Here is a 115,728-nt window from a genome sequence, read left to right as displayed (position 1 = left end):
TCAGGTCAGAGGACTGGAATGGCCATAGCAGAAGCTTGGTTTTGTGCTCAGTGACCCATTTTTGTGTTGTTTTTGAGGTTGTGTTTGGATTATTGTACGGTTGGAAGATCCAAACATGGCCCATTATAAGATTTCTAACAGAGTCAGTCACTTATTGATTTTTTATCTGTTGGTATTTGATAGAATCCATGATGGCATGTGTCTAAACAAGATGTCCAGGACCTCCAGCAGAAATATAGGCTCGCAACGTCAAAAATACAGCAGTATATTTCATTGTACACATGGGGTACTTTTTATCCCTGTGTTCACCAAACCCATCGTTTGCTGCTAAAAACCTCATTTTTTAGTTTCATCTGACCATAGAAGCCAGTCCCATTTGAAGTTCCTGTTGTGTCTAATAACTGAATATGCTGGAGTTTGTTTTTGGATGAGCTAGGAGATTTTTTCTTGAAACCCTCCCAAACATCATGTGGTGATGTAGGGGCTGTTTGACAATTTTATTTTAAGGTTTTCTGACCCCGAGACTCAACGATTTTCTGCAGTTCTCCAGCTGTGGTCCTTGTGAGTCTTTAGTCACTCAATCTCTCCTTCTCACCGTGCATTAGGACGATATAGACACACGTCCTCTTCCAGACAGTTTCGTAACATTTTATGTTGATTGGAAATTCTTAATTATTACCCTGATGGTGGAAATGGGAATTTTCACTGCTCTAGCTCTTTTCTTAAAGCCACTTCACTAATTTGTGAAGCTCAATTATCTTTTGCTGCATATCAGAAATATATTCTTTTTCTCATTGTGATGGATGATTAAGGGAATTTGGGCTTTGTTTTCCCTCCTATTTATATTTCTGTGAAAGTGGAAGCCATGGCTGGATAATTTCATGTTCATAATCACCCCGAAGTGCTCAAAATTATGAATATGAATGGGAATATACTTCAGAGATATTTTACTCATAAGAATTTCTAGGGGTGCCAATAATTGTGTCCAACATGTATTTGAGAAAAACATTTATTTCATAATGATATTTCCCCCCATTTTAAATTCTTATTATTCAATGAAAGGTTAGATTTTTGTGAATTTTTTAAATAAAAGATCTAAAAAATAAAGAAACAAATCCCGCACACTATTTATGCAAAAAATATCTATATCAAAATATTTATTAACAACGTTTCGGTCGCATGACCTTCATCAGGAATTTTAGGTCATGCGACCGAAACGTTGTTAATAAATATTTTGAAATAGATATTTTTTGCATAAATAGTGTGCGGGATTTGTTTCTTTATTTTTTAGTTTTTGACCTGGCTGGTCTTTGTTTCCGACGCACCTATTTATTGCCTTCAGGTGTGCGGAGGTTTTGTTAATTGAATTAAATAAAAGATCAAAAGGATTAACAATGCAGATTAATTTTCACAGCCTTCTTTGATCATATTTACTAAGGGTGCCGATATTTTTGGCCATGACGGTAAATTGTTATATTGACATATTATATTAATATAGTATGTGGGCTGCAGAATATTTTGTAGTTGGGAAAGAAGATAACCCTGGACTCAAAGAATATCAGTTATTTTTTTCTTCTTTAATCTGGAAAAGGCATCTCCTAAGGTAAGCATTGTGTGATTTTTATTTTCAGGCAGTATGTATCATTTGTAATGAAACATTTCAAACAAAGCTGTTTTGACAGAGTTACTTTAGGTTAATCTGTTTTAGCTATCATTTAATCGCTAACCGACACCTTGGTCAATTGCCACAGAACACAGCTAGCTGGCTAGGCAGTTGTGAGAAAATAAAGGGAAATGTAATCAGATTCATTTGAGCCTGACTCTATTTCCCAGTGATAAAACAGCAGAGAACAGCAGCACAGTCCAGTGTAATATTACATCCCAGAGCAGCAGCGCAGGCCAGGCTAACAGACAATATACAGCTGATTAACATCACAGCAGTACATAGAACAGTTTCCCAAATTGTTAGGGGAATCCCCAAATATGAACATTTTAGTGTCTTCTGCAGGAAATTGGGATGTTTTGTATGGGAAAATGGTGTCACTGTGTTTACGTCACAGCTAGTAAATTGCATCCTTGTGGAGTGAAATACATTATCAGAATTCTAAACAGTTACTGACAATGGATTGCAGAGTTTGATACAGAGTTATTTAAAGGACAATAATATTTTTACCTAATCAGTGTTTTTCAGAATATCTTACATTACAATGTCAAACACAACAGGTCCTGCACAGACCAGCAGACCTTATCAAATAACATCTGACTAAATCAAATTCCAAAACTGTATTTTGCATTACACACATAAAAAACACAGACCTGCCTATTTTCTGAAACTGCTGTCATTCTGCAGGACTAACTACCCATCTGAGAATTCTGGCCTAAAACTGCTGTCATGTATAGAAAGGTGACCAGATTTTAAAGATGGAAACATTTCCTAATAATAATAATAATAAGACAGAGAAATAATGACAGAACCTAGTGATGCCATGTAGACAGAGAAGAGAAGTGGTCCAAGAACTGAGCCCTGAGGCACCCCAGTAGATGTTGCGACTTGGACACCTCACCTCTACAAGATACCTTGAAGGACCTATCTGAGATGTAAGATTCAAACCGTTGGAGTGCGCTTCCTGAGATGCCCTTTGCCAATAGGGTTGACAGGAGGATCTGGTGGTTAACTGTGTCAAAAGTAGCGGACAGATCCAGCAAGATAAGTATTGAAGATTTGGAATCCGCTCTTGCCAGTCTTAGAGCAAGGCAGTCTCGGTTGAATGTCCACTTCTGAAACCAGACTGATTGTTGTCGAGGAGGTTGTTCTGTGTGAGAAAGGCAGAGACTTGGTTGAACACTGCTTTTTCAAGTATTTTTGCAATGAAAGGAAGAAGGGAAACCAGTCTGTAGTTCTCTAAAAGAGATGGGTTAAGGGTAGGTTTCTTAAGTAGTGGGGTTATTCGAGCCTGTCTAAATGCTGAGGGAAAAACACCAGTGTGAAGGGATGTGTTAATGATGTGAGTAAGTGCAGGTACAACTGCAGGAGAAATGGCTTGAAGGAGATGAGATGGAATAGGGTCAAGCTGACAAGTAGTAGAGTGATTAGAAAGGATGAGTTTGGAGACTTCTGCCTCAGAGAGTGAAGCGAAGGATGTGAAGGAGTGTATGTTCGCTGGTAAGATGTGCTTGACAGATTGTGGTGTGGAAATTGTGCTCTGATGGTTTTAATTTTATAATAAATAAATAAACAAATAAATAAATATTACTACAGCTTTTGAATTAAGCTATTTAAAATTTTAAGCTCATTTGAGCAAAAAGTCCTTTCTGCAAAGGTAACTGTTGCAAGTGTAATTGTTTAGTTGATCGTTATATATTTAATTTTTTTTTTATTATTATTCATGGAGTTTCACCCACGTAAGATGTGTCCCCTGCGTCGTAACGGAGTAAATTTAACGTTTAAAAGTAAACAGTATTACATTGACTAACATAAATAATTATTATGAATACCTTGAAAATGATAATGGTGTCTCTTTTAATAAATGATAATAATAGTGCTCTGCATATTCTTCATGGCGGCGCGCGAAGGTTACCATATCGCGATACGATTGCTATTATCGTGAAATAAAAGTACTCGTAATGTGAAATTATGTTTTGATCATATCGTGCACAACTAAACAACAGCATAATGACCTCAAAAGAAATCAAACGATGGTGATTTATTTTCTCACAAGTGAAATTTTCCACCATCGGAATTTTACAAAGTTAATGAGGGCAATATTAAATTTGGCTATATCCTTTTAGCTATAACGTATAGTAAGTACTTCAATGTTGCAATGCAAACACAACGTTCACATTAATTAGGGCGACCATACGTCCTCTTTTTCCCGGACATGTCCTCTTTTTGGACCTACAAAAATGCGTCCGGCCGGGATTTCTTAATCGCCCAAAATGTCCGGGATTCGGCTGTTTTCTTCTGAATTTCTGACCATTGCCGCCTGCTCCCGCAACATGTGTTTCGCTCCCGCGATTTTCGTGTCCACTCTTTAAACATTCTAATATTGTAGGCTATATAATTTTGGCGCATCAGTGAGCCGCTATCTGTATGAGGTGTATTTAAATATATTTAAATGAGTGTTTGCGCTGTTTACTTTAACTTTCGATTTCGCGATCACACGCACTCTGTGTAAAGGGAGCATCTTACAAGATCAGATATTTGTCAATGAGCTCAGGATCTGTTGAGTAGCAAATACTCAAGCATGGTCTTGTCAGTCATCTCTCCTTATTCTCGACCTGTGATCCGTCAAATCTGACTCCTGCAGCTTGTTGGATGCAGGGTTGCCAAGTCCGCGTTTTTTCCACAGAATTGGGCTACTTTTAAACTGTTGTCATGGGTTGATTTTTCCCAAGTGGGTTAAAGGTTTGAAATATTGCATAAATTACTTTTGACTGAAATGCTTGTATTGAAACATTTTGCATTCTACCTATGATAAAACTTTCATGGACTTTTACATGAACTGTTCCCTCCTGGTGGAATGATGCCCAACTCAATCCAAGCAGCTGAGTCCTTAATATTTTCAAAAAACGGCTGAAAACACATCTCTTTCATCTTCATTTGACCCTCTAACTCTACTCTCTATTATAATGCTAATTATAATTTTAGCTGCTTTATTTAATTTTTAAAAACGTGACCCTCTAACATTTGCACTCTCTGTTCTATTTCTATTCTAACTACTTGTTTGATTTATAAAGAAAAAAAGAGCCTCTAACAACACTAGCATTCTCTATTCTTTCTACTTTTTTTCTTTTTATTTATTATAAATAATGACCTTCTAACTCTAGCATTATCTATTCTTTTTCTGCTCTATTGACTTGTTTTATTTTTATTTATTATAAAAAACAAAATAAGCAAACAAACAAACAAAAAACTTCCTACATATACTGTTAGGCGAAGCCCCGCCCATGTCCCCGCCCCTACTGTCCTCATGGTCACCCTACATTAATAACACAGTTACCTTAAATTGCAGTTTTGTTTGGATTTAAAAAAAAAATAATTAAGTTCGATGCTCGGTCATGTGTTATGCAGTAACTTTTATGGATATGCAGACTGGACGTCCAGGCAACTACACAGAGATAAATGACAAAAGTCGACATACTAGACTAGAGAAATGAAACTTGTGTTAGGTTTGGGCACCACCTGCTGTTTTGATCTTTTAAATTCACAGAAACATTTAAAGCGGAGAAAATGTATATATTATGAACAGAAATACATAGCATGATGTATGCATAATTAATATCGTGGCTGTTTTATTTTGAGTCGTTGACTGTTAAGATGTTAAAGCGTTTGAGTGGTGATACACTAGTTGTTATGCTGTATTTTAAGCGAGTTGTGCTAACAGCCCGGCTAGCTCAGTCGGTAGAGCATGAGACTCTTAATCTCAGGGTCGTGGGTTCGAGCCCCACGTTGGGCGCATAGTTTTTCCACCTCACAAAGGGTTACAACAGATCTCCAACGCCATATGAAGTAATAATAACTTGATAATAAATATGTAACGACATCCAATCAGAGCGAGTTTCTTCATCTTCGCTAAGCCAATCAGCGCAAGTTTCTTCATCTATGCTCAGCCAATCAGCACATGTTTCTTCATCTTATGCTCAGCCAATAGCGTTCTCTGGCGTTATGGCCAATGACACGTCGTATCTTCATCTTCGGTCAGCCAGTTGCAGCTAGGGAGTTTTTTTTAATTTATTCTCAGGTGTTTAACTGTACTCCGCGGGACGAATATTCTGTGGAATTAAATTTCGAGAAAAGTGAGGTAAAATAAACTACACGAACAACAGATTTTACGATGAACTGCATTAACATCAACAACAAATTTATATTTCTCTAACGGTTCTACTATTTCATTGTACATTAAGGTGTGTTTTTTTTTTTTTTTTTCGCGATCTCATCGTGCTGGTTCATTACATCACTTTTCACGCTACTATTTCTTACAATGTACTGTATTATCAGCAGCAGTTTCATATATCACATTTTTGTACATTACGGTGTTTTTTTTCGCGATCTCAGTGTGCTAGTTTATTGCATCACTTTTCATGCTATTTGTTATGATGTAACGTTACTATATTATCAGCAGCAGCAGCAACAACATCAGTTTCATATATCTCTAACATTTTTGTACATTAAGGTGGTTTTTTTTCGCGATCTCAGTGTGCTAGTTTATTGCATCACTTTTCATGCTACTATTTGTTATGATATTATCAGCAGCAGCAACAACAATAACAGTTTCATATATCTCTAACATTTTTCTCGTACATGAATTATGTTACGATGTTTGTTTAGTTTAATGAGCAATTATATCATGAGACTCTCCTAATAGATTTGTGGATTTGTAGTGTTCATTGTATTACCGTTTCAATGAACGTCATTATCTGTCATATTAATAATGTGTTATTTTTTAGAGTGTGTAACTGTTGTGTTTATAGTACAGTAGCACATACAGTAGCCTATTAGGTAGTGGTCAAGCCATGGGTTAGTGTTATGTTACTAGTATGTTAATGTAGTTAGTATTTCTTAGCTAAAAAGACTAAAAATGTTTCAAATGTCCCAGAGATGTCTAAAAAGTCACACAAGGCTTTAGGGGACGATGAGTGGATGTCTCGTCTGCGACGGTTTGCCAGCACAGGGGTTTGGCCCTCTGAAGCTGGAAACAGGCCTGCTCCCCGTCAAAAGAAATGGTTTGATCTGTTTCATAAGGTATGTGCTGACAAAAATTCATTAAAAAAAATGCTTAAACACATTTAACATAACTTAGAGGTCTTTATTTGTACAGATCGACAAATGTCCAATGCAGGTCCGCGGCCAGTCAAAACATTTTGGTGGAGCACAGAAATGTCTTTGTGGATTCCATCCACCTAAGGTATGCATTTCAGAATTTCAGGTATAGTTGTACGTCTCTCATATGATTTAAATGTGCTCATATTTATTTTTTATATATGACCATACATAAAAATGTTTGCTTTATCTAATCTCATGGCTCATTCAGTGATCAAATAGAGGAAGCACTGAGATAATTGTAAAAGGCTTTTGTATTTGCTCATTTCTTCAGTTTAAATCTTAAGCATATTTTTTTATTTATGACCTGCCCATTTAAAACATTGCAAGCAAGAAAAAAACATTAAAATGGAAATGCATTTTTAAAATTGCCTTTAAAACCTTTTGAGACCAATTATGACTAATTTTGATGTTAAAGGGTGTTATATTTATAGATCTTGCTGAAAGGTGAATAAAACATGTTTTCCACACTCTTGATTGCTCTTTTACCAGGCCACACCTGCCACAACTGCTCCACCTTTCGTCGCAAGTGCTCCACCTGCCACAAGTGCTTCACCTGTCGCTGCAGGTGCTCCACCTGCCACAAGTGCTTCACCTGCCGCCACTCCTAGTGCTGTCCCGGCCTCTACCTCAGCCCCAACCATTATACGGCCTGCACTTACGTTATCGATGGTAATTCATTATTTCAATATTTAAGTACTTGCTTCACAAACAAAAGCAGTTACCTCTGGAATGTCCCCAAAGCCTTTTATAGCCATATTGCCTATTGGATAGAAGATTATGTGTGTATTCTTCAAAAGGGAAATCATATCTTTAAATTTCCAGCACATGTATAATTTTACATGAATGCTAATCTGTTCTGTCATCTCTCTTTTTTAGTTAAATAAGTCACGGTTTGGTGGATCCATTAGTTTGGCAGCCAAACCTAATGTAAATGTTCCAAGGCGGATTCAGGTAATTTAAAAAGAACTTAATATGTTATTTCATTATCATCATCATTATTATGCTTAAGTTAATAATACACAATATGTCTTTACAGCCTGGTAGTCATAGTCCGTCTCCTTCAGCCAGTCCTTCATCTGCATCCAGTCCTTCTCTTGCAGCCAGACCTGCTATTTCTTCCAGTCCTGCTCCTTCAACCATTCCTTCTCCAGAAGCCAGTCCCACTCCTTCACCCAGACCAGCTCCATCATCCAGAGCTGCTCCCTCAATCAGTCCAGTTCCTTCATCCATTCATTCTCCTTCATCCAGACCTGCTCCTTCATCCAGTCCTTTTCCTGCAGCCAGTCCTGCTCTTAGAGTCTCTGTGAGTGTCCGTCTTTTTGTTGCAGCATGTGGCTCATTCATTATAGGGAGTGCATTTCACCAAAAAATGGTGAAAAAAACAAATGCTTTCTCAATAAATTTACAGTAAGAGTTACAATATGATTTCATTGTTAACATTAAATACATTAGTTAACATGAACTAAGAATGTACAATACTTCTACATCTTTTGTTAATCTTAGCTAATCTTAATCCCAATATTTATTAATATATTTTTAAGATCAAACATTGCATTTGTTAACATTAGTTAAAGCACTGCAAATTAAAATATGAACATTTGGTAACACTTTATTTTAAGGTGTCCATAATACAGAGTAATTACCTAATTAAGTACTTAGTAGTAGCCGTTGTACTTACATGAAACAAAATGTACTCACCATGTAACTAAGTTATGGAACAGCCTGTACTTACAGTTTGTAATTATGTAGATGTAATAGGCAACTACTGTTACACATATGTAACAGACCGAGTCTGTTACACAGCTACTTATGTAACCAAAAGATTAGTACATATGTGTTGCGACTTAAACATTGTAATTATAAATGTAAGTACACAGACATAAGCTACTTAAAATAAAGTGTATCAAGATTGTACTTATGTGTACAAGTAGCTGTGTAACAGACTCGGTCTGTAAGTCAAACTGTAATTACAGGCTGTTCCATAACTTAGTTACATGGTAAGTACATTTTGTTTCATGTAAGTACAACGGCTACTACTAAGTATTTAATTAGGTAATTACTCTGTATTATGACACCTTAAAATAAAGTGTTACCGAACATTTTTATTAGGTACCATTATGGAATGTGAATAAGTGCTGTAAAAACATATTGTTTATTGTTAGTTCATATAGTTATAAACAAACAATGAAGTGTAGCCTTAATTTTAATATTACTTATATTCAAATTTGAGAGAAACATATATTACATCTCTAACCTTCATTGCTATTGAATCAGGAGGAGCATATTGCCTCTTCTATGCCCAGCCCTACTCCTGTACCCAGCCCTGTTTCTGGACCTTCAATGGCTCCTGTGCCTGGCCCTGCTTCTGCGTCTGAGCCAGATCAATTTTGGCTGCCTGTGAAAATGAGGAAGACGATCCCCTCACAGGATCAGAACTGGATTTCTTCTGCGCTTTTTCATGCTGGCAGACTTCGGACAGACTTGAAGCTCTGGTATGAGCCACCAGTTCCTTCCCTCATCTACCACCAGGCTCCAACACCAGACCGCTTTTTTAATCATAGGCTTCTGGTATGGATGCCATACCACTTGTGGAAATTCAGACTGTCCTGTCCTACATGTGGGAAGCAGCTGACTGGCTATGGTATCCATAAGAGAGCACGAAAGGTTTTGGACATCGACAGGTTCTACCTTATGGTAACAGAGACGCTCAGGTGTACTGTTTGTTGCCTGAATTACCTGTCTACCAGACTGTGCTGGACCAGCTTGACGTGGCCCATAGAAGACTGTTCCGTCTGATCCTGACACAGAAGTTTGTAATAATGACATTAATATTTCATGTTTAATAATGTAATTTCAATAGTGTATGTGCAGAATTGTGTAATATAAAGTAAATGCATAGCAAAATGAAAGTTTTTTTTTAAGTTTTTTTTTTGGCATGAACTAATAATTGAATCAAATCTTCTCTTTCACACAAAGGTATGCATGTGACATTCGTGTCATACGCATGCTTAGGGAGCAGACACTGGGCAATAGTCCCACCAGACTTATAAAACAGCTGAGGGAGAACCATGGTGAGGAGTGGCTTGACCGCTTGGCACACTATATGCAGGAGTGTGCTGGTTTTACCAACCGCCCTAGCCTCGTACCTGTTGTGTGTCAGAAGCCTCCAGAGCCCCTGGATGTCCCTACTAGCAAGTGGCTGCTGTCTGTCTACGGGAGGGACATTATCAGCCGCCTGGACCACATCAAGGCCAGCATAACCTCCATGTTTGGGACCATTTTAAAAATGGACTCAACAAAACAGGTAATTGGTTGACATTACTTTGAACTTTGAAAATGATTTCTGTTATGCTTCAGTACTATTTTTCATTTTGTTGCCTATAGATCACAAAAAAGTTGGCAGGCACAGCCAGGGGAACAGCGCAGTGGGTGACCTCTGTTGGAAATGAGAGAGGCCAAATTCTCATAAGCGTCCTGACTGCTCAGGAAGGGGGAGGACTGGATGCCATGGTCTCTGGCCTGATTAACAGGTACCGCCAGGAGGCCATGGCTCCACCAGTGCTGCTGTATGTGGACTGTGGCTGTTGCATAGAGAAGGGGCAGAGCAAGCTACAGACCAGGTTTGGAGGATGGCCTGACCTCAATATCAGGCTAGACATCTGGCACTTCATGCGCCGGCTGGCAGTGGGCTGCACCACTGATGCTCATCCTCTCTACCCAGTCTTCATGTCACGTCTTTCGGCATGCATTTTTGAGTGGGACCCACAGGATGTTGCTTTGTTGCGCCGGGCAAAGAGAGAACACCTGCAGGAAGAAGGTGTGCCTGTCATCACCGATAAACTGGTGAACCAGCGCATTACAAAAAAAGATCTGGCTCTCTATTGCCGTCGGAGGACCCGTGGTGTGGAGTCCACAACCCGAGACATTGACAGGCTTCTGCAGGAGCTCATGGGGGAGAAGGGGAGAGATCTGATGGGCGTTCTCTGCTGGACACAGTGAGGATGGAGCACATCTGGCGTGTTCAGAAAAGGCACGTTAAGTGCATCCAGGATCCGCCAGGTGTGTTTCTCTACACTGAGACAGGCACCACCACCAAGGGAGGGATAGTCCTTACAAAGTACAGGTGTGCTAGGGGCTCGACCTCCCTTGAGTCTTTCCACTGCCACCTGAACAGGTTCATTCCAGGTTTGTGGCTCTTTGTTATTGGTGTATAGTATAAATCCAACGCAATATGATGTCTCTTCATATGTTCTGTAAAAAAACCTCTCACTTTCATGTGTTTCATTTTTCACTTCTTCACAGGAACCAGTGCTAACACACTGAATTTTCAGTTGTATCTCCTGGAAGGCCTGAACAGGTGGAACCAAGACAGGGCCACAGCATCAGTCACCATGAAACCCTCCCCTCTTCTCACCTATGCAGGGCAGGTGGTGCAAAGCATCAACACCAACAGCCTGAATATTTTTGGAGAGAAGCTTGTGCCCACCTTCCAACCTCCTGCACAATACACTGGTAAGACTCATAGTCAGTTTTACAGGACAGTGTTTTCTGCTAATGAAAGTACTAATTGTTTACTAAACTGGAATCTGTTTTTAGGGGAGCTAATTGGAGTGGACTACCTACTAAGTCAGACCGGGCAGCCACTTCAGTCAGTGGATGCTGACTCTGAGCAGACGGACCAGCTGCTGGAGGAAGTGAATGTAGAAGAGCAGGATGAGGGATTTGAGGAGGATGTCAATGAGGACCCAACACTGAGTTACCTCCTTGAAGATGAAGCTGACTGGAACCCACCCACAGTTCAGTCTGCCGCTTCCTCCTCCCAGTCTGCTGCTGCCGCCTCATCCCAGCCTGCCTTCTCCCAGTCTGCTGCTGCCGCCTCATCCCAGCCTGCCTTCTCCCAGTCTGCTGCTGCCGCCTCATCCCAGCCTGCCTTCTCCCAGTCTGCTGCTGCCTCATCCCAGCCTGCCTTCTCCCAGTCAGTGGCTGCCTCCTCATCCCAGCCTGCCTTCTCCCAGTCTGCTGCTGCCGCCTCATCCCAGCCTGCCTTCTCCCAGTCTGCTGCTGCCTCCTCATCCCAGCCTGCCTTCTCCCAGTCAGTGGCTGCCGCCTCATCCCAGCCTGCCTTCTCCCAGTCAGTGGCTGCCGCCTCATCCCAGCCTGCCTTCTCCCAGTCTGCTGCTGCCTCCTCATCCCAGCCTGCCTTCTCCCAGTCAGTGGCTGCCGCCTCATCCCAGCCTGCCTTCTCCCAGTCAGTGGCTGCCGCCTCATCCCAGCCTGCCTTCTCCCAGTCTGCTGCTGCCGCCTCATCCCAGCCTGCCTTCTCCCAGTCAGTGGCTGCCGCCTCATCCCAGCCTGCCTTCTCCCAGTCTGCTGCTGCCTCCTCATCCCAGCCTGCCTTCTCCCAGTCTGCTGCTGCCGCCTCATCCCAGCCTGCCTTCTCCCAGTCAGTGGCTGCCGCCTCATCCCAGCCTGCCTTCTCCCAGTCTGCTGCTGCCTCCTCATCCCAGCCTGCCTTCTCCCAGTCAGTGGCTGCCGCCTCATCCCAGCCTGCCTTCTCCCAGTCAGTGGCTGCCGCCTCATCCCAGCCTGCCTTCTCCCAGTCTGCTGCTGCCGCTCATCCCAGCCTGCCTTCTCCCAGTCAGTGGCTGCCGCCTCATCCCAGCCTGCCTTCTCCCAGTCAGTGGCTGCCTCCTCATCCCAGCCTGCCTTCTCCCAGTCTGCTGCTGCCTCCTCATCCCAGCCTGCCTTCTCCCAGTCTGCTGCTGCCGCCTCATCCCAGCCTGCCTTCTCCCAGTCTGCTGCTGCCGCCTCATCCCAGCCTGCCTTCTCCCAGTCAGTGGCTGCCTCCTCATCCCAGCCTGCCTTCTCCCAGTCAGTGGCTGCCTCCTCATCCCAGCCTGCCTTCTCCCAGTCAGTGGCTGCCGCCTCATCCCAGCCTGCCTTCTCCCAGTCTGCTGCTGCCTCCTCATCCCAGCCTGCCTTCTCCCAGTCAGCTATATCCACAGTCCAGAATGCACCAGATTCCCCCACTCAGCAGCCTGAGGAGCTTTTGGTATGTAAATTTCACAATAGGAACCAAAATTAATTAATTAATTAATAATTAACTTGTAATACAGTGAACTGACTAAAACTACCATTAAGATGTCATTTTACTAATGTTTTTTTTCTTTCTTTACCATTTCAAATGGTACTGTTTTAGGCTGTGGACGAGCAAAACATTCCAGGAATGGATCGGGTGGACAGACTGGCTGAGTATTTGGTAGAGCTGAGGACAAGCACAGGGTTAACACTCAGCAGACAGCAGGTAAACAAACATGTCTTAACATGGAAGAGACAGAAAATATTATTCAAAACACAGCGTGACAGGACTATGTATGTTAAATGACCAGTCTCCTTTTAACTCATCTATGCCTCTATACTTGTGTTCTTCTTCAGGTTGATGACATTGTGTCCCTGTGGCAGAGCCTGCTTGATTATGACAAGCAGCGGGTGACGTTTGCTGCCAGGCACCAGGACAGGCTGACCACAGGGAGGTTCAGGTCTCCAAAAAAGAAGGCTGTTTTTACTCCTGGGGTGGACAGCCTGAAACGATGTGTTTTGGGGTCTACAGGTTCACCTGCCCAATGGCCAGACTGCTGTCGTCTTGTGGAGGCCATTTTCATCAGGCTCTGTCGTATACATCAAAGTCCGAGGAGGAAGGGAAAGGGTACGCTGAGTCGCTGGTCTCTCATTTTACACGATTACCGCAAGATCCGGCAGTTGATCCTCTCTAACGGTGCCATCATGCAGGACACTACTCTCCAGCTGGTGGAGGTCAATCAGACCACTCTGGTCCAGTGGCATAATGGCAGGGTTAAAAAGCAAGATCAGACCCTTCTGCTTCAGGGAATTGACCTACCTGACGCCTTTGGTGTTGCTGCTGAGGCTCTCCCACCTGCCAGTGTCCGTGCTGTTGCTCTACCCCAGGTCCAGGGAGAACAACATATCTACAACCTGCCACAGAGCACAGCTGGGCAAGCTAAGCTAAAAAGGCGCACCTCATGCAGTGCAACTGAGGCAGTAAGACCCAAGCAGACAACCCCGAGGCCAATAATTCCTCGGCCTGTTGGCAACCTGCCACTAGTTCCTGTCGTCCTTCCCAGACCCAGCCCCAGCCCAACTGTCACCCTTGCCTCCCAAACTACCCCTACCATGACATTGATTTTTGTCCCTCAAAACCCTCTTCCTACAACCCCAGCTACTTTGCATTTAAATCCCCAACCAAGTCACGTCCTCCCACCTCCTGCCACAGTCAGTCAGTCTCAACCCACTGTCCCTCGTCCGTACCACAGGAAGGTTGAGTCAAATACCTGCAGGAAGTGTGGGCAGTTTAGGACAGCAGCAACCGGGCACAGCCAATACAGAGGGACTATCTACTGCCCTGCCACAGAGACTCTTACAAAAGAACAGTGGCTTGAAAAAGTAAAGAAAAAATAATTATTATTTTACATGTGTGTGTATGTGTATATATATATGTACACACACACACATTATAATATTCTTTACCAATATGTAAATAGTTTTTTAAAGTTTCTATTTTTTTTAATCTCTTTTTGTTTATTATTAAGTTGGTGAGATTTTTTTTTTAAATAATTTTCCAAGTTTATATATTTATTTTTAAATACTCTTTGCTAATATTTATATAGTTTTATAATGTTTCACCTTTTGTGTGTTTAATAGTTTAATTAATATATTATTATTTATTGTTAAGTTGGTGTTTCGAGCCCACTCAGGGACTTATTATTATTTTACGTTTATATTTATTTTTAAATACTCTTTAATATTTACATAGTTTTATAATATTTCTTCTTTGGTGTGTTTACTAGTATAATTAATCTATTATTATTTATTATCAGGTTGGAGTTTTGAGCCCATTCAGGGACTTTTTATTATTTTTACATGTTTATTTTTAAAAACTCTGTGCTTAAATTTATATAGTTTTATAATGTTTCTACTTTTGTGTTTACCAGTATTATTAATCTATTATTAAGTTGGGGTTTCGATGCCCACTCAGGGAGTTTTTATTTTACGTTTCTATATATATATATATTTTTTTTTTTTCTTTAAATACTCTTTGCTAATATATATTGTTTTATAATGTTTCTACTCAGCTTCTGTGTTTATCAGTATTATTAATCAGTGTTTCAAGTGCACTCAGAAACTTGTTTATCATTTTACATGTTTATATGTTGATATTTAAATACTCTTTGCTGATATATATATATATAATTCTATAATGTTATTTCTACCATTGTACATTTGCTTCTATCATTGTATATCATCTGACTTTTTTTTGGTAAAAAATAAAACATTTTATTGTTTATAGGAGATTGACTTGTCTTCAGTCATCATTCTGTGAGCCTGGGTGAAAACTGTATTATTATTATTATTATTGTTGTTGTTAATTATAATATTTACTTATATAAGATTTGTATACCACATTACAAACAACATATATAAATATAAAATCTAAAACATGTCTACCATACAATGAAAAAAAACAAACACTTTTAATAAAATAAGTGTTTATACATAAAAACATACAAAATGTAGCCTATGTGTTCATAAATTAAGAAAGGAATGCATACATTTTATAAACATATCATTATCAAATCACACAGAAATTAATCTGGGTGACAAGAAATAGATTTTCATTCACAATCGGCATTCTTTGTAGACTTTGATGACCTTGTCTGAGGTGGGACTCGAACCGGCGTCATTCACATCAGCGATTTGCCCTGTGAAATACATAAAAAGGCAATTTTCTCTGAAATATGCACATCAATCTCACAAAAAACATACAGAAATGTGAAAAGTGGGTTTAATTTTTCCCTTTCCTTTCTCTTTTTCTTCATTTTTTCTCTTTTTTCCTTCTCTTTTCCCTCTTTTCCTTCTTCCCCTTCTTTTTCCTTCTCCCCACCCCCAAACAGACTATTGTTCCCCAGCTTTAGCTCAAGCGACAGTAAGGGTTGGACTTGTTGGATCCCTCCAGCATGTCCTGGTCCAGAAAATCAATAGGATAGTAGTAATTTTATATCATCAGATAATATTAAAAAAAGAGTTGGAAAATTATTATGAACTTTATCATTTAAAAACAGGACAAGATCTGTAATTGTACTAACCCTATTCAACCAACAGGGGGCAGTTCTGATAAACATGCTCTCTAATAACAGATTTTGGACTAAATTACATCTATTTATTTATTCTGTTGACAGTCCTAGTTTTTACCAGTAAGAAATCTAGATATAGCTTTGTAAAAAATATTTTAAAATAAGTACCTTTCAAGGAGAGTGTTGTAGGATATCTTTGATGTGTCTGATAAAACACAATAATCTAGGTTTGGGTTTTGCAACAGACACCTGCTGTTCCAGTCCTTGGGTTTTGCTCTACTTAATCTGAAAACTATAAAATTAAGACAAAGATAAACAAGCCAATTACATGGAAAAGTAGGCCGCATATGTTTAACTAGATGCTGTTAAACTATCAGTCATGCATGCCTGGCCAAATCTGTGTCAGTGAAAAAGTATGTGGCACAGAGCTCTTATAGACTCAGGGTGGAAGAGGGTGTGCTGGAGATCAAGTAGTTATCATGAGCTATGAAATAATGAATATTATGAATATGAATGTCTGCTGGGGGAAAGTGTAAGGGCCACTGGGGGATTTTGAGATTTTAAATATCAATATATATATATGACTGGCTGAAAACAGTTTGTAAAAAATCAAGATAAACGTGAATCTTCCAGTCAGTAAAACTGCCACTCTGTGATTTAGGCTTAGTGTAGCCTACTATTCAGATGTCCCCAACATATGACTGACTGATATAAGATTTTAATTTTCACCACTTCTTCTGATTAATCCTTTTTTATATATATATATATAATTGTATTTTAAAAATAAAGGTTATGGGACAATTGTCAGGCAGAATTTGTCCCACCAAAAATGTCAACTATCAACTGACAATAGCTAATAGCTAATACATTCTAGGCATGCTAGATAACAGAGATTATCTAAACAAAGACACTGATACAAATCCCAAATAAATCAAATGAAGCACAGATTTAAGCATTACATAGAAGAAAAAAGAAAATATGCTTCTTTTTGTTCCTCAGATGAGAGGAAGTGATTCAGGTTTGAACGACATGAGGGTGAGTAAGCTAAATAATGACAATTTTCATGTAATTAATATACTAAATTATATTGTTATATATTTGTTGGAATTCTTAACTTTGAAGCAAAGTCATTAAATAAAATTGATATCTTTTTATACTGCCATTGTAGAAAGAATTCAAATTAGCACCCCCTTAGCACCAATGCTAATATAGATAATGAAAGTAATTACAACACCGCCTACCATACACATCTTACTTTTACCGCCCATGTATAATTTTCGCAAGTGACAAAATAATGAGATCCAAACACAGGAATGTCCCGTATGAACGCTTGTATAGTCCATATGTATGCACTACATTTAATTTCCAGCAGAGGTCCCCCCAACAACGACTGTAAACCTGACTGACCATGTGCTTCTTGTTGCTCGACTGAATGGGCTGCTTCATCTGACCTAAAGTGCGTTTTCAGACATTTTTTGCTTGACCATGGCGGAAACCCCTCAGCCTTGCTCCAGTCAGATTTGCTAGCAAGGAAAAACAACAAATATTAAAGCAAAGATATAAACATGCATATAAGCAGGCAAAAATGCTAATTAACTCAGAGCACAAGCCAACAAGTCTGATTTTGACACTTGTTAACATGTTTAGTGTGATAGATCAGTTTTCATAGCTAAATGTGATTTTTATCATGTGAGCCTTGACTTCTGTGTGATCTACCCTGTCAACACTCTCTGAAAGCAGCGAGTGGCTTATTTTACCAGTAAACACATATAATAATAGTTAAATGAATTTAACCAAAACACTTTGCCTGATCTTAAAGGGTATCAAATGATACCCTGAGAAAATAGTCTCTTTGCCTAGATATAATTGTATGAATGAAATCTCTCACAGTGGCCCTAGAAGAAATGAAATTACAGAATCACCCTAGACATTTACAATTATATCAACATAGTATGGAAGCGCTTGCCATTCTGTGCTTTTTAAATATCACTTTGCTTTTATGCCTTCTTTAATCTTGTCAGGCTTCACAGCTTGTCATCCCAAGCGTGTTTATCTGAAACAGAGATGCGCCCCCGTCAGATACACACTTGATCTGCTGAGAAGGACCGTGGCATCAGTGCAGAGCCGTGAACTTCTTCTCTGTGTCCATGACGCATCCCCTCCTCCATTAGCCATCAGGACGGGTGGGGGGGAGGAGCTCTTTTGTCCTGAGCGGCGTGGTTGTGGCTAATCTAAAGACCTGTGATGGACGCCTCTCTGGCGGCACAGGCCGCTGGACTCCACCCCTGAGAGGAGCGGGGAGGATGGGGGGATCGCGTGAGAGGGCACGGGGGGAGGGGCGGAAGGAGGAGGAGGAGGAGGCGAGGGCTGGGGGAGGGGGGAAGGTCATTAGTCAGCATGGCGAAAAGGAGAACAGCAGGACACAGTGCCACACATTACAGCCCCACCACCTCCTGCATTGTCCTCCCTCACAGGCCAAATGACTGCTGGAGGATCCACTGAGTTAAGTTTCTAATCTCTCGCGAGGGGGTTGGAGCGCCTCTTTTGTCATGCTAATCTAGAGTTTTGGGCAGGTAAAGTATGTAACACATGTAAATGAATCAGTCCTTCACCGGAGGAGGAGAAGAGGACGTTTGGTTTAAGATTAGGATGGTGTCCAGCCAATTATATGTATTGGGACCCTGTGATCTGTGCTTCTATCTTTAGATTTCTATAGGCCACCCCTGTGTGCGTGACTGTGAAGAGTAAATGCAATATTTTTGTGCCCAGCTCCATCAAAAGTGACCTTTACTGCTCAGCATGGCACCACAGCAACAGACACCTGCTGTTTCAGTCCTCGAAGAGCCACCAGGCTATCAAACCACACTAGCAGCAGACACTGTCGAAGAATTTCATTTGTGATTTAGAAAGGAATTTTACTACTGTGGCTGTTTTGAAGAATGCAGCGGAAAGTAAACTTGCTGCTGTGTCGAGGACAGTGTTGGCTAGGGTTTGGATGTTGATTCTTAACCGTCTCAGTAGAGCGTCTATGTGCAGGCAGCAGCCAGGACTCGGGGCACAGATGCGGTCCAGACTCGCGGCTGGGTTTGTGTGTCACGCTGATAAGAGATGCAGCTGGAGGGGAACCAGACTCTCTTGGTCAAAGACAGTGGCAGAAGATGCCAGAACACAGGAATGGATGAATGGAGACAAATGAAAAATAGTAAAAAAACAAAAAAAAGTGCATTGTATGTAAATAAACAAAGAAAGTTCTTAAAATGAATCAGTAAAATATATTAATATTGGCATGAGCTACATAAACCATCATTTGCATTAAAATGACATGTGTTGAAAAACTTTTTAGTTTTATATTATCTTGAGTGTCTGGTTTGTAAATATGTCTTGAATTTTTATTTAACATTGAATTTCATGCTTTCTATAACCAGTAATTCACTGCACAAAATACATTGTGCTTAGCGCAAACCATGTCAACCTCTATTTAAAGCAATAGTTTACCAGAAAATTTCAATTCTGTCATCAATTACTCACCCTCGGGTCATTCCAAACTCTCAAGGCATTTGTTTGTCTTTGAAACACAAATTAATATATTTTAATAAAACCTTTTTGTTTGCCACTCAAATAGAAAATCCATCTACCGAAAACTTTAATGCTTCATAAAGAGATCATAAAAGAAATTACATGTATTTAGTAGTTTGATCCAAGTCTTCTGAAGAGACATGATTGATTTATATGATAGGATTTAATTTTAGGATTTTATACACATATAAACATGGATCAAATGTACACAGAGAACATCAAATATAGTAAACACAAGCTCAACCATATTTGCTTGACATGCAAGAACAAACTTCATTGGTTCTCATGCGTCAAAACCAATAAGAACCAGTGAGGTTTCATAAAAAAAAATTTAAAAAAATCATATTTTGTGTTTCAAGAATGAACAATACATACAGTTTGGAACAACATGAGGGTGAACTACCACTCACTATCATTTTTTTTCTACCTTGTGTAGTTTTGTTATAGAAATCAGTATCATTAGGACGTAAACTACACTTCCATTTTATCATCTGTTTCATTTGACTAGCTTCTACTAAATGACAATGAATTTGCATCAACATATTCTATAGTTTGACAACCTTTGAAATCAAAGATATGGAAATTTCAAACATTAATTGGTCTATTTATGTTTTTGTACTCACTATGGTTAATGGTTAGGTTCATTTTATTAGTAGTATTTTAGCATTGTTGCCATCCACAGGCATATCAGAACAGTCAGCCCACCCAAACCACTGACTTTAAGGTGTTGTTTACACTTTCATCTAATAACTGAAAAATTTATCGCACTGAGACTTGAGGATTTAACATAAATTTCTCTCAGAGATGAGAAACTGCCATGTGTTAAGTTATGCATCCCTCTCTTCCACCCCCATTTCAGCAGAAGTTGAGCAAAACATTCTGCTGCAAATCTTCCTGGGTGAACGGGGTATAATGAGGGTGTTTGTGTAGCGCAGGAGCATTTAATTTCACAGTGAAATACAGCCCGTCTCTGGGGCCGCACAGCTCACAGACACTGACTTTGGGCAACATGGCTTCTGATGAGTCATACCTGTGCTAAATAATCAGTCTTCATCTCAACTGTGTGCAAGCACAGACCAGCCAGCAGAATAAAGTGGCCTCTGATAAAGATCATTTCCTTTTCTGCATAGGTGTAAAATGTTTGTGGGCAGCAGTGTCTTTTCTTCTTTCTTTTTTTTACATAATAACTTACAGCATTCTTACTTAGTAAAACTTACAGTTTTTACTAACAAAAATGTTAGAATCTCCCACAAAAATAAGTTGAGCAAACTCAAAAATCTGCTGAAGCTGGTAAAAAAATGTTTTTTAAGTTCGCTCAACTTTTTCTTTTTTTTTTACAGTGTATGTGATTTTAGGTTATACAGATAAGAGTAATACATCTTTCGAATCTGTAAAGACTCTATGTTTATTTGTGTTCACACACAATAACAACAAAACATTGTGCGTTTGTAAAATAATGACAGCAATGACAGTCATTATGAACTTGAGCACGAAACTCTGAAACTCTGTGTTATACTTGCCTTACATACATGAAAAATATAGCAAATGTCTACTTTCAAATGAACCAATTCAAATGGAAAACAAATATTCTCCGATTATGTGATCTGTATGAAACATACATACAGGAGCATCCAATATACTGTCAGAGTAAGTGTTCGCCAACTATAGACTATATATTCGGTTTATATGCCGAAAACAAAGAAAGCACTAGTATATCAAGAAATTATTAAGTTTCGAAACTTGAAACTTGAAATTATTAAAATGTCTCCTTATGTTTTTCCCTAACACATTCATAATTATTACTTCTGCCAGTGCCCTGTGGCAAGCTTTATGCGTGCGCTCGAGTGCTTACTAGCTTACTCTAGTGCTTGTCTAGTGCTAGACAATTAAAGGCTCATTATTATGATTTAAATGGTTTATTAATAACCATGCGATTAATCGACTAATGCTTAAAATGAACGACTACCAGTCGACCAGAAAAATATTTAGTCGAGGGCAGCCCTACATCATGGTACTATCGTGAACTTTTATCTAATTCTGCAGGGACGTGCAGAGAGTTCCTCAGGGGCAGGGGCTCAAATGTAAAATAGGGGCAATCTAAAAAAAAATAAAAAAAAGTTACTTATGGCCATCAAGCCTGCATTTATTTGCTCAAATTTTTAATATACTTTAAAATACATTTTATGCAATTCTGATTTATTATCGATGTTGGAAACCTGTGATACTTTTTCATGGTTCTTTGATTAATAAAAAGTTTTTTTTTTTTTTTTTTTAAAAAAGCACAGCATTTATTTAAAATGTAACTTTTGTAACAATATTGTGTTGAAAAGCTTGAGGTCAGTATTTTTTTTTTTTAAGAAATTAGTTTTCATTCAGCAAAGATTTGCTAAATTGATAGAAACAGTGATAGTAAAGATTGATATTGTTAGAAAACATCTCTATTTTGAATAAATGCTGTTCTTTTTATTCTTTATTTATCAATGAACCCCAAAAAAGTATCACGGGTTCCCCAAAAAAATGAAATAAAATAAAATAATAAATAAAAATAAGCAGCACAACTGTTTCCAATACTGATAATAAATCAGCATTTTAGAATGATTTCTGAAGGATCCTGCACTGAAGCCTGGAGTAATGATGCTGAAAATTCAGATTTGCATCACAGAAATAAATGATATTTTAAATATATTAAAATAGATAAACATTATTTTAATGTTATTTACATTATTGATCCAATAAATGCAGGCTTGATGAGCAAGACACTTTCATAATGCTGCATAATTGGTAACAAAGTCCTTTCATGTCACCATTTCGCCAGCCTACACTTCACATAATAGGCCTGTATGTGGCACTTGGGCTTCATTGGGCTATGATAATTTCAAGAAATAATAGCTAAACGGTGCATCATAAATGTAAGTGAATTGAAGACTGATTACCATTATTCACGGTTTTGTGCCGTGCTTTTGTAGTCATTCAGCATATTTTCTCAGCGATGTAATTTGATTTATAAAACGAGACAAACCGCAGATCCAGATCGCTCCACAAATAAACTCGTCTGTCCCATGTAATTTTCAACCGATTTATGAATAAGAATGTAAAATGACCACTCCACTTCACATTATTGTCCAATGAAATTTGAACTTGTGCCAGATCATGATTGGTAGGTGTATTACAGCCTACATGACAAACGGGCATTGATGGATTATGTAATATTCTAAATACAATATATGAATTTGTAATTAAATTGACACACTAGCTTGATTATTGGTGAAAAAAAGTTGAAAACATTGTTTGGTTTATTTTTTTCCCTTCTGTCGACTGAAAGAACCATATTTGAGAGCCTAGGTTTCGGAACAGATTGTGGAATATTAGTCAGTCAAGCAAAATGCTCACAACCCATAGCAACGCCTCAGATTGACAGATATGTAAAAATAAACAGGAACTTTCTGACTTTTGAGTGATTAGTTGCCCTTTTGTACACTTTGTCATGTTAATTATAATTCAAATGCATTTTGTTTGATTGACTACAATATCATTGCTATTTGTCTGAGAGGGGCACTTTTGAATAATTTTGAAAAAGGGCAGGGGCTTGAACCCCCCACCCCCTTCTGCACGCGCCTGTAATTCTGACATGGAAGAGAAGAAATTGTTGAATAAAGTCGTTATTTTTGTTTAATTCGTGCACAAAAAGTATTCTCATAGCTTCATAAAATTATGGTTGAATCCCTGATGTCACATGGACTATTTTAACAATGTCCTTACTAGTTTCTGGGTCTTGAAAGTGTCAGTTGCATTGCTGTCTATGCAAGGTCAGAAAGCTCTCGGATTTCTTTAAAATTATCTTAATTTATGTTCTGAAGATTAAGAAAGTTTGGTAAAACTTTAGAATAGAAACACTTGTTAACTATTAACTACAACTTTTCCCTCAGTAAATTCTTAATTTGCTGCTTATTAATAGTTAGTAAGGTAGTTGTTAAGTTTAGGTATTGGGTAGGATTAGAGATGTAGAATATGGTCATGTAGAAAAAGGCATTAATATGTGCTTAATTAGCACTAATACATGCCTAATATTCTAGTAATATGCATGCTAATAAGCAACTAATAGGTGTAACCGTAAAATAAAGTGTTACCGAAAGTTCTTACGGGTTTGGAACAACATGAGGGTGAGTAGCCTAATTAATGACAGAATTTTCGTTTTTGGGTGAACTATCCCTTCAAATAAGACAAAAGAAACCAGTGTGGGCTTTAATGCCTGAATGAAACTGAATTGCTAACATTTTCAGACCTTTTTTATTTATTCAGAATTCTGGCATTAAGTTCTGATTCTAAACAGCTTATCGAAAACTTTGCTAAATAAAATCAAGGAAAGTTATTCTCAAGGTCATCTCCATTGACAGATGATTTTACTGGGGCACAGAAGTATTTTACTGGGGCTCATGTCCCATTAAAAGGGTCTAGCGCCGCCCCTGTGAAACGATACGAGGTTGAGTAAATAACACGATTTTTGAGAGCACTGTCGATTTAAAATACAAGCATATTTCTATTTTTATATCCCTCGCTCTTTTCCTCAAGATGCTGTCGGTAGTTTTAAGTTGACATCTGTTTGCACTACTGAGTGAGAGCGTGCACAAGTGTGTGCGCGCGCAGTTTGAGAAACAGGCCAGGCGAGCAGTCGGCATGACACTTATCACCCAGTCTGCGATTGATGCTCTGCCTCTCGCCCTCAATGTCACGCACGACACATCCGTCTCCGGGGGAAACAGGAGGTGTGAGAGCGTGTGACAGTTTTAAATCCCCTCAGCCGGGGAGAAGGACATCGGCGCTGCATCTGATAGAGCCAGGCTGCGTCCCTCCCCCTACCTGTGTCACCGGCGCGGGATACTGTGATCAATCACGTAACCAAGACGGCGAGGCACTAGGTCGTCAAGGCGACCGCAAATCGCTCTTTATCGGAAAGCTGCAGAGACAGGCGGCCCAGCCAACTCCAGCTGGAAATGACATGTTTATTGGCTCAGAATAAGAATCAGCTGGCCAGAGCCTGACATTTGAAGAAAACAGTAGTTTTGAGGCTCATTGGCTGGGTGGTTTCGCGGGGGGGCCAAAGGGATAGACGCTGTATAACTCATTCTTTTTGTGACACATCCCCTGGAATCGTGTAAGAGGAAACTATAGGTCATCGGGATCACGTTCCCGTGCATTACTAAAACCCTGAAGGCTCTTTGCTGAATATCAAATCAGTTCAGCAGCTGTAAACGTATTAACAGACACTGGACCTCTGCCGCTAGATGTAAGTGCGAGGAGCCCCAGGCTTCAGAGACAGACCTGTCACAATAGCTAATGAGCTGCTCTTATTAAGGGAGCATCTAACAATTAGCTGATTATGTAATAATAATTTTGATTAGTCGCACCTCCATACCTCGGGTCTTTTCTTCTGAGAGACTGTATCTGCGTCCATGAATTCATGAAAAAAAAAGTAATAAATATTCTGGTGTGCATTGGAACTTTTTTTGAAAATATTCACCTTACTTTTACTGTAAGAGCGAGTGCGGCCATTTGAAAATTTTATGTGCGAGGCTTGCGATCTCATATATTTAGCTGTACAAAACAGCTCATTTTGCTGCTTGATATTGCCAACTTGTGTGTCTTACCATATTACTTCATGTTATCTTAATTATGAACACAGTGGTTTGTAATGCAAACAGTTTTACCGTTTACTGCGCTATATTACTGTTCTTGCTATAGAGCAGTGGTTCCCAATCCTGGTCCTGGAGAACCCCCAACATTGCACGTTTTTGATGTCTCTCTTATCTAACACACACATTTGAGATCTTGGAGTTTTTACTAATGAACTGATGAGTTCAATCAGGTGTGTTTGATTAGGGAGACATTTCAAATATGCAGTGTCGGGGGTTCTCCAGGACCAGGATTGGGCACCACTGCTATAGAGGATATGCATTGACATCACTTTCCTGCCGGAACATGCCCCCTCAGCCGGACTGAATGGCAAAAGAACTTGCAGCATGACTGGATTTAATAGGGAAGCTGCGAAAACATGAGCAAAACATACGATAATCAAACTAAAGTTTCCTTACAACTTACCAAAGATCCAGTGGTCCATGGATATTGATATGTGGGCGGAACCGCAGTCACTCCAGCTGACGGTGATGAACCGGAAGTCTTGCACATTCACAGAAAACGGCTTACTTCCACGTTGAAAAATAAGAAGTATACACCACTGTCACTCAAGGCAATCGTAACATGGAACCGTCCCGCCTTATTAAGGAGCCAATTAATCCAATTAAATCCTCCCTTTTAAATATAAGAGCGGACCAGCAGGTGAAAAGATAAAGACATGAAAACTTTAACTTTTTTGTAATGCGAATCTCCAGTTCTACCACATTCCAAAGGTTCTCTGTTGGATTGAGATCTGGTGAAGCTGTTTGAGTATAATGAACTCCTTCACATCTAGTTAGTTTGTGATGTTTTTTTAGCTTTGTGACATGGCGTGTTATCCTGCTAGAAGTATACATCACAAGAAGGGTACATTGTGGTCATAAAGGGATGGGCATGGTCAGTACTATTAGGCTGTGGAATATAAACGATGCTCAGTTGGTACTAAAGCGGCTCAAAGTGAGCCAAGAAAATATCCTCCACCCTATTACATCACCCCCACCAGCCTGAACCATTAATGTTGTTTACACCAAATTCTGACCCTACTATCTGAATCTCACTGCAGAGATCAAGACTCCTCACACCAGGTAACCTTTTTCCAATCTTCTATTGTCCAATTTTGGTGAGCCTCGGTTTCCTGTTGTTAGCTGACAGGAGGGGCACCCGGTGTGATCTTATACTGCTGTAGCCCATCTGCTTCAAGCTTCGATATGTTGTGTGTTGAGAGATGTTCTTTGAGTTACTGTTGCATTTCTATCAGCTCAGACCATTCTGGCCATTCTCCTCTGACCTCTGGCATCAACAAGGCATTTTCGCCCACAACTCACTGGATATTTTCTCTTTTCTGGACCATTCTCTGTAAACACTAGAGATGATTGTGCATGAAATTCAGCACTTTCTGAAATACTCAGACCTGCACGTTCAAAGTCACTTCATATGGGTCATTCCTCAGATTCAGTAATATTTCAGTCCTCCAGAGTTTTTAAAGTGGTGGTTTACAAAAATGAATTGTTAGAAGCTTTTCATAATACTTTGGTATTTGGTATAAACTAATTACTGAATTTTAATCATTTTTAGCATAAAGCAATGTCTTACATCTATCTTAAACCAATGTCCCTGAGTTTCTACTTAGAAAATTATTAACAAAATGTGCATAGTTTCCATATTTTTAGGCAATAATATAAAAATTTATTTGTTCCTTTCTTGTAAAAAACATTTTTCTAAAAAAATGCAAGATATTTAAAAAAAACAGACTTTAAAGTTATGTCCCTCAGTCTGAACTCAACCCCGTCACACGAACAATTCTACGCCAATAATAATTTAGTCTCCACACATATGTGACATCATTTACCAGAAATGACATCATTCAGGTCTCTTTAATAGTGGGGCAGAAAATGGTTAGTATTATCATACTTTTCATTCATATCTTTGAGGTGTATTATAGGAGGGTACTGTCAAGCTTAACCGTCACACAAAATTAAGATGGAAAATGATTAATTTTCAACATTTTATTTTAATACCTAAGTATACAATATACTTATTTTATTGCTGCCATATATAGTCTACTCTCCTGTGCTACATGAGCAGCAGTGGCTATTTTGAGTAAAAACTAACAACCCCAATCAAACTCAACCCTGTCACAAATATATGTATTTCTCATTGTTATGGGGTTGTAAACTTGTGACAGGAGTTTAAGTTTTTTACTTAATTTATTAATAATTTTAATTAAAAAATAGTCTTGGTTTCAGTAAATACATACTTTTCAAAATCATGACAGCTCATATTTTTGTTATAAATAGAATTTTTTACGTAATATGTCCACTTAAACTTTGACAAGCATCATACATCAGAAATTGCACCCACTTTTGCAGCAGAAAGACAATGCTGGCCATGCAGATATCGTGACCCAGAAGGGGACAATATGAGAGAGAAACAAAACCAACAATTAAAATTGAAGGCAATGTATCCCTTCAAATGTGTTACAGTCTTCAACCCTGTCACACCTTCTCACATTATTATATTTGGAAAAATACAGGGAAGACAATGAAGAATGGAAGCATTTCTTGCCGATTGCCATCTGACATGTAAAGGACTAAAACAATAACAATTGTGGTTTTAGTTAAACTTCTAAATTAAAAATACACACACACATTTTGTGTATTTTTTATCTTCAGTTCAGCCCTCTTATATATAAGAATGTGAAAAGTTATGATAAATATTACATTTGTTATCATTATATTGTTATCAGGGACACATGAGCAGTAGGTAGATGTTTGTTTTATAACAAGTTCTGTGTAAAATCCTTTTTAAACCAATCCCATTTTGTCCATTACAGGGTTGAGAAAAAAGGTGTCTAAATCTGAAAAAACAAAAAAACACAAACTGAAAATAATAAAAGGTCTTCAATGCCTGAGGTGGGAAAATATATATATATATATATTTTTCCCAGATTTGATATGTGCCTAATGATGTGGGGTATTTAGAAAATGAATTATATGTAGTTGAAAAAATGTATATTCCATGTTACCAAATCCCAGGAATGACCCATATACACATTTTATTCCTGATTTGTAATACATTCTTGAGCAATTGAGCTGTAATTTTGACAACTGGATAAGTAGTTTTTGGTCTTTCCCCATTCTGGTAGTTAGGAGCTGTACATGACTAGAAATTATACTTCTTTTGTTGCAGCTATGGGCTCTGAGTGAGCAGACTGCCTTTAAGGTGACTTGAAACAAACAAATGTGATCAAAGGAGTTTCTGACATACTGAATATCATTGGAAATTGTTAAAACAGTACATATGGATTTTGATACTACCCTTTTATGTTTTGGTGGTTCAGTGCAGGTCCTCTACAGACTTCTGCAACAGCACAGCAGAAGCCGAGGGAAGCATTCAGTTTGGCCTTCCTGAGAAAGGGCCTCTCCCAAGAGGAAGCTGCCAGCTCTAATCCCAGCGGCCCAGCGCTACTGAACTGTGCTGTGTTGCCATGTTTGACGCTCAGTGGCTAACCACAACCTGCCTCCTCGCCAATGACAGACTTCACACCCAGCAGTCAGTGGTTTGTGAAGGAGGCACGATGCCGGCGGTGACGAGCCCTCTGCGAGCGACTGTGCCATGTGTCAAGATGGCACATAATGACTAGGAACCACAGAAGATTTTCACTGCCACAAAAACCGCTCTGACAACACGAGAACTCGCTCTTCATTAAAAACAGGAAGCGGAGGAAAACTATTCAACAAGCACAACAGCAGTTCACTGTTATTTGCTTATGAAGGACAAAGAAAAACATTTCCCACATCCCAAAACTCAATAACGTACATTAACACCTCAGGACTTCCACGGCAACAATAAAAGCCATCATTTTGACAACTTCGTGCACAAGCACCTCCTGTCCAAATCTCAAACTCTAACTCCTGCCAAGAGCTGCATGCTGGGTGCACACGAGACCTATGGATTTCACGAGCCACTTCATCGGAAAGTGCAATTATGAAAGATGTCTGTCGAGAGAGGGGGGAAAAAGCCTTGTTCCAGGCGTTAGGCTCATAATGGCTGGCTACTGGAGCGGACAGAGAGCCCCTGCCATGTCCTCTCGTCCTGTCGGAGCACGTTATGTCAGCTGCTCCACAGGACTGATGGTGTTTATGATGGCTAGAGTAAACAGGCCTGTCGGAGCCTCTCTTTTCCTGGCAACCAAGTCATGCAGTGCTACTGTATGAGGCATCTAGTGCAGAACCGTTCAAATAATTCTGTTAAATTTTAAAATCATTTTAAATCGTATTCAGTGATTTCAAGTGTGGAAATCCAACATTGCTGTAACTGGAACAAGTGTTGGGCGATATGCTCAGTTGTCATATCGTCAGCCTGTGAGATTGCCCGATATTTATTTACTTAGTTTCTTTGGTGTTGTGCACATTTTCGACACCCTGCCAAATTATAACCCCCTCATTGAAATTGATACCGGCGGACTGCCTAATCCTAACCCCTCCCCCACATCTAACGATACTAGAGGGGTAAATTAATAATTTGGCGGGGTCAGAATTTGGAACACCACCAAAAAATGAACCTGCTCCAGCATAAGGTTAAAAGCAGCCTAATGTTATGACTGAATTTGTATTTAATATAATTTAATGGAAAAACTAAGTTACTAATTATAAGGCCTACATTTCCTCAGTTATTCAAAAAGCAGCTACAGAAAACGATCAAAGAGCATTTACATTAAAGAATATCATCTATATCAGCTATAAAAAGGTTCGTTGTTAGAGGATGCGGTTTGACATCCCCACAGAGTTACACAAACACAGTTTTGGTTTCCTAGGCGAATATTGTGAGTCACTTTTATTAAAAGCATCATTACTACAGTTGGCAGCAATTTACAGTTCATCATACATGATGGTTTCAAAAAAAAAAAAAAAAAAAGGACACTCACAAAAGAAAAAAAACAAAACATTTACAACATTTGTCTGTAAACTTCAAGGCTAGTTAGAATTGAGGTAATGCTGTTCAGCTTTGTGGCTAAAGTAACAAAAGTCCATTCAAATAGATAAAGGTACCTGATTTTATTCATACACCAGTGCATTAACATGGATACAATGAGACAATTTGACTGCAGTAATTTATTTCATGTCGCTTTTTCACACTTTCCGGTGTTTAGTCAAAAGAGTAAAATTGAACATTCAAAAGCTGCCTTCGTTATTGCTGTCTCCACAGGTCGAGAGGTCTCCTCACCCGTTTGGATTGTCAGTGTGAGAGACTGGGAACAGTCAGAGTGTAGGCTATGATATGTGAGAACTTTGCCTGCTCCTCTCAGCAGAACAGTACAACGAAAACCACGATTCTTCCTCAGCAGCGGAGAGTGTCTTAATGCCGTTAAATTGTACATCACTGAATATTACGAGATGCTACTCATTGTTACAATATCAACAGTAGAGAGAGAGAAAAGTGACAAAAAACAATAATATTAAAATAAGGAGAGAGCAGCATAGCACTATCGGAACGATTAATTCCTATAATATTTCAGGAAATTTCCATCTCATCTAGAAGGCACCCACACAGTGCCGAAGACTTCAAAGAAAAAAAATAAAATAAAAACAAAAGTAAAAAAAAACACAGGAAAAACAAAAAAAAACCCTTTTGACATCCGCACAACTGTTCACATCATCCCTGGCTATGCTAATGGTTACAGAGACAGCTTATTTGCTTTCCTCTTAATGTTACCTGTCAACAAAAACCAAACAACCAAAGTGTTTTGGATATTGAGTTGGCATGTAAACAACTGGACTAACCATTCTGTCAGAGTTCAGTCTGCGTCTCAGCCCTGGGGAAATGTTAGAAGGCCTGATTCAGTTTTTTTTTTAGTCACTTTTGTCATCCTCATCAGCAGGGTCATCATCCTCCTCCTCCTCATCATCATCATCATCGTCCTCATCATCCATTCCACCCTCCATGGAGTCCATTTCCTCTGCCGGCCCTGCCAGGTCATCATCTAGTACTGATGAATCAGCAGTCTTGTTCTGGCTCTCCTCTGAGTCACTGTCTTCAAGTGTGTTGTCAGCAGTTTCCACGTCAGCCATGGAGGCGTTCTGGTCCTGATTTGTGCAGAGCCCTTTACCGGACTCCTTGTCCTCGCCGGTGGCCCCCAAGGCCCCCGACACAGCGCTCTGGAGGTCAGCTAGAGAAGCTTGGGGGAAGCCTGGGATGCCCAGGCCGCTAAGGCTGGGGTGTAAGAACATGGATGGGTAGAAGAGGCCTGGGGCCATGGTGGACAGCAGGAAAGGGTTGAAAGCCAGTGCGTTGGTGGACATGCCGGCGGCTGCATTCAGCGCAGCTACGTCACCGGTTGCCTCAGCAGACTCCGTTTCAGACGATTTCTCTGCTTCCTTCTCCTCTTTCTCATCTCCTTCGTCCTTGGTCTCCTCATCCGTCTTCGGCTTGGGATTCTCCTCAGATTCTGCCTGTTCTGTGCCAGAGGCGCCGTTGGTGGCCGTCGCAGCGGCAGCTAGGTTTCCTCCAAACAGACTCCCCAGGCTGAACATGTTGGGGAGGCCACCCATGCCAGGAAGCATGAGAGGCAGCATGGCTGCGGCGTGCTTGGCGTCCGCTCCCCCTCCGAGAGCAGGGGGAAAGCCCATGAGGCCAGCGGCCAGCTGGAGGCTCTGGAGGTTCTGCAGGCCCTGCAGACTGGTCAGGTCCATACCGCCAAACAGCCCGTTCATCAGCAAAGGATTAACACCGGACGTGGAAGCCGCTGCTGCAGCCGCTGCCTGCGCTGCTGCTGTCGCCTTGGCGATCTCAGATTTGGGTCGCCTGCCTCTGCGGCGCACACCCTCCTCTCTGACTACTGGCCCAGTCAGAAGACGGTCAAACATGGACTCTGGGAGAAAGCCCTGGAAACAAAAAGAAAATATTGTAATTTAAGAATATACAACAACCATGAAAAGTTAGTATGATTTTCATGTTTTACAAGAAGTCTCTTGTGCTCACCAGGGCTCTATTTATTTGATCAAGAGAGCAATTAAAACAGTAATTGTCCAATTCTACAATTTAAAATAACTTTTGAACTGAATATATTTTAAAATCTCATTTATTCCTGTAATGGGAAAGCTGTCTTCAGTCAATCCTCAGTCACATGATCTTTCAGAAATCAATATGCAAAAAAAATTCTAATTGTTGAAAACAGTTGTGCTGCTTTATATTTAAATTCTGAAAAAATGCAAAGTTTCTACATAAACATTAAGTTGAAACAAAAAACCCCAGCATTTTAAATGGAAATATTTTGTAATATTACAAAATGCCCTTAACATGTTTGCTGAATAGAAGTAATTTTTAAAAATAAACTTGCTGAACGCAAACTTTTGAATGGTAGTAGTATACATTATAAATATATTTAAAAAAAACAAAGCAACAAGCAATTTGATACATGACAGTTACTAATAGTTGAAACTATCATATAGTGGCTAAATTGACTTGAATTCACTCAAAATTTAATAAAAAGCTCACCGATTGCTTCACTATATCCGTCCAGTCTGGGGCGATCGCAAATTCTGGATTTTCAACCAGCCAGCGGGGTAAATCCTTCATTGGAGGTGCCATAGCTCCTCCCATCTGTAGTTATACAAGTTATAAACATTACAGCCAATGTTAAGAATATTTTGTGGGAAATAAACTGGATCCATTCATAAACATTAACACTTGCCTTTCTTCCATTCCTAATGTTAACAACAGGGACTCTCTCCTCCCCAGTCAGCGTATTAATGTCGATCTTGTTGGGATTGCGGCATCGGTGTCTTTTCTGTTTGGGCTTGGCAAACTGAGAGAGGAGGTGGTCCTCATTCTTCTGAAAGATAAGAACAAGAGAACTCTGTAATATAAACTGCACAGGACATTACCACATCAGCCAACAGAGAAAAAAAAAAAACGTTGGGTGGGCAGAAAGAACGGCACTCACTGGTACGTATCCAGGCATATCCATAGTGTAGGTGGGGTGCTGTCTCAGCCACTCCCGTAGGTCCTTAGTGCTGGGCCCATCTTCCCCTGTAAGATGGCTTCCCTCTTCTAGGCCTTCAACGGGAGCCTTATGTGCAGGAGATGACATGGGTCTATGTGCCCGCCCATCCACAAAAGCTTTGGTCCCATCGGAATTTTCCTGCAGATGCAAAGGAACAGAAAATTAGAAAAAGAAAAGTGTGTTTATGTGCTTAAAGAGTGTTAATTCACCACATGAAGTGGCATGACTCCCACATCACATCCTGACAGGATACATACCGCATTGAGTTGTCCTCTTTTGTTCCCCATAAAGAGCAGTTCCAACCCCTCCACATTTTTCCTGCGACCTCTCTTTCTCCGGTTGGGGAGTTCAGTGTCAAGTAGAGAGCCGTTGGCTCTGGGTCTAGAGGAAGCGCCTGCTTGCAGCAGCTCCATCTGTGCTTTCATTGCCACGGAGGAGGCCATGGCTCCAGGGAACGCGGTGGAGGAAGAGGAGGTGGACACGCCGTGCAGGGCCTTGGTCAGGTCTATGGCCTGTGCTTGGCCTTCTGCAGCATGGGACTCTCGTAACTGAGCGACCATTTCCATCAGGTTCCTGCGCTTGGCAGCACGCTCTGCCTCGATCTCCACCTTTCTCCTCCTGCGTCTGCGCTGCCGAGGTACGGACAGACTCAAAGCATCATCCTGGACGAGAACAATGAGAGGGTGTTTAACAAACCTAACTATTAAAATCTATTTTATAATTTTACAAAACCATAATGAGTCTCAGGAGGCGCAGCAGGCCGGGTTAGGGGCGGGACTTGCCTTGTTGACCTGTGGTGACATGGCGAGGTCCTCACTGCCACTATAGCTGGTCTGACCCACCAATGAGAGATCACCAAGACTCCGCCTCTGCAGGGGGCTGTCCGTTGCCATGGAGCTGTAGCCAGGCAACAGGCCTGGGAAGTCAAAGAACTGCCTCCTGTTGGAAGGCCACTTGCCCTTCATGACCGCTTCACAGATGTTGTCCATACGATTGATCATTACCCTGTCCTGAAGTACAAACACAGAAGAGCAGCACAAGTGTTAGTGAGTGAGTGTGTGTGCGTGGATGCATACATAATGAACTAGAGGGTACACAAAGGGTATCTCATTTTCCCCATTCCAGCTCCGGTTTCATGTCCCAAGGATCTTATAATGCAATTGTTTAATAACTCTGTTATTAAAGGAGGAAGCTCCGAAACGCTAAGTACAGTCTTTTCACTATGCATCACATCATGTCTTCAAAGCTTTGGGCTTGGCTTCATTTATCTCTAAATCATTTTTGTGGCAAACTATATTACTACATGCTAGAAGAGGGGGAAAATGGATGTTAATGCACAGTTAATCTGAAAAAAAGTTTAATTGACAAAAAAGGAAAGGAAATTGAGAGTGAAGTGGGGAAAATGGTTTAACTAACCTTGGGCCAGAAAGAGAACAGAGAACGTTCACTGAACATCTGAGAAGCTGATGGCTCAACGTCATCAACACTGAAGCAGTCCCTGGTCTCATCGCGGGCCGTGCTCAAGGAGGCGTTACTCTCCTCATCAAAATTCTTCCTCTCAGAGGCTCCTCCAACTGCAAATAAAAATCCATTACTTTTTAAGCATCCTGACCAGCCAATTAAAGAAATTAAAATAAAGTAAAAGCTAAAACTGGTTTTGTTTGTTTTTGGATCATACAAAAATGTGAGGCACGTTTCTCTTGACGCATCTCTCAAATGTAGTGTCAACAGAAATGAAAAGTTAAATAACGTCTAACATTTACCTTCAGCTTGTGAAGATTTTTCTGATTTGTCGTCCTCGTCCATCTTGTCTTCCTCATCTTTGGAGGTTTTGTCAGTAGGAAGTTTAGTCTCAGCAGTCAGTGGCTCATTCTCATCCTCAGCATTTTTGTTCTCAGGGGTAGTGGGCTCCTGATTCATGGGCTTCTCATCAGCCATACCATCCACAGTACAACCCTGCTCTACCTTGGTCTTAATCTCCATCGAATCATCTTTCTCCTCCACTTCCATCTTTTCCTCTTTAGGCTCATGCTTCAGACCCAAATCATTTGCTTCCTCTTCTTTTTTAGGAGAGAAGGCTTCAGGTTTTTCTTCTTTGACCTCCATGTCATCATTCTCCACTTTGGGCACCAAGACATCTCCTTGCTCTTCCTTCACCTCCTCATCTTTGAGCAGGTTCAGAGGTGTAAGTGGATCAGACACGATGGGCAGTTCCACACCCTTGCCCTGTGTGAACTTCCGATGGGCCTCCAAGAAGCTTAGCTCGGGGTCATTGAGGATGTGGTAGTCAGTGCGGCTGACTCCGTGCTTTGCGGCGCCCCGCAGGAGGTCTCGGTCATGGCGTCCGGGCTCCCACCAGGCTGGGAGGTCAGGGCTGGGTTGGCACAGACTCAACCTCTCATCCAGCTGAGGGTGCGGCAACACCTGCTCCCTGATCCGCCGCAGCAGCTCGATACGATAGAGCGTCCGTGAAGCCCGCTCTTCTGTAATGGGGTCAATGATGAGGGTGGGGTCTGGCAGTTCTGTAAACAGAAATGTCCAGTTGCATAATTGAAAATAGTAAAAATTTAAATCAAAACATCAAAATGTAAATAATGTTATACTATTTTCTAAGAATAAATTTTATATATCTCACATCAACAACCCATATATATATATATATATTTATGGGTTGTTGACGTGACATGGCATTTTCACTGTACCACAGAATTAAAATTTTGTCGTTAAAATGCTGTAAGTCTTCACCCTACATAGAACTGTTGTTAAAAAAGCTGCAGTGTTATTCAAGACTTTTAATTTTTGAGCCAAATGTCAACATTGTCCTATGGTGTGACTGTCCCAAGCATGGTTCAGTAAATTACAACTTTTATAAATTAAAAAGAAAAGCATAAAAATGTTGATAAATACACCCGGCATAATTGTACAAGTGTTTATTTTAGTAAATGGCAATCATTTTTTTCATCTATATATTGCTGAAAGTGTAGGAACTTGATACATTTTGTCTCTGAAAACCATGTCCTATGGTGTGACACCATATCCTGATTTTAAATCGGCAATTCAAGTAAAAACTAATTAGTTGAAGGACCCCATTCATGGTTATGTTACTGAAGCCCCATGTGAAGCCCATGACATGTGCACATGGTCAAATTTAGTCTCAGAATTGTTAAAATGTAACTTTTTTGGAACTACTACAAAAATGTTACGTTTTGTTGTCCTTTGGTGTGACACTTTTTTTAACAAAAAAATATAATTTAGGGGTATGTTAAACTACATAATCATGGAAAATGATGCAGATGCCTCTTGCAAACCACTAATGACAGGTTAGCTCAGAATAGCAAGGTCATTAATTGACAGAAAAAGGCTGAAACCGTCCTATGGTGTGACAGAAAATGTCCTCCGGTGTGACGCCTGTACTGTCACACCACAGGACAAGGTCTCTTTAAAAAGCATTTTAAATAATTAAATAAGATTTATTTAACTCCTTTTTGGTACATTTTCAGTGTTCTTAAATGCAATAATTACTTTATTTTCTACTATGTTTTTACAGAAAACTTGTACTGTTATGAAGTGCTATGTTTTTGAAAAAGTATTGAGGGAGAGAAATTAGTGGAAGAGAGAGGACACGGAAATATAGACAAAATTAACAGGGATCCACGCAGAAGAGAGGAGATCCTAAGAGAACAATGCAGAAAGTAAATAGAACAAAAATGCCTTAAAATCAGTAGCTATATAGTTTTAAATTAATTCACATCTTAATGAATAGTTTGAATATCAATCATATTTAGCTGTGCCGCACATGCAGCAGTTGCTATTGTTTATCAAAATGTTTGACATGTTCAAAGTAAGATAGAAATAACTTTAATAACTACCATTTCTGTCCTTTAGTGTGATGTAATGTCCTATGGTGTGACACACAAAAGAACCACAGATTTGTTTTCCTCAAAATAGCTTAAAACAGCTTAGTATTGCAATAGGGGAGATACAAATATCACTCAACTTAAAATGGTATAATTTTCAGCAGTTTTGAATGGATGACAAAGTTTATCTTGCTGTCAAAGTTTGTCTTGAAATTGTCCAGCAAGTCATGGGGAAAAATTGTTATTATAATTTCATATTAAATAAATAACGCTATAAGAAAATAAGTGTCTAACAATAAAGATAAATCTTTCATGCTATTTATATATTACAAGTTTTTTTTCTTAATTTTGCTATGTCACACCATAGGACAAATTGATGGTACAATTCAGTAAAAATGTTTGAAAAAAAAGAATTGAGAGATCTAAGCCCCTTTATATTTTCTCAAAGATCAGACTTGACACTACGTAAATATGCATTTCTTCTTCAAAAATATCTTTTACAAAAATTTGTAATTTGTCAACTACCCATACACGTATATTTTAAATGCTAATTACAAATCAATTCAGGCTTCACAATATTACAATGTCCAGTATTAAAAATAGATATACAAGCTAATAACGATATGGTTCTGATATCTCTTGCATGTTTCTTCTGCTAACATTTTTCTTCTAGGGACGAAGACATAACCGACAGGGAGCTGGAGCTATTTAAAGGTAGCGGAAGCAGACTAGGTTGTGATCACAAGAAAAAATTAGGGACTAGACAAAAACAACAAGCAGGAATTGACGAAAAAAAAAAAAAAAATAAAACACTTTTGCTGTCAAACGATTAATTGCATCCAAAATAAATGTTTTTATTAACAGAATGTGTGTGTACATGTATGTGTGTATATGTATATATAAAACACATACATAAATACACACACGCGTAGGTATATTAAATTTATTTATATAATATAATATAAATTACTGCATGTCTGTACATATACATAAATATACACAGTATACATGCATATATTCTGTAAACAAAAACTTTTAATTTGGATGTGATTAATCGTTTGATAGCACACACAAAAAAAAAAACAATTCAAATAGACAGTAGTTCACCTGTTTCGGATTTGACCTGCATTCGACACACCCGCTTGCACATGGCAACAAAAGAGTAGTAATATTTTTCCAGGCTTTCGTCTGTCTTCTTGTCTAGACGAGCAAAAGCACGGAACTGGGACCAGTCAAAGCATTGTCTGTGCACGTCATAAACCACACCGAATGTGGACACCACACGGTAGAAATCGGCCTCTTCACGCCTTGTCCATCTGGAAAACAGATGTTGGTAAATGGAAATGAGGTCATGTGTGACTAAAGGAGAAATAGAGTTTTTTTTTTTTTTTAAATGGAAGATCTAGATGTCACTCACCTCTGCCGTCGCTCTTTAAAATAAGCTGCTCCATCAGCCAGCAGGGCGGCGCTATCAGGGATGAAAGGTGATCCCTTGGCCATGAAAGGCCCTCCTTCAGCCATAAAAGCCACTGCTCCATCCGGAGCATAAGCTCCTCCCTCTGTTACCATGGCAAGGATGTCATCACGCGGGCGGCCTCGGCGCCGGTCAGGTTTGGTCATGGCTTCCTGCCTTAGTTGCTCGCGCTTGTGAGTGCGCTGATAGGCCGTGATGAGGCGGCGCAATCGGGCTGTCAGGGCAGAGGCTGGTGGCCAGTACAGATTGCCTACTTTCCCATTCTCACCAGGCTTAGGCACTGAGGGTGAACAAACAGACGGCAATGGTGAGCACAGTGAAGTAAAAATCTCAAGTATGATGGGTAACGCCTGTATGCTGGGGAAATAAATACCTTCTCCAGTCTCGCCATCCATCCCATCGTCTTTATCATCCAGGGGAGAGTTTGTAAAATCCTGCAAACATGGCAAAGAAAACGTTACATAAGCTAATTTATTACCAATACTGATTTTAGATACAGTCAATACTAATGCATTTCCAAACTCACATCTAGATCATCTTTAAACGGCATCCGGAGTGGCTTGTACTCTGGGTCCTCATCCTCTCTATTGTGAAAAAGAGAAAAGCTTTTAGTGTGGGAGAGAAAACAAAGAAAAGAACCAAAAGGAAAGCGGGGTGAAGGATAAAGAAAGAGGGAGAGAGCCAGAGAAAGAAAGAGCAGGAGGAGTCCCTCTTGCTGGGGCTGTGATTTTGGGCCAAACTTACCCCTCGACACCATCTGCCATCATGTCCGCTCCCCTCTGCTCAGCAGCGATGGCCTTGGCATCGGGCATGCCCACCCTCTCCAGGAAACACAGGGTGGGGTCAGCACGCATAGAGTTATACTTCTCGTAGCCTAGCGGAAGAAAAGAGCAGCGGTGAACATAAAATATGCATAATTACAGGCTGGGCTGTGGAGCTATTATTTCCCCTGGTGATGTGAAAGCAGAGAAAAGTATTACTGGTGTGTCAAACGTAGTTTAAAATGAAATTGAAAAAACAAAATGTTTAAATAAAATATTAAGTTGCGTGAGGTGCTAAAAACTTGAGGCAATTAACGTACCAAAAAAACCTGAAGGAAAAAAAAACAAATTGCAAAAAAACAAAAAACACAACCTTAAACTAAATCAACCTTTTAATACAAAGTGAAATCTTTTCAAAAACTACCAGAAGATTAAAATAGGGGAAAAAACCTAAAAAGAAAAAAGGGCGAGCCAAAGGAAAATGCCCGTTGGAACTGTCCATGCAGAACAGATTCAAGCCTGCGGATCCCTACAGTGCACAACAGGGGAGGCGATTGGCAGGCTGGACCCACTTCAGCTGAGCCACTGATCAGACGGGGCTCGAGCACCCCCTCCCCCGCCAGAACATCACATTTCAATTAGGATTTATGCGGTGACACATTGTTCCTAACTGCCGCCGCGCCCCGAGCCAAACTGTAATCATGAGGGGGTTTATAGGCCATCACTCTTTCCTCTGCAGTCCAGGCCTGCCACCTCTTCTCTCCCAGTTTCCTCCCCAGACCTCCCTACTGAATTGGGATTATGATTAAGAACAGGCTGCCTATGTTATATACACGCTCCTTGTGTGTGTGTGTGTGTGTGTGTGTGTGCGCGCGCGCGCGCCATGTATGGAGGCCAGCTGAGTTAACGAGGTAGCACAGCGCACCGGGGGAGAGCAGAGAGAGAGCTCTCTGTACACACATTCGCGAAAAAGACCAATCTGAGAAAAGCATAAAAAGCCCCTCGACAAGATTAATAATCGCTGGCGAGAGCAGCGGACATTATTAAATAAAGCGGCTATTACTATACTTAATACAATTAAAAGTGAGCAGCTGAGAAACCCCTCTCTATCTCTTTTTTTTTTTTTAAATACAGCTTTTGGCCCTGTTTTCCCCAAAAGATAAATTGGGACAGCTGCGCAGCTTCACAAAAGAAAACAATCACGTCCCAAACTGGGAATTTAGCAGGTTCTCCCAGAACACTTCTTAACACTGTGGGTCAATGTTAATAAAATGTGCTGAGAGGTGCCTGTTGCCTCTGATGGATTAATTCTCGGCTCTTTCCCCATCCATTTTCCCAGCCACCCTCCATCGAGTGCAGGATCAGCCATTCGGAAAATATCACCAATCAATCTCTTGGCAATATTACAATAGGTCAACATTAGCAATTACTGTCGCATGTCACCGCAAATGCACCAATCACAGAGCATCAGCTGTGAGGAGGTGGAGCTTACCATGCTTAAAGACGCCGATTAGGAGGGACTTGTCCGCTTCGAGATCCCACCAATCAGTGGGGACATCGGCGTGGAAGGGTTGCGGGATCCAGATATCCAACTCGCTATAAGCAAAAGACAAACACAGGAAAGAGTGATTAAACCAGGAGATGGCCACAGCGGCACATAATCTAATGAGAGCAGCATTAATGTCTATCTGCAGACATCTGGTAGGAAACGCGAGCATTAGCAAGCCGCATCTCATTAAGGCCCATTTCTCATCTTGTTTATCCAGGGCCAACCTGATTACGGCCAGAGATCTAAGCCACTCGCTTATCTCACCCCATGCACTTGGGTGCAACCGCGAGCCGCTCACAATCATTAGAACTTCAGTCGAGTCCTTGAGAGCATCAACATGGTGAGCACGTTTGCACATTATAAATGCATGCACATCTGGGTGGGGGTGTTGTCAGAAAGGGGGAGGGGGAGGGGAGGAGAAGGTGATGGAGGGAGAGGAAAGATAACAGCAGGCAGGATTCGGTGGAAGGGAATGGAGAGAGATGCCAACCTTGAATCGGTTCCCTCCAGGATTCTGTCTGCATGGTCTCCGATGACTTCTTGTCGCAGATAGTAGAGCATGCGGACCCGCAGCAGCACTCTGTCAGAGATAGAACGAGCAGGAGAGACAAAAACAAAGATGAGTTGGGGTTAATGGAGTGACACAGAATGAAAGGAAGGAAAAAAGGACAAAGGGAAGGGGAGAAGGCAGAAAACAAAAGAGTGAGTAAGTTTGGCCAGCTCTGAGCTGTGCCAGCAGCAGTAGCAGCGGCAGCAGCAGCTCTTTGGCATGTGCCACGGCTCATCCATCATGCTGCCAGGGCTGATTAGCCACGCTGTGCGGCAGCCTCCACGCCTGACAGATGGCTGCACATAATCACCTCTGTGTGTGCCGCCTTTCACCCGCTTCCAACAGGTCTGCCTGGCACCTGGCCTGGCACCGCGCCGCTGCGCTTGGGGAGCCGCCCGTACCCACCCTCGCCCCCCTCCTCGACGCGTACGCACTCCAGCACCTTCATCCTCTCGTTTTCATTTCCTTCCTAATGCTGTTAGGGAAGTTGGGGAGGTGCTAACGGGACGCCTCCAAAGTACAGAGGCAGAAGTTTGCAGTGCGGCGAGCAGATGGTTGGCGGTCTAAGCACCTCGCATTTATCGTCTCGTAACGTTTCCTCAGCTGTTGCTCTGTTCCCCTTTTCTGGATGCACATCAGAGCCAGCAGTGTAAACAGTGTTTTGCTTTCTCTCTCTGTCACTGCCTAGTGTAAGGCAGGAACACAACAATGCTGGCCTGGCAACAGAAATTATTTATCAAATGAAACCGGAGAGGCCTCGAAAAACAAAAGACGCAAGCCGGCGGCACACGAGGCATAATGGACGTGTGGGGCAAGAGGCGAAATCATCATGTGTGGCCTGATGAGCCGAACGATGAATTATTGAGTGATCTTAAAATCTTTAATTTCAGAGATGAAAAAGATTCCTCACGGCCTGTCATTCATTATTTCAGGAACTTGGCAGAAGCCTTTGCCAGAAAGATGGGACTCTTTCTTTTGCCAGATTCTCTACAGCTGGCCATTTTTTAACTGACATTCATTAGTCAAAGCTAAACTACGGAGGAGCCAAGCAACTTAATGAAACATCTGCACCACAAGGTAACAGAGCTAACTCGCTTTTGGACACGTTCAGCTAAACTCGCAAGTTTGCTTCAATTACTTTTTCAACTTGAAGCTCTTCACAAGTTTTCAAATGCACCTGCTTTGAGGATATTAGGCTTGGAAGGAAAAAGGTTACTTTCAAACAAGACGGCAGCAGAAGAACTGAGCTGGCTGCGTGGAATTTTAAACCCGGTCTCTTCACTTTTTGACCAAGGAATTTCCACAAGCTTTCTAATCATTTGATAAGGATTTTTTTTTTTTTTTTTTCATCATTATACAAAAATTGCCAGAATGATTTCCATTCATATGTCAGGTACAAATCTGAACAGATCTAGATTATACTAATGCACTATTGCCATGCCACTTAAATATTTAAAAGCAGTGGAAAACAAGGGACAAAAATATAATATTAACTAATACACAAGTGTCAAGGTGGGAAAAGGTCTGTGAAATGGTACATACTTGTTGCAGTGGTGTTTCAGGTGTCTCTTGTAACTGTCCTCTTGAAGGAGGATGTCAGGATTACAGTCAGCAAGCCAGTCAGCCTGTGGCATGTGAGTTTGAGCAGCCTGCGGCTTCCCCTTCTTCCCTTTACGCCCGGGCACTGGAGCAGACAATCCTAAAACCACAGAAATGCCATTGTTTAGCACGTGAACAGGTAGATGCTGACAAAGGAAAGAAATTATGCAGTTTTAGATTGGTTCCAGATCAGCATCCTACCAGAGTGGTTGGTCAGTGTGCGGCTCTGGCCATCCTCAGTAGGGGTTATGAGGTCCCAAATGAAGCTCTTGATGTTCTCGTCTCCACGGTAGTGAAGCAGGCAATAGGCCAGGAGTGCGGCAGATGGTTGGCGGTCTAAGCACCTCGCATTTATCGTCTCGTAACGTTTCCTCAGCTGTTGCTCTGTTCCCCTTTTCTGGATGCACATCAGAGCCAGCAGTGTAAACAGTGTTTTGCTTTCTCTCTGTCACTGCCTAGTGTAAGGCAGGAACACAACAATGCTGGCCTGGCAACAGAAATTATTTATCAAATGAAACCGGAGAGGCCTCGAAAACAAAAGACGCAAGCCGGCGGCACACGAGGCATAATGGACGTGTGGGGCAAGAGGCGAAATCATCATGTGTGGCCTGATGAGCGAACGATGAATTATTGAGTGATCTTAAAATCTTTAATTTCAGAGATGAAAAAGATTCCTCACGGCCTGTCATTCATTATTTCAGGAACTTGGCAGAAGCCTTTGCCAGAAAGATGGGACTCTTTCTTTTGCCAGATTCTCTACAGCTGGCCATTTTTTAACTGACATTCATTAGTCAAAGCTAAACTACGGAGGAGCCAAGCAACTTAATGAAACATCTGCACCACAAGGTAACAGAGCTAACTCGCTTTTGGACACGTTCAGCTAAACTCGCAAGTTTGCTTCAATTACTTTTTCAACTTGAAGCTCTTCACAAGTTTTCAAATGCACCTGCTTTGAGGATATTAGGCTTGGAAGGAAAAAGGTTACTTTCAAACAAGACGGCAGCAGAAGAACTGAGCTGGCTGCGTGGAATTTTAAACCCGGTCTCTTCACTTTTTGACCAAGGAATTTCCACAAGCTTTCTAATCATTTGATAAGGATTTTTTTTTTTTTTTTTTCATCATTATACAAAAATTGCCAGAATGATTTCCATTCATATGTCAGGTACAAATCTGAACAGATCTAGATTATACTAATGCACTATTGCCATGCCACTTAAATATTTAAAAGCAGTGGAAAACAAGGGACAAAAATATAATATTAACTAATACACAAGTGTCAAGGTGGGAAAAGGTCTGTGAAATGGTACATACTTGTTGCAGTGGTGTTTCAGGTGTCTCTTGTAACTGTCCTCTTGAAGGAGGATGTCAGGATTACAGTCAGCAAGCCAGTCAGCCTGTGGCATGTGAGTTTGAGCAGCCTGCGGCTTCCCCTTCTTCCCTTTACGCCCCCGGGGCACTGGAGCAGACAATCCTAAAAACCACAGAAATGCCATTGTTTAGCACGTGAACAGGTAGATGCTGACAAAGGAAAGAAATTATGCAGTTTTTAGATTGGTTCCAGATCAGCATCCTACCAGAGTGGTTGGTCAGTGTGCGGCTCTGGCCATCCTCAGTAGGGGTTATGAGGTCCCAAATGAAGCTCTTGATGTTCTCGTCTCCACGGTAGTGAAGCAGGCAATAGGCCAGGAGTGCGCGGCAGATGGTCTCTACGTCTCGCTCCCTCAGTGGGCGCTTAAAGCGTCCATGGGACAGGATGTCACCCCAGCGGCCCCAGCTATGCACAACAGAAGAGAAGTTAGCCAGAGCAAATATAGCATGTGAAAACTTCAGTTTGTATCCTTTCAGTTATTTAAAAAAATTCAAGCCTTTTTGAACTACAGTTGTTTGGTTTTGTAATGAAGCATGGGAGAAAAAAAAAAAAAAAAAGTCACTGACAAGACTAGTTAAACTAATTCAAAAAGTGCATTTGTACTGTCTGGGGAAAGAAAAACCCCCCCCAAAAAAACAAATATATAGCACGGTGTCAGGATCGTTTAAGTATAGTATTACGCTACGATCGTGCCATTTCTCACAAGCTGAAGGAGGAGGGGTGGCACCATTGCATTGCTGGCATGGTACATGACCATGAGGAGACCCAATGCCCTTGTTATTTGATGGAGTACTCAAGCGCTCTCTAAGCACAGGCCTAAAGGGCTTTTTGGGAGGGGAGGGGACGGGGGTCCTGCTCTGATTTCACAGCCCTACACTGCTTTTCCAAAAAAACCATCAGAAGAGACAAAGCCCTCAGACTTGATGGATCTAATTTGCCGTATAGCCCAGGGGTCTAGACGCGTCTGACTGAGAAAAAAAAAAAAAAAAAAAAATACTGGTCAGACATGGTGCGTGCAGCCAGCCATGATTAGTGCTGAGTGCACTGAGGCCTGGCGCTTAATTAACTGTGTGCGTTAGATAGCGCCATGTCTGTCACTGCCCCGGGACAAGCAAGCGTGACAAACTCGGCCACTGCACTGGTGGGCTGTGAGCTACCAGATATTCTCATTCCAAATGGAAAATAAGACGAGACAAGGGGAATTTGGATGGCGATAAAACAAAGCAGGAAGCCGAATATCCTGTCTCATGGCACTGGGATGGACTTCCTGCTAAAGCTGGTTTCCATTGCGAGCTAGGATTGAGGGAAATCGAGATCTATTGATGTTTTCAACAAATATGGACCGAAAAAGTCTGATGCATAGAATTAGTTGGGAGCAATATTTTTAACTTGTATGTTTCTATGTGGGAAATGCGTGGGGATTTCTTTTTCCACAATGGGGGCGCATCATTGCTCTGTAGGGTCGTGTATAGTTGGGTGCACTCAAAGCAGCTTTTGAGGAAAAAAAAGCATCTGCTAAATGGCAACTAATTATAGGGATAGGCCCTAGGGACTGCTCAAGTGCAAGATGGTGATTTAGCACAATCTCAGAAAATTTTTAGGCTAGAGCAGCCCACTAAAAAGGAGTACAAAGCTGTTAAAACCAACAACACTTTAATATGACCATTTCCAGACTGCACTCACCCATACACCAGCAGGTTCTTCTCCACTCTGAAGCACTCACTGCGGGGGTACCCCTGGGTTCGGTCCTGTGGCCTCCGAGGTTTCTGAATGGGCTTGTCCTCAGAGTCACTCTCAAGCTCAGAGTACTCCATCAAATCATCCTCCTTCATAGAACTGTAGTGCCGAGTCTGCTTCCGGACCCGAGGAGTGTCAATCACCAGAGTATTCTGACAAGAGATACAATCTGGGGTTAGAATGTTCTCTCGAGGGTTTAAGACAGCAGAAAATGTTTCTGCATGTTTAGCACTTTTAGTACTACAACATGGTAGCACCATGATATAGGTGGCTGCTAGACAGCAAGATGGAAGACCTCTGCTCAAGGACACATGCAGAAAATACTGTGAAAGAGCATTTTTATTTAGACATAACATGGCATTTCCCTTCAAGCAGATATAAGCTGCTTAGCGCTTCCAATTCTCCTGAGTGCAAAGAACAGTGGTAATTACAGAAAATGCTTCCCATGGCCAAGTTTAAACAATTTCGCCTTTGCTCAATTACGGCTACATTCCACGCACTGTTAGCCTGGGGAAATCAGCCTCATTAATTATGCCCAGATAGCATATTTATGAGGAGTGACACCACAGAGTGTGGTGGAAACTACCCAGATTTGGATTCACACCATCTTTAGTTATCAATTGTCAGACAGAATTATGAATGATACTTGTCAAAAGCTGCTAATGGATGACCCCAACATTAATGAAACAATGAATAATAGTCAGCTGCAAGTGCTCCACACGATTACACAAGAGAGAGGTGCTACAGATTAGTGCCTCTCTTCATGCAACATCTCCTGTGAAGCATTTCACAGCACAAGAGAGCTCCTCCTTTTCACCATTAAGTTGCAGCTTACCCTGCCGTTGATCACATCCAGGTCCAGCTCTGCTTTCTTTGCCCATTTCTGCCAGAAATCTGGGTCCTCCAGAGAAATGTCGCTTCTGTTCCCAGAGGCCACAAAACTTGCCTGGTAGGGAAAAAAATTAATATAAATAGTGAGATCAGAGACACTTACCCTTTAGGTTGCACTATTTTAAGAGCAAGATGAAATGGGTAGTATGCTTATATAAAGGTAATTAGGCAATAACATTGATAGGTAGGTCATTGTTAATATCATCAATATTTCAGCCATGGCAAAAAGACAGAAAGATTTTAAATGTCATCACCTTAGCAAATGTTGAGCCTTTGCCCTCTGATTCAATGGTAATGGTCTGTGTACGTCTCTGCAAAATCTGATCAATGTCTTCTTCACAGAACTTAGATCCCTCATCCTCCTCATCCATTAGAGCACCATATGCTCCTTTCCTTAGAAGATCCTCAATCTCCTTTTTAGAGAGCTGCTGAACCTAAAAAAAAAAAAAAAAAAAAAAAGGAATGAATGAACTTCACATAATACAGATCTCAATAAATTTACTGTTTTCATCTTGGACCTTTTATGGAGTGGACAAATTTAGGCAGATGGTGAAAAGGAAAATAAGGCAGAGTGCACTGGAATTAGAGGTCTTTCCACTGACTGCCAACATGTGCAAAGTATGTTTGATTAATGAACCATCTGGAACACTGTTTGAGTGAAACACCACAAAATGGTGGCGCTGTCTGCAGTTCATACCCCATTGGCAGCATTTTCCCTCCCGCTCATGGACTGAAGCACAGCCTTGTCCAATCCTAACTTCAGACTGGCCTTGTCAAACATCTCTCTTTCGTAGGAGTTTCTGGTGACCAGGCGGTAAATCTTCACAGCCTTGCTCTGTCCTATCCTGTGGCAACGAGCTTGTGCCTGAAGGCAACAGTACAAAACAGTCACACACATTGCCTCTGAAGACTCGCATATACACACACATCCAAGAAAACTGCTAAGGTTGCAGCAGAGTACTTCCAGCTGAGTTACAAGATGGAATGCAGCTAAAAGATGCTTTGTGAAATAAAATAGCTTCCAATAAAGGTCCAGCAGTTTCCCCACACACAGGGACCATATATGGTAAGAAACATGCATGCTTACCTGCAAGTCATTCTGAGGATTCCAGTCAGAGTCAAAAATAATGCAAGTATCAGCTGCAGTTAAGTTAATACCCAGGCCTCCAGCCCTGGTGCACAGCAGGAACACAAAACGGTCAGAGTCCGGTCGTGAAAAGCGGTCAATAGCTGCCTGGCGGAGATTTCCTCGAACTCTGCCATCTATACGCTCATATGGATACCTTGAGAACAGGAAATGGAGTATTAACTACACCTAATACGTAATGCCATTTTATTAAGCATTTTCTTTTAACCTAGGGCCCTACGAAATCCGTTTTATTTTTTCCCAAATTAAGTTAAATTTTTTTCTAAATTGTTTTTTCCGTTTTAATTCTGGACTCCTTTCTAATGGTCAAATAAAATTATTAAATCAAAAAACATGCCTAATTAAATAAAAATGAAACATACCATTTAACATTAATTTATTAAAAAACAAAAGTGACATGTTTAGGACCGAATGAAATGTTTTATTTTTTTCTCACCTTATGTTTTATCATCAAATTCTGTGTTTTAGCATGTCTAATTATTTGAAAGCATACAAACAATTTTTATTTATTCTTACAGTAGCCTTATGAAATGCTTTTTTTTTCCCCTCAGAAATTCTGGTGTTGTGTATTTAAATATTACTGTTTATCAAATGAAGGCATAAAACATTGATTTAATTTATATTTTAATTAATTTAAATTTTTGGCAAATAAAGGGGATTTACTATTAAAATTATCTAAAAAATTACCAAAATATTTTAATTTTATTTTTTCAACTGTAGTAGTAGTAGTAGTAGTATTACATACATTCTACTAAATAATAGTAATATAGCCTACTTCTGGCACAATGTCTTTAAGGTAAACCAAACTTTTATTGTGACGGGTTGCCGTGAATACCTTTAAAGTTCTGTATGTATATGACATGCTAGTTTTACTCAAATGAAATGTTAAAATGCACGTAAAGTGACTCTCAGAGCAGTTTTGGAGATATTGTTCATGCGTTTATGGCCTCATTGAGACAGCAGATGCTGAAATCACCGCGAGCTTCACGCGCTGTGTGTGTAGTAAACAAAACCGCGCTTCTGTTCCATTCATACAGGGATGCGCAGAACATGCAGGATTCACATTTAAATTAACTTTCGCGGCTTAATATTTACAGATACTAGTCCATATCGCGATTTGATTTAAGTGTAATGACCTACTTTTGATTAATTCATCCAAATTTTGACAAACCCGTGACATTCCACGTTAAACTGTAAATTCCATTTTTATGATTGAATTCCGCGATTCCGTCTGCATTGCGGAAATCATACGTAACATACCCAACGTATGAGATTGCACATCAAAACACAAAAGGTTTCTTTCTCAATTTGTTGGCAGTGCTGTGGGCTCAGGCATCCTACCGTCTCTGGATGAGGTAGTCCTCCAGGATGTCCAGACAGCGCACCATCTGGGAAAAGATGAGCACACGGTGACCCCCAGCCTTCAGTTTGGGGAGCAGCTTGTCTATCAGCACCAGTTTTCCTGCAGCCTGGATCATGGCCTGGAGGTGGAACTCTGGGTGGTCTAAGGGGTGACTCTCCCTGAACTCCTCCATTATCTTCTCCTCGGCTCCTACAGACAGAGAAAAGAGTGAAATTTCAGTCTGGCTGACTGGAAAAATAGTAATAACCTTAGAGCATACACTTAACATATGAAACAAGTTTTCTGTTCACACATAGTTTAACATCAGAGTCTACTGCTCACCATTGATGAGGTAGGGGTGATTACAGCATTTTCTCAGCTCCATCATGGTGTTCAGCAGGTTGGGAACATTGGATCCTCCTCCTCCTCCACCTCCGCCGCCGCCGCCGCCGCCTCCACTTTTGGACAGAAAGGCAAAGTTCTTCTCCAAGATTGCACGGTAGTATTTCTTCTGCACATTGGTCAGCTCTACTTCAATGATGGTCTCCTCTTTTGGTGCAAGATTTTTCTCCACGTCCTCCTTCAGTCGGCGCAGCATCATAGGCTTCAGAATGCCCTGCAGTTTTTGCACCTGAAACAAGAAAGTATCATTAGATAACATCCAGGCATCTCTGAAAATGAATGAAGCATTTATATAGCGCTTTGTGTATTGCTATACACCCAAAGTGCTTTACAATCATATAGGGTGCATCACATAACGATTGCAATGATGCTGATATTCCATACCTGTTCTTCTGTTTTAAGATCTCCAAACTCCTGCATGAAGGTCGACTCCGAGGGAAACCTGTCAGGCTCCAGGAAATTAAGGAGACTGAAGAGCTCCTCCACTGTGTTTTGCAGTGGGGTTCCAGTCAGCAGGACTTTGTGTTCCTATGAAAGGTATTGTCTCATTAAGTGACTGCTCTTTTCTTTAAAAACAAATCTAATAATTGCTTCCACCATTTTTACAAGGAATTTAAATTACTTATCCAATCATTTTTGATTACTGGACAAGGATTTAAAAAATAAATAAATAAAATCCATATTTCACTCATTAAAAGGCAATGAGACCAATTTTTGAGTTGACAATTTCTTTTCTAAAAAAACAAACAAAAACCTTAATAATCCCTGATAATTCCAGGTTTTCCAGCACCATGGGAACCCTGCATCCTGTATCTAGTAAAGGTTAAAGCTAGAGTGACATTTATAGCAGGTTATTTTCAGCAACATCATGTTTCTTAGATGGAAGGGGAAGCACTAACCATGTCCATCATCTTTAGGCCCTCAAGCAGCTTGCAATTCCTGTTCTTGAGCCTATGAGCCTCATCAATGATCACACAGCGCCACGGCACGCTCCGAAGCTCGGGGCAGTCAGTCAGGATCATCTCAAATGTGGTGATGATTGCATGGAATTTGTAGGCTCCCTTTATTACACGACCCTGCAGGAAGAGAGCTTTTGGTTACAATGAAGGGCCCTTGAGAACACAACCCTATGTATAGAGTCACGTATAACCTTATGTATGTCCTGCAGATAACTTGTGAAACATCTCCAATAACTCCAAAGTTATAAAATGCGTATCACAAGACAAAAGCAGCATTACGTACCTGTGTGTCTCTGTAGTACATCTCGTAAGCCTGAATAGTCTTTCGGCTGGCCTGGCTACCATGATATACAACTACGTTTAGCTCGGTCCATGTCCTGAACTCCCTCTCCCAGTTGGGAATGGTGGAAAGAGGTGCAATCACCAGGAAAGGGCCGTGGATTCTCTTCAGGTATATCTCATAGAGGAATGTGATGGACTGGATTGTTTTGCCAAGGCCCATTTCATCGGCTAAAATGCAGTTTCGTCTGAGAACAAAAACAAAAAGTGCAATTTCACCGGTAAGAATATGAATTTTCATACAGAGGCTGCAATTCATGACATCCTCGCATTTAAATGGTATCAAAAATGCACTTCAGTCCATGTATGAGTGAGCAGTGCAGCTGGACGGCTGGGTAATTGCATACATACGTGTTGTACCAGTTGAAGAGCAGCCAGTTGACTCCCTCCAGCTGGTATTCCCTGAGCGCATTGCCGTTTTTATATTCTCTGGAACTCTCGGATTTCTGCCAGTCGCTGGCGGGAGGTCGCTCCTGTTTCAAATAAAACAATTCCCGTTAGTGGTTTCCGTGCAACCGCAAGAACGTGGCCCTCTCCCCTCACTTGCTCAGCACTCCAAAGAGAAAATAAAGAGAGGGCTAGAGAAGTGCCAGCTCTTACCACGCGCTTCGGCTCCGGCTCACGCTCCATCACTCTCTCAAACTCCTCAATCTTCCCTTGGTCGATGTCAGCTTTTAACTCCCACGTGCTGTCCTCATAGGGCAAGGAGCACCACTTCACCAGGTACAGAGTTACAGGCTGCAGGAACACACGTCAAAACAATGTTATCCAAAAGAGGGTTCTCACATTTTTCTAAATTTTCTGGGGGCGGTCTAACTGACATCTTCACAGCTGCAAAATATCTACTAAGAGCTTTAATCAAAGGTAATCCATGTAGTTTTGAGAGACAGATGCTTTGAGAACGATTGAAGTGGATGGATAAGAGAGAAGTCATACCTCTCCATTTTCATCGGTGCTTTCAGACACATCCAGAACCCTGTCCACCTCCACATAATCTGGGTTGAAGGGCTCATCATCCATCTGTCAATAAGAGTGTGATTGATTGGTTAGATGGAGCATTGCAGAAAGGCGGCTTCATTGCTGCTTAAGCCGCAACTACTACGATCCTCTAAATGAGAATATACTAGGTAGAATATTTTCAGATCTTTCTGATGTGGGTGGCATAAATCTCTCTGGGAAAACCCCACCGGGTTTTGATTGAAAAGCCGTTTCGAATGTAGTGTGGAGTTGCAAACCAGAAATGAAAGTCTTGACATACATTTCAACGCAACTGCTTGAATTACTTTAGCTCATGAACTGAACCAGGCAGCATGTGTCGAGAGATTGCTTACAAAAGAGATAAGGCCATTTTATTGCCTTAGCATGGATGATATTGTTCAAAAAGCCACCATAATAGCAACACAACACACCACTGTTGAGCATACATACTGCCACCATTATCAGTGAGGGCCATAAAATGAGAGGGGGAAAAAACGGCATGGGAAAAAAAAAAAAAAAAAAAAAAAAGACAAAATGGTGGATGACAAGGAAAATGGAGGGCTGATACTAACCTCAGTTAGGAAGTTACTGAGAGCCTGCTTGGCCCTGAACCTCTTGACCTTCTGCTGGATTCTCTTATCCTTTTCCAGCTCTTCGATATCTGCCCAGCGACAGTGCAGGTAAGAGCTGTAAAAAATAAACAATAAAAAGTCACTTCCTGGGTGATCCTCAGCAGAACTATAGTCCAGAAATTAGCATGTCAGATAAACAAGACTGAGGATGTTTGTGTGAGAGCACAATAAGGAATCTTGTTCTTAATTAACAGGTGTATTAAGAGCCCATGATTCATCTGCATAGTTTTATGCATTGAGAAAGTCTGACTATATACTCAGTTTAGTAGCTTGTTTGCACTACTTAATGCAAATAAATTCCATTAATGTTTAACTAATAATTCTGACATTAGATGGAAGGCATGCTATAACAGATACTCACAAGCCTTTGAATTTGACATAAAACTCCTCAACTTCAACCTCTTCACCAGACACCAACTGTAAAATAAAGAGCAGGAACATTATTTGGTGACAAAAAAAAAAAAGTGTGTTTGTAACATGTTTGGAGCGGTCAAATCACTAGTGTGCATAACTTCCATCCATCACAAGTGTAACCCACTTCCTGCGACAAACACTGCTTTTTGGCATTGCTCTCAACTATAATGCCCCAGGACAAAAGCAGTATGACAACAGAGACTAGGAGTAGATAAAAACAAAAGTAAAAATAAGAGCAATCCTCCTCCTATTCTTTCTCCAGCTAGTAGTACGCTGTGCGGCTGAGTCATGAATCACTTCAGCTCCTCTACCACACACAGCCCCATTCACAGGGAGCTGACCCGGGGCCTGGCTTCCTGCCAAAACCACAGCGCTACGGCAGACGCCAAACCTACCATTTCCTCGGGCGGGAGCCCATTTGCAGCTGCGCTACTAAGAGCCATGCACAGCGTATTATTTTTGGCCAGGCTTTGTTTTGTGGAGCTGTTTCAAAGGAGTAACGTTGCACACTGCCACTGCCTGCGTCTAAGGGCCTGAGATTAATCACGCTGAGAGACAGTTTATTCTTACATGGCTTCATCTCAAGACCTTGTACCGGCTTTGCTCTGAACCGGCCACGGCCTTCACTGGATTAATACTACTGCTGTCGGGCCGAAGACAATATCAGCCCACTCAGGCATCTTCCTGGCAATCACAGGGTCTGGGGCAGGATTTGAGACAGCTGTTAGGTGTAATCTGCCCTGATCCAGTAGACAGCAGCGGTTAAAGCTCATGTGAGAGGCTTTCGACGGCTCAGCTCACCTCTTTCTTTCCCATGCGCATCCCCATGATCTTCTCCACCACAGGGCCCTCTGCATCCGGCAGCTCCTATGGCACACGCGGGAATGAAGGACACGGAGTCAATGTGAGAACATCCATCATGCATAACAAACAGCAGGTTACATCAGCAGTTTTCTAACTCTACTGTGGGGATTGTTAATCAGCCATCAGCATAAACAAATTTAACAAAGGACACATCCAAATGTTCAAGATAATGACCTGCTGCTCAGATGTGGTTGAAGGAGACTTTGGTCCAGGAGAATCATCTCCATTGTCGTCGTCATCAGAAATTCTGAACTCCAGGTCCTCAGTGTAGCGTTTCCTCTTCACTTGCCGACTAGATCGCCTCTTCTGCAGTCAACATTCACACACAAAAACTTACACAATGGCAAAAAAATAAAATAAAAAAAAATAAAAATAAAAAAAGGAAAAGCATATACTTGGGCTGGGGGATATGGCAAAAAATGAAAATCAAATTTTTTTTCAGAACGTTTGACCGATTAGCGATTTTTTACTAGTCAACTTGAAAGTGTAAGTACAACATGTAACTTTAACCCTCTAGCTACAGAAAAATGTATTCCAAGTGCATCACACGAAGTTGTCAACATGTAAATGTTATTCTTTGCAGAAAAGATACATGAACTACAACTACATCTTGTATAAACTTGTCTTATACATATACAGTGGTGTGAAAAAGTGTTGGCCCCCTTCCTGATTTTTTATTTTTTTGCATGTTTGTCACACTTTAATGTTTCAGATCAAACTAATTTAAATTAAATCAAAAGATAAGTAAACAACATGCAGTTTTTAAATGAAGTTTTTTTATTATGAAGGGAAAACAAAATCCAAACCCACATGGCCTTGTGTGAAAAAGTGCTTGCCCCCTAAACCTAATAACTGGTCGGGCCACCCTTAGCAGCAACATCTGCAATCAAGCGTTTGCGATAACTGGCAATGAGTCTCTTACAGCGCTGTGGAGGAATTTTGGCCCACTCGTCTTTGCAGAATTGTTGTAATTCAGCCACATTGGAGGGTTTGAGCATGAACCTCCTTTTTAAGGTCATGCCACAGCATCTCAATAGGATTCAGGTCAGGACTTTGACTAGGCCACTCCAAAGTCTTCATTTTGTTTTTCTTCAGAGGTGGATTTGCTGGTGTGTTTTGGATCATTGTCCTGCTGCAAAACCCAAATTCGCTTCAGCTTGAGGTCACAAACAGATGGCTGGACATTCTCCTTCAGGATTTTCTGATAGAGTTCAGAATTCATGGTTCCATCATTTATGGCAAGTCATCCAGTTTCTGAAGCTGCAAAGCAGCCTCAGACCATCACACTACCACCACCATGTTTGACTGTTGGTAAGATTTTCTTTTTATGAAATGCTGTGTTGGTTTTACGCCAGATGTAACGGGACACGCACCTTCCAAAAAAGCTCAACTTGTCTCATCAGTCCACAGAATATTTGCCCAAAAGTCTTGGGGATAATCAAGATATTTTTTGGCAAACGTGAGACGAGCCTTTGTGTTCTTTTTGGTCAGCAATGGCTTTTGCCTTGGAACTCTCCCATGGATGCTGTTTTTGCCCAGTCTCTTTCTTATTGTTGAATCATGAACACTGACCTTAATTGAGGCAAGTGAGGCCTGCAGTTCTTTAGATGTTCTGGGTTCTTTTATGACCTCCTGGGTGAGTCGTCTTTGTGCTCTTGGAGTAATTTTGGTAGGCCGGCCACTCCTGGGAAGGTTCACCACTGTTTCAAGTTTTCTCCATTTGTGGATAAATGACTCTGACCGTGGTTTAGAAATGGCTTCATAACCCTTTCCAGACTGATACATGTAAACTATTTTGTTTCTCATCTGTTTATGAATTTCTTAAGATCGCGGAATGATGTGTTGCTCTTTAAACATGCTTCACTTTGTCAGACAGGTTCTATTTAAGTGATTTCTTGATTCAACAGGTCTGGCAGTAATCAGGCTTGGGTTTGGCTAGTGAAATTTAACTCCGCTTTCTAAAATAATGTGGTTAATCACAGTTCTTTCATGATTTAATAGGAGGGGGAAATTAATTTTTCACGTAGGGCCAGGTAGCTTTGGACAGCTTTTTTCCCTTAATAAATGAAATCATTTAAAAACGGCATTTTTTGTATTTTGTATTTACTTGCATTATCTTTGTGTAATATAACAATTAGTTTGATGATCTGAATCTTTTAAGTGTGACATGTGCAAAAAATTTTAAAATCAGGAAGGGGGCCAACACTTTTTCACACCACTGCATGTTCAGAAATAACAAGGGAAATGCTTCTTTTTTTTTTTTAAATCTCAATGTTCAAGGTAATTCAAATTTAAAATGACTGAAGGCGACACCAGTAGACTATTATTAACTATAGGCTAAATGTTTTGTAAAAACAATGAACAGCAGCTGTCAGCTTGTCACAATGAAAACATGAAATATCAGACATACAGTAGTAGTTCTTTACAGGTTTTTATTAGATTACGCTGCTTTTCCATTGTTTTTTCTATGTAAACATGGATGCGTTTGACTGTTGTGCTCAGGTCTCATGCATGAAACGGCATTCTAAAAATGCAACGCTCAAGTTAAAAGAGGTTCACTCCCATTATCTTGTATGTTTTTCCTATTCCACTGCCCGCATCGCATCTTTGTCAACACAAAAGTGCATTCTGTGTGAACGGCAACTAGCGATGCGAGCGTGTCACACATGAACGGTTAATCGCGTGTGCCGACATGCGGATGGATCGTTCTTTTCTCTTTACCGTTATCACTGGCATATTGTCAAAGTGTCTAATTCTAATGTTTGGTAATATTTCAATTCAAAATCGCAATTCCTTGATTTCTAAAGAATAAAATCCTGTCAAAACATTAAATTCGAATTAAATCGGAAAAATCTCCCAGCCCTAACATATACAAATAACTGGTTGTGATTTGATTGTACACATACCAAAAGGTTACATATCATGTGCCATCAGTTGTATTAAACAGAATAAAGATGACATTTTATCAGTATTATCTCGTCAATCTTTAGGTATCGGTTTTAACCACTGAAAGAAACCATTAGTCGACCACCAGAAAAGTTCTCTTTGAACAATAACTATTAGATAAACGCCAAATAAAAACTTCAGCAACGCTTACCTGAACACCATCATCTTCCTCTTCCTCCGGTGAATGTGGTGGTGTTTTCTCCACATCAGAGGTGACTGAGGGCTCTCTCTTGCGCTTTGCGTCTTTCTTGGTGATACTACTGGACTCTGAGTCAGACTTTTTAGCACTGTGGGTGAACAGGGAGGTTTGGTTAATCTAACAGTCACACCAATAAACCACAGATTTGTCTGGTTCATGTGTCAAACCATTACACTATTTATAGTTTTAGTAAAGAACAGAATAGCAAACCAGTCCAAAAACTTCTCCAATGCAAACAACTTAATTATAATTTATAGAAGTTAGAATTTCTTTGTCCATTTTTGTTATATATATATATATATATATAAAAAAAAAAATCACCTATTAGCTTTAACAGTTCACTTAAAAAGTAATCAGAACAATTAAATGCTTTAATAAAAGTAGCAATTAAGACAAGATGCCATAAAAATGTATAATTGTACAAGAATTGGAAAAGTCATTTTAGGTGTATAACACCATTTCTGGTATACCACACCACAGGACACTGCTGTTGCCATGCCATGTGAATATGGGCAACGTTAATTCCACGTCTGTATACAAGAAAGATGGCGGCTATCGACAGTTTTTGTACCTTTTCCCTACAGTTCTTTCTCCCTACTACCTTATGTTCTCACGTACAGAAGAGGGGAAAAACGGATTAAGCTTTAAAGCCCTTCCCCCTCTTAAGTTGGGTTTCAGACACACAAATAAGGGAATGAGAGGGAAGACTAGAACTAGTTAACTCCACTTCCAGTTCAGAGTTGCGCTCTCTCCGTGCCACAGATTACACAATGCCCTGGAGGCTCTTGCGCTCACTCGCTCTGGGGCCCCCCTCTCTTTTCATTCGCACGCCAAGAGCAATCAAATCGCCCTGGTAACCGGCGGTCACGTGACCCGCACCTGTTCCTCTGGCTGGACGCCACTGGCTAAAGCCATCTGCTTGCCTCAGTCAGAGTCTCTCTCTCCAACACTCCTCAAGCACCTGCAGCCGCACCGCTCTGTGGCTTTGGGTTTCATACTGTCACTGCTCAGCAAACACAGCCAGAAATAAGGAGAAAAAAAAAAAGGCACATACAAAGGGAAGAAAAAAAGGCATAGGAGGGGGAAAAAAAAAAAGCCACGAGGGCAGGAAGAACACTCAGTTTAGGGGGAGGGATGACAGGCTTCCTTTCGATGGCTGACCTTTATAAATCATAAAAGGCAAAGAGCTGCTATAGGATGCAGAACACACTGAAGATACACAGGCCAGCAGGGTGGGCCGTGGCGCGTGTAGACTGAGACGAACGGGCAGAGAGAGAGAGGGGCTAATTGGCATTAGTAGGGGGAGGACACAGGCCCCGCTGCAGGTTTGTATGAGCCACACCGCTCCAGTGCTGACACTCAGGAGGAGGAGAGAGGGCCAGGGGGTTAATGGGACACCTGCCGTCGCCAGTGAGATGACTCATCTTCAGCTGGACCCCCCCACGGTGCTCGCTCTAACAGCAGCTGCTCACATGTATACACACACACACACACACAACTGTTTACCCTCAACAGCTCTTTTGCAGCGTCGCACAAGCGCAAACGTAAACACACGTACATAAACAAGGACACAAAACTGCAGAGAACGAACATGCTACGACAAGTTAACATACGCAAACAAAAACGTGCGTCTGTGTCCTTCAAAGCAAGCAGGCTAATTAGGAACCACCAGACAAAACAAGGTCACTATTTTTTTTTTTTAAAAGGAGACAGGATCTGAACACCCTGTTAGTCACAGAGAGTTATGCTAGTGAGTGGAATCAAAGGAGGCGGTGCAATAAAATTGCGCTAAAACGTGCCTGAATTAGGGGAGGGGAAATGCCTAAGAGTGTGGGACTGTGAGGGAGAATGTGTGGAAAGAGGATGTGAGTGGGTGAGTTGAGATATGTGAGAGAAGGAACACAAACTGTGCCGTGGAATGAGAGGAAGGGCTAGAAAGACTCGGCAGAAGGATCGCAAGCGTGTGATAATAGGTGGAAAAGGACAGTGTAGGCATGCAAGTCTGTGAAAGCGTTAGAGGCCCAGTCGAGGAGCAACACAGGAAGAGAGTCAGGGGGAAGCAATGGCGTTGCTTCTTGTGGTCTCAGAGCAAGGTCACCCGTGCTGTGCAGCCATTCAATTACTCGGCATCACTGAGAAAGCAGGTTTATTACATAAACCGCAACCACGCATAGAAAAATATGTTCTGTTGCAAACACGACTCGTGTTTCATTGTTCTTGCGCAAAAACAAAACATACAGTGCCATTCAAAAGTATGGGATGTTAATGATTTTAATGTTTTTATTTTTTATTTTTAAAGAAGTTTATGCTCATCAAGGCTGCATTTATTTGATCCAAAAAAAAAAAAAAAAAAAAAAAGAGGCATTTTAAACTAACAGTTTCCTATTTTAATATAACTTTAGTTATTTTCCAAATTTTCAGCATCATTACTCTAGTCTTCAGTGTCACATGATCCTTCAGAAATCATACTAATATGCTGATTTATCATCAATGTCAGAAACAGAGCTGTGCTGCTTATTTTTTGGGACCAGTAAAACTTTTTTCATGATTCTTTGATAAGTTAAAAAGAAGAGTGTTTACTCAAAATAGAAATGTTATAATATACACTACTATTAAAAACATTGGGGTTACTAAATTCTCTCTTTTTTTTTTTTACTAAATTAACACTTATTCAGCTAGGATGTGCTACATGGATAAAAAGTGATAGTACAGACTTATATTGTTAGAAAAGACAATATATTTCTATTTTGAATAAATGCTGTTCTTTTTAACTTTTTATAAAAAAATAAATAAAAAAAACAGCACAAGTTTTAACTGATAAATCAGCAATGATTTCTGAAGGATCATGTGACACTTAAAACTGGAGTAATGTGTGAAATTCAGCGCTGTGTCACAAATAAATTATATTTTAAAGTATATTAAAACAGGAAACCAATATTAGAAATTGCAGTAATTTCATAATATTACTATTTCTTCTGTATTTTTGATCAAAGAAACACAGCCTTGATGAACATAAGAGACTTCATTTAAAATTAAAATAAAAATACAAATATTACTGATCCCAAACTTTTTAATGGCAGTGTGCATCTTAAGGTGGTAAAATTCCTTTTTCAGCCTTCTTAAAAAAAAAAAAATTGTTTCAGAGCATAGGGTCTTTTATGTGCATAGCATGGGGGGGGGCAGCTCTTTGTTTTTAAGCGAGGGAGTCTTTGATGGACGGCAATGCGAGTCTTCACTTTTGCCTGTCCCCAGTGGCTGCGCATTCAGCGTTTGGCACACTTCTCAAATCCATTCACCGCACCGTCTCACTTGCTCACTCTTTTGAGATGGTGGCCTGTCTGATCACCAAAGCAGCGACAAGACTTCACAAGAACAGAAAACTCCCAAGCCCTGGTGGGACAGGTCTGCTAGTCTTAGAAGGATAAAATATACAGGGAGGACAAAGTTGGATGCCTGGCCCTTTCCTTCTGTTGTGCCATCCACCTCTCTGCACTGTGTCTTTGAGGTTCAATGTCACACAGAATTCAACTTTTTTTTTCCACTGGAGCCTGGAGGGAAGACAAGGCGGAGCACTTGTTTGAGGACAAATAAGCAAGCAGTCTGGCGTAAAGGTGCTGTAGTTAGACTCATGAGCAAACAGGCATGTTGGTCCCGCAAGCGAAGATCTTTGAGTACACACACATTGCAGCACTTCCTATGCAACCGCGACTGTTGTGGTTTTCGTATCTGAGCACACAGGATGTAGCTAAGATAATCTGCGAAAGAGAAAAAAAGACTCTGCTTCGACATGAGATGGAAATCAAAGGGTCGGCAGAACTGCCCACCCAGGTTAGTTGGTTATGCAGTTAGAAAACAACCTCACCGACTAAAATAGGGGCTTTGCTATAGTTGCTTGGGAACCTGCCAATAAATTGAAGGTGAGAGGTGTGTATTTGCAATGCAAAACAGTCTTCTCGTGGGGGGAAAGGGCCACATGCAATGCAGCGCTGAGGAGGGATCTTTCTGAAGTGTTTGATGGCTGTGTGTGTATATGGAAAACAAACCTGGGCTCACAGACGCTCAACATTTTACCCTGGGTGTGGCCTGAGAATGACTATTTATAGTTGTGCTTTCTTTGTCAGATAAGAACGCCAACAGAGACAAGGCCAAGACTTTTAACGTCCAACCTAGTTTCCTGTACTCCACTTGCATGAAAAGAGTAACTAAACAAGGAAAATGTTTAAAGAGCTGATAAGACAAACAAATGAAGATGGGGGAAGGGAAATGAATGATACACACATCAAATGCGAGATGTGCTATATGTAGCCCACTTTTTGAGAAATGGGGCCACACAGTTTAAAATCTATCCACAGGGGCTCGCCAACACCACACATCCAGCTCTGTAGCAGATTTGGTCAAATTCAGGCCGGCATGATTAATGAGACAGCATTGTGGACTAACTAGCATTAGGTGCCATTTTGAATGGAGATGTCCCCCCTCCTCTTTTCCTTTTTCACAAACACACACACTTTCGTCCCTCCTCCCCCTTCAGATGACCTACTGCTCTGGCACTGTGCTGCAGATGCGCTTGCTTTGGCCCGGCCCTTTTCCTCTGGATGAAAGGGACGCGGTGGTGGAGTGACGGGGCTTCGGTTGGGCGGGGGGGGAAGGAGGAGGTTATGGGGGAAGGCTGACACATTCCTCAGCCAGATCATGTTACTGATGGAAAAATGGCCATGCAACCTTGCTCTGCATATTCAGGATGGATGCATTTTCGCTCTTTTCAGAGGGGGTCGGTCGAAGGAAAAAAGGCATCATTTAAATGTAATTAAATGCATTATTGTGAATCATATCTTGAAGAGAGATGGTATATGATAGTATACCACTTTAGGTAGTGTTAATAAAATATAAACTGACTAATGACTTCACAGAACACATGATCAGCAAAGATGAGATGCGATTATCTTTTTTTAAAAGGCCTCCAGACTGAAGTTCAGGCAACTAGCGAAGGTTTTATCAGAAAAGTGTGTTTGTGGTTTAGCGCTTGCAATTCAAAAGAAAAAAGAAAGGCTAAAGCAAGTCTTATACAATATCAAGTTCCTTGTCTCTCAAAAGCATTATAAAACAGAACACCTCTGACAACTTTGAACTGTCTGAACTCTGATAAAGCACCATCAGCTTGTACCAGACCTAGAAAACAACATACTAAACATGTGATCATTTGGTTCATTGAACTGTAGATATGAGGCTTTGTGACTCCATCCAGAACACGAGTAAGCACCTACAGTAAATATGGAGATTTCATATTTGGAAGCTCATGTAAATATAGGGTACATTTGCAACATTTAAACAAAAACTGCAGATAAAACCGTAGTTAAGATTTTTAAAAAGTACAGGAGGTTCAGATTTTGCATACCTGGGCTTTTTGGAGCTCTTAGGCTTCGGGGTGGCAGTCTTCACTTTTTTCTCCTTGGGTTCCTTAGGTTCTTTGGGTGTCTTGGGAGTCTTCGGGGTTTTGGGAGTCTTGGGCTCTTTCGGTTCCTTGGGCTCCTTCTCCTTTGGTTTCTTTTTGCTCTTCTTTTCAACGACAGACTGTTCCACAGGAGTCATAAGAGAGTCTCCCTCGTTTATCAGAGAAGCTGCCTCTCCTCCGGCCTCACCACTGATGTTGTTACCCTCCTGGCCGTCGCTCGTCTTGGCTTTCTTCTTTTTCTTCTTTTTTGGCTTGAGCTCGCTCTCCGTCTGCTGTATGTCACAGTTGGCTGGTTGGAGGTTTGGGCCCAAGGCAGGTGTCTTACTAGATGTTATCATCTCCAGGGAAGGGTCTGATGGGGAATGCTGATGACGAGGAGAGAGAGACAGGGCGATCTGTTAGTACCAAGAAAGAAGAAATATAACTAAGGCAGGAGACACAACTAGAGGATATCCTTTTTGCATTTTTGCATATCTCAAAGCCACAGGAGAAGCTGAACAAACCTCTTTGCATCGCTGCTTCTTTACATCAATCAACAACAGATACATTAAGTAGCATTTTTTTTTTTAACTGCCCAGAAAAGCTAGGATAAGTTGGGGAAAAGTGAATTAACACATTTTCACATTTTAATGCACTCAAAACAGCTGCCCCTGCTGCTGTTGGCCACTGAGGCATGCCATGTTACTTGGTTTGATTCCCTTAGCTCCCATTAGCGCCAGTGTTAGCTGTAGCTTGGCCGCATTAACGCAGCAACGGTTTTGCCTTTCTCCTTGCAGTTATCTCCGTTCCCCTCTCTATTCATGGCAAAGACAGACTGACAGGAAACATGTTGGCAGCTGTGCTAAGCGTCCAGCTTCCCAGAGTCCCTGCAGCAGATGGGACTGAGGCATTATGACACTAATAAATTATATCTATACTTCATAAATGCCTCGGTTTTAGATGTCAGCAAATTTAATGCAATATGCTACAGCTTTCAAAAGGCATATACACAAAAAACTGGCCTGGTGAAAGCAGTTTTCATCCTGGCAAATCAGGAAGAATATTGTGTATTCTCCATAAGCCATGTGTTGATTCTAGTCTAGAGTTTTATTGCATACCATGCACTTCACTTTTAAAACAAAAGACTTCGTAAACCACATCATTGTGGTGATGAAATGCATATTTCCTGTAAACAACAGCATGAGAAATAAGGGTGCACCATGCATGCCAAACAGTGGCAAGGTCACAGAAAATGCCCAACACCCAGTTCAACGGTGATCATTAGAGCAGCTGGAACAGCGAGCGTTCTGCTGCCGTTTTAACGGATAAATGTCTCTCCTCTTGCCAAGCCTCCCCAATAATCAATTGCATGAATGACAATAGGCCTACCGCACGCGCTCTCTGCATTTCTAATTTGACAGCAGCAGTCCAGAATACAATATGTTCAATATAGGATTTCATCTCTCGGAGGGGGAGACTGACGTGTCAGTTAATCTAGCAGGCAAAGTGCTCACTCGGTGAGCTAAATACTCCCTAAAGGAGCACTGCGCTTCGGCTCAGCACGGCAGGCTTTTTGCAGGGCGAACCCGTGAGTTAACACCCAATTCATCTGATGAAAAGCTGGCTCCCAGACACGGAGCCTAACCCTTGCTAAACTTTATCTTCAAGATTCATTGCTCACTGCTGTTAAACTTCAGTCTGCTTCTGGCTGAGAGCAAATCTAAATGAGCTACAAATTTATGGCACTGAAACACCTAGATACTGCGAGCTACTTACTAGCAGCTAACTACTCCAAATAAAACTCCCACGGAATAAAAACGCTTGAGGATGCCAAAGTATAGCAAAGGCTTCCTATCTCTGCGTCACATGAACTTATAAAGCTCCGAGGCTGTACCAATCTTTAAAAATGGACAACGATGGCAAGTTAGGGCTTAACATATCAAAAAGCCAGACAGAATTACTACAACATTATACACTTGCCACTTTACCCATTCTGTGTTGCAATTTCCTTTTACAACATTTGGTTTGCGCAAATTAAGAACAGCAAGTGCAAGCATACAATCGCACCATCCTGGCTGTATGCTGAATATTTAGGAAGTACTGCTCTGCTTGCGTCTGACCCAGAGAGAGTGCGCCACCACTAAGATGGCAGGCAGCTGCTATCAGCAGAGTCTCAGGAGACTGGCACCTTGCATGAACTGCTAAACGGGAAATAAAGGAATCATAAACATGGCATGCATGCATTCCCATCTGCACTTCTATTTTAGTTCTTAAAGCCCAGTGTCATGCTGTGAACACTTGCGCTTGGTACCAGTTTGACTGGAGCCACAATGAAGAGTCTGTTCCCTTAGATGAAGCACTGCTCTACTTAAATGTCACAGTCTCATTTATTTCTCATCAAACCTCTCAATATCTCATGAATGACACTGCGTGAGAGGTGAGCGCTGCACGTTCTGAGCGGAGCAAATGGGGCCTATGTTTCTTTGATAACTTGGTGTGCAAGAAAGTGACCAGCACATCTGACTTAACTTCATGCCAACTTCAACCAAGTATAGGGGCATGATATAAATCACAAATGGAGGACTTTAACTATTGGTTATGAACTGAATTTATGTTCCTGCTCAAATATTTTTTTGAAAACCATTGCAAGTTTCAGAAGTTAGATGAGATATCCTGATAATGAATTGTCTCAGCTGGTCTAAAATGTATAGTTAAAAGTCATGATCAGTGTTGGGGAGTAACTAGTAGCATGTAACGGAATTACGTAATTTAATTACAAAATAAATGTAACTAATCTGTTAGAGTTACTGTGAAAACGTCAACTATTACAAAGGTGGTTACAATTGAATATAATTTTCACACAAACAGATTTGACTGATTTCTTTCCAAAATTGCATTGACTGCTCTTTGGAAAAAAAATAAAATGTTTTGAGATACCAATGTTTCAGGAGTTTAGGACACATGCTTATTTGATAACTGTTAGATTTCTTATTTGGGCTTGTGTATGCGCTAATTTCTTTTTTTTTTTTTACTTCTTTTTTTCCAAGGCATTGTCAGATGCCTGTGTTTCCTGTTATAGCTATGCAAAGATTTCAAAAACAGTGTCATAGCAATAAAACTATTTTATGATTTTAAATCTGTATTTTTACCTCAGAACAATCTTAAAAGTAAAAAGAGGTACTAAAGTCTAATTTTGAGGTGGCCGTGCTTTAAAATGAAATTATCTTAATTCAAGTGATGAAGTATTTTGGAAGTCTGACAGCCAGTGTTGAGTGCTACTGTAAGGTTAACCCTCTCTGCTTTAAATGTTTCAAAATGATTAACAGTTTAGAAAAATGTAGCAAACTTAAATTCTGAACAGTAATCAAAAAGTAACCAAATACAATCAATTACATTACTTTATTAAAGTAATTTAAATAGTTTCACTACTTTTTACATTTTAAATAGGGTAACTTGTAATCGGTCACCCATTACATTTCCAAAGCAACGTTCCCAACACTGGTCACGATGTAAAGGAAGGACTCACAAATCTTCTCTTTTATACTGTGACATACATCGGAGTAAAACAGATTAACATGCAGGGCCGGGAACTTGGTTTTATGTGGTTGTTGATTGCGGTTGCTGGTTTAACGCTTGTTGATTGGATACAGACAGATCTGATATTGAGCTTACAGTCAACTGTAAGAAATTGTCAGTGTTAAACAGACTAAATGATTAGAGACATCTAGTATGTCACCAGAAAATTCTGTTGTTTCATTGTAACATCAGTTATGAATTGTTGAAATTGTTGAACAGATTAATTGTTCACAATAAGCTCATGCATTTATAAAAATACACCCTTTATTCTTCACACCACAGCAGATAGAAAAATGTTAGGTTTAAATGTCTTCAGGCAACTCATGATTGGGACAAAAACGAGATGGCTTATTAGCTAAAGTGAAAGTGGTACATTTAACTGCATGTGCTTCATCTAGGTCACAAGTGAGGTGGATGAATTAATACAGACTGATCTTAAATGTCAACCACAAAACTTTAATATCATCACACAATCAGCCAGACACCACCACTGACATCGAGCCATGGCTGTCAACGCTGGTATAAGTGAGATAAAAAGACAAACAAATTCTATATGCAGGATGTGCACGCTGGCATAACAGCAGCCATTGTGTGTGAATGGGTCACCAGAGAAAGAGGCTTTCAGAGCAAAACAAGCTAATGGCATCAGAAGCACGTGACACACGCAGCTATTGAGAGCTGCTAACCTCCCTTCCCCACTGGCTCCCTCCTCCACCCTCCCAACAGGACGCATCCTGCTGTACACCATTAACTCACGCATGAGTCCTCCGAGACAGGCAAAGCAAACAGAAAGAGCAGAGCGAGAGAGCGAGAGAGCGAGAGAGACAGAAGTGATGCAGACAGAGCGAGCAAGAGCGAGAGGGGAACGGAAGGAGTGCAGACGGGGGAGGAGAGTGATGCTTACTGCGAGCAGGAAGGGAGCATTTCCCCTTCAGAGTGGGAAGGGGGGAGGGGTGGGGGTTAGGAGATTAGCACTGTGGCGCCTGTGTCTTGAGGAGGGCCAGGATATGCAGTGAGGAGGAAACAAACAGCTGTAAAAATCCATTTCCACACTTGTGGGGCACAGGCGGCACCATAGCCGCTAAGAGAAACCCTCAAACGAGCCTTTCTGCCACCCACGTGCACGACATGGACTTTCCAAAATACTTTTAATGGCAAGGGAAGGCATGCTTCATTTGCACAACTCACCTGCATGTGAGGCACTTTCTGCATGGGTGGAGGCGACTGGTGAGGAGCTGCCCATGACTGCTGAGACGGAGGGGAGCTCTGGTGGTGTGCAGCCAGGTGTGTCTGTGACGGGGGAATCGAGGGAGGGGTGTGCACCTGCTGCAGCTGTTGCTGCTGGAAAGGCAATGGGGGCGTCTGCAGCTGCTGGCGCTGCGCTTGTTGGGCGAGCAGCCTCTGGTCCTGGGGCTCTGTGTGGTTCGCACCCGGTCCTGCTGGAGGTCTTCCTTGAGCACCTGTGGCCCTGTGATTGGGTGACAAAGCAGCGTACATCTGGGTTGGTGGAGGATGTGGGTGTGAGGGATGCGACGGCAGCTGTTGGTGGGGATGCTGCTGAGCTGCATTCATTGGGCAGGCTCCTCTTTGGGTGTGAGCCATTGGGCCTTGAGACTGATGCGGCACTCCAGGGTAGCCTCCCACATCAGTTACCAAACCTGCACTGGGCGGCCGGCCCTGCTGGGGAGGAGGCGTGCCCGCAGGGGTAGCCAGGTTCCTCATGGGAGACATGGAAGGAGGGGAGGCGTATGATCCCTGAGGTGGAGGCGGTAGATGCTGTTGTTGCAGCTTCTGCTGGGCTGCAACCTGATTCTGAGCTGTATGCATAGGCTGGGTGTTGATTTGGTTCACATGAATGGGCTGCTGGTGCATTGGTCCCTGTTGAGCCCCAGGTGTGGGGTAGCGCTGGGGCCCCGTCGGGGCAGTGTAGCGCTGCACCTGGGTCACGGGAGCATTAGGGTTGCTGTTGCTGCTGGTGGTAAGGCTCAAGTTGGGACTCATCCCTGAAGTGTTGGCTAATCCCTGATTAAGGTTGCCGTACGAAGAATAGGGAGGGTACTGCCCTGAGCTGTTTACAGTGTTGGAAGGGACTTGCTGGTTGTGCATGTTATATCCCATGTTTTGGTGGGGTCTTCCGCCAATGACCTGCTGCTGCTGCTGCTGTCTTGAAGGGCTTTGTGGGAACTGGGGGTTGTGGCTGGCAACAGACTCCGGATGAACCGGACCCTGGCCAGGCCTGTGGAGAAATTGTTGATTGGGTTGCTGATGCTGCTGAGGAGGCTGTGCTGGGTGACGCATGGGGGGTCCCGACATGCCGGGATTCTGAGTCATCCCCACATGACCCATGAAATGATTGGCTTCCTGAGGGAGGCCTTGGGGAAAGTGGTTCATTCTGGGGGGTGTTTGCGTCTGGTTGTGGCCCTGCATGGCATAGTCACCGCGGCCGATAAAAGGGCCCATTTGGTGGCCATGTCCCTGTGGTCCGGCAGGGCCATGCTGATGAGATGAGGCTTGTGGAGGTTGCTGCTGGAAAGCGGGTCTAGCTTGATCGGGCACCTGCATTGCTTGAGCGCCCCACGCATTTCCGCCATCTGAGAATGACTGGCTCCGGCCATCTCCTTGTGCTCCTGGGTAGACATGATGCCCTGCAGACCCTCCCGCAACTGGCGGAGGACCGTGATAGCGGGAATGAGGGGAGGACATGCCATTTACTGGTCCGTTCCCAATCATCCGGCCCCCCTGCTGGTCCATTGAATGCATCTTGGGCTGCTCATACTGATTGAAGTGGTCAAAATGGTGGCCAAGCTTGGCCTGTCCAGGTACAGCAGATGAGGAGAGGTGAAGAGTAGAGGGGAGCTGCCCGTAGCCTTGGTGCTCATGGGGCATCTGTTGACTCATTGGATTTGCCTGACCTTGGGGGTAGCCACAGTCCCCCAGGCCCTCCAACTCATCGGAGAACAGATTCCCATCGTCTCCGAAGAGGCTCATCATGCCTGGGTCAGCCATGGCTGCAGTGCTCCTGCTGTGCAGCCGAGCTTCAGAAGCAGGACGGGGAATGTGTGCTCACACAGAGGTGGATGTCCTCAAAGCCGCTAATCCGCTAACTAATCTGCAGCATGTCACTCCATATTTCCTTAATTCTCTCAGAGAACGCAGCGTCAGGCAAAGTCAGGTTACAGGACCTGGAGAGGAAGAGAGAGAGAGAGGGAGTATTAACACAAATAGCTCTAGGTCAGAGCAAGCCTCTTCCATTTTGTTCACTTTAACCATTCTTTATTAAATTTTCAGCCAGTGAGTCACAGCTGTTGAGAGATACGAGAGCAGTTGAAGGGTGGTAAGACTGCTTTTTTTTTTTTGCAGTTAAATCAGTTGTAACTGACTCTTTGCCAACCTTTGATCCCAGCCCCCACCCTCTGTTCCTTCTGCTTCCAAACAAAAGGGCCAACACACAGGCACCAAGCCTAAATTCATTCATTCTTTACAATTCGTTGATGGTGGGGAAAGAACAAAGGAGTTTAGAGTGAGGCAGCAGCAGAAGCAGTGGTAGTTAAACAACAGCAGCTGCCAGACCAGGCAGGCAGGCAGATGTAGGAACACAAGCAGGCAGCCCACCTGCTGAAGCCAAGTCTCAAAACCAGCCCGGTTGCCGCCTGCATTTGCGTTTCTGAAGCATTTTGGAGTACGAGTAAGGTGTAAATTCATACACACTTTGCATACCTAACCAGCTTGTCCCAAGTGCAAGGTAATCAGATGAGCAGGGGGAATTATGTAGATGTGAGATAAACCAGGCAAGGGTGGGGGGAAAATGCAGCCAGCTAAGATGTCCTACTCAACCACAACTACCTCCATGTGTACGAGTTAGTGAGTGAATATGCACATGTAGGGGGTGTTACGCATATGAGCTGGGGGTGTTACGCATATATGAGCCGGGGGGTGGGCGAGGAATGAGTTGCCTCAACTTCAGCTACCACACAAGAAAAATTTTCCACCCCCGTCTCAAGCTCCTCCTTCACCCAACCCCCAATTTTCCTCTCTCTCTAAACCTCTCCACATGGCTGCTAAAACTATCCTGGTGAAAATCTATACTGACCAGCCTAATCTAAGGATCAAAGACCCACACTGAAAAACAAGCTTCAGCATGTTGCGTTTTAGGCATCCTTAAAAAAAAATAAATAAATAAATACCTGTGCCACAAAATTTCTGAGGACATGAAACTTCATAGTTCATTGTCATTTGTTGCCATAGTGCTGTATAGCAGAGACAAAAAAAAAAAAAAAAAAAACCCTTTCCGGCTGTAAACTAGGGTGACAAAAGAGAGTAAAACTAGATAACTTCATAATGAGCTAGTGGTCATGCAGGAGGTGTCAAGACTTCCTGTAAGGCAATATCGTAGTATACAGTCACTTCTACAAACCACACAAAGCAAATAAATGCTAGACTTACACAACTTCACCAAAACCAGTAGACCAGCACAAATATTAATTCCACTGATAAGGAAAAAGACCATCAGTTTTTAAAAAGCAAGGCATCTTGAGGTGAAGTTAACTGAACCATCCCTAACTTTTTTTTGTCCTAAATCCCTGAAGGTGGTGACACAGGCTGACCATTACAACCACAGTCAATCTTAACAGGAGGAGTGATCGGAAGGAGGAGAGATGTCTGCCTGTGGGTGACAGCACCACAGCTTTAATCTCCTCACAGCTCTAGTTAAGAGCAGGAAGAGGAGTCTTAACACCACAGCCATAAATCAGTCCCTGTTCACCAGAGTACTACGCTACTCTTGCTGCATTGGCGGGGGAGGGTGGGAGATCCTACAGAGCCATGCCAAAAGCCACAAATTTGAATCCCTATGATCAGATTTGGCGTCTAAGCCGGCAGGCTGACCGTTCACCCAATTCTCTTCTGAGAGTGACAGATGTGGCGGAGTGCCAGAACAGCTCCTTCTAGAGCACCACACCCCTCAGGAGGAGCACAGGCCATAGAGCAAGAGCACTATGACGTACACACTTACTCACAGCGTAACCGCAGCGAGTGGGTGGCCAGGCTTGCCCCTGACCAGAGGGCAGAACAAGAAGTGAAGATGCAGCCAATTACAACCACGAATACTCAATGTCACTAAAATAACCTTTCCAGGTAAAAACAAACATATTTAAGCTGTGAACAATATTTGCATCCTCTAAGATAAAAGCCTAATGGAAACAGTTTCACTAGTAAAGGTAAAAAAAAAAAACTGAAATGTGAATTTAGAGCTGGATTTGTAAAATTGTTTAGATTGTTCTAGTTCTGAAAAGAAACAAGGAGTCCAAGAAAATATTCAATTTACAGAACATGTTATAGAAAGGGACAAGATCACGATCTATGAAATAGTAAAAAACATTTTGATCCCTTTAGAGCAGGGGTGTCAAACTCATTTTCACTGAGGGCCACTTCAACATTATGGCTGCCATCAAAGGGATGTAACTGTAACACTGTACAAACGTTACCACTCCTTAACAGTTAAATAACCGTCTCTATTTTATTATTAGCTACTTATTTAAGTTACAAATATTGTACATGCATTTGCATATTTGTAAAAAATATGTTATTACTCTTATTTTAACTTAAATCCTTTTAATTTATCAGGTTAAGAAATCCACATTACTCTATAAATCAAAGTAAATAAAGACAAATATCAAGTCATTACATAAACTTTGTTAAACTTTGTTACATTTATGGCACAACAAATAATTGTGCGCTGCTAAAAACGTGGGACAGATGGCATTTAAAAAAAACTAATGAGCCCAGTCTCATGAAAATGCATATCAATAGCACGACTTTGTTTCTATTTGGCGTGTGATTTATACGCAGAAATTGACTTTGGTGTGCATATGATACGCACATGTTTGGGGTACATATGATATGCAAATCAATGCTTAAAGTAGAAAAAAAAATAAAAAATAAAAAAAATAAAAAACCTCACTCAACCCCACTCCCCCACCCAAAAATAAATAAATACAAACTAAAGTGCTAAAAAAGTATTTTAATAGTTCGCAATTAAGGTATATGGTGCCACAACAAATAAATAATTGTTTGCAATTCAATTCACATTTATTTGCATAGCGCTTTTCATGATACACTGTTGCAAAGCAGCTTCACAGAAAGTGAACATTTCTACATTAAGTAGTTTACAGCTACTGTAAGTCAATCTGCGATACCAAACAGGAACACAGGGGGACGCCAAAAGACCACTAAACGAGCTACCTTGACCTGACTGTTCCAGAATTACTAAACCACTGCGTAATCTAAAACACCTTCAGCCAGCATCCAGTATAAACCACTCGTGCTTTTTTTTTTTTTAAGATTTGTTTTTGGCGTTTTTGCCTTTTATTTGATAGGACAGTAGGTAGACAGGAAACGAAGTTGGAGAGAGAGAGAGAGAGAGAGGGGGGGGAAATCGGGAAAGGTCCGTTAGCCAGGACTCGAACACGGGATGCCCGAAGCGCAACGGCGCTACATGTCGACGCGCTGCCCACGAGGCTATTGGCGCCGACACCACTCGTGCTTTTAAGCTAAATAGCTTGCTGAATAATTTTTTTTTTTTTTTTACTGACATCTGTACGTGAGTAGCCTACCGTTAAACTCCACAATCTTTGATGAAATCGGCTGTTTTCTCTGCATTTGAATGCATTCACTTTCTAGATCCTTAGACAATCCAGGAGTTTACCGGCTGATCTGATCGCAAAAAAAAAGTTTAAATTTTTATAATTCCCCATTCCCCCCCCCAAGAAAGTTGTGTCTGAAAGCTTCCATCAATTTTTTAATTCGTTAAATGAACGGAGAATATTGTGTTTTGCCGTCGGTGGTGCTCGAGCACTTGATGAGGTCTGCTTTATTCCTTTGAGCGGTCCACGCAGTCGTCATCAAATGAAAACCCCCACACACCTAATCCTAAGCAATCGCGTATCATATGCACACCAAAGTCAATTTCTGCATATAAATAGAACACCAAACAGAAACAGAAACTTGTGGTATTGATACGCACTTTCATAATTTACGATATAAAGCAGCATAGATTTTTTTTAATTTTAAGATAATCATATGCTCTTGCGGGCCACATAAAATGTGGCGGGTCGGAATAGGCCCGCGGGGCTTGAGTTTGACATGTGTTTTAGAGGAAGCAGAGGCACTTTTGATTTGTTTGCAACAATCAATTTTGTAAGAAAAGCAAATTTGGCTTTTAAAAACATGCACTGCCACATTAAGGCTGTGAAAAATGAGGAATAACACCATTGTAGAGTAATAATCCATTTTAAAATCGTACATCGTAACTCAGAATGTCAAGATGAAAAAAAACTGGGTGTACTGGGTGAGTAACAGATACTCTGGCAACATTACAACATCCACCTGTGATTACAGTGATTCATATAGCCTAAGTTATATAGGGTAAAAAGCCCAGAGAATGTGAAAAGTGTGGTTTACTGTGCGACAACTGTGCTGCATAATAAATCTGAATAAAAGTCCACTCAGGGGCAAGTTATTGCCACAATTACCAACCCCTCATTGAGAATAACTCATGCTGGCAAAGCATAACTGGAGTATTCTCAAGAGCCAGTTCTCAGTCCGTTTCTATGACAATAAGCATGTTTACATAAGCCATTACAATCAAAGTGTTTTTGCTTAAGGTAGTGTTCATCTCATTTTGTCTCATGTATACAGGTGCTGGTCATATAATTAGAATATCATCAAAAAGTTGATTTATTTCACTAATTCCATTCAAAAAGTGAAACTTGTATATTATATTCATTCATTACACACAGACTGATATATTTCAAATGTTTATTTCTTTTAATTTTGATGATTAGAGCTTACAGCTCATGAAAGTCAAAAATCAGTATCTCAAAATATTAGAATATTACTTAAGACCAATACAAAGAAAAGATTTTTAGAAATCTTGGCCAACTGAAAAGTATGAAAATTAAAAGTATGAGCATGTACATCACTCAATACTTAGTTGGGGCTCCTTTTGCCTGAATTACTGCAGCAATGCGGCGTGGCATGGAGTCGATCAGTCTGTGGCACTGCTCACGTGTTATGAGAGCCCAGGTTGCTCTGATAGTGGCCTTCAGCTCACCTGCATTGTTGGGTCTGGTGTCTCTCATCTTCCTCTTGACAATACCCCATAGATTCTCTATGGGGTTCAGGTCAGGCGAGTTTGCTGTCCAATCAAGCACAGTAACACTATGGTCATTGAACCAGCTTTTGGTACCTTTGGCAGTGTGGGCAGGTGCCAAGTCCTGCTGGAAAATGAAATCAGCATCTCCATAAAGCTTGTCAACAGAAGGAAGCATGAAGTGCTCTAAAATTTCCTGGTAGATGGCTTCGTTGACTGTGGACTTCAGAAAACACAGTGGACCAACACCAGCAGATGACATGGCAGCCTAAATCATCACTGACTGTGGAAACTTCACAATGGACTTCAAGCAACATGGATTCTGTGCCTCTCCACTCTTCCTTCAGACTCTGGGACCTTGATTTCCAAATGAAATGTAAAATTTACTTTCATCTGAAAAGAGGACTTTGGACCACTGAGCAACAGTCCAGTTCTTTTTCTCCACAGCCCAGTTAAGATGCTTCTGACGTTGTCTCTGGTTCAGAAGTGGCTTCGTAGCCCTTTTCCTGAAGACGTCTGAGCGTGGTGACTCTTGATGCACTGACTCCAGCTTCAGTCCACTCCTTGTGAAGCTCTCCCAAGTGTTTGAATCTGCTTTGCTTGACTGTATTCTCAAGCTTGCGGTCATCCCTGTTGCTTGTGCACCTTTTCCTACCCAAATTCTTCCTTCCAGTCAACTTTGCATTTAATATGCTGTGATACAGCACTCTGTAAACAGCCACACCTTTCAGTAATGACCTTCTGTTACTTACCCTCTTTGTGGAGGGTGTCGATGTTTGTCTTCTGGATCATTGCCAAGTCAGCAGTCTTCCCCATTATTGTGGTTTCAAAGAACAAGAGATACCCAGAATTTATACTGTAGGGATGGTCATTTATTCAAACTCAAATGTAAATATTCTAATATTTTGAGATACTGATTTTTGACTTTCATGAGCTGTAAGCTCTAATCATCAAAAATAAAAGAAATAAACATTTGAAATATAGCAGTCTGTGTGTAATGAATGAATATAATATACAAGTTTCACTTTTTGAAATGGAATTAGTGAAATAAATCAACTTTTTGATGATATTCTAATTATATGACCAGCACCTGTATATGGACAAAATCAAATAATAATAATAATAAATACTACTACATTACATTTATATAGCGCTTTTCTGCTTTTTCTAAGCACTCAAAGCACTCTACATTGTCAGGGGGAATCTCATCCACCACCAAATATATTTGAAGGCTATTTACACCTCTGTCTCTGAGCAAACATACAGCAAAGCAGCCAGTGTACAATGAAGAATTAACTGTAGTCTAATTAATGTGCATGCATAATAGGGCTGTCAAATTGGCTGAAAAGTTAAATTCTAATTTTGTACTAAAATATTATCAAAATTCAAATTATATTAGAATTTAAAAAGGCATAATTTCTGTTTTCAGCCCTAATGCATACTAGACAAAGTTTAGTCAAGTTACAATGACATTATCTTGGTTTGTTAGTCACAAAAACTGAACTGTTTTCAGATGGACTCAAGCATTAACTTAAGAAACAAAATACTGTTTACTCTTGACTTAAAACTTACATGCAGATGTAATTACTGAGACCATAACAACATGAAAAAGATCTCATTGAGGATCAAAAACGCCCTGCAAGAGGTACACAAGATGAATACTCTTCTAAACTAGTATCGTTTAGATGCAGACTTCTCTTGCCGGCTAGGTGCGAATGGAAGGGATTCATGCAACTCACCATCTTTTTCAAAATCAGTTTCATAACAGTTAAGTTACACAATGTGTGAGAAAGCCAATCAGTCACACTGTTAACTGATTATCTGACGTCACATTGGCTACACGAGTTGCTCACTGAGGTTGTCGATGCTCCTCATACAAAATATAGAGGAGCGTGTGGTATTCACGGGACAAACAAAACCGGCATTAATGTTTGATAAAACCTTATACTATGAATACATATTTGATGAACATTATAGGTCACACTGACATCCTTTCCATCTAGTAAGAACGTTACACTGAAGGTCACTAGAGTCTCAATATAGAATCATATATTGGAGATCTGGATAACTGAAAGCAACAAAAAGTTAGTTTGCTACACTGTAACGGGTGAAACAAAACATTATCTCTGAAATGCAAACTCACGTTTATAAAGGTGAACAAGTTCACACCATCTTTCATTCATCATTCAACAATCTTCTTTTGACAAGAGCGATAAACATAAAAGCAGTCTGAGCCGGTTTTCAGCCATCTGTGTCAGAGCACCAACCCGTATTGTTTTTTTTCCTGAAACCAAACCAACCAACGTGGCCTTGCCAAAAGAGCAATGCACAGTGATACTAGAACAAAAAAAAAAAAAAAAACAAAGGAAAAAAAAAAAAAAGTGGGGGAGGAAAGGCCCACCAAGTGCGTGTGATTGCAGTCATTAACACCGACAGTCTCTTTAATGCACTCGGCAAGCAAGTCACTGATTAACCAATCCTACCTCCCCAATTTTCCCATTTCACAGGGAGCTTTAAAACCCTGTTAAGAGAGGGCAGGTCTATGGACACCTGTGGTTTGTCTCTTGGGCTTAAGCTTATAATACACGAGGTGTGCATCATAGTAAAAAGGAGGGGCTGCACTCAAAACAAGCTCCTTGCACAAATGCTCTCCAGCAGCATTCCTTTTATTTCATTCCCCTCTTCAACAACCCCCACTAGAAGCTCTAACTGCAGCTGGGCATAATTTATATCTGTGCTCCTCCACATTATATGCATGGGCGGGGGGGTTGAAGGGGGTGTATCTGTGGCAAGTAACTGAGCACAAAGACAGTGTGAGGGTGACACAGGATGCGACGGGTGGGTAGCTGGAGAGCAAGCGGGGGTTAGGGCCATAGAGCCGTTCCATTTGCATGAACTGGTACTTTTACACAATGCTGCTGTAATTAAAAGGATGAGTTTTTTTGCTTTCTTGCTGTGTCGTGCAAGCTCACCCATACGGGGTTAAAAACTGTTGCTCAGGGAGAGCTGTGCGTTCTCTGTGCATACTATGATGTAACGCAACACTCATTTCAGCCCAAATTTAAGCGGTTCTCGTTAGAAGGACTGGTTAGGCTGCAGCATTTCAGTGGCACGGATGAAAACAAGAGCTTGCGTGCGCTAAAAGTCACAGACACTCAGAAGGCGGATTTGGAAAAAAAAGAGGAAGAGAGAACTTTGACCTTCACTTCCAGACCTGCTGTCACCCAGTCTGCCTGCGGCACTTGTCTGTGTACCAGCTGAGGATCTGCAGGAGGGTCAGCTGGGGCAAACAGCTTCACCTCTAGCAGAAGACAGTAAAGGCTTTAAAGCACAATCATCACAACCATGACACGGGCATAATACCGAGGAAGCTTTACTAGATCAATTTCCTGAAGGAGATGCGCTGAATTGAATACTTTTATTCAACAAGTTTGCATTAAATAATCAAACTGACACTTAGAAAAACATTCATAATGTTACAAAGGATTGCTACTTCAAATAAATGCTTAAATGTTCTTTTAAACTTTCTATTCAAAGAATCCTGAAAAAAATATATACTATCAAAAAATATTAAGTAGCACAACTGTTTTTAACATTGCAGAAAGTTTCTCAAGCACCAAATCAACATGTTAGAAGGATCATGTCTAGATTGGAGTAACGGTCACTGAAAATTAAGCTTTGCCTTGACAGGAATAAATTATATTTTGAAATATGAAAATAAATTTACTTTAAAATTGTAACAACGTTTCACAATACATTAAAACATATACAAAATGCTGTTTTTACTGTATTCAAACAAATGCAGTCTTGGTGAGTATAAGACTTTAAAAAAAAAAAAAAATATTAAATTCAAACTTTGTATGAAATATACATTTGACATTGGGGACACAGACTGAAATATACTAATGCAATTGAAATTTTGATCTCATCATAAGTCATGTCAACATTAGTGTTCAACTCATTTTGACATTCCCTCAGGGCTGATGATTTTAAGGTTGTATATCCTGAGGCTCTGATGACTGCCTGTAACCACATGGGACATAAGAGTGACCTGAAGGGAATTACTTAAATCCACTACCAAAAAGCCTGAGGATTCAGAGAATGTGGCTTAAAGCAGCAAGTAGTTATATGAGTGGAAAAAGTCTGCTTTGACAATAAAAAAAAAAAAAATGGGAAATGGCACAAAAACGTGCATGAATTGCATGCACGCCAATATTAACAGCGGATGTGATTATGAAAGCGTCTATAGATATTTTGAAAGGTCTGATAAAATACTGACAGAGAAGCTCAGATGGCAGAGTGTAGATTTATGATTATCTTTTACATAATTTCCACCACTTTGTTTGCTGCCCATAAAAAAAAAAGAAAAAAAAAAAAAGAAAAAGTTTAAGAACTTTATGGAAAAAATGAGGTATTCTCTTGGAGAATCACGTGCAGCAAGTCCCTAAATTTAAAAAACTTAAATGTCTAAACTCATTGTGAAACAGCTTCAGCCATTAAAGTCCAGCAGCTCTCATTTGAATATTAGAAGACTCATCCATTCCAAGCTATTCATCTGAAACTGTTCCTCCATCTTCTGTGTGGCAGGGAAGAGGGGGATGGTCAGCGAGAAGGGGAAAAAAGCCTGCTTGTTTTGCAGCACAACAGGCCACTGCAGCCCTCCTGCTAACCCACGGCTGGAGAGGAGGGGTTGTAGGGAAAGGGCCTGCACACAGCGGTGCTGTTCCTGGCGTAGATTGAAAGCATGTTGTCAGATAACTGAAATACCAGCCTTGAAAGCGCCGTCCAATACCAGTGTTTGTGCGCACATGTGTCAATGCAGGGGGTGCCTGACCCACATCTAACGCGGTCCTCCAGATTTGTCACAGCCACTCATTGGCTAGTTAGCACAGGACTATTTGCACAAATGTAAAATTGTTAAATTTAAACAATTTTATCTATACTCATTTTTGTGCTACGTACAACTATGGGATAGATTTCCATGATCATTGCATCATTATAGCCCACGGGAGACTTTTTCAAAATTTCATTCAGGCACATACTAAGGATGTGAATCCATAGATATTTTAATTGGTTTAAAGCTGTAGTGATAACGTGTCTAAAAGGCCACGGTAAAGCATTCCACTACCAAGGTTTGTGAACCTGGATCTTGTATGTATATTTTAGGCAATGAACTTATAAACTACATTCAGCAAAATATGCCATCATGTGTCATACTTGCATTGTCACAAAACCACAATATTTTATATCTAATTAAAGCATAAAATGAATACAAAAAGTTCAATTCGGCTAAGACATCAACAAAACGAGATGAAAAAAAATCCCCTTATCGTTCGTTTAAAGTGCTAAAAATTGGTTATGAGAACTAAGTTGCTATCCCGTTAGTTCAATAAAAAGTTAAATACACGAAATCGATTAGAATTTCTCCGAACGTGAACTGCAATTCTAAAGCTTATGTAACTCACGCAAATAATGTTTTCTCTGAAATCACTCCAGTATTTTGATAAGGGCGAAGTTATGCGTTGTAAGCGACTTTGCACTAGATACGAAATGTGTACAGGAACAACATGTTGGATTCAAGCTTTTCTGAGGACAAAAGAGGAACCGGCACTTGACTTTTCGATTTGATGCAACTAGTGAACAAACCCCGGCAACCACAAGAAAAGGCAAGCGAGATGAAAAGCCTAAAGCGACTACAAAGCAGTCTCGCATCTGCTCCGCCATACCGGCTTCATATCTGCTCACTGAGTGGACCGACACACATTAAAAGCTGCCATCTTAGGTTAAAGACTTGAGAGGCAGCGAGACAACGACGATACCATCTTCAAACGATTCTTTGTTAAATTGTTAGTTGAAAGTCTTTTAAACAACTTTATAAAAACTAAGTTTTTTTAATAAAGTTCAATTAAACGACAAAATACGGATGCGCGTTAAAAGGGCATCAAAAACACTACAGAATAAATTATAAATTTGCGTTACCTTCCTAGATTCAGAATGTTGTAAACGAAGCAGGTGCTTTTCAAGTTTCGTTTACTATAAAGATCAAGTAAGATACTTAAACCTGTTCGACGGCGCGCATATCACGAGATAAACAAAATCGAAAACTTTTGAAAACACGGAAACTCGTCCAATAATAAACCAGGTGCATTTTTTCAGTTCCCCTCAAATAACGTGTCGTCCGATGCCCCCTCCCTTTAAAACCCGTCTACCTGTTGAGGGGCAAAGGGGACAAAAGAAATGTGAGATGAGTTGTGTCCAGCTAGCTAGTTAGCTTGTTGTGAGACAATGAAGTCGACGCTGTCCGTCTCCTACAGCAGATCGGCCACTTCCAAGCAGCTAATTACCTCTGCGCACGCCTGCCTCTCCAGCGCACTTCTCACAGCCGACCAAACGATAAAAACTACAACATTCCCCCAGCCCAGAGAACAAGCCACATCTGCGAACTGTTCGTAATAAAACATATCAGAACTGTAACTCATATAAACGAACAAATAAAGAAAACGAGCGAATGACCATATGGCCTCAAGCAACCTTCCCCGGTATCTATATTGTCCTTCGGACGAGCGCACTTTCCGACTCGCTTTTCTGTTTCCACATACCATTTCGAGCCTCATCCAGTGTCACAAGCGAAAAATTCAAGCACAACAACTTTGATGCTATCCTCACGTGCAGTTTTGTGCGCTTGAAAACTATTTTTGAGTGAAATTGTTGATACTAGGGGTCGGGGATCTCCCTCATTCAGCTCGGCCAATGACTCACCTCTACGTTCAAACCACCTCGTGTCTCAACAATTAGCTTGCTAACGAACGCTCACTTTATGTGATTTTGAAAAAAATTAGTTTTAGCAATTCGTGAGGCATATAAAGAATACAAGCGTTGTTTCAGACCTTGAAGAGAATGAATTGATTGTACGCAATTTAACTAGCATATTTCTCGCTTCCACTCCTATAGGGATCCGTGCGGCTCTATACAATGCAGTGCGCGTGAGCTAAACGAGCTAATGTTAGCATGTGCTCGAGCTACTTTGAGATTCTTCGATAAGTTAAAATACAAAGAAACGAAAAAGCTAGTGTGCGGTTTCTGTTTTCCCTGTGAAGGTTTGGATTAAAACAACTTTTCGCTGTTTTAAAACACTGTTTGTACCGCGGGTATCACCGTGGTGGAAAACAAGTTAAATGTACGCTCAAAAACACTTTTCTCACAATGAAAGTACGGGTACATTTGTACAACAATGGTAAAAACGTTTGGAACTTACTAATAAGTTTGTGTTCGACTGATAAAGTTGGTGGATTTGTATTGTATCGTTAGAAAGAAAGGCGATTCCTTACCCTACTCAACGCGGGTCAGTTTAGGGTTTTCACCAATTAACTCCTCTTCTTATATCCCGAAAATCCGTTTAAATACACGAATAACTGTCGAAATTCAAATGATTTCGGTGAAGTCGGCGTCTCAGCGTCCCGTCCTCGCCGACTCTGCTTCTCTCCTTTGTGTTAATTTCACTCAATTCGAGTTTAATCCGATCGATCCAGGCTCGTGTCCTCTCCTCTAGACTCTCGCGCTCGCTCACCTTCCACAGACAGGGGGCGCGTGCATGACTTGCTGGATAAACATGCGTGCGCGTGAGTGACCTCGCCGGGCTGTGACGCAAGAGCTTTTTTTTTTTCTTTTACTTTCCAGGTCTTCTTAAACATTTTTGTGAAACGTATTGTTTCGATAATGCAGTCTTTCGTGGACAAATTCTTTAATATTTCCATTCAGTATTTCGAGTTTTTGAAACTTAATAACGTTTATGTTTTATCTAACAGTCCTTTTAATAAAAGGAACATTATGCGTCATTATAAACCCTTGATATCTGATTTTGTTTTAAGTTTTAAAACATGTTTGTGTGCTGACTGAGAAACTCGTGTAGAGATCGCAATGAACAGCTGTTTTATATGTAATCAAATGTGTGCACATAGTATTTAAATGGTTTTGACTTGGCCTTCTGTGAATCATTTTTCTTTAGCAGTTAAAAGAAGAACTAAACAAGACAATGAATGTGCTATGGTTGCTTTTCCATTCACAACTTTACACTAATTAGAACAATTATACGCAACCAAGCTATACATTTACAAGCGGAATTTACCTGTCTCGATAACCAGCCAATCCCTGTTGGCGGCCGTACCCCGGATGTTCAGGCCTGCCCTTGATCTTTACGTCAGATCTATATGCACGTAAACACTTTTGGGTTGTTGCATTCCTCTGGCGCCATCACACACAATGCTTTGTTATAAGTTGTGGTTATAAGTTGCATTATCAGACGATTTTACTTCAATTCATTTTCTATGCTAAAAAATAAACATCAATAGTAAGAAAACAGCAAATATATATTTTATCGGACTTTTAAAAAAAAATAAAAAAATAAAATAAAACAAAACATTTAAAAACTACACAAGCAAACTGAGTTTAGAAGGTTTTATTATATTTTTTTTCGTGATAGCATTTAATTTGAGAACACAGCAAATAAAGTCGAGGGTCACAAAGTTACTCCAGGTTTGGCTTTATCACACCCCTTTCACAACAGACAAGATGTTCACCATATATCTATTAACAACATAGTGCCAAGAGAAAGCAAGTCTTTACACAATCACTCAGACACCTAAATTAATGTGGATCTGCACTGACTTTACACAGCGGACTGCATTGGAGAAAATTAACTTTGAAGAGAGGAAAAAAAATAGATATATTTATATGCATACAAATGCATGCATATGTGACGACTTGTATGATATATAGGTATAGGCATGTATGCGTGAGTGTCTGTCTAATGGATAAGTGAGTCTAGCGTTATCATATGCAATATATAATTGCACGTAATTACTGAAATGATCCTGTGTAACATGAATATGTTATTTATTTTTTATTTTTTTGAAGTCCCAAAATCTTTTAAGGCAAACAGCAGATCTAGTTCTGGAGATGTGATCCATATCTGGAGCCATGATTTTAGAACACAGGTAAACACAAATTTGGCATTAAAATAGGAATATAGAGCCAGAGTTTCTATACAGTGAGGAGGATTGGGAGCACGGATACGAGGAGTCAAGGCAGATGGCAGGACCGAACTAAAATAAATGAAGTAAAAGGTTACCTTAAAATGGTGTTGAAGCGGTTTTGGAAATATCGCAATACTGCTGCAGTTTCAAGCTCTATTCATACAGTATAGAATTTAAGCAAATTCAGTACAGAATTCTAGCTCGGTCAACGTACACCAAAGCAAGAAATGATAACTATATATACAGAATGTGAATGATAAATACAGATTTAAAACAGTCCTGCTTTTCTCTTCTTCTTTTAGCTTCTTCACTTTGATAACAGCTGTTCCTTTTTAGACCAGCTCTACGTTCCTTTTATTTTGACTTCAGGGTTCACCACAGTTTTCATTGAATTCACCCACATAAACTGATTAAAATACTATAGATGACTTTGTAGTGTTTAATACAGTTCAGCTTGAAGTCAAATGGGCAAAACAAAACAAAACAAAAAACAAAACAAAAAAGAAGACAACTTGCTGAGAAACAAACATGAATATATTTACCATAATAACTCCAAAGCTCCTGTCTTTTTCTTTACTAGTAACCATATAATGTCTGCTGTAGCCCAAACAGGCTTCAGGAGTTTGTCAGGAGATTTGAAGAGGACCTGGACTTTATAAATATTTTTTGTTGTTGTATCGTTTTGGACAGCCATCTAACATATGATTTGAATCCGGGGCCTGGGCTGTGGGAGGTTAAGAAAATGTTAGTGAGCCCGACCAGTCCAGTAGAAACGTAAGGGGCGGAGGGGGACGTGGAGGTGACTGGAGGATAAAGGGTAGTGCTCAGCAACAGCCCCCTCCGGCTTGCTGTCCTCCCTGACTGCCGCCCATCGTAGAGTTGGTGGCAGCATGCTGGGGTCCAATCTTGATGCCGTTAGCCTGCGAACACAAATAAAACAAATGTAAGACACTTAAACCCTCATTTCCATTTCAGATGACAAGACCTCACAAAAGTTAAAAGAGCTCATGAGAAATGATAGTGATTTAGTACTGTCACATAACGCTGTATTATGCAGAAAATACCAGCCCCTGTAGGCCTGAATTAGTGGGCCGCTTTTGTCAGCACTGAGGCGGGAGAACCTCTGGAGTGTTATTCCAGCGGTAACACAGACGCAGGGAAACCTGCCAGAGCTTTAAAAACACACACACCCAAGCTGGTGGCACTTTCATTCATCACACAAAGGCATCTCCGTGCCAAGTTTTCCCTTAAGTGGGCTCGCGTTCAAAACCGACACGCCATAGCGAGGCTGTGCTTTTGTAACATTCTCAGGAAACTACATTGCGCCAAATCTGATTTATAGTGATCTGGGGTGAGCTCACATGTGAGCCATGAGGTTCCTGGCCAGGATCTCTATCAGCTGATGCGGTTTGGACTCTGTGCCTAAACTTAAAAAAATAAAAGAACTTTTCCTATTACTCCAGTAAAATAGCTGCAGCGGGCTCACCTTCATCAAACTGGCTGTAACTTACAACGTGTGAGGAATTTACATGTTGGCTACCTGCCAATAGAGAGAAACTGAAGGGCCGGAGGGCTTGTGTGGAGCTTTCCCTGGAGTACACCTGCGTTCCTGGTAAGTCATCATCCTGCTCCTTCCTCTCACTTCAGTTGTACATGCATTTATAATTCTATAAGTATTCACTACCATTACATTTCTGCACATTTTAGTGGCTGCTACAATACCTGCAATCACATGCAAACCAGTATAATAATAACGGCTATGCTCCATTGGCTATTACATCTGAATTTGCATAGATTTGAGGACAACAATGTGGCTACTGTGGGAAAACAACACCACAATGCAAAGGGTATCAACCATCCAACGTGATATGATTTTACTCTTTTATTAAACCTATTTTTTTAATGAAAAAACAATGAAGTGTTTGTCATATTAGCAGCAGTAGTTGCATGTATAATTACCTAAACCGTGAAAAGTTTGGATGATCATAGTCCACGCTAAGAATTTACGACATTGGTTAAGCTGGTCGCAGAGCCACAGTGTTTACTTTTTTGTGGTGGTCTCTGTACATTAAATAGGGAAACTAGCAAGTCTGTGCTGAAAGTTTCAGAATCTACCCTCCAAACCATACATAATAGATTTCAGTGTAAAGCAACAGGAAGTCCTCTTGACCCAATTATTTTTAACAACAAACAAAGAATGTGCTTCCTTGTCATATGGGTTACCTCGTTGTTTATATCAAAGACTCCCTCCTGGATCTTTTCATAAATTTCCTTGGCCGTGTTGATAAATGCCTGAAACACAAAAAGAGCCATATGTTATCCTTGTGATTAAAATGCCATCCTTCAGCTGCTTAAGCTGATAAACTCAAACAGAACCTCAATGAGACCAATGCAAAACACAGCCAATATTGGACACAAAACAATACCTCGTACTGGAATCAATATAATTCATGAATAAATTAGATCAGCTTGACATATTCAAAGAGTCAGAGTTTCTACAGTTGATGGCTGGTGCCCCCATCTGGCTGAAAGTGATGTTGTCTATTATTATTGGAATGGAGCACACATTGGTCACCCAGAGAAAATAAACATGGCCGTGTGCACGGCTCACCTTTAAAGTGTTAAGCCCGGCTACTGGCACTTTGTAGCCTAATTAACAGAGCAGCTTTGCTTTTTTGGTACAACTGCCTGTCAGCTCTCCAGAGCCATCAGTCCTCTGCGGCTCAATTACCACCGAGAGAGAAAGAGATGGCTGAGCGAGTGTCGCAGATGTGTGCGCTCATATCCATGCATGTGTGTGGGGCAGGGAATCTATGAATATGCATGAACCTTAAATAGGAGATTGAAACGTCATAAAGGGGTGGGGGGAAGGGTCAGGAGAATTCACACGACACTAATGAGACAAATTAATCATTGAGGCGTCTTACAGTGGGAGGATGGGGGAGAGGCTTCCACAAATTAACACCCCGTTCTTTTAAAGCCGGCTCTAAGCCCTGCTTTAGTTTCTTGGCTTCCACCGCAGAGATCCGAATGTTTTTTCCCCAGTCTGTGTGTCCCTAGGGTGTTATCTATATGCATGTATGTGCATGCGTTTTCACACAAGAAGCCAAACATAAATCACAACACGAGCACTGAAGACCTCTGAGCCACACAAGTGCTGTTTTACCTCTTCTACGTTTGATGCAGTCTTTGCAGAAGTTTCCATGAAGATCAGTCCATGTTCTCTGGCAAAGGCCTCGCCTTCCTCTTTCTTCACCTCTCTCCGTGACTCCAAATCACTGCCATGAGAAAACAAATCAGATTTGAATTCAGATTACACCAGACTGTGAAAAACTACCATTCAAAAGATTAGGCTCAGTAAGATTTAATTTGTGTTTTTGAAAGTCTTACATTCACAAAGGCTGCATTTATTTGATTAGGAATACAGTAAAAAATACTTTTGTGAAATATTATTTTAATACTTTACAATATAATCTTTGCAGTCATGGCAAAGCTGAATTTTCAGCAGCTACTACTCCAGTCTTCAGTGTCCCACGATACTTCACAAATCATTCTAATATGCTGATTTGGTCTTCAAGAACCATTTCTTATTATTAACAATGCTGAAAACAGCTTAATATATTTTTGTGAAAATGGTGATATATATATATATATATATATATATATATATATATATATATATATATATATATATATATATATATATATATATATATATATATATATATATATATATATATATATATATATATATATATATATATATATATATATATTTTTTTTTTTTTTTCAGGACCATTTGTTGAATAGAAAGAGATACATTTATTTGAAATTTTTAAATATTTTTTAATATTATAAATGCCCTTACTGCCACTGTAGATCAATTTAACTTGTCCTTGATGAATAAATGTATTAATTTCTTTCAAAAAAATAAATACAGACATCATGTTTAAATAGTAGTGTAGCATTTCCTACATATTAGTTACCAATATATCATGCTGATATTTGACCAAATTAATATTTGAGTGAGCATTAGCCAATAATCATGCCTGCTCAAAAAGCCACACCAACAGATAATATTGAAAATGGAAAACCTAAACGGAGTAAAAATGTAGAGTTTAGATCCACAAGTCATTTTAGAAATGCTGTTCTCTCATTTTTCTAATGTCACTTCCTGCAAATAAACTGTTACATGTCAAAAAATAAAATAGGCCAATTATTTCAATGTGTACTAGATAAATAAATAAATATAGACAATAAGTACCAATAATAATATTAAAAATATAAATATTACAGACCTTTTATTTCCGATGAGCATGATGACCATGTTAGAGTTGGAATGTTGACGAGCATCTTCTAACCAGGTTGTCAAGTGGTTAAAGGTGTCCCTTCTGCAAATATAACAAACACCCACACAACTAAATAAAAAACAATAACGAACTAGCAGTGAACAACCTTTAAAGTGAAGTACTGAATCAAGAGTAGACAAGATAGTAAAGCAATGGAGCAGAACAGAAATATGAGAGCCATACGAGTTGGGTCTCACCTTGTGATGTCATAAACTAGCAGAGCCCCAGCTGCACCTCTGTAGTAGGACCTGGTGATTGAGCGGAAGGACTCCTGTCCGGCCTGAAACACACACACACACACACAGGGATCACACCACTAGTAAAAGCCTGTTTACGAGGAACAATCAGGTGCCAACAATTTCCACTGGGTATGTTGCGTCTTCACTCGTAAACCATCTTCACCACAGTCCCTCCAGGCTGCTGTTGCCCTAGGAACTCCAGCTCTAAAAGACCACAGTGTCTCCTCACCACTGACTCTCCATCCCACAATGCTTCTCCAGAGCCTGATGCCTGTCCAATCCGCCGGACCCCAGTGCACGGACACCGTTCATCGGCGTGTCACAGTGTAAGATGGCCTCTGGTCAACCCAGCCCCTTTGACAGCAGGCAAATAAGCCAGGAGCACGTATTTGAATTCAATAACCCATTCCCTGGGGCAGCTGTTAACATTAGAGTTAATGGAGCCCATTGTGAATAAATGATGAATGACACCGTTATGCCTGCCATCTGCTGGAGTGAAAGGTTACAGGAAGGCCAGACATGCAGATTTCTCCTGTTACTTCATCCAACACTCCCCCATCTTCTCTAGCTTTATCACACAGCTTGTTGAAATAACCTTGAAATAAATTATTTATGGTGCATTTAAAGACACGCTAGCATCTAGGTGACATCATCGCAACAAAACCACACTGAACAACCACTGCATGATTACCCCTAATTATCCCGACTCTGGATTTTTCATAAGATCGCCTCACCCATGCAAACTGCCTATGAGGAGGAAAACATCTTATTTAATGTTTAACATGACTTCTTTTAACTTGCGCAGAGACGTCATTAAAAATAAATAACTGGTGTACATTTCTTAATTCGTTTTTAAAAGCGTATATACAAGTGTACAAAAGGAAAAAACAAGACATTTCGATGAATAAAACATTGATGCTATGACCACAATATCATGGATTGAATATCATTGATATGTTGTCTCCCTCTGCTGGCCAAAATGTTTATGAGCAGCTGGGACGTTATCTTTCATCAACATTGTTCATAACTGCATTTCTTATACAAGGAGGATTGAACAAGTCTGCTCCTGAACATGTCAAAATATTGACTGCTATATGGTACAAACATTTGGCAAAGCATTGATCCATGTCGATTTGAGACGCTTTAAAAAGCTCTGTCGTTTAAACAATTACAAGGAATGCTTATAAAAATAAACTATTTCTCAGGGTGGCATATTTTGAAAGACATGAAATGAAGTCTACGTGATTCACTGAAATATTTTATTTTAGGTCTTTCCCTGTGAAAAGCTGCAGCTGTAATCACAGAAAAGAAGGAAAAAAAACACACAACCTTTCAAAGCTTTGGAGTCAATAAGGTATTTTTTAAAAGAAATGATTAAATTGATCAAAAGTGACAAGAACTTTGTGTTACAAAAGATTACAATTTCAAATAAATACTATCCTTTGCACTCTGTCAATCAAAGAATCCTGAAAAAATGCATCATGTTTTCTTCAGTTACTATGTTTCTTAAGCAGCTGAAAATTCAGCTTTGCCATCAAAGAAATAAATGACACTTTGAAATATATTCAAACAGAAAACCGCTATTTCAAATTGCAACTATTTTACAATATTTCCATTTTTTCTAAATTTTTGATCAAATAAACGCCGACTTGGGGAACATGTGACTTTCAAAAACATTAAAAATATCTTGACAATTTTTTTGAACGGTACTGCACATATACAAAGTCATGATTAAATACTAAAGAGATCATTTAAACACTTGAAAAGAGTGTAACTACTTTCCTGAAAAGGAGATTATTTCCTAAGTCTATATTTCTTGCTGTATTGGCTGGTAGCTAAAAGTAGTGAAAATTTTTCACATAGCAGCACTAACATAAATTAGCATACTACCAGACAGATGAGTGAAAGAGGTGCCTTAAGAAATCAAACCTGTTATTATGACAGCCACAGGTGCTGCAAACCGTAAAAAAAGGGCCAGGTGAGCAGCCCACAGCATGAAAATGAACCAATTAGAATCATTTTGAACATGACATCAGGTTTGTTGACATGTCTTTGGAGGGCAGGGCTTTATAAAGAGAGCATGTGGATGAAGCAATGGATGCAGGTTTACCCCTGCTGATTAAAGTTGTTACTACACCATTAACAGCCAAAAAAAAAAAAATCTGTGGATTCTGAAGAGAAAAAAAATCCTTTTGCAAGTAACATTTACTTACAGTAGATAATTTTGGGAGGGCTGTTGGAAAGTTGAAATTGGTTATTTTCTCTTTGCCCGCTGCCTCATGATAGTTACTAATAAATTGCATGGGACTTTGTGTTGGTGCCAATCAGTATTGTCATCAAGCATAGCGTTAGTTCTGGCAGGTCACGTTAGTCAAGCTTGCATCAGCTGATTCACGTCTACCTATAGGAATACGACACCAATCTCAGTGTTGCTCAATAGCTAATGACCCTCCTCCATCCCCAACCCCTCCTCTCATCCAGTCAGAATTTGGCCTTCTGATTCTCTTTTGAATCAGGCTAATTTCTAAAATGTGTACATTCAATTATTGAACATTAATGATATCTGCAATACATTTATGTTGGTTCTGTTTCCCTGGGGGGATTATGGCTGCTCTCCCTCCTCTTATCCATGCTAGGCTGCATGGATGAGCAGGGAGTTCTTGCCCAGAACAGAACCATACCGCCAATCCAAACTGTATGCTAATTGTCAATCATCTTTGACGATAGTGGTCCTGATAGAAATGGCATCATTTTCCTGTATCTCTAGAGTCATTAGTCACATTTAGGTTCAATGTCATGTGACAGGCTCAAAGCGACCTGGCAGCAGAACTGAACTGTCATGAGCAGCCTCTTTTAGCATTTTTGCATGACCAAATCTAATCAGGAATAAACTTTCCCACTACACTGTCTCTACTGTGTCAGTTTCATATATCAGCCATAGTAACACTCACATCATTTACCAAGGGCTGACCAACCTCAATAACCACGAAACAGCAGACCAAAAATGTAAAATAATTTTCTACACAAATAAGTTGCATGAAAAATCTGACGATTTTAATCTTACCGTATCCCAGATCTGAAGTTTTATCTGTTTGCCATCTATAGTGATCATTCGCGCTCCAAATTCAACACCTGTCGAGACAAATGAAGGCAGAGCTTGATTCGTGACTCATGTGACAGCACAGGGCACCTCAGATTTGCATCAACAGTACTGATCAGATCTTTCATTTTAAAGCATTAGCAATATAAAACTTGACAATACAGTTATCAAATGCCAACTTTAAATACATTTGAATACCTTTATTTACCCATGGAGTAGATGGAGCCTGTTCATCCACACCACAAATTTCACTATTACGTGCTTACAGAAGGTTCATTACAAAAACACTTCAAGGAGACTGGCACCAGTCTGCTTGCTGTGCTAATGAAACACATTCCTGCTGTTTTAATTAATGAGAGAATATGTGGTTGAGTTAAAAGAGCCTTACCGATAGTCAGATCATGCACTGGCTGAAAGCGCTTATCTGTAAACTGTAATAATAGGCACGACTTCCCCACACCTGCAAAGCAAACACAGAGGGTCACACGTGAATAGCCACAATTAGCCTCAGGTCCATCTGCTCTATCCCATTACATCAAAACCATTTGTTCAGGCTATAATTGAAAAATTGTAAAAAGTGACAGGGTTATTTCTGTTTTGAGAGTAGAATAGGCCTTCCACTCTCATCTTACTTCCTAACAATGTGCATAAACATACAAGGTTTAATTAAAGCCATTGTAAAACCATCTTATTATTACTGCTAAAATGAATGAGAATAAAATAAATAACTCATGCATGGAGATCAATATCAGACAAATAATTAAAGTGAGACACATTAGGGCAGATGGGTTTGATACAGCATCTTAGACCAATTACCTGATGGACTGATAGCAAAAACAAAGACGTCTCCCATATTCAATTTTCGGTGTGTAATGTTAGTCAAAAACAAAGCAAACAAACACAAAAATAAATAAAATCTCACATTTACTTAGTTTTTTCTGTGTACTTTAAACTATATACTTGTTTCTTATTAACAAAATATTACCTGCTCCTTGAATGTGATTCCATATTTAATTAACTATGTTAATTGAATTAAGTAAAATCATCAGTTCAAGACATTTTTTGTTACCGGCATAACTAAATAAACCCATCCCCCAAAATGAGATTAGAAGATCTGCCATGATACGCAAACAGGTTAAATGTTTATGACATTAGGAGGAGGCGTTACCATGAGCAACAGCCGTTGTGAAGCAAACAAGCAGCATTCAAAGAGCGCTCACAAGAGAGATGCATGGAGACAACACAACAATGATGAAATTACAATGTGCAGACTCACCTACAACAAACACTACACTCAACCTACAGAACAATATACTAACTATCGTGGAAAAACTATTGCGTATTGTCTCTTGTGAATAATTGTGACAATATAAATGATCTGGTAACAGCTGGATGTTGTCGCTTCAATCTAGTATTATATCTTTGCCAATATGGGCATGGCAAGCAACTGAAATCAAACTAATAGGGATGAGATGCTTTTGGTTTCATTTGTTAAAACTAGTCTGGTTTGCATATATGCATGCACCACTTTAATAAAAAAAAAAACATTCTCTTAGATGTACTAGTGCTCAAGTTAACTGTACAGTAGCACTACTTGTCAGCTGAATAAAATTGTCAGCTGAATGAATCAATACAAATATAAATGTAGTTTGTCTTAGAAATCCAGAAAACCTCTCCTTGTGCCAGTTTTAACACTGCAAACTTACACCTCAAGCATGAACACAGACCAGGCTAGATGCAATCTCACAATGCCTTGTAATGACCAGCTAGATCAAGTTGCAGATGAGCATCATCTGACCTGGGTTGAGCAACATGCAAAAGGCACAAGCCTGTTTACACTTCACTTTTACAACCACAACTGCCTAAAAAGTGATTGTCACAAACCCAATTTTTCTGCTGTTCAGCGTTTTGTGAACTGCATTAGGGATTGAAGAGTTTATGATGGTTGGTTTTGATACAAAAGGAAGAAACTCAATCACTCTAGAGGTGTCAAGTTAGGTAAAATGTTGAAATGCAGTGGCTTCATAACATACTGATCATCAGATGTTATGGCACAACCTGTACTAAGGCCTAGTTGTCAAGATCAAATGGATACTCCACCCAAAAACTTCAATTTTGCCATAAATTTACTCACCTTCATGTCACTCCAAATCTGTATGACTGACAATCTTCTGTGGAACATAAAATATGTTATTTTGAGAAATGCCTTCTGTTTTTAGTCCATACGATAGAAGTCAATGATAACCAAAACTATTTGGTTACCAACAGTTTTCTAAATATCTTCTTTTATGTTCCACAGACGAAAGTCATACAGGTTTGAAATGCCATGAGGGCGAGTAAATAACAGAATTTCTGGGTGAACTATTCCTTAACTCATTTATGTTAGCGGTCACATTTTGAGCATACACAGACTGACAGACACTGTTTAGCTGTAAAGAAAAGGATATAAAAAGTGGTTCAGTTTTGCAAAAAATGTTGAGCACCACCTGATCTACAGTTTGTCTCCACGAGGCAGGAAAGAGGGTTCTCCGTAAACGAAGCAATCCTACCTATTATTCTGTCGATGAAAAGCTTGTTAAAGGTGCCATTTGCAACACAAAAGACACCAGTTTCAAGATGCATTTAAGTACACCAACAAAAGAGTCTTCCTTATGATGATTTTGATGCTGTAGGTTTCAGTGCAACAAAATCCTCAATACAACATTGGTCCTGCAGTTAAATCCTTTCCTTACCAAGGTAGAAAAACACTGAGCATAAGATTATTACATGCGGGGGAAGAAAAATGCACTATTTGTGAAAAAAGGTCCCAGTCCTACTTTATATTAAATGTAGGCTACTTAAGTCAATATATACAGAGAGAGAAAGAGGTTTTATGGTATATGTAGGTTTAAGGGTGTGTTAAAGGGTACTGGTAGTGCTAACAGTGCAATTATAAAGATAATTACAAAAATTACTCACAGATGTAAATAATCGTGAATGTTTTTTTTTTTTTTTTAAATACAAGTACAACATAAAAACATGTCTGTGCCCAATAAATGCATTGTATCAAATGGTTCATTTTTAACGTTAGTACGTAGTAGTTAAAAGACACTTAATATAAAGTGGGCATGAAAACACACAAACAAGCAAAAGCAAGATGTAACCTGGAATGAACTGGATACAAAATCATATGGACAATGTTGGATGGAATTAATCATCATTAGCATTATATTAATGTGTTTATATTATCTAGCAAAAAATTAATACTGTAAAAAAAGAAAACTGTGCGGAACTGAACGACAGATCAACACTTTTGAAGGCAGAAACACATCTTTCTACTGTTGCCGTATCTCTTGGGGAAAGGCCTACAGTGACAAATCTGGTGAGAACACTAGCAGGCCACAATTATACGGGGTTACCAGCATCAAAACACAAATTATATGATCCTGGCTGATCAATGTGAGACTTAAGTAATAAAACAAAGGAGTATCTTTTATAGTCCTTGCTTATTAAACGTGTTTATCCTCTGATGACCCAACGCCATTTTCAGAAAAGAGTAAATAGCTGCTAGCGATGTTGGCTAACTAAAATTAGCCAGGCTGTTGTGGCCTTTAGTTGGGCTAAATAAAAAGAAAAAAAGAGATGTATGCATAGCAAGCGACCACTGGGCTAGACGCACTGACACGTACACAAGTTGCTTTTTCGCTCTACATGTCATGCTAATAGAAAGCAGGGATGCTGCTGTTGTTATTGAGGCAGACAGCTGATGTGAAGCAACGGTTAGCTTGCCTGCTAGCTCCCCCCACCCAGCCGAAAACAAAAGACCGTGACAGCCTTATAACAGCACACCGCTGCCGTGACACGAAGCACACGCTTAGGAATCGACTTTACGTATGCGATAATAATAAGGCTAAGAGCTAATGAGGCAGATGGAGAGAAAGACAGAGAAAAACAGGCTGTCGGTCCTCCCACCCCTCGCGCCTCTGCTCGAACCACGTCATTGACTCCAGCACTGCGGAAATAAGAGGCTCGCCGTCGCTGCTCAACTCACCCGTGTCTCCGATTATGATGTATTTGAAGAGATACGCGTACGCCATGGCCAACCGGTCCTGTATCAACCTGTCTTGGCCTTACTAAAATGGCTCCGTGAAGCTAAAACCGCAGGGGTAGTGTGTGTGATATATGCCTCCGCTAAGCCAGCCCTTTTCTCTCCTCGACGGGAAGGAACAATAAACACCTCGAGCTCCAGCCGGCCTACGTCACGCGTCCCGCCTCCGCCACGCACGCAGAACAGAGGAGGCTGTGGACTGCACCGGAAGTTCACTCACCGAGCCGGTGTGTGTGTGTGTGTGTGTGTGTGTGTGTCAGGTCAATGTTCGTCAAGAGGGCAGAGGGACAGTATGTCTTTAGACGCTTTACAAGAGAATAATTATCCTTCCAAAACTTCAGACTTTAGTGATGTGATAACTTGAAAGTGAAAGTGAGTGAACTCCTGAGGGTCCATTATGGAATATGTATCCCATATGTAACTTTGAAACAGCAAAGTTAAGGATTCTCCCATTTAAAAAAACAAATATATTTATAGTAGAAACTTTAACTCAGCATGAAATGAAAAATGCATTTATTTTGTAATTGCATAGATACTAGATATAGATACTTTGCATAAGATGTGTGTGTTTGGATTGTGAAGGAAACCCACAGTGACACACATAGAGCATGCAGACTCCACACAGAAAGGCCTCTGGCTGGAACTGGAGACCTTCCTGTGTGGTGAGTCAACAATAATTCTAGTGAAAATGACAGACTTCTCTCAGGTAACATATACAGGACTTTTTCATTTAATCCACTTAAACCCACCCCTGCAACAGAGGAAAATATCTTTTTTTCTGTTTGTTTTATCATGACTTTAAAGGGACAGTTCACTCAAAAATGAAAACTGTCATTATCTCACCCTTAAGTTGTTCCAAACCTGTATGATTTTTTTATTTCTGCTGTACACGAAATAAGATATTTGAAAGAATGTGGGTAACCAAACAGTTGATGGTAACATTGACTAATATGAATAAAGGCAACCCCAATTGCACCACTTACATTTTACATTTTGTAAAATGCAATAAAAATCAAGAATCTGTGATTTGTTAATTCACATTTATTTAATTGACAAAAGTACAAAGAAAAGATTTCCCATGTTTTGTGAAAAACAGTCACATCCACAGGTGTCAACAAAACCACACTGTTGTAGCACGTGCATAATTAGACCTTGCATTGTCTTGATATAATAACCATGGACTTCCCATGAAATATGTCATCTTGACTGCAGTAATATGTCTCTGTACAATCCCAATATATGCCTCTCACACATCTACCAGTCACCCATGCTGTTTGCACTGATGCACCCCCATTCCATGACACATGTTTGTTTTTGCATCTGTCGCTGGTGAAAGTCTGGATGGTCTCTTTAGTCTTTGTGACTGAGAATTTTATGTCTGTTTTCCCCAAGAACAAGCTGAAATGTGGACTCATCTGAGTACAGCACACATTTCTACTGTCTTTTTGATGACCTGAGATTAACTCTGGCCCAGAGAACCCTGTGGCATCACTGCATAGAGTGGACATATAGCTTTCTCCTTGCGTAACAGAGATTCAAGTTGCATTTTGTAATGCAGACTGTGGTAAATGACAGTGGTTTTCTGAAGTATTCCTGAGCACGTGTTGATATGTTTAACACCACAGGATGATGGTTTCTTATGCGATGCTATCTGAGGGCTCAAAGGTCATGAACCTTCACCTGAGGTTTCCTGCCTTGCCCTACACAGACTGAGAGTTCTCTGGATTCCCTGAATCTTTTCAGAATATTATGTATGGTAGTTGTTGAAAGACCTAAATTCTTTGTGATTTTGCATTGAGAAATGTGATTTTTGATTTGTTTGACACTTATCTCAAGAAATTTGGCACAAAGTGAGATGCTCCTTTTATACCCAAACATGATTCTCTCACCTATTACCAATTCGCTTGCTTATTGTGGAATGTTTCAAAACAGTTTAACTTGGATATTCTATAACCTTTTCACTTTTATTTTGCCTCAGTCCCAACTTTTTTTTTTAGTGTGTTGCAGCTATCAACATCAAAATTTCTTGAAAATTTTGTTTTGTTAATATAATGGCAGGGGAAACACTGAGTGGTGAACCTTCCCAGGAGTGGCCGGCCTACCAAAATTACTCCAAGAGCACAAAGATGACTCATCCAGGAGGTCATAAAAGAACCCAGAACAACATCTAAAGAACTGCAGGCCTCACTTGCCTCAATTAAGGTCAGTGTTCATGATTCAACAATAAGAAAGAGACTGGGCAAAAACAGCATCCATGGGAGAGTTCCAAAGCAAAAGCCATTGCTGACCAAAAAGAACACAAAGGCTCGTCTCACATTTGCCAAAAAATATCTTGATTATCCCCAAGACTTTTAAGCAAATATTCTGTGGACTGATGAGACAAAAGTTGAACTTTTTGGAAGGTGTGTGTCCCGTTACATCTGGCGTAAAACCAACACAGCATTTCATAAAAAGAACATCATACCAACAGTCAAACATGGTGGTGGTGGTGTGATGGTCTGAGGCTGCTTTGCAGCTTCAGAAACTGGATGACTTGCCATAAATGATGGAACCATGAATTCTGCACTCTATCAGAAAATCCTGAAGGAAAATATCTGGCCATCAGTTTGTGACCTCAAGCTGAAGCGAACTTGGGTTATGCAGCAGGACAATGATCCCAAACACACCAGCAAGTCCACCTCTGAATGTCTCAAGAAAAACAAAATTAAGGTTTTGGAGTGGCCAAGTCAAAGTCTTAAAAGACTTAAATCCGATTGAGATGCTGTGGCGTGACCTTTAACAGTCCTTTCATGCTTGAAAACCCTCCAATGTGGCAGAATTAAAACAATTCTGCAAAGAAGAGTGGGCCAAAATTCCTCCACAGCAATGTGAAAGACTCATTGCCAGTTATCGCAAACACTTGATTGCAGTTATTGCTGCAAAGGGGTGGCACAGCCAGTTATTAGATTTAGGGGGCAATTATATTTTCACGTAGGGCCAGGCAGGTTTGGACAGCTTTTTTCCCTAATAATAAATGAAATCATTATTTCAAAACTGCATTTTGTATTTACTCGGGTTATCTTTGTGTAATATTAAATTTTGCTTGATGATCTGAATCATTCAAGTGTGACATATGCAAAAAAAAAAAAAAAACAGGAAAGGGGCAACAACATTTTCACACCACTGTATATAGAAAGTTTAGTTTTAAAAATAGGGAGGACACAAAAAGAAACTGGGTTTACCGAAAAAAGAAGAAGAAAAAACAAACGGTTAGGCCTGGTTAGGTTCACAGAGTAAGGTAATTGGAAATTGACTTGAAGTATTTTCTTTTTTGTTTATTTAAATAAAAGTTAAAGGGAATTAATAAATCACAGATTCTTGATTTCAATGCATTTTTTAAAATGTCCCAACGTTTTGGAATTGGGGTTGTACTATGGAAGTTAATGGCTGCCATTAACTGTTTCAGGGTGAGTAAATGATGACAGAATTTTCATTCTTGGATGAACTATCCCTTTAAGGTTACATATCCATACTCTACGAATATGCACCTTTTAGGGGTAGATAAGGTACAAAGTTGTCTCTTCAAGGGTACTACCACAAAGACAAGCTGTTGTATCCCTAAAGGTTTTATTATGACTGGTTATTTTGGGGACATGTCCCCAGCCTTTTTCCTGGTTCTTTGCCACTTAGAAATTACATTTTTAGTCTTGTAATATTGATTATATTTAGCCACTGTCCTCATGTAGAAACCTGGCCTGGTATACAACTGGGAAGGTTGTCCCAGGCACTGTGTTGAGGAGGGCCCACTTAGGTCCTTTATGGTATAGCCTACTCTTTGAGCCTGGTGGAGAGGGGTACCGTACCACCCATGAAAACATAGTCCCGGGCTGTGTAAATTGTAGAATACATATAAAACATAAATAGGTATATGATGCTGAATGAACAGAAAATGAGAAGATGCTATTGTAAAATCCATGACAAAATGTGTATCATCCCATGATTTAATGAACATCAGCATGATCACTGTATAATATTGTCATGTTGTAGCTTACATCATTTGCATTTGTACTTACAATAAAAGTTAAATCACTATCACAATATTTCTTAATATCTCACATTCACCATAATTCTTATCCACATTTCTGTTTAAATGCTTTCAGTATACAGATGCAAATAATTAAATTTTAATTTTTGTTGAGATAAATGTGAATTATTTTAGCAATCCTCATATTCCAGCGATGAAGTAATAATGTTTTCTTTTCTTGATCGTACACACAGTTGCAAGAATAAATTTTTATGTCAGCAAAGCCTATCCATCAAACTGAAAAGCATGGTTGTTCTTGTTCAGGGAGTCAAAGTGCATGGTTAACCATACTCCAGTGCCAATGGTGCTATTTGGGGTTAAGTGCTTTGCTCTGGGCCACACTGATGGTAGAGCTGGATGGTTCTGGACTCAAAACTATTTAATGCGTGAAGGGCCAGGCAATGTCTAGTCTACAAACCTCCTGTTACCAATCTCCATTTAAATTAATTTATTAGGACAGTGCAAGATTTGTAATGCACTATATGTAATTATCTAATGAGAGTTATACACCATTTTGTGAGCTTTACCCTAAAGACAGTTGGTTAAGGTATCAGAGAAGAGAGATACTTTGACCTTAGATATTGATGAACTATTAAGATAAATTACCTTTAATGGACTTCCCCTGGAAATTTCTGTATAAAACATTTAGTCTTGGAAGAATAGTTGGAGGTATGAAGGTATAGTTCACCCAAAAATTGAATATTTGTTTAAATTTTAATCACCCCAGGCCATCTTAGATGTAGATGAGTTTTCTTCATCAGAAAAGATTTGGAGAAATTTTGAATTACATCACTTGTTCACCACTGGATCCTCTGCAGTGAATGGGTGCCGTCAGAATGAGAGTCCAAACAGCTGATAAAAACATCACAATATTTCATAAGTAATAAACACGACTATAGTCCATCAGTTAACATCTTGTGAAAAGCACTGTGTTTATAAGGAACAAATCCATCATTAAGGAGTTTTAATTTTAAACTATCACTTCTGGCCAAAATATGAGTATATGATACATAATAATGCTTCCTCCAGAAGTCCATCCTATGTTGCCCTCTCACATCAAAATCCACTGACATATTTGTTTAGAACTGGTTTATACTGCTTTTGCTTGTAAACAGGCTTAATCTGTGCATATTTCTCTCCTGAGTCAGACAAAATTACTTTTTTAAAGCAATATTACGGATAAAGGACTCGTATTTTAGCTGGAAGCAATGACAGTGACAAGGTTTTTTTTTTTTTGAGGAGGAGGAGGATTTGTTTTCCACCACTCGTTTCATAAGCATGGTCAAAGGTGAGTCAGAAAATGAACACATTACTCGGTTAATCATACCAAACCACTTGTATTCCTAGACTCTGAGCAGACTGTCATGTCTTGTAATGTCCACTAGAGGACAGTCATGTAGTCTGATGAACCTGCGCTCAAACAAGAACTATATTGTTCAGTGAAATAATTATTCAAAGTATTCAAATGAATTGAAATTCCTCAATCCTGCTGAACACTATACCAGACACACCTTCCTGATAAAATGCTTGTTTTGATGCCTGCTAATGCAGATTTCCCAATATATCTGATATCAAAAACGTAAATTTAATATAGAGGATGCTGAGGTCACATGACAACCCTGTTCTAGTCCCTGAGCTTTGGGGAGTAAAACGACCTACTTATAATTAATTAGGTAGTGATTGCACTTTTGTGTAATGTGCTGACTTTAATTTTAGAAAATTAGGGTCAAAGTAGTTACTTAGTATAGAATTCAAGGCAATGCGCCATAGTGTTCACCTCCTCCAGTTGTTACAGTTTTTATCTGGGTCAGTCAGTGCATTTAGGAGACTTTCATGAATCCATTTAGTGGAAGCTCAAACAGTTCTTGATAGCATAAGCTATTGTTGTCCAGCCGATAAAATAACATTTAGCATTGTAGAACCAAGATAAGATTTGACTGTGCTGGCAAACAACAAGGTCTCCTGCAAACTTCTGATTAAAGTTGGTACACTCTCAGAAATAAAGCTACAAAAGCTGTCACTGGGGCGGTACCTTTTCAAAAGGTACACTTTTGTACCTATTAGGTTCAAATATGTACACTTTAAGTACTAATATGTACCTTTAAGGTACCAAAATGGACCCTTTAGGTACAAACATGTACCTTTTGAAAAGGTACCGCCCCAGTGACAGCTTTTGTAGCTTTATTTCTGAGAGTGTAGAGCATTTGTTTCACCGGTGGACAGGAAAGAACAAGCTAGAATAATAACCATCAGCCAGGAGAAAGCACCGTATGGGCCCCTCTCATCCTTACCTTGAAAACACCATCAATAATGTGCAAAGCAAACAATAACAGACCTTCCCTCTCTACAGTCTCTCCTTCTTCACCCTCCCCTTGGTGGGTGTTTTTTTTTTTAACCACACCCATTTCCTCCATTGTGGGAGGAACTCTACAAGAGCAACATCACTCCTGCATTCCTGCCAATGTGCACTGTGCTTCCCGTGGCCTGACTGTAAACCAGGCCAGACTGCTGAGCTGTTTCTATGGTGCTACATCAGAGGCTTAAGAGTCACTGCACGCAGCCAATCAGATGGCTTGTGGGGGAACCGTGTGGGCTGTAGTAGCTAAGAGAGTGAATTTGTGAACTTACTTTTGTTTGGTACAGAGAGGACAACTTTCCTAGAAGAGCACAGGAGAAGAAAACTCATCACTTTCAATGGAATGACGACTGGTTTCTGTTGGCTGCAGTCTCAGCGTGGACATTGAGTCTTTGAAGCTATTGAGTTCAGTCACTTCCACTTGTATTGTTATAGATAACTTTCTTCATGTTTTATGGGAGGGAAGTGAGCAAACGACGAGGAAGACTTCACCCTGAAAACAGGGTCAGAAAGAAGTAGTTTTTGGCATCTGCTCAGGACAGAACGAAAGTTGTTCTGAAAGGTGTAGAGAGAAAATTCAGTTGCCATGGCAGATAATGTTATTGAGGAGACCGATAACTACCCTGGCAAAGATGAGCTGGAATGGGGCTATGAAGAAGGTAAGGATTCAATGAGAGAATCACTGGCTAATTCTCCTCTTTGTGAAACATGAAACTTTATTGTCACACCCATGATCAGGAATTACTCTAAAAACAACCCTGTCTCAGTTCGCCTTAAATACATTTATACTACCGATTCTTTAAATACACAGACAAAATTAGACAACTGAGATCTGTGACCACACACAATGCTGTCACTTTATAACCGCTTCAGAACTTCTTTTGAATCAGCACTCTATATTTTTAACTTGTAAAATTTTTTTATTAAATAAGTGCATAAATAAAAATAAAATATAATTGCGTAATGCATGTCTATTATGTTAAAAATTGTATTTAGACCAAGATTGTTCTTTTTGTGAATTGAGTCTTTTTTCCAAGCTTTATTTCTATTATTTCTAACAGTGTTCATCTATTATATATAATATGTATTCTTTAGTGAGATTTTAGATTTTTTTTAACAAATGCATAGTGAATAGTCAAAGAAGAGTGGAGTGAGTAATATATATAGACAGGGTGAGATGAAAAGTAGCAGAGGGAAAAAATGAGCACATCCTGTATCCCCCTGTGTCTGCTATTCCTGTTGGACCCCTCAGTAATGACTTTGAGGCACTGGAGCTCTGGCAGCCTTTTTTAGTTTCAACATCAGGACAAAAAAAAAAATAAAAATAAAGGACCACTGTTAATTATCTATGGCAAGGCCAAATATTTTATGTGTGAATTGACACAAAGACAAAGTATCATATCAAAAGTTTGATTGGTGCAAAAGTTTCAAGGTTGAGCAGCAGGCTAGTGGTTCATGAACAAGGACAGTGTAAACCGCAAGATAAGTATGCTTTGATAACTGCATTAGAATAAAATGTTATCATCATTTTAAGGTTGATTGAATCAACTTTTTGTCTTTTTGCATGAATCCAGGTGTTGAATGGGGTCTTCTGTTTCCTGAGGCAAATGGAGAGTACCAGTCCCCCATAAACCTTAACTCTAGGGAGGCCCGCTATGACCCGCGGCTCCTGGAGGTGGGGCTTAACCCCAACTATGTCGTTTGCAGGGACTGTGAAGTCATTAACGACGGTCATACTGTGAGGATCATGCTCAAGTCCAAATCAGGTATAACATGCTGAAAGTTCACTAAAAATGATAATTCTGCCATTATTTTCTCCTCTTTCTGCCTTGTTTACCAACATGTCATTCAAAATTCTTCTCATTATTTTTTCATTCGAATACCAAAATATATATATTTTTTAACTACAATTCACTAAAGTTCCAAAAAGGACAGAAAAAAGCAAAAAGTACCATAAAAGCACCAAAAAAAGAACTCCATGTAACTTTAGTGTAGATTCAAAAATTGCATTCTAGCGTTCGAAAGGGACTAAATGTTATCAGTGGATGATTGCTAGACAGAGGTGTAAAAAGTACTCAAAAATTTTACTCAATTAAAAGTACAAGTATCTGGCCAAAAACATACTTGAGTAAAAGTAAAAAAGTACAACTTTAAATTGCACTTAAGCATTAAAAAAAAATACAGGGAAAGGGATTAAAAGGAAACTCCATCCTTTCTACCCTCATGTGACTTTCATTTATCAGATGAACACAAACTAAGTGTTTTAGAAAAAGAAAATCATGTGTATGGGACATCCAAAAATGACACTTCAAAAACTACACAAAGTGAATATGACAGTAACGCAGTAACGTGTCTTCTTAAGTGAAATGATGGCTTATGTAAGAAGGATACAAATACTAATATTTTAAATTTGACCATCATGTTCACTTGGTGTGGGTTCTGAAGTGGTTCTGTTTTGCATTATCTGGACTAAAAATCTTTGCTTGTGTTCATCTTAAGAAAGAAAGTCATAAACATCTGGGATGACATGAGGGTCAGTAAATGAATTTTCATTTTTGGGTGAACTATCCCTTTGAAGAGCAAGATATGATGCAGAGGCTAGAAACATATTTCACACAGAATACTAGAATGTGTTGAATTAATGAGGATAGTCATAGAATTAAAACATACAACATTAACGTTTTGAAAGGCCACTTTTTGTGTGTTGTTAATCTTTTAATTATTTATTTGGGGCTTTTAGATTTTTTTTTCTCAGCAAATATTGATAAATAATTATTTGTTACTAATTAGATTAATTAATGAGCAAATCATGTAATTATTAAGATAAAAAAAACAAAAACAAAACATTGACAGTCCTGATTCCTACTCAATGTGTCATATAATGACGTATTATAAATACAACTTATTCACTACCTGGTGAGAACATCACTAAACATGAATTACAATTAATTTAACAAACAATGCTTATTTAAACACTTTTGGAGATTTTTAATTAATTAAGAAAATATTTCCACAAAAATATTAATGGTATTTAAATTCTCATCACTGATTTTATTTGCACTCAATCTTGTGCATTCAGCTAATATATTACACAGCTAATGGCTCTATCAAAACAGAACAAATAATGAATAAACATTTTTTGGGAAAATGCAACTTTGCTACCTCAATATGCTTCCTCAGATTTGATGGTGAACTTTTGAAGCCAGACATTTACCTGATGAAACTCATAACTGAAGTAGAAATATGTGTGCTTGATGCATGAAACATGCATGATCATTGGTTCGCACATCAGGCACGCACGTTTGAGCTTCCGTTTACCATATTTAATGTGCATAAGATAAAATAAAAATGTAATGAACTTTTCAAGATGAAATAAAATTGTAAGGAGTAAAAAGTACTGTTTTTTCTTCAGAAATGTAATCAAGTAAAAGTACGAGTAGTCAGTTTAAATTGTACTTGAATAAAGTACAAATCCCCCAAAATAATACTTAAGTAAAGTAATCAAGTAAAATTACTCAATATTTTACACCTCTGTTGCTAGACTAAAAATCGCTGGGTTATTTTTTCTACCCAACCGCTGGGTTGAGCATGTTTGGTCATATGTTTTCCAGTGTTGGGTAGTTTTTGTGTTACACAGGCATTGGGTTAGTGGCTGGGTCAATCTCACTGGCAACTGAAACTACACACCCCTCCCCCTCCGTCAGATGCGGGGCTACTTCAACCCAGCCGCTGAGTTAGTCAGAGAGCGGGCTTTTTGCATCCTCTCCAGGAGAGAGCAGTTCTCAGCATAGACATTTAAAAGCAACAAAAACTAATAAAAATGTCCAAAACACAACAAAATTAATTAGATCTAATTCAAAATATTGATAAAACTATAATAGTATCTCAATTATACACTGATCAGATGGGCAAGTTTTATGAAGCTTTTTGATGTTTTTTTTTTCTTCACATTTTTTTTTTTCTTGTAAAAATATCAGATTTTATATGTCAGCAATTCCTTGATACTGCAATCTTATAGTAGTTTTCACAAATACTGAAGTTCTTCTAATTAAAAGGCATTGTATCTGCCTTGCATTTATCGATTTAATGATTACTCACTAGTTGGAACACGAGGGTGATTAAATAATGACAGAATTTTCATTTTGGGCTTTAACCAAGATCACATTAGTGGCATCACAAGATGTTTTGCTTTTCTAGGTCACAGAGAGGTTAAATGACATCAATCTGCTGAGTGTGAGAAACCTATATGTACAGTGAGCTTGTTTTATGTCATCTCATCCTGTTCTCTTTCCTGTGACCTTTGTAATGCTTTCTCAGTTGTGACTGGGGGTCCGCTCCCTAGTGACCATGAGTATGAACTGAGCGAGGTGCGCTTCCACTGGGGGAAAGAGAACCAGAGGGGATCTGAACACACTGTCAACTTCAAGGCTTTTCCTATGGAGGTCAGTGTCACTCGGCCAGTTCTGGCCATACAGTATCATCATTTTCTATTGTTGGTTCTCTCACTTACTCGTCCTTTCTGATGTTTGAGGGACAGACTAAAACAAGCCTGCTTCACACCGCACACATAAACAACACATATTTATTTTGGGGCCTATATTAACAGGTCACAGTATTCACTCTGCATAAGCAATGCAAGTAACATCAGCACGTCAGCTGCTGTATCCAATTGACTTATAAGGAAGGAAGCCTTTTTAGCTACAAAAACATGAACTGGGAGCTCAATCCATGTCAAAAACAACAATACCACATGCTCCAAAGAGGGATTTATCATCAAGTGATCTATTCAAATCACCTGTTCCTGGCACCTGCTCTCCTACTCCTGGTCTTCTGTACACAAAAGAAAGATAAGGACCCGCTCTTAACATGTTACCATGTTTGTCAACCTGTTACCATAGCACGTTTTCTCAAGTTGTTAGCACAACTGCGAGTCAAACCAGTCTTTTAACACAACACAGAATTGGCATCATCACCTTCATAATTTGGCATACTTTGTAAATAGCTCGGTTTACTGTAGATCACTCAATTAGTAATAAATATCTCTCACAGCTTCATCTAATCCACTGGAACTCTACATTATTCAACGGCGTGGAGGAGGCCATGGGCAAGAAAAAGGGCATTCTTATCATCGCCCTGTTTGTGCAGGTATCACACTTCCCCACATGGAGGTCATCATAACAGATTCAAAACTACCCAATAGTGTTGTGTAAATAAACATGGTATTAGTGGTGTAAATATAGAAAGCCTTTCAAGAGAAAGGCTGTTTTTTTTGCGTCTCTGCAGTCGGCTGACATTGGTGCTCTAATTTGTTCTGTGCAGATTGGGAAGGAACATCTTGGGCTGAAGGCCATCACAGACGTCCTGCAGGACCTGCAGTATAAGGTGAGCCGAAGAGCTGGCTCACTAGAGACTATAGCCAAAAATATGACTTATATGCTTGTGACCTAAAATGTCTTTTTTTGTGTGTACAGGGAAAGACAAAAATAATTCCATGTTTTAACCCCAACACATTACTGCCTGGTAAATTCATAATCTGTTATACTGATATTTGCATGTTTTGATATTTGATCTTTGCTGACAACATCTATTTGTCTGCTTCCTTCAGATCCTCTCTTAAGAGATTACTGGGTGTATGAGGGCTCTTTAACCACTCCACCCTGTAGTGAGAATGTCACCTGGATTCTTTACCGTTACCCACTTACCATCTCTCAGATGCAGGTAATAGGCCTACCTCCACAGCTATTATTAAATATTACTATTTCTCAAATGTGTATTTTATATCGCATATATAGTAGTGGCCAAATGTGTCTGGCCTAGTTAAATTTATATGTGCTTTATTCAAACATAATGATGTCAGGGATTAAAGTTCTCAGTCTCTACGACGGATTTCCGTTCATTGCAGCGAGTCTACGACGGATTTCCGTCAATTGCAGGGTTCCCGCCTGTCCTTAATGTTTTAAATTCACTTTTCATAATTCTAAGGCCGTAAATAAGCTTACATTTCTAAAATAGTGTAATAAATGTTTTAATTTTAGCTTGAATAGGTCTTAAATTTGGGAAAGACGAGATGTATTCAGCCTGCTGAGGGGGATGTGATCAAAGCCTGGAGTGGAGCGAAAGCACGTTCCTCTCTCCGCTCTAAGCGTTCTGGTTTTCTGTTCCCGCTCGCGGAAAAACTGCTCCGTGTTCACTCCATTAGTTATTAGGGATAACAGGGTTAAAATGAGGGGAAAAGAAACATGTAGCGCATTGTTGTTGTTGTTCTGCCGGCACACCAAAAATCATCCCCGCCACGGCTGCAAGCTTCTCACTGACAACATAGTAACGCCGCTCGCATCATTCAGTTATTATCAGAGAACAGAGCAGAATTAGGGTTATTATTACCGTAATAATCATTCTACTCATTCCCGCAGGTTCCGACGGAATGTATCACATTTGCACCTGCTTTTGAGTCTTGAGAACTCACTCGCGCGCTCTCATTTTCTGTGTGCCCACAGATCGCGATAATAATTATTGACAGCTTTTAATAATTATTAAGGGAGTTTGCAAATAAATAAACAATAAACAAGTACTGCATACTTTTGCTCTAGTCTATATCATCAACGAAAATAGTTCCAAATAAAGTAACAGCTGAGCCGCTGCACATCTCTAAAAGCAAATACAGCAGTGTTTCATTCATAAATGAAAGTGCATTTTTTAACGAATCTAGTGAGTCAGTGATTCATGATTAACCATTCATTAAGACAGTCACTGCTTCATTCCTGAATGAATCATCCCGTTCGAACGAATCAATTGAATGAATGATTCAGTGAAGAAATCATTGACTTGTCGCCACCTGCTGGCGGTTTCAGTTTCACTTTTAGCGTATAATTTCAGTTATTTAAATCATTTAATATTTCTGTATTCAAAATTTTATATTTAAAACATTAATCTCCACATGAATCTATGAATTTAATTGCACTCATGCCACCTCTGAGCCTGATTAAACGTCTGAAAATTGTACCTATAAACCACTGTTCTTCTGTGCCACCTACAAATAAATTTTTTATTAATACTAATTTCATATGATTGGTAACTTATTTGTCTTATTCTACTTCTTATTATATTGTTTTAAATAGAAATTTTAAAAAGCTTATAAACATAATTTTTTGAATTTGAAATAGATGAAAATGATGCCATTGCAAGGGTCAAAAGAAAATACCCCTGTAAGTCACTTTAATGTCACCTCGTATTAGGAAGGCAAATTTTTGATCCGAATTTTTGATTATTGATCAGAAGGTGCTCCTACATTTTTTTAATTAGGAGGACAAGCCCTCCTAAAAAGAAAAGTAAGCATAGAGCCATGTGTAACATATTAGATCTGTGCATGAGGTCTTAAAGAGACAGCAGCCTAAATAAACCTGCTGCTGTCTTTCATTATACAGTGAAGACTATCCAGTGTTATTTTACAGTTGAATAGATTATAGTTAGACCTAAGTGAAAAATATTAAGTACTGATAATTTAATTTGTGTCTTGTTATTGTTTTTGTTTGTACTATTGATTGTCATTAATTTATTTGTTCTTATTTTATTGTTTACTATTTACTTATTTAGTTAAAATAAATTTGATTCTGAGTGCAGGTGATTCTTGGGTGGGGAGGGGGCGTGGTCCATGGGAAATAGTCCTGCCACCACAGCTGGAGTAAATCCTAGAGGAAAACACTGCATACATTTAATAAAGTGAGAAAAATGCATTTACAAAGGTAAAAAGAAAATGCCCCTGTAAATCACTTTGAGTCAAATGTCACCTCGTATTAAGAAGGCTAATTTTTTATGCAAATTGTTTATTATTGATTAGAAGGTGCTCCTAATTTTTTTTTTAATTATGAGGACAAGTGCTCCAAATGATAAGAAGAAAAACACAGCTCTTAAACTGGGTGTGTGACAGGTATGGCTGTGGAATGGGGTTTGGCTGAGGAAAAATTTTCAGAGGATTTAGATTTTCTAAGCATATTGTGTAGCTGTGTTTGGAGAGTGTTTATGTGCTCCTTGTTTCAGTTCTGTCATTTGTGATAATGCAAGGAAACATGTTTATGAGGCATGCGCATGAGAATGGCTGCTAATCAAATACAAGTGAGAACCAATAACATATTAATAATTGGTTATAATAATTGAGCTTCTTGTTTTTTTTTAATATGCATTTTATGAGCTGTATTTGCCTTTTTTTGCCAAATAATTTTTGTCAATACCTTAACCAAATTTAGTGTTTTTCTCTTACTAATATAAACTTGTAGGTTTATTTAAAGCATATATTGTGCAAATGTCCCCAGTCCCCACCAGACATCTTTTGGCTTTTTGGCCACTGTATATATTTCACTACAGTGTGTAGATTTTTTATTTTAAATGAGTCTCTTAAAGTTGCCATAGAATGTATTGATACAATATTTTAAATTGTTCTCTGATAGAAGGTATGTAGTTTAGGTTAAAAAAAATCTCCAGAAACGGTTTTACATGTCCATTTACAACCCTAGGATTTCTCCCTAGAATGAAACGGTCTGTTATTGGCTTATTTGGAAGGGTCAAGAATAATAATGACCTCTGCTGTTTCACAGTGCGGCTCAATGTTGAGCTCTGTTCTGATTGGCTGTTTCACAGTGTTGCGCATTTCAGTATCCCACAGCAAGAAGGAAACACAGGGAGGAAAATATATATTTCAATACTTTCCATCGCAGTTATATCGTCGGGTAATTATACTGTATATAAAATGCGGGCATCAGGGAGCCGCTTTTAATATGTGGGCCATTGAAACTGCTTTTGAACGATCAGTCGATCGCGTTAGTCTCACTTTTGCGATTCGCGATCGCACGAACTCTGTTTATACTATGGAGCGGCAGTACTTACCACACATTTTACAAGATCGGATACTTGTCAGCTGTGCTCAGGGTCTGTAAATCATCCTCCATCATCCTCAGTCATCTCTCCTTACTCTGTTTATGTGGTAAGTGAAATCTTATGTAGGCTACTGCAGTGTAACAGGCTACCGCTAGCAAGGATCTAACCATGTCCCTTTAGTGGCTCGCGTTATTTTATTAGAACGCGTTATTTGCTTTCCATGCCTTTCTGAATACAGACACCAACCCATCCCTGCACTTCACATCCCCTGCACAGCCTGGAACATTACATTTATTTCCATGATCTGCCATTTTCACTGTTGTCCTCGCTTGTTTCTTCACAATACCTGCAGAACTTCTGATGATTCGGCTGGCCTAGAACATGGGCGGGTTTATGCAAATATTGGGGGCGTAGTGATCCCGACTGTTTCGTCACAGTCGGTGTTATGTTCTGATTCGCCTGTTTTTCAGTGGTCTTTTTTATTCACGAGATTTACATAAGGAGGAGGAAACAATGGTGTTTGAGGCTCACTGTATGTCATTTCCATGTACAGAACTGTTATCATTTAACTATGCCAAGGTAAATACAGTTTTCCATTCTATGGCACCTTTAAGACCACATTTGATACAAATACAGTAAAACAGTAATATTGTGAAATTATAAAAATTTAAAATAACTGGTTCTAACACTTTAGTGTAGGGACCAATTCTCACAATTAACTAGTTGATTATTAGCATGCCTATTAATAAGATATTGGCTGATTATTAGTATTTATAAAGCACATATTCTGTATAACCAAATTCTACATCCCTAATCCTCCCCAATACCTAAACTTAACAACTACCTTACACTCTCAGAAATAAAGGTACAAAAGCTGTCACTGGGGCGGTACCTATTCAAAAGGTACACTTTTGTGCCTATTAGGTTCAAATATGTACACTTTAAGTACTAATATGTACCTTTAAGGTACCAAAATGGACCCTTTAGGTACAAACATGTATCTTTTGAAAAGGTACCGCCCCAGTGACGGCTTTTGTACCTTTATTTCTGAGAGTGTACTAACTATTAATAAGCAGCAAATTAGGAGTTTATTGAGGCAAAAGCCATAGTTAATGATTTTTAATAACGAGAATTGGATCTTAAATTAAAGTGTGACCAAATAACTGTTTTCTATTTTAATATAAACATTTATAACATTTCTTATTATTATCAGTGTTGAAAACAGTTCCGCTGCTTAACATTTGTTAACATTAGAAAGAATAGAACAGCATTTATTTAAAAACAAAATCTTTTGTAACATTATAAATGTCTTTACTGCCACTTTCTACTTCATCGGTTCAATTCAATGTATCCTTGCTGAGTAAAAATATATCTTTCAAATATCAAAATCTTGCTGACACCAAACTTAAACTAGTGCATAATGCCTCATCATCTCTTAGAACACTAGTTTATATAAACACATAAAAGGGGAAATCATAAACTGACTTGACGTGACTTGAACAGCGTGGGGATTACCACAGTGATATACATCATAAGTTGAAAAACAATATAAGCTGTTTGTCTGCAACTGCATTATCTTTGATCTCAATGACTGGCAGAGCAGGGGTACTTTCAAGTAAAGGCCAGTCATATATTGATTATGAGGTCAAAAATGAAAGCAGGCCAGGGTCTTGTCTGTTTTTGATGACTGTAATAACGTGTTTGATATAAATTGTTTCCTTTTCAGATTAAGTCAACATGCAACACTGATATGTTATCCCCATTTTGTACTTGAACAAGTACAAAAATGCTCATGTTATGACTTCAAACTAATTCTTCAGACTATTATAATAAGAAGTTACAATGAATGAAGATTTTCATGTTTGTCTTTATCATGTTTCCGAAAAAGCTCACACCCAGGGTCCACATTCAACACTCACATAAGAAAGTAAAAGAATAGAGTTACTCACCTGTGTTCTACCCTGTTTAAGTCAAGTCAAATTTATTTATATAGCGCTTTTCACAACACACATTTTTTTCAAAGCAGCTTTACAGAAAGTCAAGATGTTAATGTTTATAATATCTTCTTAAATTTATGCCTTATAGTTGCATTCATCAGATTAGAGCTGGCCGATAATATAGTTTACATTTTATAACATCTTATGTTGAGATTTGCAATACTGAATATATTGCTTTATATCCTGTATGTAAGCAGATAAAGTTGGATATGATACAACTATACTGTATATAAAACTTTGTGATAATACTGTTTACACTTTTGTGACAATATAGACAATATAATCACACAACTGAGATTTGCTATATAGTAGCCTATATATAGCTTTATGTGTCTATACTATATGTATGCAGGCAAAGTAGGATGTACTATATATTTATATATTTAATATGCTTTTAACATATTGTTGGGTGATAATGTAATTTTCTATGACATAACAATCAAGCACAGTACAACTTAATATGAGTGTACTGAAATGTATTGTTGGCTATTGCTACAAATATACCTGTGCTACTTATGACTGGTTTTGTGGTCCAGGGTCACATTTATGGTCAGTATATTCTGAGTATATAAGAGTTCATTTTGGCCCCTGCTCATATCTAACCCACCCACTGCAATGCACATGTGAATGCAGGCCTTCTTTCAACTAACATTCAACACTTTGCTCTGCCCCAGATTGAGGAGTTTCGTCGTCTCAGGTCCCATTTTAAAGGAGCAGAGCTTCCAGAAGGCAATGACGGGATGCTGGGGGACAACTTCAGACCCACCCAGCCCCTGAGCGACAGGGTGGTCAGGGCAGCCTTCCAGTAAAACCCCCACTGCAGGATCCATTTTAATCGGCCATGGGTAAATTTTCAAGAGATTGTATTCTGTTCTTTGTTTATTCAAGCGGAGCGCCCTCATTTGAGCATAATGCGATGGCTTATGTATGGCTTTGGCTCCTCTTTGTAAAGGAGGAGTTAGATTAGGCTCCTCACATTAGCTGATTAAATGTCTCATTGTCTGGGTTGCATCAAGAGCCCACCTGGATTTTCCGAATGCAAACCTGTTAGTACTTCCAGAATTAAACAAACCTGAAGATTCATCTCCATATGACCAATAACTATACAAAAGCTCCTGCTTAGTGTGCAGTGGCTTAATGGAAATAGGCCAAGTTCTCTTAGCAGTATTAGCATCACTATACAATAGAGTGCTGCAAGGGTTAGAGTAATAGAGTAACCCACTTCCTTCTAATCTAGGACTAGCTGCAGCATTGTGTATAGATCTGTCTATTTCTAGAGCTCTCAAGGGGACACCTGGGTCTGCCTGCATATTACTCATTTTGAAATGAGACTTTGAGCAGACTAATTTAGGCCATGATGATGCAGTGCTACTAAAAGAGCCTGATGATGTAAGCTGAAGTATTACTCTGTTTATATACTACACTTCTGTTAAAAACAGAATAGTTCACCACAACATGAAAATATGTTGAAAGTGCACTCACCCTCAGGCCTGAACATCTGATAAAAGCATCACAATAATCCTGTCAATCAATTAACATTTTGTGAAGTGAAATGAGTCCATAATTCATAATAATGCTTCACTGTAAAAAAAATAAAAAAGTTGGCCTAACGCAGTCAACTTGTTAAGTTAACTCAACTAGCAACCGACAGCTTAAAAACAAGTAGTATTTGCTTCTTGAAACTAAAACAAACCTTTATGCTGATAGACAAATGCATTAAACAAGATGCAATGAGAGGCGCATATGCAGTACCTCAGCACACGATTCTCAACCATGGTGAGGATCAACAAATTTTAAATCAGTAAAAATATGAGAGCTAACTGACAGTGACAACAGCAGCAGCAGCATAAATTAAGCCAGTAAAAATGATAATATAATGATATAATATAAATGAAAATAATGATAATATTTTAATGATAATTAGCATAAAATGTTTTCAAGCTGCAATGCATGCTGGGAACTTGTGTAATTTTGTTCAGTGTAAAATTGTTTGTTCAGATGACTCAATTTGAAAAGTTGGGAGAACATTTGCATATGTTGTGAACAAATACTTGAGTATCTAAGTAAGTTTAACAAAAAAAAAAAAAAAAAAACTTTTGCTAGCAACATGTTTAGAGTATTTTTGTTCAGTTCACTCAAAAAATTCTTCTCCTACTAAAAATTCTTTGTTCAGGCTACTTTTTTACATTGGTTAGTAGAACTTTTCGAAAGTTGGATTTTTTACAGTGTTCCTCCAGTGAAAAAAGGCCACGCCCTGTTGTCCTCTCACTCCAAAAACCATTGACGTATTTGTTTGGGAACTGTTCTGTACTTTCTTTATAAACAGTGCTTGATCTGCCCATATTTCCCTCCTGATTCAGATGAGATGACTGGAGAATGCAATATTATTGTTTATTATAAACATGCAGCCTTTTGCTTCACAAGATGTTAATTGATGGACTGGAGCCATGTGGATTACTTGTGGATTATCGTGTTGTTCTTGACGGCACCCATTCATTGCAGAGGATCCATTGTGAGCAAATAATGTCATGTTAAATTTCTCTGAATCTATTCCTATATAAATGGCCTGAGGATGTGTACATTTTCAGCAAATTTTATTTTATTTTTTGGGTGAACTTAGTGCTTGTCATGTAACTTACAGTGATAAATAATCATTTTTAGCAGAGCTACTCCAGTACTCTTCTCACTTTCAGCACAAATGAGCAGTTTTCTCCTATGTTTGCTTGAAATGATGGTGAAATAATGTTATTCACCTCAGATTTAATTCATTAAATTGATTCATACAAACCATGAGCTGTAAATACCACAATAAACAAAAACTCTTCAAACACAGAGTAGACATCATTTCCCACTTCCTACATTTTATATAAAAAAATACCCAACTAGGTCAAGCATGTTGCAATCATCTTCAAACCATGGTCATGAACTGTCAGTAAATTAGACTAAAGGCAGGATGTATATTAGCTGAATCAGTACTAACTAGTAAAACTGTTGTAAACAGATTAGGCAATTATATGTCTCCTCACTAATTGCATTTGAAAGATCTTCTGACTTTCCTCTACTACTAGGCAAATTAGTAATGTCAAGACTGTTTTCTCTTCAGCATGTTTTTTTTTTTTTTTTGACTCACATATGTATTTATGTAATGGCATGTACACACATTTTCCATCACTCTTACCTCTGTCTTTAATTCTCTCCCCCACCTCTCTCCTACATACACACACACACACACACACACACACACAT

General features: G+C 40.0%; 5 protein-coding genes, 1 long non-coding RNA gene and 1 other non-coding gene across 12 annotated transcripts in view; 4 read left to right on the top strand and 3 right to left on the bottom strand.

Moving 5' to 3' along the window:
- The first annotated feature begins 5,383 nt into the window (after positions 1 to 5,383).
- trnak-cuu (transfer RNA lysine (anticodon CUU)) lies at positions 5,384 to 5,456 on the top strand. Its single transcript has one exon. It is a non-coding gene; the product is annotated as a tRNA-Lys (tRNA).
- A 98-nt stretch (positions 5,457 to 5,554) lies between these two features.
- Positions 5,555 to 10,822, top strand: LOC131525857 (nematocyst expressed protein 3-like). Of its 6 annotated transcripts, none has more exons than XM_058753831.1 (8): positions 5,555 to 5,801; positions 6,597 to 6,742; positions 6,819 to 6,905; positions 7,313 to 7,492; positions 7,700 to 7,774; positions 7,860 to 8,126; positions 9,098 to 9,632; positions 9,800 to 9,928. In XM_058753831.1, exons 2-7 carry the CDS (start codon positions 6,599 to 6,601, stop codon positions 9,617 to 9,619), a joined length of 1,275 nt encoding a protein of 424 aa, XP_058609814.1. In that variant the 5' UTR covers positions 5,555 to 5,801; positions 6,597 to 6,598; the 3' UTR covers positions 9,620 to 9,632; positions 9,800 to 9,928. The 6 variants fall into 6 exon arrangements, with proteins under 6 accessions (XP_058609814.1, XP_058609831.1, XP_058609841.1 ...); XM_058753848.1 differs by lacking the exon at positions 5,555 to 5,801 and having other exon boundaries at positions 5,982 to 6,742; positions 9,098 to 9,464; positions 9,571 to 9,632; XM_058753858.1 differs by lacking the exon at positions 5,555 to 5,801 and having other exon boundaries at positions 5,982 to 6,742; positions 9,098 to 9,464; positions 9,571 to 9,636; positions 9,800 to 9,911.
- Positions 10,823 to 10,824: 2 nt separating this feature from the next.
- LOC131528184 (uncharacterized) lies at positions 10,825 to 15,143 on the top strand. Its single transcript, XM_058757169.1, has 6 exons — positions 10,825 to 11,008; positions 11,126 to 11,335; positions 11,420 to 12,411; positions 12,462 to 12,875; positions 13,023 to 13,127; positions 13,259 to 15,143. The coding sequence occupies exons 1-6, from the start codon at positions 10,825 to 10,827 to the stop codon at positions 14,297 to 14,299; spliced, it is 2,946 nt and encodes a 981-aa protein (XP_058613152.1). The 3' UTR covers positions 14,300 to 15,143.
- A 249-nt stretch (positions 15,144 to 15,392) lies between these two features.
- Positions 15,393 to 18,249, bottom strand: LOC131531740 (uncharacterized). Its single transcript, XR_009268770.1, has 4 exons — positions 18,060 to 18,249; positions 17,380 to 17,495; positions 16,141 to 16,264; positions 15,393 to 15,600 (listed from the first exon to the last, which is right to left on the bottom strand). It is a non-coding gene; the product is annotated as an uncharacterized LOC131531740 (long non-coding RNA).
- An 11,790-nt stretch (positions 18,250 to 30,039) lies between these two features.
- Positions 30,040 to 82,002, bottom strand: chd7 (chromodomain helicase DNA binding protein 7). The gene is made up of 38 exons (XM_058797079.1): positions 81,717 to 82,002; positions 67,428 to 69,421; positions 62,628 to 63,049; positions 57,185 to 57,320; positions 54,262 to 54,393; positions 54,025 to 54,090; positions 53,171 to 53,226; positions 52,750 to 52,864; positions 52,136 to 52,219; positions 51,800 to 51,937; positions 51,551 to 51,672; positions 51,144 to 51,387; positions 50,801 to 50,977; positions 50,286 to 50,429; positions 49,842 to 50,130; positions 49,499 to 49,709; positions 48,098 to 48,293; positions 47,708 to 47,875; positions 47,265 to 47,444; positions 46,955 to 47,065; positions 46,066 to 46,271; positions 44,588 to 44,787; positions 44,325 to 44,484; positions 41,355 to 41,444; positions 40,808 to 40,911; positions 39,299 to 39,428; positions 39,081 to 39,138; positions 38,928 to 38,988; positions 38,498 to 38,834; positions 38,188 to 38,396; positions 34,987 to 35,745; positions 34,640 to 34,797; positions 34,006 to 34,233; positions 33,481 to 33,885; positions 33,164 to 33,361; positions 32,912 to 33,052; positions 32,716 to 32,820; positions 30,040 to 32,102 (listed from the first exon to the last, which is right to left on the bottom strand). Exons 2-38 carry the CDS (start codon positions 69,243 to 69,245, stop codon positions 31,071 to 31,073), a joined length of 9,390 nt encoding a protein of 3,129 aa, XP_058653062.1. The 5' UTR covers positions 69,246 to 69,421; positions 81,717 to 82,002; the 3' UTR covers positions 30,040 to 31,070.
- Positions 82,003 to 82,828: 826 nt separating this feature from the next.
- rab2a (RAB2A, member RAS oncogene family) lies at positions 82,829 to 95,389 on the bottom strand. Its single transcript, XM_058754632.1, has 8 exons — positions 95,139 to 95,389; positions 91,497 to 91,568; positions 91,073 to 91,140; positions 87,967 to 88,049; positions 87,719 to 87,811; positions 86,587 to 86,698; positions 85,644 to 85,712; positions 82,829 to 84,340 (listed from the first exon to the last, which is right to left on the bottom strand). Exons 1-8 carry the CDS (start codon positions 95,182 to 95,184, stop codon positions 84,245 to 84,247), a joined length of 639 nt encoding a protein of 212 aa, XP_058610615.1. The 5' UTR covers positions 95,185 to 95,389; the 3' UTR covers positions 82,829 to 84,244.
- Positions 95,390 to 101,720: 6,331 nt separating this feature from the next.
- Positions 101,721 to 115,728, top strand: part of ca8 (carbonic anhydrase VIII) — a 15,279-nt gene continuing 1,271 nt past the window's right edge. Inside the window, exons 1-8 of the mRNA XM_058765477.1 lie at positions 101,721 to 102,273; positions 103,189 to 103,380; positions 105,932 to 106,056; positions 106,664 to 106,759; positions 106,934 to 106,996; positions 107,086 to 107,134; positions 107,220 to 107,332; positions 113,157 to 113,327. Of these exons, the coding sequence (XP_058621460.1) occupies positions 102,201 to 102,273; positions 103,189 to 103,380; positions 105,932 to 106,056; positions 106,664 to 106,759; positions 106,934 to 106,996; positions 107,086 to 107,134; positions 107,220 to 107,332; positions 113,157 to 113,291 (846 nt within the window). The 5' untranslated portion in view covers positions 101,721 to 102,200 and the 3' untranslated portion in view covers positions 113,292 to 113,327. The remainder of the gene's footprint in view (positions 102,274 to 103,188; positions 103,381 to 105,931; positions 106,057 to 106,663; positions 106,760 to 106,933; positions 106,997 to 107,085; positions 107,135 to 107,219; positions 107,333 to 113,156; positions 113,328 to 115,728) is intronic.

Source organism: Onychostoma macrolepis, chromosome 02, assembly GCF_012432095.1.
Source record: "Onychostoma macrolepis isolate SWU-2019 chromosome 02, ASM1243209v1, whole genome shotgun sequence".
NCBI lineage: Eukaryota > Metazoa > Chordata > Actinopteri > Cypriniformes > Cyprinidae > Onychostoma > Onychostoma macrolepis.
This window is presented reverse-complemented; position numbering and strand designations above follow the sequence as displayed.

Excerpts from the sequence above, each read along its gene's own strand:
- LOC131525857 (XM_058753831.1), top strand. The coding sequence starts at position 6,599 with ATGTCTAAAAAGTCACACAAGGCTTTAGGGGACGATGAGTGGATGTCT. Across the intron at positions 7,775-7,859 it reads ATGTTCCAAGGCGGATTCAG|CCTGGTAGTCATAGTCCGTC; the intron begins GTAATTTAAAAA and ends ATGTCTTTACAG. Across the intron at positions 8,127-9,097 it reads GTCCTGCTCTTAGAGTCTCT|GAGGAGCATATTGCCTCTTC; the intron begins GTGAGTGTCCGT and ends CTATTGAATCAG.
- LOC131528184 (XM_058757169.1), top strand. The coding sequence starts at position 10,825 with ATGGAGCACATCTGGCGTGTTCAGAAAAGGCACGTTAAGTGCATCCAG. Across the intron at positions 12,412-12,461 it reads CTGCCGCCTCATCCCAGCCT|TCAGTGGCTGCCGCCTCATC; the intron begins GCCTTCTCCCAG and ends GCCTTCTCCCAG. Across the intron at positions 13,128-13,258 it reads TAACACTCAGCAGACAGCAG|GTTGATGACATTGTGTCCCT; the intron begins GTAAACAAACAT and ends GTTCTTCTTCAG.
- chd7 (XM_058797079.1), bottom strand. The coding sequence starts at position 69,245 with ATGGCTGACCCAGGCATGATGAGCCTCTTCGGAGACGATGGGAATCTG. Across the intron at positions 51,938-52,135 it reads GCACCGATGAAAATGGAGAG|CCTGTAACTCTGTACCTGGT; the intron begins GTATGACTTCTC and ends GTGTTCCTGCAG. Across the intron at positions 38,989-39,080 it reads CGTTTAAAGATGATCTAGAT|GATTTTACAAACTCTCCCCT; the intron begins GTGAGTTTGGAA and ends CCATGTTTGCAG.
- rab2a (XM_058754632.1), bottom strand. The coding sequence starts at position 95,184 with ATGGCGTACGCGTATCTCTTCAAATACATCATAATCGGAGACACGG. Across the intron at positions 86,699-87,718 it reads ATGCTCATCGGAAATAAAAG|TGATTTGGAGTCACGGAGAG; the intron begins GTCTGTAATATT and ends TTCTCATGGCAG. Across the intron at positions 85,713-86,586 it reads CTGCATCAAACGTAGAAGAG|GCATTTATCAACACGGCCAA; the intron begins GTAAAACAGCAC and ends TTTGTGTTTCAG.